The sequence below is a fragment of the Giraffa tippelskirchi genome, chromosome 8 (assembly GCF_054371585.1).
Source record: "Giraffa tippelskirchi isolate mGirTip1 chromosome 8, T2T-mGirTip1v1.2.pri, whole genome shotgun sequence".
NCBI classification, from domain to species: Eukaryota; Metazoa; Chordata; class Mammalia; order Artiodactyla; family Giraffidae; genus Giraffa; species Giraffa tippelskirchi.
In genome coordinates this window covers 133,914,256-134,036,151 of record NC_137282.1, presented here as the reverse complement: position 1 = coordinate 134,036,151, position 121,896 = coordinate 133,914,256, and the positions used below count along the sequence as shown (strand labels likewise).

The following is a 121,896-nucleotide window of genomic DNA, read 5'->3' as shown; positions in this document are numbered from 1 at the left end:
GCCTGAAGTGCTCAATCACTAGCTCAACAGAAACGTATGTGATGTCAAGGCTGACCTTTTCTGACCCCTGGTGACTTCAGTCAACTGAAACCTGTCCTCCGTTAACATTTGCCATAATTCCAGGCTGAATTCTCCTCCTCTCGAGCCCCTTCACGAATATGCATATACCCTCAGTTTAAAACTTCCAATAAAAAATTTAAAACACCACTTTAACTTAAAAACAAAGCAAACAAAAAACTTGCCCAATTTTGCTGTTCAGGGAGACACAGCTTTGGGAAAGATCTCCGGTGTTCTTATTTACTGCAAGTAATAAATCCTTCCTTCTGCTCTTTGAGTTGGTTGTGTCTTTTGGCTTAACACCCACTAAGAGAGGAACCCAGTTTTCAGGTGACAATGAGCGCTTTACCATCTGTGGGAAGCACAGTGCTTCACCCTCTTAATCTTAGTCATCCATACAGCACCCCTCTGAGACAGGCACTGTCACCCCCATTTTGGGGGGGTTATGCTGCATGGCTTGCAGGATCTCGATCTCCAGAGCAGGGATTGAACCCCAGCCATGGCAGTGAAAGCCTGGGATCCAAACCTCTAGGTCACCAGGGAACTCCCTGTCACCCCCAAATGACAGATGAGAAAAAGGAGACTGCTAGAGAACGAAAATAACTTGCCAAGGCCACCCAGCTATAAGTTGGCGGCATCTCCAGCTGGGGCAAGGGACAAGGAAGGGGTGGGGTCAGCATCTCTCTGGGCTCCCCAGAACCAACTGGGACTGCCCGGTCCTCTCAAAAACTCAAGTTTTCCAGCCTCTCCCAAAGGACCCCTGCTCCCATCTAGGGACCTTTGCTCCTTAGCTGCTCTGAAAAGAAAAGGTGGTGGGTGAAGACAGGGTGGAGGAATCAGTCTTTAAGACCCTTGTTAACAGACTGTGACCTCTCTCTCAGACAAGACTGCAGAGGGGAGAGGATGGGAGAGGAGGGTGGCAGGGCTGGAAATGATTCCTCAGAGGCGGTGGGGGAGGCAATGGAGCCATGGGTGGTTGTCACAAAGGAGACAAGGGGCAGGGCTGGTGCTGGGAATTGGTCCCCAGATCCAGGAAGACTGGAATGCCACCCCCACCCCCCACCCCCAAGCCTAAGAGGAATGGGTGGATTTAGTGCAAACAGAAGGAAGCCTCTGAACTCTTAGTGCAGGAGGAAACGTAACCAGCTATCCTGGAAGGCTGAAAGGACACAGAGCCAGGAAGGATTCCAATTCGTTGGGGGTTTAGATTCGTTAGACCTTACTCTAAAGGAATTTAGAGGCTGTCTCTATGCAAGAGGCTGCAGAGCTCCCAAGCACAGTTACCCAGCGCAGGGGTCGGGAGAGAGAGCCATGGGGAGCTGGAAGGTTGAGAGAAGTGCAGCCGGGGGCACTGCTGGTAGTCTCAGTCTTCCCACTGCAGCAGGAGGCTGGGGTCTAGGGGCTGGAAGCTGGAGGCGTCTGAGGCAGAGACTCCAAGGTCAAGGGCTGGTGGATTAAGGATCCTGCCATCCTTCCGGTGAGGACAATAGCCAGGAAGCAGTTTTTAAACAATAAGAATGATTTGAATTTGAATGCCTTTGAAGGCAGGAATGAACTAATCTGCGGCCACTGTCCCCTCACCCCTCCCCACCCACGCATCCAGGAGGCTCAGTGCATTTCTATGACTGGCTGACTCCTGTAGGATTTTTGAACTCTGAGACAGCAGCAGTGCCATCTTTGGAGATTCCAGTCTGAGGGAGGAGATGGGAGGGGAGGCTCAGTGTCTGGTGGCTCAGCTCTCCCCTAGGATGTTGTTCCAGGCACCACGCTGTGATGGGGTATCCTGGGCACGGCCCATAAATGCCAACAGCGCCCTCTAGCTTCTGTGACAATATCGCATTTCCAAACGCTCCCTGGACAGCGGGGTGGTACCACCCCAACAGGAGAGCTACTGAGTTCCTCCTTTTGGGCTGAGGAAACGACTTACACCCCCACCAGCCTCTTCCTGGCGTAGAAATACAGAGACACAGAAGCCAGTGGCATGTGTTGGTTCATTATAATAATGCCCCCCACACCCAGTGAGGGGGAGTAGGGAGAGGCCGTGAAACAGGGGAGTCTGAGCAGGGTGGGAAGCGTGGACCACCTCCCCAGCCAGGGACACTGCGGAAAGTGTCACCTAACCTGCAGTGAAGTATACTTGGAGAGGGAGGAAGCTGTGGAGTAAATCCAGCCACCGGAAGTCTGGTTGGGGTAAAAGAAAAACACTTTGAGCAGGGAAGGTGGGCCCGGATGCCCCCTGATGGAGTAGCCTGGCATCCGGGGTTCATTCCATCAGCAGAGACTGCGGAGCTGAGCGCCACAGGGAGTACACTGATCCCAGGCCAGAAGCCCTGGGGGGCTGGTGGTGGTGCTGGTGGTGGAAGGAAGTCCGGCTCCTGCAGTGACTCTAACCCCACATAGTTATTTGCAGCCACTGTGGGGTGAGAAGAACATCAGAAGGTAGGAGAGGTGGGGATGGGGCACGATGTCTGTGGAGAGGGAAGGGTCAGCGGAGCCATGGGTGGGGGTGCCTGAGATCCCTTCCATGTACCTGGTTCAGGTCCAGGGAAATCTGGCCAGTGTTCTTAGGGTCCATGGTTAGAAAGTACGCTGTTTCGGGGAGGAGGCAAAGGGAGGAGGGTTGGGAGGTGAGTCATTGGTCACCCATTCTCACCTAGGGGAGAGGTCAGAAAGGGTATCTCCCTCCCCAGCTACATCCCCAGTCCAGTAGGGAGTTAATGACAAGGACTCCTTCCTAAAGCCTTGCTCTGAACCATGGCCAGTTCTGAGCGCTCTCCGAATACTATCTTATTTAACCTCTACCTTTGTCCTATGCAGGCAGTAGTATTGTCTACACTTAAAGGCACAGAGAGATACAGTGACTTGCCCAAGGCAACAGAGCCCACAAGTGGTGGGGCTGGGATTTGAACCCAGATTGCCTGCGCCATGTGGAGGGGAGTGTTCTGGAGCCGTGCTTCTTGAGCGGGTATGTGGGTGAAGGCCAGTGGGCCAATGGCCCGGAATGGGGTGTGGGCAGGTGCCCGCCTGACTCACTGAACATGGCCTTCAGCCTCAGGAAACAGCTGATGAAGCTGTCAAAGTCCATGATCAAGTTGTCATTCGCATACCTGGCCACCAGCACCTGGGTCACCTTGTTGTTCAGTTTGATGCCTGGGAGAGAGAGGGGTGCGGAAGGAGAGAGTCCAGCCCTTTGGCTGCTGCCTCACCCATCCCAGCCCCCAAACCCTGTCCTGCCCTTAACCCACCTGCTTTCTCAATTGCCAGGCGCATCTCATAGGAGTTCAAGGTGCCTGACTTGTCCTGGTCACACTCTCGGAAGATGTCCTGAAGGGACAGACGGTTGTGGTAGGGCCATGTGCAGGGCCCAGTGCTTCACAAGGGATGAAATGCTTCACAACCACTACCCAAGCCCCCATGAACCCCCCAGCCCGGTCCCCCACTGGCCCACACCTGAGCTCCCATATTCCTATCACCTGTGTGCGCAGAGCTGGTTCCTGGCACCCTGCTCAGGGCTCTCTGCCTGTATTCTTTATGTTAGTTGATACCTAGACTATGCTGGTTATTGAACATTTTTTTTTTTTAAGCAGCCTTGCAAGGCATGTGGGATCTTAGTTTCCTGACCAGGGATCCAATCCACATCCCCCACATTGGAAGAAGTCCCAACCACTGAGACTGCCAGCAAAGTCCGGGAACATTTTGGCTAGTTCATATGGCAGCATGTCAACAACTCCATCCCAGGGTGTGTGTGCGCACACGCGTGTTTAGTCAGGGGCTCCTGTTACAGTTTCATCTTTGTGAGACCTCCTAGCCCTCATTCCTCACAAGGATCTCTCTCACCCCCATAAACTCCCCCTCAGTGCCCTTTTACCGTCCATTTCTTGATTTTTCGCCACAGGACCTGAAACTCCCGAAGCCCCAGTTTGCCAGAGCCATCTTTCTGAGAGGAGAAGCAGTCAAGGATATCAGAGGAGGGCGTGGGGAGGACATCCCGGGGATGAGGAAGCAGAGCGGCTCACTGAGGTGGGGACCAAGACCGAAGGGTCCTGTAGGCAACTGTGGTAACAGCTGGAAGAACTGGCATCTCACCCCAGAGCCTGATCCCCATGCAGAAGGAGGGCATGGCTGGCCAGAGAGGTGGCCACCTGGGGCCCGGCTCAGGGGTAGGGGGCTGGGGCAGGATGGCCCACTGGATGGGAAGATACATCCAAGAGGTTGATCATGCAGCGGCACACGTCCAGGCTGAAGCCCTTGGTTTTGAAGCTTTTGACTGTGAGAGAGGGAGGGGGCAGAAAGAAGGGGAGGGGTGAGCTGAGTGTTGCTGGGATGTGGGGAGGGGCAGGGGTGATTAAGGTTGATTAAGGGAAGGATTGTAGGGGGTGGAAGACTCACATCTGGAGACCACCTTGTTGAGCAGCTTCTGTAGCTCATACCTGCCTATCTCCTTGTCCTAGGAAGGGGGACCATAAACTCCCGCTCTGGCCCCTTCAGCCCCCAGTCACCTCCTTTCAGCACCCCCAGACCTCTGCCTCTCACCTCTCCACCTGCCACTATGTGAAACAAACGTATGAAGTCCTGGTCTATGTCATTCTCAGAGATGCTCTCCTGGAGGGAAAGGGGTGGGAGAGGGACACAGTCCAGAGTGTTCCTTCACATCCCAACCCACACATGCTGCCTCTAACCCCTCAACCCCACGGCCTCCCCTCACCTCTTGGAGAAGCTCAGCATAGTTGGCTTCATCCAGTTCCCTGGGCAGAAGTGGATGAAGGCGTGGAGTTAGCAGGGGTTCAGGGAAACAGGGACTCCAGTGGGAAGGGTGGGGAGGTCATGTGTGTCTGAAGCAATAGGGAATGGGTGCCATGGGATTGGGGTTCCAATTCTGACTCTGCTACTACCTTGGACTTCCTTGCCACATGCCTCAGTTTCCTTGACTGTAAATTAGGGACAGAATGTCGGGGAGGGGGGCTACCGGATGACTGATCCCTGAGCATGACATCCTACAGCTCAGGGTGGGGGGCAGGTGCCCTTGGAGCAGTGAGGTGGGGCCCCTCACCAGGACTCGCTGTGCTTCTCGGTGAAGACCCGCAGCAGGAAGTCGGCATCCTTGTGCGGCTCGAAGGTGGAGGGGATGATGATGTATTCCCCTGGGGGCAGCTGGAGCTGGCTGCTCACCTCCCGTGAGTTGGTGAAGATCTCCGAGAAACCCAGGTCCTGATACTTGACGAAGAAGTCCCTTTTCAAGTGGACATCCTGGAGGTTCTGAAACTGTATGTGCCCTGCAAGTGGGTCCAGGGTCCTCGGGGCGAGGGCAGGGAAAGAGGGACCCCCACAATGAGGCTCAGCTGGGCAAGGTTAGGGGGACCCTGTCCAGCTGGCAGGTAACACCAGTGTGGTCGTTTCCTTCCCTGACTCCCACCCAGGGCCCAAGGGGGCTGGAACCCTGACCCAGTGGCCCCCAGAGCCCTTCACCAAATTCTACCCCGGCCCATCTACACGCAGCCAGGAATGGGGTGGGTGTCTGCCAGGCATCAAACCCCTCGTCTTCGGTACCTCCTTTGGGATCTGGGAAGGGAAGAGAGAGGAGGGTCAGATCCCCAGGATGGATAAGGGGCTCCTGTCTGTGGAAGCCAAGCTGTGTGTGTTGGGGGGGCTGCTAATAAGGGCCCTGGGACCCCAGTGTGGGGAGGCACATGGGATCTAAGAGCTGTTAAGTCCTAGCTTTAATAACCTTTCCTTTTGCTTTGGACAGAAAAGCATTGTTTACACCAAGTTTTGCCAAGGGGATATTTTATCACCTCGGGTTAAGGATGGGAAAGGAAATCCCCCAGAGGTGGTGAACTAACTGGCCCAGTCTCACGCTGCTGAGCAGTTGGAGAGCTGGGAAAAAACACAGGGAGAGCATTTTCCATGGAGTGCTCATTTCTCCCAGGAAGTTCACAGAAACCCAGGAATGAGCACAGAGAAGTCTATGAAAAGGTGACTTAAACCAAGATAAATACATCGCTCTCCTGCAGAAATGACCAGAACCTTTAATATACTAATGGCCGAGGGGGAACTCTGGGTGGGTGTAGAGAAGGTAGCCTTTCCGGGAGGGGTCACATCTAACCTTAGAAATGGCTTCAGGTGTGTCTGTTAACCTGGGGGACACACAGCCTAGGAGGAGGGCAGGGCTCAAGTCAGTTTTGTTCATGATTGAGCATACAGTAGGCGCTCCATGGATACTGTTGACTATGTAAGTGAAAGGACAAATGGGCGTTTCTAGGATTTTGCAAGGCACAGCTTGGGAAACACTTGTCAAGTGTTTTTCCTGGCCAGACTCCATGTTCTTGGTGGAGTGGCTATGGGGAGGTTTGGGGGCTGTGGGGAAATCTCTGAGTGTGTTGAAACCGGTATGAGTTTGGACGTGACCTTGCCTCTGGCTCCCAGTCTCCTTCCTTTTTTTGCCTCTGGCTCCCAGTCTCCTTCCTTTTTATTAAAGGCGTAACTATTTGAAACGCCCTTGGAACAATGCCTGGCACAGAGGAAATTCTCCCTAAGTGGTTTGTTGTTTTTCTTATTTTTACATTTTGGTTATGCCACATAGCTTGTGGGATCATTGCTCCCAACCGGGAATAGAACCAGTGCCCCCTGCACAGGACCACTAGGGAAGTCCCTCCTTAAGAGTTTTCGATTTAAAAAAATTTGAAAAGAAAACTGTCAGCCTTGCCTTAAAAGCTCAACACACCACTCAAGAAAGAGCCAGGGCAGGGGGTTTGGGAGGAGGGATAAGCTGGGAGATTGGGACTGATATACACCCACTACTGTAAATACAGTAGGGAGCTAATAAGGACCTGGCTTCCCCAGTGCCTCAGCGGTAAAGAATCTGCCTGTAATGCAGGAAACAAGGCAGGAGCCACGGGTTGGCTACCTGGGTCAGGGAAGATTCCCTGGAGAAGGAAATGGCAACCCACGCCAGCACTCTTGCCTGGGAAATCCCATGGACAGTCCATAGGGTCGCAGAAGAGTCAGACACGACTTAGCAACTAAACACCACCACCAATAAGGATCTACTGTTCAGCACAGGGAACTCTACTGAATACTATGTAATGACCTATGTGGGAAAAGAATAGGTATGTGTCTATATACAACTGATTCACTTTTTTGTACACCTGAAACTAACACAACATAGTTAATCAATTATATTCCAATTTTTTTAAAGTGGAGGAGCTAAGAAGAAAGAGCTAGGGGTGTGAAGATGGTTGAAGGGAGGGTGTCCTAGTCTTGGGGCTGTGGGGTGGGCAGTGGTCCGGGGGGTGAGGCCACTGCGAGAGCAAGAGTGGCCAGAGGACCAACTGGGCGCCCACCGAGTAGATGACAAAGCCAATGGTCTCCAGCTGGGCTCCGAGGGGCCTCGCCCGCCTCCAGTTCTTCTGCATCAGGGCCACCAGGCAGGTGCAGACGGCTTCGTCGTCCTCTGTTTCGTCATCCTCCTCGGGGAGACAGATCTTAAACTGGGGGTTGGTCCAGAATGTGTCTGTGGAGGAAGCAGGTCAGGATGGCCCTGCCCTTCCCGGGGTGGATGGGCTTTCAGGCCACACGCCCACCTCCTCAACAGGGCCCAGTGGCATCTGATGAACCTTGCCCCTGAGCCCCTGGGCCTGGTTGTGCAGTGAGTCAGTGGCCCATCACCCACTCCCTGCCCCAAATTCTACCCCCCACCCCCTCACCCCCCACCCCCGCCCAGCCCACCCAGGTAGCTCCGGCAGCCCCCTGCGGTGCTGCCCCTCCGCCAGCTGCCCTCATAGAAGGTGATGTGCCAACAGCTCTTGTAGTCCCCAGAAAGCGTGTCGGGTATCACATTGCAGATTTCCAGGAGGGTGAAGTTGGCAAGGAAATCTTGGTAGGACATCCTGTGGTGGGGGGTGCGCAGAGCCATCAGTGGCACATCCACACCCACGGGCACCCCCCCTAGAACCTCCCCATCCAAGGCTCAGATGGCAGGAGGAGGAAGGGGGCAGCCGTGGGACTGACCAGAACTCCCCGTCCTCCTTCCTGAGCAGCAGCTGCCTCTGGACATCCGGGGCCACCTCCTCCCACTCCTTGGCGCTGGAGCAGAGACAGGTCGGGGGGGCAGAGCTCGTTCCTCCCCCAGGGCTCCCCTCACCCCTGAGCTACTTGAGAGTCCGGATTAGATGGAGAATCTCTCGGTGGCATGGCCTTGCTCTGTGGCGGTGGGGCCTGCGGCCTGCTCTGCCCCTCCCCCCAGAGTGCTGGCGGGCCACCTACTCATCACTCCAGGCTCCATTCCACTCAATCCGGCCCCAGGGATTCCGGACTCGGATCAGCGTTTCTGTCCTGCCTCTGTAGGAGACCTGCGTGGGTTGTGAGTAGAGGTCAAGGGTGTAGGGTCAGAGAAGTTCTCCTTCTCACGTCCCTCTGGGTGTGGTTGCAGGGGTCAGACTCACGTCCTGGAGGCCAGTCACTGAGTAAGCATGTCCTCTCACCAGCATACCCTGTGTCAAGGACTCCAGCTCGTGGGTGCTGGTGACCTGCAGAACAGAGAGGACTCGAGAAGAACTCAGGAGGTGGTCAGAGGGACGGGATGGGGGCACCTGAAGACAGTGACAACTCTCTGAGCTCCCTGTTTTAAAACTTATTTTTATTGGAGAAGAGTTGCTTTACAATGAATGTCGTGTTCGTTTCGGAGGTATGGCAAAGTGAATCAGCTAGACGTGTACATATTATCCCCTCTTTTTAAGACTTTCTTCTTATTTAGCTCTGGGTTCACTTTTTTTAAAAAAATTAAACTTTGCCTTTTCAACTGAGTGCAGACTCACAAACAGTTTTAAGAAATGATACAGAGAGATCCTGTGTGCCCCATATCCAACATCCTACAGCGGTAACATCTTCAAAAACTATGGCCCAGGGAACTTCCCTGGTGGTCCGGTGGTTAAAAACCCACCTTCCACTGCCCGGGACCAGAGTTCAATCCCTGGTTGTGGAACTGAGACCCCATATACTGTGGGGCAACTAAGCCCACACACCGCAATGAAGAACCAGTGCTATCCAAACAAAAATAAGTAATTAGTTTTTAAAAACTGCTAAAAAAAAAAAAAGCTATAGCATGATATCAAGGTTTTTTGTTCTGTTTTATTTTTTTAGCTATGCCATACAGCATACAGGATCTTAGTTCCCCAACCAGGGATCAAACCTGTACCCCCTGCAGTGGAAGCGTGGAAGTCCCTATAGCACAATATAAAAACCAGAATGAATATGTTGACACAATCCGTTGATCTAATACAGAAGTCTCCACTTTTACTAGTATTCATTTGTGTATGTCATAAGCATTGTTATCATATGTATAGTGTTCTGTATCTATCACCATTGTCACAATACAGAACATTTCCATCACCACTAACATCCCTCATGTTGCCCTGTTATAGCCAACAACCACCTCTTATAACTGTCTTCCCTAAATTCTGACAACTCCTAATCTGTTCCCCATTTTTTGAGAATTTTGTCATTTCAAGGCCTTCCCTAAGTGGCTCAGTGGTAAAAAATCCATCTGCCAATGTAGGAGACAAGGTTCCGTCCCTGATCTGGGAAGATCCCAAATGCCTTGGGGCATCTAAGCCCGCGCGACCACAACTATGAAGCCTGTGCTCTAGAGCTGCAGCTACTGAAGCCTGGGAGCCTTAGAGCTCGTGCTCTGCAGCAAAGAAAAGCCATAGTGAGAAGCTTGTGCACCATGATTAGAGAGTAGCCCCTGCTTGCTGCAACTAGAGAGTAACTTGCACAGCAACGAAGACTCAGCACAGCCAAAAAAAAAAAAATTTGTCATTTCAACACTGTCATATAAGCAATCATAGAGTATGGAACCTTTGGGGATAGGCTTTTTTCATTCAGCAGAATTTCTTTGAGACTCATCCAAGTTGTTGTGTGTGTCAATAGTTCATGTCTTTTTACTGCTGAGTAGCATCCCCTGAAATGTATTCACCGTAGTCTGTTCAACTGTTCACTCGGTGAAATTTATCGAAGTTGTTTCCAGGTTCTGGTTATTACAAATAGACCTGCTTTGAACATTTGGGCACAGGCTTTTGTGTGGACCTAAGTTTTCATTTCTCTGGGATAAATGCCGAAGAATGCAACTGCTGGGTCTTATGATGACACTCTTGTGCTCAGTCACTCAGTCATGTCTGACTCTTTGTGACACTTTGGACTGTAGCCTGCCAGGCAAGGATACTGGAATGGGTTGTCATTTCCTCCTCCAGGGGAATCCTCTCCACCCAGGGATTGAACCAAAGTCTCTTGCGTCTCCTGCTTTGCAGGCAGATTCTTTACTGCTGAGCCACCAGGGAAGCCTCACAGTGGCACTCTGGGTTTATTTATTTGAACAAATATGTGTTGGGAATCTATTGTATGCCAAGTACCACCTTAACTCCCAGGACCAGCAGTCAAAGAGACAAATAAGGTTGCTGCCTTCGTGGAAGGGATTCCCTAGTGGCTCAGATGGTAAAGAATGTGCCTGCAGGGCAGAAGACCTGGGTTTGATCCCCCACTCCAGTATCCACTCCAGTATTCATGCCTGGGAAATCCCATGGACAGAGGAGCCTGGCGGGCTACAGTCCATGGGGTCGCAAAGAGTTGGACACGCCTTCGTGGAATATGGAAACTGTCTGGAGAAGTTTAGTCAGGAATATACACATTAACAAGTATGACAGTTTCTGACTGTGATAAATGTTGGGGGAAAAAAAATCAAAACAAAGTAGAGAGCAGCTAACTGAGGTTGAGAGGCAGGGAAGACTAGCCTGCGGGAGGGGCACTGGAGCCGAAATGTGAATGAGAAGGGGCTAGTTATGCAAGGCTCTGGAGAAAGAGCTTTCTAGGTGAAAGCAACAACAGGAGCAAATGTCCTAAAGTGAGACCAAGCATGGTTTACCTCGATGGAGCAGCCCATGAGGGAGGATCGCTCTACAGCCTTCCTAAGCATCCTCTGCAGGTTCCTAGGGGGATTCTGGAGTTGGAAGCTCTGTGTCACGCCCCCTGTGAAGTCCTCAAAGCCCTCCACCGTGTTGCCCCCCGACAGCGCTTCATAGGATCCGTTCAGCCTGCGGGCACAGAGGAGGCCCTGTCTGGGCTCTGTCTGGGAGGTGGCTGGTTGTGAGCCTGGACCTCAGAGGGGGCAGGGAGGGAAGTGAGGGATGCCCTGCGGTCCCCCTGTCTCTTCCTCCAATTCCAGAGGCTTCCGTTGCTGCCAACGGTCAGGGCGGGCTTGGAGGCCAGGCCAGTCGCTTGGCTAGGCACTCACTTGGCGTATGCCTTCTCCAGCAGGGCACTCCAGAACTCGGTGCGCTCGGCTGAGTGCACAAACACCAGCTTGCCATTCTTTGTGGGCAGCCGGTCATCCACCACGACGTCCATCCATTCGCCAAACTGCCAGATCTGGGGGTAGCAAGGTGGGTGTCAGCGGGGTGTGGGCATCTGTCTGCCCCAGGCCCCCTTCCAAGCGCGTGCGCACGCGCGCGCACACACACACACACACACACACACACACACCAACACACACTCCCCTCCCCTTGCAAGAAAACTGTTACACAAGTGCCCTCTGGTGGCAAATTCCATGACACATCAGTGACAGAGAGCCCACCCACCTCAAGAAAAGCAATGAAAGATCTGAAAGGCCCTCCAGCCTCTAGTCAGGTTCTGCCATGGCCTCCAGAGGGATCCACCTGCCTTTGGACCTTGGCTGGTCTTTTATTTCTGAGGTCTTGTGATTCAGAAAAACTCTTGTGACTTTCAGAAATATTTTTATGACGTGAGGAATTTGTCCACATGTTGCTAAATTTGAAGAGCAGATTACAAAAATTATGCAAAACTCCCATATCATAGATGTTGATAGACCCACACACATATACATGCATATATTGATACATATATGTGTGTTTCTACTGAGAAAAGGAGAGATAGAGACACAGAGAGAAGCAGGAGAAAGAGAAGGAGGAGGAGAATCACAAACCAATACAGGTATTTTCTTTTGGGGCTTTAAAAGCTTAGCTTACACGATTTCTTTAGTGAGAGGACATTTCCCTAATAATTAGGCAAAAATCCACCCTAGTAAATATCATCTTTTTTTCAAAAGGAAAGGGAAAAGGTAAGCTTCAAAGCATGTACTAATTCTCTCTCACACAGCCTCCAGATACACATGCACATGCCTCAGACACAAATCAACTCTGGCTTTCAAATCGTCCTTCACCTGAAAATGGAAGATGCCAGCATAGTTCTTCTTGAAGCTCTGCCCCTTGGGCACCACGCGGGACAGCAGTTTGGGGTACGCGGTGAGGGAGCCAATGGCGGCCAGCAGCCAGCAGTCTCCTGAAAAGACAGCAGGACTGCCCATTGGCGCATTCCCCTGTGTGTGGCCCCAGAGTCCAAGCCGAGGATGGAAACTGGCTGTGGGAGCCCACGCAAGAGCAGCTCTCCTTCACCTAATACCTTAGACTGAGGAAGTCGAAGCACCTGCAGGGACTTTAAAATGTGTCCACAAGTCCTTCTACAACCCTCCCCCCAAGGGCAGAAGGCTAGTTCCCCTCCCCTTCCATGGGAATCGGATTGCACGCATGCATGCTTTTTTTTTTTCTTTTCTGGCATGTGGGGTCTTAGTTTCTGGACCAGGGATCGAACCCGTGCCCCTCTGCAGGAGAAACACAGAGTCTTAACCACTGGACGACCAGGGAAGTCCCTGCAGGTTTGTTTGCTTTTAACAGCAGAACCTGAGGGAGGTCACCGCCTGCTTCTCCTGAGACCAGCTGGTGAAGTCAGTCTAGCCTCCCCCTTGTTCTGTCTCAGGCTACTAACTCTGGGGGATGCCAGCTACAACATGGGGACACTCGAGCGTCCTACGGAGAAGCTACATGGCAAGGACCCAAGGCCTTCTGCCATGTGAGCATGCCGTCTTGGAAGGGGACCCTCCAGCTCCTGTGGAACCTCATGAGAGACCCTGAGCCAGACCCACCCAGCTCTGCTACCTGCTAAGTCACCTCAGTCGTGTCCGACTCTGTGCGACCCCATAGATGGCAGCCCAGCAGGCTCCGCCGTCCCTGGGATTCTCCAGGCAAGAACACCGGAGTGGGTTGCCATTTCCTTCTCCAACGCATGAAAGTGAAAGTGAAGTCGCTCAGTCGTGTCCGACTCTTAGCGACCCCATGGACTGCAGCCTACCAGGCTCCTCCATCCACGGGATTTTCCAGGCAAGAGTACTGGAGTGGGGTGCCATTGCCTTCTCCCCACCCAGCTCTATTGCTTCCTAATTCCTGCCCCGGAGAAACTGTGAGATGATAGATGTTTGTTGTTGCTTTAAGTCACTGAGTCTTGGAGTAATTAATAACTAATATGTTGCTTTAAGTCACTGAGTCTTGGAGCAATTAATAACTAATATGTTGCTGTTCAGTCACTAAGTTGTGTCGGACTCTTTGTGACCCCATGGTCTGTAGCCTACCAGGCTCCTCTGTCCATGGGATTTCCCAGGCAAGAAAACTGGAGTGGGTTGCCATTTCCTTCTCTAGAGGATTTTTTCCAACCTGGGACTGAACTCGTGTCTCTTGCAGGCAGGTTCATTACTGCTGAGCCACCTGGGAAGCCTAATAACTAATATAGCACCCCGCTTATTCCCAGACCCAGATGGCAGGTGGTGGGGGTGGAATATGGCTTAGGGGAGGAGCAGAGAAAGAGAAGAGCTGTCTGAGCCTTGGGCTCCCAGTTCCCCAGCCCCAGAAGACACCCCAGCATCCCCCCATCTTGGCCCTCTTCCCCAATTCACCCCTGCCACCAGCTTTCCCGCTCCCTGCTCACCAAGCACCCCCTGGCAGATGTCAGTTGGGCTGACCCCATTCACGATGAATTGAGGATTGCTTGTGATTTGCTGCAGAGAAGGAAGAAAGGTTTCAGAGAACCCAAGCCATCCCCTCTTGACCTCCCTCCCACCTCCTGGGGGAATGCTGCCTGCCTTTTGGTATTCTAGGGGAAACATGGATGGGTGGGATGGGGTGAGGGGGGAAGCTGGCATAGTTGTGAGCTGTGACAGCAGAAGTCAGTGAGTGACCTTCCCAGGGGTCATCTGAGAGATTTTACTTAAGCACTTCCAGAACTGTCCTTAACCCGAATGGAGGTGGAATCCAGGGCAGAGCCAAGAGAGGGCAGTGGGGGATTGGAAATTATGCAAGCAACTGGGGCATCACTACATGCCCCATCCCCCAGGAACCCACGCCTTCCCTCCCAGTGCCCACACTGGGCCGCTGCCAGCTGATGTTCTGCACGTGTTTGGAGTTGGGTGCCAGTTCTTTGAAGCCCAGTGATGTGGGTTCTGCAGGGAAAAAGGGGTCCTCAAACAGCTCTCCCCTCCGTAGGCAGAGTGCTCGTAGTTCCTCAAAGCTCTGGTTGTTGTAGTTCTGGGCGTTGTGGTGCTGGCCCATGCCCTTGGCCTTGAGTCGGTTATGGCTTATGCGAGCCGCAATCCCTTTGTCAAAAATGGTCTCTGCTTAATAATCAAAGGACAAATAACCCATTAAAAATGGACAAAGGAGTCCAGCGCTCCAGTCTGCTCCAGCCCAGTTGCCTGCCCCGGATCAGGCGCCACCATGCTCAGGTGCCCCGTGTGCAACAAGGAGGTGTACTTTGCTGAACGGGTGACATCCCTGGGGAAGGACTGGCATTGGCCTCGCCTAAAGTGTGAGAAATGTGGAAAGATGCCTACCTTGGGGCGGGGAATCAGGTGGAACATGAAGGCAGGACCTGCTATGCGGCTATGTTCGGACCCAAAGGTTTTGGGGATGGTGGAGCCGAGAGCCACACTTTCAAGTAAATCCAGGTTTTGGAGACCCCTCTCTCCAGCTGCCTGCCAGGCCGCTGCCCTCCAGACTGACAGCAGGCCTTCCCCACAGGTACTGGATTTCCCTGTAGACCCCCATGCCCTCAATAGACCTGGACCCTTGGGAGAAAAAAAATGGACAAAGGATCTGAATCGGGGTTCTCTGAAGAAGATATACAAATGACCGATAATCACATGAAAAATGCTCAGTATCATTCATCACCAGACGAATGCAAGTCAAGGTCACTTCACACCCACTGAAAGTGAAGTGAAAGTGTTAGTCGCTCAGTCATGTCCAACTGTTTGCGACCCCATGGACTATAACCTGCTAGGCTCCTCTGTCCATGGAATTCTGTAGGCAAAAATACTGGAGTGGGTTCCCATTCCCTTCTCCAGGGAATCTTTCCAACCCAGGGATCAAACCCAGGTCTCCCACATTGCAGGCAGATTCTCACCGTCTCAGCTGTCAGGGAAGCCCTCTAGGACAGCTCTAATCCAAAAGATTGGTAATGAGACGTGTTGGTGAGGATGTGGGGAAATTGGAGTTCTCAGACACTGCTGGTGGCGATGTGAAAGGGTGCAGCCACTTCGGAAAACAGTCTGGCAGCTCCTCAGTTAAACACAGAATTACCACACGATCCAGCAATTTCACCTCTAGGTATATATACCCAAGAGAAATGAAAGTATGTTAATACGTCCAGGACTTCCCTGGTGATCCAGTGGTTAAGAATCCACCTGCCAACGCAGAGGACACGAGTTCAATCCCTAGTTCTGGAAGATTCCACGTGAGTCAGGGCAACTAAGCCTGTGCGGCACTAGAGAGCCCGCGCTCCGCAACAGGAGAATCCGCTGCAGTGAGAAGCCTGTGCGCTAAAACTAGAGACTAGTCTCACTGGTCACAACTAGGGAAAGCCTGCGTGCAGCAACAAAGACCCAGCACAGCCAAAAATAAATAAATAAATAAAATTTAAAAATATCTGTCCATACAAAAACCTGTACACAAATGTTTATAGCAGCAGGATTAGTCACAACAGCCAAAATGTGGGGGGAAAAACCCAAATGTCCATCAGCTGATGAATGGACAAACAAAATGAGGAATATATGGACAATGAAAAGAAATGAAGCACTGAGATGAACCTTAAAAACCTTTTGCTAAGTGAAGACAGCGGTCACAAAGGACTACATATTGTATGATTCCAATTATGCAAAGTGCTCCAAATGGGCCAATTTATATAGAGACAGGAAATATAATCATGGTTGCCTAGGGCTTAGGGGGTTGCGGGGTTGGAAATTGATGGCTACAGGGTATGGGATTTCTTTGGGGGGAGAATGAGAAGGTTCTTAAATTGATTGTGGTGATGGTTGCACAACTCTGTGAATGTACTGAAAGCCGTTGACTCCTACACTTTAAATGGGTGAATTGTACAGTATGTGAATCACAGCTCAATAAAGCTGTGTGTTTTTTTTAAAGTGATCTCCGGACCATGCAAACAGATGCTCCCTTTTGGGGAGAGGGGAAATAAGGGCAGGAGGGCAGAGGGAAAGGGGCGACTCAGGGGCGAGAGTCAGTTAGGGAATGGTCCCCCGGCTGACTCTCTGAGAGGATAAGTCAGGCCGGCTGACAGACCCTGGGTCAGAGGCAGTGGGGGGACCCAGGATCCGTCCTCCTCCACAGGGACTGCAGACTTTTACCCACTTCCTGAGGATTCCCCTACCGTGGGACTGACTCCCCTCTGCCATCAACAGTGAACCCCAGGGCAGAGCAAGAACCCCAGTGGAGGAGGGGCAAGAGGAGATCACTGAGAGAGACCCACTCTGAATCTCCAGTCCTGCCCCCCAGGCACCCAGGGACGGTCTTACCATCTCCCCATATTCTCAGCTGTTTCTGAAATAAGGAAGCACTTAGTGGGGAGGCTGGAAGGATGTGGTCTAAGTTAAACAGAACCCAGTGGGGCCTGGGGTGAGGGAGGAACCCAGAGTGAGGAAAAGAAGGGGGCAGCTGCAGAGAGGGGCGGGGGTCCTGGGCTGTCCAGAGGGGAGACCAGATTCAGCTCCCGATGGGGCGCTGCATTCCTCAGAGGCAGGAGCCGGGGGCTCAGCTGTGCTTCCTCCCTCGAGCTGCTGGGCAAGGAGAGTTAGAGCAGCTGAGCGGCCGGGCCTGAGCGCCTGCTCTGTGCTGGGCACACCAGGCCTGAGAGAGGGCCATGCGCTACCCACAGTTACCAGAACAGGAAGCCGCAGCACAAAGGTCTGTGGTTGGCCCAGGGTCACAGAGTGAGGGTTGAGGTGGACTCAATCTGACCGCAGACCCCAAGCTAGGCTCGTGACCTTCGCGCCACGCTGCCCTGGAGGGAGGCATGTCTTCCCGGCCGGAGGGCCTGGGGACCCAGCACCACCTCCCCATCCTCGTCACCTAGGGAGGTCACAGGCCATTTGTGGCTGAACTTACCTGATGCGCCCTTACTCTTCCCACCACCCCAAGCAAGCAAACTCATTCTTCAGTCCCTCATCAGTGTCTCCTGGGGCTTCCCTGGGTCCAGGAATGACCCCTGTTCTCTCCGCTTATTAGCCTGACAAACCCACCCAGGCTGCCCCCCACCAGCCCAGCACCTTGGAGCACAGGCTGCCTCGGTGCCTCTGCTTGGAATCATTCCTGACCCCACGCTCACATCTGTCCACTGGGAAAAGGCCTTGGTCAATGCCATCTGCTCGGTGAGGCCAGCCCCAGACAGGCCACACAAAGCTGGGACTGCCCTGGTGTCTGACACTGAGGTTGGGGGGTTTCCATTTGTGGAAGACCAGAGTGGGGGGCAGGGAGAGGGTAGGTGGGTGGGGAGAGAATCTGAGACTTATTCCCTTTGCCCCCTTTCCCTCCAGCCCTTTCTCTTCCAACCTAAGCCCTCTGGGCTTCTCTTAGGAATGGTCGGGAAGCTTCCTCTCCCTCCCTCAGACTAGGGAAAGCGAAGAAAGGGATGTGTGTGTGTGTGCGTGCGCGTGTGTGCATCTGTGGAGTATTGTGTGTGTCTGTGGAGTATGTATGTTTGTGTTTATGTAGTGTGTATGTGTCTGTGTAGTGTGTCTGTGTATGTGGAGTATGTGTGTATCTGTGGAGTGCCTGTGTGTATGTGTGTGTCTGTCTCCATGGAGAATGTGTGTGTGTGTCTATGTAGAGTGTGTCTGTGTGTCTATGTAGTGTCTGTGTGTCTATGTAGTGTCTGTGTGTCTGTGTAGTGTGTGTGTGTCTCTGTGTGTAAAGAGTAATGTGTGTATCTGTGGAGTATGTGTGTGTGGGGAGGACGTGTTTTTTCTTTTGCCCAGAGATGAAGAGGGTCCTGAGAGGAAGGACGAACCCAGAATTCATGTTTGTTTCACCGCCAGGCTGGTCCTCACCCAGTGTTGCCATCGCTGGCAGGAGGGGCTGTTCCTGACTTGGGTGGGTGTGGCCCAGGGCCCCCCAGAGAAGGTGAGTCAGCTCCTCTCCCTGAGGGGCGGGGGGTGGTCACGCCCCAGGGAACAGCGCTGTCAAGAGATGCTTTGGCTGCCTTAACTGGGAGCAGGGTGCAGGGACTGCTGGCGTCCGGTGGGTAAAGGCCAGGGATGCTGCTAAACACACCACAGTGCCCAGGACAGTTCTTACGACAAAAAATTACCCTGTCCCCAAACGTCAAGAGAGTGGAGGGTGAGAAACCTGGGTTAAGTGAAAGACCTAAAGCCCCACACAGTGAGGGAACTCTCTGTGCCCTTCCTCCAATGGGGCTGTCCAGAGGCCTCTGCCTGGCTGCCCCCAAGAGTGGGTGTGCCGAGCTCTTGGGATGGGGGGATGTCTGGGAGGACTACAGAAGATGCTGGTGTCCCAGAAAACTGGAGAACATCAGAGAGGAAACCAAGGTGATGAGTCTCCTTAATCTCCCTGGAGCCCTCCCTCTGGCCCATCACCTAGCCGATAGGTCATCGCTCATTGTCCTGGCTCCAAACCTGCCTAAGGTCCTCGATCCTCAGTCCACCAGGTCTGTGCTCCTGACACAGCAGCTGGGCTGGCAGGGAGGATGCACACACACACACACTCCACCACAGTTATCCCCCAAATGTCTCAGGGCCAGGCATGGGCAAGCTCAGACAGACAGACAGACAGACAGACAGACAAGGCTGGCTGGGGGAAGGCCAGGCGGATGGCCAGAGCAATATGTGAAAGCAAGGTGTGAATACATATGATGACTTTTGTCCTGGGTGCATGTCTTGTTTCTCCCATCAGACTGGGGACTTGTAGATTTAGGGGCTAGGTCATGTCCAACTCTTTGCGGCCTCATGGACTGTAGCACGCCAGGCTCCTCCGACCTCCATTATCTCCCAGGGTTTGCTCAGATTCATGTCCATTGAGTCGGCAATGCTGTCTAACCATCATATCCTTTGCCGCCCCCTTTTCCCTTTGCCTTAAATTTCGGGAAGGGACCCGGATGCTGGGAAAGACTAAAGATTTAGGGACACCACCTTAATTCCCAGAGCAGAGAGTAAATGAAGATGTTGTCTAGACTGGACTTGGGTCTCCCCTCGGCCTACACTTCCAAGAAGAACGGAGACTGGGTCTAGGGTGCCTTTTATTTCTCTAATGGCCACGGCCAAGGGGGCTCCGCTCACACAAGCCCATTCCCCAGGCGGCTGTGACAGCAGAGTGGCTGGTCCCTCTCCTCTCCCCAACTCAGTGGAGATAAGGAAGTTGTCCTCCGGAGGGTCTGACCATCTGTGGCCTGTTCTTTCCCAGACTGGCTGAGGAAGAGGCTCAACTCCTGAGCCTCGGGAGCATCCAGTCTGTTGGAGGAGTCATCCCCAAGGACACACAGCCCCTTCCTGGCGGGGGAGGCCCTCGTCTGCCAGGTACACGAGTGGGACAAACCCCATCAGTGCCTACCTGGAGAGTACAGCATGCTGGTAGCTTGCATGGTGCTTGACAGTTAAAGGTTCTGGGGATGGGGGGTTTGGAGAGGACCCCTCCCCCTAGAACTTTCCCAGAATCCCCTGGGATTCCTAAGTCAGTGGCACGTTTTTAACAGCTGCTTCCTTCCCACTTGTCCCCCACAGGCTGGTGCTGGTACTAATGGCCCCTTTCTATCTGCCTGGTCCTCACCCACAAGTCCAAGGGCCATCTCTCTGCGGGGACAGGAGACCCAGCACTCCCACCCTGGGGACCACCATCAGGCTGGCTGTCCTCATTCCACCATCTCAGGATAAGTCTGAGTCCCTCTTTTTCCGTCCAAGACTGCCAAGTAGGGGCTGTCCCTGACACCCCAACGGGATCTCTTTTATCTTGAAAGCCTCCTCGATTCCAGAAGCCACTGACATGGTGTTCATCCTGTGCATCACTGACTTCACATGGCCTTCGCTGTGCCTCTCTCCTGTTCTTATAAAGATATCAGTTGTATTGAATTGGGGACCCATCCTTTTCCAGCACGATCCCATCTTATCTAATTATTTGTGCAATGACCCTATTTCCACATAAAGCCACATACTGAGGTATTGGGGATTAGGACTTCAATATATCTTTTCAGGGGATGACATTCAACCTATAACATTCTTCTTGGCATGGTTAGGCCATTAGCATGCCTCAGAGCAGGCAATGGGGGTGTTCTTGGCTTAACTCCATGACCCCTGGGGAAAGGGTCTGGTACCACACCAGTTATTTTGGGGTCCTTGAGTAATTACTCTCCTTTCCATGTCAGCTTTCTCAGCTGAACTGTAAAAAGGTTGAATAAGGCAAGATGTCCTGTCTTTAAGCTCCCATTGCATCCTAAGGTTTTTTTCATCCTGCCTTAGCTCCATTGTGTCCAGGTTGTGATAGCTGGGGCAAGGGACATCCTGGCCACGGACCTCACGCTTCTCATCTATCAGTTGGAATAGGGCTCCTCTGAGGACTCAATAACAGGCCCATCTCATTTCACTGAACTTTGAAGATATAGGATCTTTTACAAATTGAAGGTTTGTGGCAACCTTGCTCTGGTCAAGCAAGTCTACTGGGGCCGTTTTTCCAACAGCATTTGCTCCTTTTGTGACTCTGTGTCATATTTGGTATTTTGAACTTTCCACTAGCAAAAACATTACAACTTGTTGAAGGCTCACATGATGCCTAACATTTTTTAGCAATAAAGTATTTTAAAATTAAGGTATGTAGATTTATTTTTTTTAGAAATAGTGCTATTGCACACTTAATAGACTACAGTGTAAACATAGGTTTTCTGTGCACTCAGTTCAGTCACTCAGTCATGGCCGACTCTTTGCGACCCCATGGACTGCAACACGCCAGGCTTCCCTGTCCATCATCAATTCCCGGAGTTTGCTCAAACACATGTCCATTGAGTTGATGATGCCATCCAACCATCTCATCCTCTGTCGTCCCTTTCTCCTCTGCCCTCAATCTTTCCCAGCGTCAGGGTCTTTTCCAATGAATCAGTTCTTCGCATCAGGTGGCCAAAGTATTGGAGTTTCAGCTTCAGCATCAGTCTTTCCAATGAATATTCAAGCCTGATTTCCTTTAGGATTGACTGGTTTGTTCTCCTTGCAGTCCAAGGGACTCTCAAGAGTCTTCTCCAACACCACAGTTCAAAAGCATCAGCTTTCTTTATGGTCCAGCTCTCACACCTGTACATGACAACTGGAAAAACCATAGCTTTGACTAGATAGACCTTTGTTGGCAAAGTAATATCTCTGCTTTTTAATATGCTGTCTTGGCTGGTCACAGCTTTTCTTCCAAGGAGCAAGTGTCTTAATTTCATGGCTGCAGTGATTTTGGAGCCCAAGAAAAGAAAGTGTCACTGTTTCCATTGTTTCCCCATCTATTTGCCATGAAGTGATGGGACTGGATGCCATGATCTTAGTTTTTTGAATGTTGAGTTTTAAGCCAGATTTTTCACTCTCCTCTTTCACTTTCATCAAGAGGCTCTTCAGTTCCTCTTCACTTTCTGCCATAAAGGTGATGTCATCTGCATATCTGAGGTTATTGATATTTCTCCTGGCAATCTTGATTCCAGCTTGTGCTTCTTCCAGCCCAGCGTTTCTCATGATGTACTCTGCATATAAGTTAAATAAGCAGGGTGACAATATACAGCCTGTGCACTGGGAACCCAAATTCATGATTTGATTTACTGTGATATTTGCTTTATTGTGGTGGCCTGGAACGGAACCCAGTTATCTCTGAGGTCACTCATAGAAAGTACTAGACCTAGTGCTAGACCTAGTGAGCGCCCCATCTCTGTCTTGTCCTCTGGGTTGTGGATGCCCAGGAGGCAGCCTTGCCCCTCACTGTGTCACCGGTGCATAGTAGATCCTCAGGATGGTTTGACGGAAGGATCAAGGGTGAGATGCCCTTTGCAGCCTCAGGAGACCGCTGGAAACTGCGCCCCTGCTGGAAACTCAGCCAATTTCTGCTCATCCAGCAGCTGGCTGGTTGGTTTCCCCAAACCCTTGGCCCAGCAGCAGCTCCGGCCTCAGGACTTTGGGATACCCCTGGGGTTCACATTTCCCAAGTTTGCGGATCTGACATCCAGGACACACAGGCAGTCTTTATCAGGCTTTCCACTGTTTGCTGTCCTCACTGTTAGCCATTTCTTGGTGACAGTCTGCAGGCCCTTGAGGTACTCATTTCTTCCTCCTTCTCCGCCTCCTCTGAGGTCTCTTCTCCCCTCTGGGAGTTATTTGACTTGCATTCTTGCTTTCTGGGTCCTGCTGGTGGGCAGTGGGTGGCAGGTGTGTAAGAGGATACTTCAGGGCCTTAGGGGTCACCTGGTCATGCTCTCTGAGTTTACTGATGAGGACACAGATTCAGAGAGGAGAGACAGCTCCCCTGGGGATGCACAGCGAGTGAGGGACAGAACCAGGACTGGAGTCCAGGTCCTCTGGCTCCTGTTGTACACGCTGCACCCACTGAGGGCCTCTGGAGGGGGTGTGGAGCAGAATGCTCATGGGAAATTTGCTAGAGAAGGTGAATTTGAGTTGGATCTTAGAGGATGGATCAGCTTTGAACTGGAGGGTCTGGTGGCACTACTGGGGAAGGGACAGATGGGCTGGGGGCCAGTTCACTGAGACGCTCAGGAGAACATTTCCAAGCTCCCTCCCAGTCTGGTATCCTTGGGCAAACCCCACACCCTCTCTGAGCCGGAATCCTTTCCCATAAACGAGGAAAACCACACCTGCTTTGTAGGTCCTATTAACGAGCATAGTATTAATTACAGCTGACATTTATGGGGTGTTTACCTTGTGCTAGGCGCTGGGCCAAGTGGGCATCTGACATATATTATCTCATACAACTCTAACAGCAAACCCATACCTGACCTCACAGCAAACTCTGAATAAATCCTTTAAGAAGCATAGAAGTCACTTAGCGTAATTTCAGGCACATAACAACCACTTGGTAACTGGCATCAACAATGACAAGTAAGAATGACAGTATTTGGTCTCTTCCTGTGGCTCTATTTTCTTGCTTTTCCTCCTCCAGAACAGCCCGCTAAGAATCTTTTTGGAAGCAGCTGTCCTGGGATCTTCCCCCTCCAGGAAGACTTCCTGGACCAGCGTGGAATCTGTGGCTCTCCCTGGCCTTTCTCCCCTGAATCTGTGTCCTATTTGTGTGGGTCTTGGTGGTTCAGAGTGTGGGCCCAGGTCCCTGTTCCCCAGTCTGAAAGGTCCCACAATTTCCTCAGGGCAGGTGGCAGGGGGCAGGGAGGGGGGACTGGGTGCAAGGGAAGGGTGGTGGGGAGATTGGAATGGTGAACACAGCATGCCCCTGCCGCTACCCTCTCCTCTCCCTGATGGAGATGCTGCAACTCCACACAGGAAGTCTCTTGCCCAGGTCATGTAGGGATGCTGATCTTGCAGGTCCTCCAGACCAAGAGAAAGTGGTTGGACCCCAGCCACGAGTCCAGGGCAGCAACACAAAAATCAGACACCCGCTGCAGAGCTTTTCTTTTCATTTTTATTTTAAAGGAAAAAAAAAAAAAAAAAAAACCAGTGCAAAATCCCATTTTCCAGTGTCAGCCATGCCCACCCCCCACCCCCAGGTCAGTCCCCCTGGCTCAGGGCTGGACTCTTTTCTCCCACTCAGCACCCCCTCCCCTCTCATGCAACCCCGTAGGGGCTGGAGGCTCCACTTCCCTGGGGTGCTAGATCCCAGGGGGACTTGGGGGGAGGGGGGGTAAGAACTGGGGGGGGCAGCCCCTGGTCCGTCTGCCCCCACCAGGTCTCCAGCCATGGCACCAGGTACCCCTCTTGGCTCTCATTAACCCTCTCCTGATCATCCTACTAGCCCAGGGGGGTACTGATCTGGGGGAACCCTGTCCACACCCCTCTTTGCCCCGGGGCCGGCTCGGGGCTCTCCTCACTGAGGTTGGGGGGGAGTTCCCACCCACCCACCCTCCCTCCGTGGTGGCGGAGAGAGCGGTTAAGTCCCCAGGCTTAAATACCTTAATGAAAGCAGGGCATGGGGAAGGAAGTGGCTTTAGATCTAATAAATTATTAGCGTTTTTTTTTTTTAGTGTCCGTGGGGGGCCGGGCGGGCGGGGGCAGGGCGTGGCCGCCAGGGCCCTCCCTTCCCTTACTGGCGGATCTCGTTCTCTATGAGGCTGTCCTCACAAGACTGGAAGTCTGTGTCCGTGAGGCCGTCAGGCTGCATCAGCAGCTCCTCGTCTTGGGAGGAGGATGACGGGGGCTCGTCCCCCGAGCTCCCGGGACCCCCGTCCCCGTCAACTTCTGAGTCCTGCAGCACCTGAGCGATGTATTTCTGAAGGGGGAGAAGGGGGCGGGGTGTGAGCGTGGACAGCGGGCCCCTCGTGGGGAAGGGGGAGGAGGGTCTCCCGGACTTTGGGGGAGGGGTGGCAAGCTCCTTCCAGGGGGGGACATGGAGCAGAGCCCCCACCTGGTGGAACCAGATCCCCACCCCTGGGCTCTGGGACAAGCTCCCCAGTTCCTGGATGACTGACAGGACACCCAGCTTCGTGGGGAAGCCCTGCTTCTCCGTGCTTGGCCGTGGGGGCGGGGGGCACTCACCGCAGATTTGGGGACAGCGGCAGCATTGGGGGGCCGTCCATTGCTTCTGGGGTCCACGGAATCTGTCTCCGTGTGCTCAATCTTGAGGGGCCCAGAATGAGTCAGCGGGTAAGCGGGGAGGCTCTTGCCCTCAGCTTCCCACTCTCCCCCCCCCAGCCCGTGGATTCCGCCCTGGGCCGCCTCTCTGCCCCCACCCCGACCCACCTTGTAGTTGTGGGCACTGAGGTATTTGAAGTGTCCGAAGCAGACGTGGCAGAGACAGACGACAATGGTGATCACCAGGACGACGAATGTGAACATGGACGTGGGGGCTAGAAACCCTGGGGGGGGGGAAGGGCAGAGAAAGGGCTGCGACCTCTCCTCCAGGCGCCCCACCCAGGGGCTTCTGCTCCCTCCTGAACGCAGTCCCATGCTTCTACATGCTGTGGCTTCTCCTAGGCCCCCAGCCTGCGACCCCCCGGGGCCTCTGCCTGGACCCTGGTGGGAGTCTCCCCGGCCCCCGAGGGTGGGGGCGGCCCTCACCCGTGCGCATGGTGGAGAAGAACAGCAGCCAGAAGAGGCAGAGGATGGGTGCGGCCACCACCTGGTTGACGGCCCCAGAGTGGATCTTCTTGTCCAGCTTGGCCGGCAGGTAGGCGTAGTAGAGATTGTACCTGTCTACCAGGTGCTTCAGCAGCATGTACATGAGCCCTGGGGGAAGCCACACGGGCCCTGACCTCGGAACCAGTGCTGCTGGGCCTGCGTGTGTCTGTCACGGCTTGTCCCGGGCCTTTCAAGGTCACCGGAGGGCTGGCGCCCCGCTGCTTCTGCCCCAGGCCCAGTAGAGAATAGAGCCCCAAGCCCCTCACAGGACCACGGAACCCCAGCTTCCCCTGCTTCAAGCCCCTCAGTCTGCAGCCCCTCACCAGGAATTCCCTGTTAGAAATCTACTGGCTTTGGTCAGAAAGCACCCTCCTGCATGTTTTTTTTTCCTATCCCTGACCCTAAACAGAAGAGTGTAAGTTAGGTGGTAAAGTCTCTCTTCCTGGAGGCTGAGGGAATGGGGTGTTTCAAATGGGGACAAGGTGGTTAGTTTGGGAGTCTGGAGTCTTCAGTAACCAGGGAGGGATGTGAACAGATTAGGGTGTTAGTTGGGGGGAAAAGGACAGATGGGGGGAATGATGGGGGTGAAGAGAAACTTTGCTTAATTTTTTCAGAAAGAAGAGGGACTTGCCGAGGTCACATGGTGCAGCCACAGCAGGGTATTTCCATGAGCGGTAAGGACCCAAACCCTCCCTGAAACTCAAAGGTTTTTCCTGAGTGTACAGGGCTGTGTACAAGTGTGCCCGTGGATCCTGTGCATGACTGTGTGTGCACGTGGACTCCTCAGTGGGCATGTGATCTGTGTCTAAGTATACCCACTTGCGTGAAGGCACTGGGGTGAGGGAATATGGCCGTGTTGGGGAGATGTGGCCCAGGGACACAGCCAGCCTGAGCTGAGATGGCTTTACCCTCCTCCCCCCGAGGCCGAGCCCCAGATTGAGCCAGGGACCAGGCGGGAGGCCCGAGGGGCCGGTCTCCCAGCCGGGGCCCTGTCCACTCTGGTGGCCTGCCTTGCTAGAGTGGAGCGGGAGAGGTCCTGGGTCCCCCCGAGCAGGGCCCAGGTCCCGGCGCGGCGGTGCCTACCGAAGGGCACGATGATGGGGCAGGTGATACTGTAGGTCATGACCACCGTGAAGACGCACATCATCCAAGCGTAGGCTGCGCCAAACTGGAACTCGTAGGCCTGATGCTGGGGGGGAGATGGGCAGGAGGGTCGCTCAGGGAGGGGAGGGGAGGGGAGGGGAAGACTGGAGGGGCTCAGGCAGGTGGGAGGAGGGAAAGGGACAGGAACTCTGGGGCCAGGAAAGAAGCCAGGGGTGGGAAGGGAACCCAGCGTCCAGGGCAGGGCAGGGCAAAGCCGATGGAGAGAGAGGGGCTGTGGCTGAGACAGAGGTCAGGGTGGGTACGGTGATGGGGGCTGGGGAGGGGCCTTCGAGGGATGAGGGGCTGGCGGGTTGGTGGGCTTGGGAATTGGATGCCCAGAGCCTTCTGTGTGGGATTAAGGCAGAGGGACCCTGGGTCTAGATCCAGACCTCCCCCAGTTCCCATCACAGAACACTAGACTGCCAGAACTGGAGGGGCCTTTAGGGTTGGCTACGCTATGTCACTGTACGCACAGGAAAACTGAGGCCCCAGACGGGAAGGGGGAGACTGAGGGCCATGGAACGCGGCTCCCCAGGTCCCGGCCCCCTGGGGACCCCACACTCTAGCACGGCTGCTGCAGTTTCTGGTTTGGCCACCAGGGGGTGCTGTGCGGGCCGCGGCTGCCCCGGGCGGCCCTACCCGCTTCACGTTGCGCCTCTCGGCGGCCGAGCGCGCCAGGCAGAGCCGGATCATGTACATGAGCAGGCCCGGGATGCGCAGCAGGTCCATGGCGTTGCCGATAAAGGCGGAGGCAATGACGTAGTTCACGAAGAAGGCGCCGTTGTCGGGCAGGAACACGCACCTGCGGGCACCAGGTGCTCCAGCTCTGCACTCTTGGGGGACCCAGAGGCCCCCTGCCCACTGCCAGTGTGCCAGCACCCCCAAGGTGCCTTTTTCCACGTGGACCCTCCAGCTGAGCCCTCAAAGCACCCATGTCTCAGGGCCCCCTGCCGAAGATAACCTCAGTGTGTGTGAGCCCAGAGGCACCCCTAGAACTTGTGCCACATAAAGACCCCTGGACAGAGTGCTAGAGACCCCTAAGGAGACCAGTGTTCAGGGTATGATTCTGGAGATCTCCATGGCCAAACCCCTCCCTGTGAGCCCCAGGAACACCCCAAAGGTTCCCTGCCTTAGATCTTAATTTAACCCAGAGTAACCCCCAGAGTATGAGCCTCTGACACCTCCAGAACTCAAGCTCCGGAGACCCTCCCCCAGAAGTCTTCAGAGGGCAGGAGCCCAGGGACCTTTGTCGGTACCCACGATACCCTAAATGTGCGCCCAAGGTAACTACAGATGGCCTAGAGCAAGACCCCTAGAGCCTGCTCCCACATAAACAGCCATGGCACGTGTCCCCCAAGACCCCCTCACAGAGATTCCCAGGGAAGGGGTCCCATAGAGAACTGCACAGTCACACCTCTGGGTACCAGCCTGAGACTTCAGTGGTGTTCCCAGAGCTTGTGCCCCAGAAGCACCCCAAGGTGTGAGCCCCAGAGTCCTCCATGGTCATTTTGAGTGAGGTGTGAGCCCAAGAGCCTTCCAGAGACTCAAAGGGGTGGCACCTGAGACCTTTAGGGAGTCCCCTAGGAACCCTCACATCACTCCCAGAGCACAACCAAGACCCCATTATAGACCTTTCCAAACCCCCTGAGTGAAGCTCCAGCTCCCACAGTTAGTCCCGGGATACAAGCCCCAAAGCCCACCATAGAACCCCACCCGAGTGTAGGCCCGAAAGCCCCAAATACACCAAGGCTGACCTCAGAATCCAGAGAGGTTCCCAGCACAGACCCACGGACATCCCATGTATGCACCCAAGACAGCCTGTGGGGGCGACCTTTGGGATGACCCCGCCTGACCGTGATATAAGCCCCTCCTCCTCCCCACCGCAGGGGTGGGTGCTTTGCTCCACCCACCCATGGGGTAATACCCACCCCCCTAATCTTGTCTCCTTCCCTGGGGACCCTTGTCACTCACTCAAACCGGATGGCTGCCTCAGCCAAGAATTTCTTGTCAAAGAGCCAGCGGAAGAAGAGGTCCAGGCTGGGGAGTGGAGGGGAGGAGATGGAGGCGTCCAGAACACCAGAGGAGGGAGCGTCCCACCCAGGAGCTCCGAGGACGTGCCCCAGACCTGGGGCCCCTGGCTGCTCCCCCTCTCGCCGTCCCCCGCCCCGGCTCCCACCCCTTCCTCCGAAACCCACCTGCTCAGTCCCAGCGAGGGCAGGAGCAGAACCATGAAGATGAGGAAGGTATAGCACTTGTGCATGGTGGTCCTGTTCTCCCCGGAGCTGGGGGGGCGGGGGGGGGCAGAGGTCAGGCGAGCCGGTCCCGTGCCTGCTCCCCCAAGCTCCTGCGGTCCCGGGAGGATCCCCAGCCCTCCGCTGCCAGCGCTGGGACTGCTGGGGTGGGGAGTCTGAAGGTGGAGGGTGTCTGCCCAGGAGTGCGCGCTGTGTGTGTGTGTGTGGGGGGGGTCTCACCGTGTCCAGTGGGCTTCGAAGAAGGCAGAGTAGTAGACGATGGTGGGGAGCAGGGCCGAGAAGCACCACAGCAGCAGCGTGGGGAAGAACTGCGTGATGATGGGGTTCTGCAGAGGGCAGTGGGGCAGATGCGTCAGGCAGGGGCGGTCTAGTGGGCCCAGCTGACGAGGCTTACCTGCCCCCCTCCTCCACTGAGCCCTGGGCCCCCCCACCCCACCCCAGCCCCCAGGGCCTCATCGGAAGTCCAGAACATTGGGACTTCCCTAGGGGGAAGTCCCACCACGCCTTGCAGTGCAGGGGTAGCAAGTTCAATCCCTGACTGGCGAACGAATATCCCACACGCCTCAGAGGAACTAAAAGCCTGCATGCTCTGGAGAGCGAGTGCCACAACTAGAGAATCTGCGCACCGCAACGAAAGACCCCGCGTGACGCGATGAAGCTCCAGCGTGCCACAACAAAGACCCGACGCAGCCAAATGAATGAATAAGCCCAGAGCCTCTGGGGGCCAGGGCCATCTGTACAACCCCTGTGTGAACTGTATTAGTAGTTAGCATTTCTGAACACCTACTATGTGCCGAGCACTGATGATGGACTTTTTCTTTTTTTTTTTTAGGCAACAGAAAATATAAAAATATGGAACGCTTCACAAATTTGCATGTCATCCTTGCGCAGGGGCCATGCTAATCTTCTCTGTATCGTTCCAATTTTAGTATATGTGCTGCCAAAGCGAGCACTGGACTTTTTCTTGATCATGTGCTTTTCATGCATTAATTCTTACAATAATGATATTACCTCATTTTAAAAATGAGTAACCTGAGGCAAAATGAGATTCAATAAATGAAATAGTAAGAAGTCCGGTTGGGGGGGGTGGATTTGAAACCAGGCAGCCTGGGTCTTATCTGTTATGCTATTATCACCCAGTGATTTCCAAAGTGCCTTCTCGTGAACTTTGAGGTTCCCAGGAGGCTTGTAGGGGGCGTGAGAACAGAGCAGCAGAAGCTCCCCCTACCCACCACCACCACCACTGCCATCTGAGTGACCCTGCTTTTCCACACTGAGTTTCATGTAAGATTTCTTTGGATAAAGGGCATCAGAATCCAAGTTTGGAGGCCAAAGATCTGGTCTGGCCCTTCATGCTTTGGTTGGAGAGATTGAGTGGAGAAGGACCTGGTTTGAGGTCACATGATTAGTCAGGGATGGACCCCGGCTCTCTCTTCCTGGGGAGCCCCTCTAGGTGAGTGTGAGGGAGGCCTCTCCTGGTGAAAGGTGGCAGGGAGCCCGAGGGAGGAGCACAGAGGGGGCTGCAGCCCACGGTCGTGTAGGACCTTCTTAGCAGGGCTGCGCTGGAAAAGCAGGACAAGGGCTTGGCTGGGCAGGACGGAGGTTGGTTCCACGTCCCTCACTTGCCCTGGCCAGTGGGGGTCGGGGGCCTGGGGTCTGTGTCTTGGCGCACCGTGTAGAGGGTTGGGGTGTGGACCTTACATTGAGGTACTCCACAGGCTTGGTGACATTGAACTTGTCCATGGTGGTGATGATGATGGCCGGGGTGGTGAGGAAGAAGAGCAGGATGAAGAGGACGACATTGATGACCAGGCAGCGGAGCCACCAGATGAAGCCGCGGATGGAGAGGTGCTCCCTGGGAGGGTGGAGGCGTCACTCTGGGGCTGGACGCCTGACCCGACCCCAGAGGCACCTTGGACCTCCCCTCCTCCCGTGCCCCACTGTGGCCCCTTCTGGCCCCACGGAACCACCCCAGCGCCATCCCCCTCTGCTCACCAGTAGATGTTCTGGGGGTCGGGGGCGTAGGACACTGTCCAGTTGGAGATGTGTAGAGACTCGCTGCAGGACGAGGAGCGGGGCTCCCCGCGGCACGTGCAGCCCTGGCACTTACACACGTTGAAGTCCTTCAGGATGCTGGGGAGGGGGGCACGGTTACCGGGGACCCAGAGCCCCAGCCGGTCCCTCGGGGCTGGGGCGGGCGGGTGGGGCTCACATAGCCGTGATGGTCTCGTTGTGGAAGGTGACGAAGGCCATGCCGAGGGGCTTCTCGTTCACTTTCTCCTTCTCCCGCTTGTAGTCCTCCTTCAGCTTCTGCTCCAGCTTCGTGTAGTACTCGATGGCCTCCACCTGCCAGGACGGATGGGCGAGGTGGGGCCTTGGTCAAGCCACCCGTCCCCTCCCTTCACCCAGCAGGCCCCGCCCGGAGCCGACTGCAGCCTGGACACTGCCTTAAGCACTCCGTTCACTCGCTTCTCCTCACAAGCACCCTGAGAGGTGGGTACAAGTAGCCCTGTATTACAGATGAGGAAACTGAGGCACGGAGCGGTCCAGAAACTTGCTGAAAGCCAAGGAGCTAGTAAATTCAGCAAGCTGGCCTCTTGGCTGATCTCTTCTGATTTGGGTTTTGAAAACTTGGTTGCTATAGTTATAGGGAACAGACTCAACAGCGGGACTAGGGCTTCCAGGATGCAGGAACAGATGGGGACGTGCTGAGGGAGGGGCTGCCCTACCTGTGGTCCTCACTCCAGCTCTGCTTCCTCTGGGGACCTCTTGACCTTGGGGTATTTATGTGCAAGGCCTGCTTGTGTGTGGGTGGGTGTTCTGAGGTTGCAGGACAGGCCTAACTGGGGGGTGCATCCGTCTCCGCTGTGACCTACCTCCCCAGGACCTCCCATCCTCCCCTAGCCATCCGGAGCTGGGGGGCCCTGAGGCCTGAGCCGAGCCCAGGATGACCCATACCTGCTCGCAGCCGCGCACCACGCAGCAGCAGAGATGGCCACAGGGCTTGGGGTTGATCATGGTGGGGACGTTGTCCTTGCTCTGGAGGTTTGTGAAGTAGAGTTTCCCCCGCTCGGCCTTCTTTCTGTGGGACCCAGGCGCCTGGTCACCCACCGCCCAGCTGGGTCTGCTGGAGGATGGGTAGTGGCCCAGCTCGGGGGTCATGGAGTCCACTCCCCAACGACAAGAGCCACTGGGCTCTTGGGTTTGTTCAAGGTGCATGGTTCAGACATGTCCCCAGTCCAGGGTCTCCCCACCATGCCCTGAGGGCCAGAAGTTCTTCCCATAGCCTAAATTTCTCACACTGTAGCAGAGGAAGGGTACGTCTTCAAATGGGGGGGGGGGCAGTGGAACCCCTTCCTCTAACCTCCAGGACTTGCTCTTTCCAGAGCTGAACTGACAGGTGCTCCGGGGTGAATTAAAATCAAATGCCCTGGGAAACAACTGGAAGGGGAGCCAGACTCCTGAGTGGCAGCCAAGATGCCCCCCACGGTGGGCAGGGGGCCCTAGGATGTTGCCCTCCCACCCCCAGCCCCACTACCTCTCTGCATCGAGGAACATCAGACGAGCCACGTTGTAACACGGGCGGGCTTCCAGAACCGTGCAGTTGGGATAGGCCTCCCTGAAACATAGTCCACCGTCACCCTCGGCAGGGACCCTGCCCCGCCTTGTCCCCAACTTTCCTCCATGACCCCATCACCTTCAAGACACACAGCCCCAATTCAAGCTCCCTCTTTCTGAGTCTGCAAAGCCGACGGTTCCAGAGAATAAAACTTTGAAATTGCTCCTTCTGTTTATCCGAGTGGGGGGAGTGTGCACAGGTAAGCCTGGGCACGGACCCAGATGAGAGCGCATACTCACAGGGTGCCGGGGACACCACAGTTGTGGTCTGATGCTTGTCTGGGGCTGGGGACTTTATGTGGAGAGAAACTGCCTTTAGTCACGGTTGTGCACTTAACCCTGTTCCCAGGAGACCTGGTGACAGTTTAACACTTAGCCTTGACCATCGACTGATCCTAACCAACCCACAGCCCCAGGCTACAGAATGGTCTCTGGCGCAAAAATGACCAGAGGTTGATCCTGAAACCTGACCTGAGATGGACCTCTAAACACTGACCAGAGACTGATCCATTATCCCGACCCAACTGACCCATAACCCAGACCCAAGACTGACCCTCTAACCATGAGCCCAGGTTGACTCCACCTTGACTTGAGACTGACCAGACAGACTCTTCAGTAGCTGGTACCCAGCAGGGCTTCAGGGAGGCTTAGAGTCTGCATGGAAGAACACTTCCTTTTTCATCCTGATAACACACTGCTCCCTGATCCTAATCCCTAATCTAGACAGAGGTCCTGCCTTTTTTTGGCTTGTTTAATATTTAAAGAAGGAAATACCAAGTGTTAAAAATGTGGAGACATGATTCTAAAGTAACAAGATGGACCTCACAAACCCATGAGAATTTGGGAACTTAAATCTGGGATGGTGTCCTTGAAAGGCACTTCCCAGGAGGCTCCGGACTCTTCCCCTGACACTGGATATAGGATAAGAATAGTGGGTGTGTGCTCAGTTGTGTCCAACACATTGCGACCCCATGGACTACAGCATGTCAGGCTGCTCTGTCCGTGGGATTTCCCAGGCAAGAATACTGGAGTGGGTTGCCGTTCCCTTCTCCAGGGGATCTTCCCCACCCAGGGATCGAACGCAAGTCTCTTGCCTCTGCTGCACTGGCAGGCAGATTCTTTACCACTGTGTCACCTGAGAAGCCCCCTGACACTGCTGTTGCTCAAACCATTTTAGGTTCATCTTTGGAAGGGTTGTCAGCCCTGTGGCAGGCTAAGTCCTTATTTTCACCCAGCTAATCTCTAATCCCTCTTATCCCTACCACACAGGTTCCCTGATTTTGCACACAGGTTATCCCCTGATTCTTCTGGGTTAGTTCTCCAATCCAGATAGACCCCAGGCCTGGAACCCAGACCCTGGCGGATACTGACAATAGCAGGGGCTCCACAAGGACGAGGGCTGCCTCCTGCTCAGCACCATATACCCAGGTGCTGGGTCAACAGCCCTCACGCAGTCAACAGCCTTCACATAGTAGGTGCTCAATAAACACCCCACTGTGCTGTGCTGAATGGATGGGTCAATGAAATAATGCTCACCATGATGCTAAAAACTCCAATGAGGACTGCAGTCTCTCCAACCCCTGCTTATAGGCTGATCGCTAATTTTTTTACATTATTTTTATTTATTTTTTATTTTTACATTATTTTATTTATTTGGCTGCATCGAGTCTTTGTTGCAGTGTAGTGTGAGGGCTCTCTAATCACAGTGCATGGGCTTAGTTGCCCCATAGCATGTGGAATCTTAATTCCCCAGTGAGGGATTGAACCTCTGTCCCCTGAACTGGAAGGTGGATTTTTAACCTCTGGACCACCAGGGAAGTCCCCCTGACCATTAGTTTTTTTATTTTAAAAAATAAATTTATTTATTTTAATGCGAGGATAATTAACTTTACAATATTGTGATGGTTTTTGCCAACGACCACCAATTTTAGTTGGGCTGTTTCCTAAACAATATCACAGACTGACCCCTGAAACAAATATCTTGGACTGTGAGTTCCTCATGGACATGACTCAAGTCTGGCTCTTCTTTGTCCCCCTGGGACGAAGCACATAGTAGGTGTGTGACAAATGTGTGCTGGATCCATGGATGCTCGACTCACAGGGTTCATTCCCTCACTGTGCACAGGGCTCTGCTCTAAGGTCACTCTGTCAGAGCCCCTTCTGCCCACTCCATCGGAAACAGCAACCCTCCAAGACCCCTCCCTCTGCCCCTCTCCCTGCCCTGGTTTTCTTCTAAGCACCCACCCCTACCTGCCAAGTTCACTTCTTTGCCATCTGGTTCTCCCTATTAGAATACAAGCAAGTGAGGGCAGGTTTCCTGCCATACCCCCAGGTTCCTGCTCCAGTGTGACACAAGATGCTCAAAAGATACCCGATATTGGGACTTCCCTGGTGGTGCAGTGGCTAAGACTCTGCACTCCCAATGCATGGGGCCCGGGTTCAATCCCTGGTCAGGGAACTAGATTCCACATACCACAACTAAGACCCCGTGCAACCGAATAAATACATAAGTAAAAGTCAAGTCAGTCAAGTCGCTCAGTCGTGTCCGACTCTTTGCGACCCCATGGACTGTAGCCTACCAGGCTCCTCTGTCCATGGGATTTTCCAGGCAAGAGTACCAGAGTGGGTTGCCATTTCCTTCTCCAGAGGATCTTCCCGACCCAGAGATCGAACCCGGATCTCCCTCATTGTAGGCAGGTGCTTTTACCGTCTGAGCCACAAGGGAAGCCCACATAAGTAAAAGAAAGGGTCAATTAAAAAAAAAGAGCTATCTCCTTAAAAAAAAAAAAAAAGATACTTGTATAGACAAGTTACTAAAGGACTTGTCTATACAAGCTGACAGCTGACTCCATTTGGATGGTAACATTAAGATGTCACTTAATTCTCAGCACACACTGTCCTTAATCTTGACCCAGCCTGCCCCCTAATGCTGAGTACAGCTTGAACTCCAGATGGGACCCCAAATTGTTCTCTCATACTGACCAATGATTGATGAGCTAATTATAGCTGTCGTTCTGTAAACTGTGGGTGGGCAGGACCTGTTTCTAATTGATTTATGCCTGGCACACAGCAGGTGACCAATAAATGCACGTTGAATAAAAAAGAACATTCACTCGAAAACCCTGGTCACAGACCAGTCATTCTGTAACACAAGAGCCTGGGATCCGACCCCAATCCCATCCTGATCCAGGGCAGCAACTGACTGCTCATCCAGGCCAACTGACCTCACTAAATCCTGATCCTCACCAAGACTGAGCCCTGACCCAGACCACCAATGGCCTTAGTCAGGACCACCGGCCAACTCCTAATACTGTCCCCAGACCAATCTCTAAGCAGACCCTGGACTGGCCCCTAAAGCTGGCCTCTGCCCTGCGAAGCCCTGAGAACTCAATGGTCCTGCACTCATTTCTGTAGCCCCCAGGCTACCACATGGACCTCAACAGCGCCTGAGAACATCTGCTGAGTGGACAGATGGACAGATGCTGTATACAGACTGTTCTGGCCACTGGAGATGGATTTCCTTCCCTTTACTAAGACAGACTTCTGGCTGAAAAGCACCTCAGAGAACATGCAGCCCAGCTCTCTTGGGCTCCCTGAGGATGCGTGGAAAGCTGAGAACCTTCTCCCTGCCAGTCCGCGTGCACACAGTCTCCAGAACACTATGTACAATTCTGAGAAGGCCATATCCTCAAGGGCCCATGGACCCAGGGTCAACAAACCATGACCTGGTTCAAGCCAGGACGAGGAAAGGCCCAGGGACTCACTTGGCAAGTATTTCTCCAGCTCTTTGAGGGACCTGAAGTCCAGCCCAACTACTAGAATTCTTCCTTAGCATAACCCCCTACTCTGCACCACAACCCCTGAGCACCCCCAGAGAGAGAGGCCTCCGACAATGCTCTTGGAGCTGGAAGAAGGCAAAGAAGGGTCCACGGGTCCTGGGGTTGCGGAGGGGGGAGGAGCTACTCACTCAAAATGCTTCTTGATCTTCTCTGACTCTGCATATTTGGAGATTCCGTTGATGAAAAGAGTCCGCTTCACCTGGGGAGTGAAGGGGGCCAGTTTGCCTTCCTGAGGCTCGACCCTCGACACAGAGAGGGGGTGGGGAACGGGGGAGCAGAGAGGGGCAGGTGGGTGGGAGCAGACCTCAGGATAAGCCAGGGGGCAGTGTTTCTAATAGAAATCAGACAGTGAGCAGAGTGAAAGCCCCCTGGCCTCTTGCTCCCTGAGGGCTTATGGGGGCGCAGAGCAGGTGCTACTTGCAGATCCTCAGTGAGGCCCCAGCACGGTGGGTGGCATGGAGTAGGTGTTCAGTACTGGTTTGGGGAATAAATATAGGAGAAGAGGGGCAATCACTCCTACAGCCATTTCCTGCCCTGGGGCCTCCTATGCATGGCCTCACCTCATCCCCCACCTTGGGAGAGGGACCGTTCTCACCTCTTACAGAGGAGGGGGCTGAGCCTGGGGGAGGTGACTTAACCGGCAGGAGCTGCTGAGCCAGTATTCAAAGCCAGCTGGCCTCACCCAGGGGCTGACCACATCTTAGGACTTAGCAGGAGAGTCCCTGGAGGGTGGGCTGGGGGCGGGCCTGGCTCCGCTGCACACTCACCAGGTCGTCCTCCTTGTAGCGCATTTTCGAGGTGTGTCTGCGCATGCTGTAGACGGTCAGCAGCAGGTACAGGAAGGCAAAGGAAGTGTGCAGCCATAGCAGGTTGTTCCTGGCGGGACAGAGGGGTGAGTGGGGCCACCAGGGCTGGGAACACTCTCAAACACCCTAAACCTGCCAGTGTTCATGAAACCCTGGTGGACTCCCCTAGTGGTCCAGTGGTGAAGAATCCGCCTGCCAGTGCAGGGGACACAGTTCGATCCCTGCTCTGGGAAGATTTCACACGCTGTGGGCACTGCAGGGCAACTGAGCCCATGCGCCACACCTACTAAGCCCACATTCTAGAGCCTGTGCTCCCCAACGAGAGAAGCCACAGAAGCACAACTAGAGTAGCCCTTGCTCGCCACAACTAGAGAAAGCCCGCACACCGCGATGAAGACCCAGCACAGTCAAAAATAAATGAGTATTAAAAACAACAACCCTGGTACAGGGCCCCTTTAGAGCCATGGGTCTTCTGACACCCTCCCAAGGCAGGCCCCACATTCCACATTCTGACCCCAAGACTGTCCCATTCCAACCGCACTGTGCCCAAGAGGTCATCTCTTCACGCCCTCCCTGCTGGGTACACTGCCCTCCAGCCACCACCAGCCAGTCCTCCCTGGGGTCCTCTCCTTCTGGCTCCATCCCAAGCCCTCAAGGCCCCACCGTCATCTCTGCAGCCTCAGTACCTCTCCTCCGAACACCTCCCCCTTTTCCTCCGTTCCCCATTCCTGCCCAGACTCTGCCTGCAGACCCAGGCCTTGCTGACCAGCTTCCCACTCTTACCCTGATTTCAAGTTGGCAATGGTGGTTCTCCCGAAGCTGTAGGCATTGTTCTCTGGGGGGTGGGACGAGGGAGAGGATGACGGAGGGGTCAGGGCACGTCCCCTTCCGTCCCCTCCTCTTCCCACTGTGCCCGTCCTGGCCCTCACTGACCCAGCAGGTCCCCTGAGAAGTTGACGGGCAGCACGATGCCTACAGAGAGAACACCCACGGCCACCAGCAGCCCGATGATGTGCCGCTGGAAGGACAGGTAGTGCACCGCGTCGCCTCCACATTTATCCCGGATCTCGTCATCCCTGCGGGCACCGGGGACAGGGGGATGCGGTGAGGACCAGCGCGCCGCAGGGGCCAGGGCTCATCTGCCCTGGCCCACCCCAGCCCATGTCCACCCTGGCCCTGGCTGATCTGGCAGCAGGATGGGGTTGAAAGAGGGGAGGGGGGCTCTGGGTCCCCCATGTCCTGGGAGGGGAGGGAGGAGGAAGTGAGAGGGAAGGGGAGGGAGAAGGAAGGATGCAGGGAGAAGGGGAGGGAAAGAGAAAAGAGAGGAGGAGGAGAGGGATGGGGGAGAGAGACAGAGAGAAGAAAAAGAAGGCAGACTGCAGAGAGGAAGAGCAGCAAGTGGTGGGGAGAAACGAAAGGGAGAGGACAACCCGAGGAGGGTGGACAAAGACGGTGGCAGGAGACAGAGGCGGGAGGGCGGAGGGAGGTCTGGGAAGCAGTGGTGCCTTAGTGGTGCTCCCCCTTAGATTTGGGGAGCCCTGGGGGCCTATGGGCCAGGGCGGTGGTGGTGCTGACCTGTCCCGGCTTCCTGCCTCTCTCAAGGCTCACTGCCTGCCTGCCGCACTCTGGCTCCATCTCCTGACTTCTGCCTGCTGGATACTGGCTCCTGCCTGCAGCTGGCTGGCTGCCCCCAGCCTGCCTGTTGCCCCCACCCGCTGGCTGCACATGGCTGAGGCGGCAGCGCCAGCCCCTGCTTGCACAGGGCAGCAGGGGCAGGGAGAGCTGAGGGCAGAGCAGTCCCCCCCAGGCAGGGGCGGGGGGGCACAGGAGACTTTTGGGGGGTAAAGTGAGCCCGGCTCAGAGGAACAGCAGGGGCCTGGGCCCCCGGAGGAGGGAGGTGGGTGCTGGCTTGGCTAGGAGCGCTAAGGCCCTCAGAGATGCCGGCCTCTGGACTTGGTAGGGAGATGACAGGTCTGCTGTTTCTCTCTTTCTTTAGAGCTTGAAGACCGTTCACTTACTTTATCCTGAAGATGGCTGTCAGCCAGGAACAGAAACCCTGGAGGGTGCAGAGGGCTGTCAGCTGGTGTCCGCATCCCACCACCCCCCGCCGCCCCTGAGCCTCCCTTCCCCTCCCAGCCGCCCTCCTTACCCGATCCCGACCTCATGACCACCTCCAGGCTGTGGCTCACCTTGTCACAGCTCCCACAGCCCCCAGAGAAACCAGCTCATCCCAGAGAGGGGCGAGGAGAGGTGCCTGCCCTCAGGGAGGAAGAAGGACCAAGGCCACATGGGGTCACCTGTGGACTCTTGGGCTCAGAGTGCATCCTTGCAAACACCCGAGGGCAGCGGAACCAGAAAAAAAGTCCTGCAGTTGTGTGGGCCAGGGTGGGGATGGGTGGGGGTTGGGGTCTGGGGACGGGACCTCAGACCTGCAACTTCTGCAATGTGGAGAGTCTGCAACGTGGCTGCCAAGAGCAGACGAGTGGGCCATGCTGCCCAAGGTCCTGCCACCTACCTTCTATGTGCTCAGCCGCTCAGTTGTGTCTGCCTCTCTGTGACCCCATGGGCTGTAGCCCATTGGGCTCCTCTGTCCATGGAATTTTCCAAGCAAGGATACTGGAGCGGGTTGCCATTTCCTTCTCCAGAGGATCTTCCTGACCCAGGGATCGACCCTGCATCTTTTGTGAATCCCGCCTTGGCAGGCGGGTTCTTTACCACTAGCAGCACCTGGGAAGCCCCAAGAACACCCCAGAGGGACCAGCCCAGGGTCACTGTGAGCTGTGATCTGCTCTCAAGCCCCCAGGCTTGTCTTCAGACAGAGACCCCACTCAGGACAGGGTGGGGCTATGTGGGGAAGGGCTGGGCAGAGAGACCCTGACCCAACTTCTTACTGGGAGACTTCCAGGCATAACACAGGATGGGGGAGAGAAGTGCCCTCCAGCCAAGATACAGGACCGTGCTATCTGTTGCCAATATCACCTGAGTCTGGGGACCATCTGGACAGCTCTGGCTGGGAGGGGTGATACTTCTGCTTTGTCACTTACCAGTATGAGTCCAACTCAGGAAGCTGACAGGCTTCTTCTGCTATGGGGGCTACAGGAGCTGCTGCTCCTGGGGCCCCCAGCCTAAACTGGACTGACCAGGGCCACCCTATAGCCTGAGGATTAGAGTTCTGACCAGGGTTAGAGTTCTCACCCTGGCAGAATGACAGGTGGCCAGACAGGTAATGCCAGAGTGTTGGGTCTGATCTAAAGGGGCCTGGGGTCTGCTATGCCTCACCAAATACATGCCTTGTCTACAGGGGCCCCGCCCCTCAGCTCCAACCTACAAGTGGGTCAGCTGGCCCCAGACAGCCAGGGCCACCAGCCTGCAATCTCTGAGCAGCACAATGGATTGTGCATGTTTTGCTAAACAGGCCTGGAAGGCTCACGATTACTTCCAGGAAAATGTCTAAGGAAAAAGAGGTCCTTAGGATTGATCACTGGAGAGGGACACAGAACCCTACTGGGGAAAATGACATTTAGAAACCACAGATGTTCAACCTGTGCTGGTTTGGAGGCTGCCATGGAAGACAGAGCCCGGAGTTCTGGGTCTGGGGGCTACCTTGTGGCTCTTGGACGAGCATCACCCTTGCTGGGCAGAAGGCCCCACTGAATAGACCCCTGACTCCATATCACCGGAAGCCAAGGCTGCTGAGCCCATGTGCCCCAGAGGAGGGGGTGCTGAGAAGCTGGGGGGAGGACACTCACATTGTCCCTTTGGTCAAAGTCAACGGAGCTGGAGACAGACGTGAGACGCTCGTATCGGTCGTGACTGTCCCCGTGCATAGCCGAGGCCACACTGGGGATGGGGAGACGAGAGATCAGAGAGTGGGTGAGTCTGAGTCCCTGGGGAGCCAGGTGGAGTGGCTGGGCTCCCACTCCAGAGCTCCAGACAAGGCACAGAAAGCAAGAGGCAGAAGCACGCAAGAGTGACTGCCCTCTCCCTGCCTCCCTTGAACCCGCACCTTCGCCTCAGGGGACCTGGGGGGCACTGATGCAGGGATGGGGGAAGGGTGGGAGGGCGAGTCTTCACCAGCACCCCATGACTGCCAAAGGAAGGAAGTTAGCAGGGCCCTGCAGTTCTGGAGCTAACCAGTGGGGGCCGGGGGAGCAGAGCCCACACTGGGCACAGGGCAATGGTGGGGGGCGCGTGGTGATGGGGAAGGACAGGCTGGACCAAGAAAGCCCCAGAAGGGCCGGGGCTAGGAGGGCTGGGATGTATCCCTCACCCTCCCCCTTCCCCGACCCCAGCAGCTGCCGCAACTCCAATGCCAGGCCTATAGACAGAGATGGTGACACAGAGGGCCACGCTCAGAGCTTCTCTGGCTGCCCCCCTCCCAGGCCTCCAGAGCGGGTGAGCGGGGAACCCTGGAATAGGAAGAACTAGCTGTTAGGGGGGTGAGAAGCCACTGGAGACGCCCAGTCTTGTCTCTGCAACCAACAGGGTGACTGTCCTGTGGGTTCCCAAGAAGATGGCTCCTCCGCCCCAGCCAACCGGGGCGGCGGACGCCCGCTCACGGGGCGCACAGGGAACCGCTTCTCCCTGGCCGGGAGCCGGAGGGAGAGATGGGGGAGTGTGGCAGAGACAAGCTGGGGAGCCCCCTGCTCTGCGAAGCACACCACCTGCGTTAATCCGAACATGAGCCTGCAGAGGAGAAAACGGAAAAGAGACACCAGCAATGTGGTAGGAAGAGAAGCATGAAAGAGAAGAAAAAGGAAAGCTGGTTTAGTGGGGGCGAGGGGGCTGCTGCCCCACATACTATTCCTGTTCCACTCGGTCTCTCTCCTGCCGCCGGTGCCTGGGGACAGAGAACAGACAGGGTTAGCGGGGGCTGGGAGGGGTCTCCAAGGACTGGCAAGGGACCAAGGCCCAGCTGTGGGCCCCTGTGCCCCCATGCCTGCTCTGGGACTGGTCCCTCTTCATCCTCCACCACCTCCCCCAAACCAAAGAGGATGAGAGTGGGCTGATTCTCCTCCTGTCCCTGAGGAGCACGGACAAGGTGTATGTGTGTGTGTGTGTGTGTGTGGGCGTGCAAGTGCGCACACCAGCCTGCGTGTAGGGGTAGGGGAGGGTCCCAGAGCCTTACCTGTCTGCATCTGTCACCAAGGCCAGCCGCCCGTAGTCCCAGGCCACCTTCCGGAGGATGGAGAACAAGAACAGCAGTGCCTGAGGAAGGAGAGGGTAGTTGGCAGGATGGGAGGCCATTCACCCCCTGGACTAGCTAGGAGGGCAGGGCAGAGGGGCAGGATTTTTGTCTTGAGAAAAGGATGACTCTGGGTGGGATGAAGGTCCGAGGCTAAACTTGGGCTAGGTGACGGGGATTCCCACCTGCAGTCACACATGGGGGAGTCAGGGGCAGGTGGGGAAGTGGTTAGAGTGGCGGGTGTTAGCCAGCTGTGATACACGGTGTGGTGCCAAGGGTGGGGGGGGCATGTGGGCACTCACAAGGAAGCACATGAAGTCCAGAGCCAGCACGGTGGGGACGCCCCCGAATGGCAGGCCCTGCAGGACGGTGCTGCGGATGCGGGCGCTGTAGCAGTAGTCCTTGGGGTTGCTGTTGTTGAGGGCCATGGTGCCCAGTGTGGCCAGCAGGAAGGGCAGCATAGCTGCTACTGCCGCATGGTCCTCCTGGGCAGAGGGCAGAGCGGTCAGCTGGGCTCAGCCCCTGTCCCCTTCACGGTTCTGCCTGGGGCTTCAGCAGGGTGGGCGTGGGGCGGGGACAGTGAGGACAGATCACCGGGCTGCCTGGGTGGGTGGAAGCTCTGGCCTCTGGAGATAAGGGACCAAGAAGGGAGGGTTGAGTCACACGGACTCACTTTCCTTGGCTCTTGGGCTGCAACCCCATGCTGGGTCTGGGGAACTCAGCCTGGGTCTGGACTGGGGTGACTGGTGTTTCTAAGCTGGAAGATGTCTCTGAGTCTCTAGCAATTTACCTCCCACCACCTCCATACACACACATACACAACACACACCCATTCTCTCCAAACACAAACTGCCTCTCTCTATCTCTGTATCTCTGTCTGTCTGAGGCAGGGGGCAGAGGTGAATCTGAGGGAAGATGGGGAGGGGTCTTAGGTCTGAAGATCCAAGACTAAGTGGAAGGGTCTCCATGCCAGGAGAGGATGGGTCAGGAGCCAGTTACCTGACCATGATTGTCTCTTCCTACCCCTGTTAGAACAATGGCATGGTTTCATCTGCTCAGTTTTCAACTCAGTTAACCACCTTCCCAGTGTAACTGGCTTCAGAGTGAGGTGTTCAACTTTAAAGTTGGCCCTCTGTCCTCAGAGTAGGGGTCTGAGGATGGGGTCAGTGGGAAGTCCATTAAAAAGCAGGACTTCTGCATTTGTGCCACCTGTCTCGCTCAGCCCAGCCATACCTGCTTACCCTCACTCTTTTTCCTGGGCCACAGCAGCAGCTACATCTTTCTCTCCTCTGGTTTCCTCATCTCTTTCCAATTTTCTTTGCACTTGAGTTGTAAGGACTACAATTCCCAGCGTGCCCTGCTCCTGTCCCCAGAGCAGGGCAGGCTGGGAATGCCGTGCCCTGCAGCGAGCTTTTCCATTGATTGGCAAAGGAAGGAAGAATGAGCCAGGGGCCTCTTAACCAGCCCAAGCTCCCTGCAGCCAGGGAAGTGCCCTCTGGCCTGCTTCCCTGACACTGCCAGGCTTTCAAGCCTTCAACGGTCCCAGTGGACGGGTGGGGAGGAGGAGGGAAGGGGCAGCTAGCCCTGATGCCTGGGTTCTGGAAGTGCCTAGGGAGCAGCTGGGCAGGGCTCTGGGGAGGCTCCTGGGGTGGAGGAGATGTGTGGGCGTGGCTTCGTGACACCCCCCCCCCCCCGTCCTACAGGAGGGCCCCTGGGGGCCCCTTCTGCTGACAGCACTGAAGCTCTGCTTTGTGTGTGGGGGGGTCCCCAGGGAAGAAAGGAAACCAGACAAAGAAAGAGAACAACAAACCTAGGATGGGTGACTGCAACTCCGGGAGCAAGCATCCCTCAACCCCCTGGGTGGCTCAGAAAGTTTCCCCTGCCCACCACCAATCCTGGATTTTCCACAGCCTCTTCCTAACATTTCAACTGCAGGGTAAGAGGCACCAGAGGAGAAGCTGGGGTTGTCTGTGTGTCTCACTTGGTTCCAGGGAGTCTCTGAAAAGCCTGGGTTAAGAAGGCTAAGGGAATAACTGCCCTGTGTTCTATGCCCTCCCTCTTCCTTTCCAGCCCATGTTGCCTTAAAAAAAAAAAAATTAATTCAGTAACTGTAGCAGGTGCCATGTATAGAGTGCCCACTGTTTCAAGAAGACATACATTTTTCATTTAATCATTAACACTTTGGAGTTGGATGTCATTCCCATTTTAAGATGAGGGCACAGGCCTCATAGAAGTTAAGTAAGTTTCCCAAAGTCACACTGCTCATAAAATAATGGACCTGGGCATCAAACCTAGGTCAACTTCTTTTTTAAAGCCTGAACACTTTTCAGGGCACCTTAATGCTTTTCCAACATGCCTAGAACAGGATGCTGCAGAAGCATTGTGAATGCTCCTTATGTGTTCTCTGGTTAGGGAACACCAGAGCACTGAGAGAATGCGTGTGTTTAGGTGTGTAAACTTGTGTTGATATGTGTATCTGTGTGTTTGTGTGGAGGTGGGGAGCTGGGTGACTACACGGCGGTCCATGGAAATGAAGAGAGTTGTTAGTGTCTAAGTGGAGGTGTGTATGTGGGTGTGTCTGGGAGCCTGGGTATGTAAATATAAAGAGCCCCAGGAAAGGTTAAAGGTAGGTATAGGTATCGTGGGGCTGTAATAATTGGGGGACCTCTATACTAGTCCTCCCACCTCTAACTCCCAACTCAAACACAGTTCAGAAATTGATTCAGCCCACACATACTCCTTGCCTGTTTGTCTCTGAAATTCCAAGGCTCCACCAGGTTAGAGTGTAATGGGTACAAACCCCTGGAGTTACAAGCCCCTGCCCCCCGAACCCCCAAATTCTAACCTCTCCACTCGGAGGAAGGTGGAACATTCTGGGAGCTCCTACATAAGGGGACCTAGGAGAGCAGTGAGGATCAAGGTCTGTGCTTTAGTAACTGAAGTCGTGTCCACGTCCATCTTCCACCTCCCTCTTTACAGTCACAAAGCACTCCCTCCACAGTTGCACTGCTCTTCCCACCGGCACCCTGAAGTAAGCAGGGCACACTCCCCATCGGCAGGGGAGGAGGCAGGGACCAGGGAGGAGAAGCCACTCACAGGGAGGTCACAGGGCAGGAAAGGGTGGAGCCAGGGCTGGTGGCTCAGCTTGCCAGCTTGCCGACTGGGTTACTCCAAGCTCTTAATTGTGGAGGCGGGGTTGCTGGGCTGAATTTTACCCTGGGCAGCTACTCTCAAAGCCTTCACAGAGAGCAGCTGAGAGAAGGGAAGAGACTGAGGCAGAACATTTCGGGGAGAGAGGGATATTTCATCCACTCTACAGGGTTGTCTGAGTCAGTGGTATCTCAGAATTTCTCTGGTCTGACACTGAGGCTTTAGCTGGAAAGGTGTAGGGAGAGTGATGGAAGATTTTATCTCTAGCTCACTGAAGGTTATTTTATCATCAAGAAGTGTGTGCATGTTGGGAGGGGGGGCAGGAAGCTATAAATTAAAAGTTTTTTTCTTAAAGAGTTACTAGGGAAGATTTAATTTAGGACTTGGGATCATAGGAAGGCAGTGTGGTCTGTTGTGAGGAGATAAAGATGGAGACTAGCTCTGTTACTATGTAACCTGGGCCTCAGTCTTTCACTCTGTAACTAATAGATATTAATATCCTCACTCCATCCATACCAACTTCTGAGAGATGGGCAAAAATGTATCCACAAATGAGGATAAAAGTAGTAGGAAAAGAATGCATTTATCAAATACCTATTTAATTCCTATTTTATGCCAGCACTGTTACAAGTGCTTTACAAATATCATCTCATTTACTCCTCATCACAACCTTAGGGGGATGATGAGGTTCAGAGAGGGTATATCACTTTCCCAATGACACACAGCTAATCTGTGATAGATGTGGATATGGACTTAGGCAACCTGGCTCAAGTCTATGCTTTTAACTACAGCACTTTGCGGCCTCAGCTAACAGAGGAGTCACTTCCATCAGGAGGCTGGGGGCTGGGGATTGCCAGTTACAGCTCTGGAGAAATGCCACACCCTATTTCTACCTGTTTGCCTTCCCTCTTGCTTCTAGCTCCCTGGGTTTGTGATTTAGGGTTCTGAGGCAGGTGGAGGGGACAGGCAACAGAGCCTGGTGGCTAAGAGCATGGGCTCTAGGATGAGACAGATAATGGCTTCTGACCTGAGCACATGACCTCACCACCTTGGGCCTTGGTTCCTTCATCTATAAATGGGGATAATAATTCAGTCACGTGGTTGTTTTGCTAATTACGCAAGATGATTTTGGTGAAACTCTTAGTACAGTTAAAAGCATAAATGGATTCTAAAAAAAAAAATTAGCTATTGTTATCAATAAAGTGTGGAATGAAAGAGATTGGTTTAGTGGAGAACTGGTACAAATCAAAATAAAACAGAACTTAGTATGCTAGACCTCCTCAGTCTAGATGGGCTTCTTTGTCGAGACTTAAAGGCTTAGACTGCTTTCAGGACTCAGACAGTAAGTGACATGGGAATGTTTCTAAACTCTTCAAACAAACTGATCCATCCCCAGCAGGCTGGCTGGGTTTGGGGTTGGGGTTGTGGGTGGGGGGAGCATGGGAGGGTGGTGATACACCAGGATGGGTCAGAAGTTCAGAGAGGAGAGCTCGTTATTGATCAACTACCAGGCAGGGTGCCAGGCTCTTTACCTGTACTATCTAGATTGATCCCCATAATTAATCTTGTAAGGAGGTGGTAGTGAGCATACTTTTAAAATTGACACTAAGGTTCAGGAAGTTAAGTAACTTGTCAAGGTCACATAGCTAAAGAATGGCAGAGCTGGAATTTGAACTCAGGTCTCCAAGACTGTTATAATTGGAGGGAACTTTAAAGATGTCTAAAAGGGGTTTCTTGGCTACTCACCACCTGCCTTCTGCCTTGCCGCATCCCTCCCCACCCAACCAGAGGCCAAGACCCAACCGGGTGAGCCAACAGCAGGTCCCAGCATGTGCCACATGGGGCATGCCAGGGCCTGGACCCTCTGGTACCCTGGAGGATAGTCATGCTGCCAGTACATCCCCTCTGGTAGCCCCTCGCTGGCAGGGCCACTTCCCTCCTCACACGTGCCTGGGAGGCAGGACTGGGGGCTCCTCCTCAGGAGGGGCTGGGGATGCAGACCCAGGGAGAGGCTGGAGAGTGGTCTTGGGTAGGCAAGTTCTGGTCCTCCCCATTGTGCGCCCCTCAACCCCCTCCAGGAAAGTGGAGTGCTGAGCGGCCAGTTCTCCACCCAAGGGACCCAGGCAGGTGGCAGCACAGAGCCCCAAGGGCAGCCGGCCCCTCTGACCTCTCCTCTCCACTTCCCAAGGGTCCTTATCTTTTGGGGGAAGAAGGCGCCAAAGCTTTGGGACTGTCCTCTCTAGGAGGTTAAGGAGGGTTAGGGACAAAGCACGCTCCCTCCCCCCAACAGGGCCTTTGCCCCACTCCGGTTCCGCGAACCAATCCTTTCCCCACCGCACCCTCCAACGCAGGCCCGGGAGGCTCATGAATGAACTGCACTGTGTGGGGCGCAAGGAGAGGACACGCTCCCGGGGCCAGTCGCCTCCCCAGCCCTCCGACCAGTCCCCAGACCGGTTGAGGGCAGCGGCCGGCCTCGCGCCAGCTCTAGCGAACCCTGCCCTTGCCCGAGCCCGAACCCCCTGCCCCGGGCCGGCTTCGGGGGTATTCGGCCCCTGGAGCCGGGGAAAAGATAAAAAGACGCCGAGGGCATTGGACTTGGCGACCCCGGAATCCAGAACTCGGGGGCGGGGGCGGCAGATTCCCTACCGCGGCGGCGGGCTGATCGGGCGCAGCTGGAACCCCGGAGGGGCGCGGAGGGGACGCGCACCTGGACGGGGCAGGTGGGGAGGAGAGTGGTGCTAGGAGGCCGGGGGCGGAGGTCCCACCCCTCGGATCTCTTGAGGGGTGGGGACTGAGGGCGGTGTACCTCTGGACCCCAGGCAGGGGTCGGAGGACTCACATGATAGGCTCAGGATGGTGCCGGGGTTGGGGGCAGCGCGCGGCACCCCTAGGTCCCACGGGCCCCGGGCACCTCTGGGTCCCGCAGAAGGTTGAAAGGGAGGGGACGCGCAGCTGAGATCGGGGTTTTTCTTTACGGTGGTCGTGGGATCCTCAAAGAAAAGAGACGGGGCTGGGGAAGGGTCGCGTACTCACCCCCAGGCGCAGACTCGGCTCCGGCTCCGAGCCCCGGGTTGGGGCGGGGCGGGGCTGGGGGAGGGGGAGGGGGAGTCGCTGGGCGGCTGGAGCTCCGGGCTCCTGCGGCGGCCGCGGCAGTGTCTGGGGGAGGGGGAGCGGGAGGAGGGAGGGGGAGCAGGAGGAGGGGCGGGGCCGCGCAGGCCACACCCCCACGCCAGGACACGCAAGGCGCGCGCGCACCCTCAGGTCGCCGCCCTCCCGGCTGGGTCTGCCGCGCAGGCGCAGAGCGAGAGGCCGCGTGGGGGGGAAAGGCGGCGCTGGGCCAGTGGGGCCCGCGGCGGGATATTCCTGGGCGGCGAAGGCGGTATGGAGTGTGTCTGGGGGGAAGGGACGTCACGCTCGTGACTTTCTGCTTCCCGTCTTCCTTTCTTCCCGGCTGGAGCGCTCTCCCCCGGGGTGGGTGAGGAAGGGCCGGAGTGCGGGGATCGTGGGCCTTCTAGGGGCAGAGGGTCCCGACGGGGAGGGAGGCCTCTGACCCAGACCCTGCGCCCTCCCACTCTCCGAGGGCGGCCCCGCTCTCTGGGGCCTCTGAGACCCCGCGCCCCCGGCCCGCGCTCACCTGCTTTTTCCGGGGCTGGGGCGGGCTGCCGCCAGGCTTCACGAGGTGGCTTAGGCCGATCAGTCTGGCGCGGCTCCTCCGGTTTGTCTTATTTCTCTCGTTCTCCCTTTCCTTTCTCGACTTGGGTCTTGAGATGACCTTGTGACTCTTTTGCCAGGCGCTTCTCTAGTGTGGAGAGTGAGTCCAGCGCTTTCACGGTCATGCCGATGAGTGGCTCCCCCGGCTCCAGGGGGTTCCCTGGTTTCTCATTTCACCCGAGGCTGCATCTGCCAAGGATTAGGACTGGAAAGATGAGAGGCGGGTGTGTGTGTGTGTGTGTCTGCGCGTGTGCATAACTCCTGTATGTTACCCACAAAATAGATGACAATGGCATACGGAATACCAGCTTGTTCATTTAATTGTGGGCTCATGGAAGGCTTTCCTCCCTTCAAGCTTGAGAACAAGCTTGCAGACAGAAGGTAAATACTGCTTTACGTGGTGGGCAGTAAATGAACTTTGCCACCCTAAGAGTTTGATGGGCTGAATTTATAAAGAGTTTAATAAAATAGCATATGATGGAGTCACTTTGGGTTACTGGGGAAAAGCTGGAAGGTTGGGAGATGCTTGTGGGGTTGCTGGACAGAAGATGGGCGCTGCCTATTTGGTTGTGGTTGGTTAGTGTGTCTGCTCTCTGCTGGGTTTTTCAAGGGCTCATTAGTAGCTTGTGGAAGGCACTGGTAAGATTTACATGCAGTTCAAACTGAATTCCCATTCCAACTGTGCCATTGGTTAGTTGGAAATCAATTTAGTGGATCATGGCCATCATTTAAGAAAAAGTGAAGTAGAATAGAAAATACCAGTGCATTGTACTTAGGAAGGGTAAGTAGTGTTTCTGGACACCTGCTTCAAGTATACACACATGAAAGTGTGTGTGAGTATATTAGGAGGTGTTATACAATGTGTTTCTGTGTGTCACAAAAGTTTGAAGTGCGTTGATTTCCTGTGTTCTCCTGTTTGTGGTCTTGCCTTCATCAACCTGAGTTTTCAGTCATTTAAAATTGTCTGTGAGGATGCAGCTAGGACAGCGGGGATATGTAGTAAGGAGCAGGGTAGGTTGGTTTTTTCAGCGAGGCTGTGCTAGAGGAAAATTCACTCTTTACTCATGGAATTATGTACAATGTAAGAGAGAGGATTTTGTTGGAGTAGGAAATGTTACTTGGGAAGGACAGAAAGGGAGATGGGGGTTAAGCAAAGTTTGGCAGACTACCTGATGGGAGGAGTCTTTGTAGGCTTGGATTCTGGGAGCTGTTTTGGGTAGGAGGAAGCAGTTTGGATGACAAGGAATCTTCTCTTTATGTTGTTGTTTTTCCCTTGTGTGGAATTGTCCATTTTACCCTTACAGCTTCTTGGATGTGTATTTCCTATGGAACTTTTTACATACTGTGTTGATTTTATGGTTATAGAGCTGGTGTGATCCCTTGCCGAGTAGCACTCGTAATGGGTATCTGGAAGGTGGAAGTGGAGCCCATGTTACCTGATTTGGGGACCCCTGAGGATCACTAGAAGGTATTTCTCATGTATTATTATCTTTTTAATAATGCAGTTAGGTGTGTTAACATGTGGTGGATTCTGGATCGATTTCTGCCAGTGCCTAGTTAAGGGTCACCACATATTAACAGAGGAAACATTTCAGAAAGCCCAAAGTGAGAATTGAATTGAGTACACTGTGGAATACATGAAGGGACAACGGCCAAAATGTTTTATTATTGCCCCTGAATATGAATGGTACAAACCTTCCCTGGAATTCATATTTCGGAAAGGAGCCTGTTGGGCACTGAACATAATTATTTAGGCTCTCCTCAGCATTTAGCATCTTACATGATGCAAGAGTCCTTTGAAGCCTGTCTCACTCCACTCTTGTCTTGGTGTTATGACACCTGGACCCACATAAGATGGACTTTCCTGTTGTTTTTGTTACTGGAATCGTTTTTGTGGCCATGAAGGGGATTGGGAGGGTCTCAAAGATCAGGTTACAGTTGAGCTTCCTTTTTAGAAGCTGACGGTTTGTTCTGGGTTGTGGCTCACCCTGGTGCAATTTTACACGTGTGTTAACAATGACAACCAGCTTGTGTGAGAGGGCTATGATTCAGATCCCAGAAACGTTGGTCTGGGTCAAGTAATATGCTCTCTTCTTAAGAAAGGTACCAGGGGACTTCCCTGGTGGTCCAGTGGTTGAGAATCTGCCTTGCAATGCATGAGACACTGGTTCCACCCCTGGTCTGGGAACTGGGATCATGCATGATGTGGAACAGCTAAGCCCGTGTATGGTAACTATGTAGCCAGGTAAATTAATTAATTAATTAAAACAAAAAAAGATGCCAGGTAGCCTATTATTCCCCAGTGAAACACAACTCAGAATAGGAAAGTTTCCTTGTCAAAAGCTTAAAAAAAATCATCTATGTCATTAGAAAAGGGAGCACTTTTCCATATCTACCTCTTTAAAAAAAATTATTAATTTATTTGGCTGTGCTGGGTCTTGGTTGCTGTATGGGCTTTCTCTAGTTGTCGTAAGTGACAGCTTCTCATGGTGGTGGCTTCTCTCGTTATGGAGCACAGGTTCTAGGGCACAAAAGCTTCAGTAGTTGGGGCATGTGGGCTTAGTAATTGTGGCTTCCAGGCTCTAGAGCAGAGGCTCAGTAGTTGTGGCACGGTACATGGGCTTAGTTGCTCCAAGGCATGTGGGATCTTCCCAGACCGGGGATGGAACCTGTATCTCCTGCCTTGACAGGTGGATTCTTATCCGCTGTGCCACCAGGGAAGCCCTTCTGTGTCTACCTTAAGCTGAAATACACTTTCAGGACTGAGTGATCTTTGACACCCATAGTGCTGCCCTGAAAATCGGGGAGTGAGGCTTTTCTCACTGGTCAGAATCCAGAGAGGGATTCCCCTACTTGAAAACAGTCCCTTCTGTGATTGAAGCTAAAACACTTTAATTTCCATGTCTCCTTGCTCTTCCCAGTGACCCCTGCTTGACAGAGTCACCGAGGCCTGGAGAAGTGGGTTCCAAGGTCATAGACTTGGCAGGAGAAGAGGGGAGGTTGGGAGTGGAGGAGATAGCTTTTCTTGGGGCTTTCCATCCCACCCCAACCACACACACACGCACCCCCCACCCCCGCCTGCCCATCTGACATCTCCATAAACCTAGCTCCTTGCCACTGGCTTGGTAGAGGTGATTAAGTAGAATTTAACTTTGCCTTGTACAGTTTTTTCTCAGTTTGACCATACCAAGAATGTTACAAACTTCTGAAACTATAGGTGTTTGCACACCTGTGAGGTGGGGATGGTAGGGGATCAAAGCTAGACTAGATTAAAATCTACATATTGAAAAACCAACTTGAATAATCAAGAGCTGTCAGATATTTTTAAGAACCATGATTTTAAATAACTCCTGTAACAAAGTGAAACAAACAAATATACAAGTTAATAAACACATAAAGGTAAATAAACAGACACAAGAACCCTGGAAATGTTTTTTTCTTTGTGAGTCAGCTTGAGAACTGGAGGGAATTCCCTGGTGGTTCAGGGGTTAGGATGCCAAGCCCTCACTGCTGAGGGCCTGGGTTCGGTCCCTGGCTGGGGAGCTAAGATCCCACAGGCTGTGCAGCCTCATGTAAATGAACACACCCCACACAGTCCAGGTACTCTTTCTCCTCTCTCACAGCTGCCACGTAATCTTTAAATTCAAAACAATTGTCTTTATTTTCAATAGATATCTCGTCTACACACAGCACAGCCTAGGACCAACTCTGAAGCTGATTCTGATACACCTACAAAGGTGTGAGTTTTCACAATTGTTACTATCAAGAAGCAAACATCCAGGACTTCCCCAAAAGAAAACAAAATGGAGAGTTGGGGTCCTCATTGGTAGCCATGGTAGAAACAGCACATCGAACTATCGAGGGATATTTGCTTCTTTTTTAAAAAAAATTTGGCTACGCTGCATGGCATGTAGGATCTCAGTTCCCCAGCCGGGGATTGAACCTGTGCCCCCTGCAGTGCAAGTGTGGGGTCTAACCATTGGACCACCAGGGAAATCCCAGCTGTTTGCTTCTTGATAGTAGCAACTGTGAAAACTCACACCTTTGCTGGCGTATCAGAATCAGCTTGAGAGTTGGTCCTAGGCTGTACTGTGTGTAGAGCAGATATCTATTGAAAAGATGGCTTTTTGAGTTTTAAAAGATGATGTGGCAGCTTTGAGAGAGGAGAAAGAGTACTTGGACTATGTGGGGTATGTTCATTTCTGTAAAGTTTATTAGTGGTTAAAGCAGCACTTTAGCTGCTCAGGTATTGTGCGGGGTGTAGTAGAAACAGCTTTCTACCCTTCTTCCATTCCTAGGACAAGTCGCTTAGCAGTTCTGACTTTTAATTTTTCCATCTGCAAAATGGCACTCTGTTGAACCTTCAGAACTGTTTAGAAATCCTTGGTGGAATCAACCCTCCCCAAATGGTTGCTCTTTGTCATCTGTCTTTGTGTTTCCGTAGGGTGCTCAGGAATGAAGTCAACCAAGAAAGTGATCTGTGTGAAAATACTTTGAGAATTGTGAGATGGTACTGAAAGAGACTCCTTCCCCAGCAAAACAGTAATGAGTATTTAAACAACAGATAAGAGTACTTTTTGGTCCTGAATGATTGGGGCGAAACCTGCAGGAGATGGGAGGAGCTGTCTGCATGACAGGGTGAAGGGTCCAAGGAGGTCTCTCTCTCTCTCTTTTTTTGATTTGTTGAAGCTGCCAGGCCTTGGTGTTTTCCTGCTTTAATAAAGAAGGACATTTGTATCTTTATGCTAGGCAGAGTTTGTCTGTTTTGTGGCTGGACCTTGCCTTTTATTTCTCTTAGTGTTTCTTTTCACTTCTGCCACTTACTAACAGAATCTCCTTTAAACTGTCTTTTGTGATTGTGCTGAACTCTGTTTTCTCTCTCTTCTTTAGAACCTGGACCTAAAGAGGGAAATTGTTAGGGTAGAAACAATGTATAAATGTACATGGATCTGTGATACTAAGTACAATATTTTGCTGATCCTAAAGCTCAAGTAGGCTTCCCAGGAGGCGCTAGTGGTAAAGAACCCACTTGCCATTAAAGGAGATCTAAGCGACACTGGTTCAATCCCTGGGTCAGGAAGATCTGGAGGAGGGCATGGCACCCCACTCCAGTATTCTTGCCTGGAGAATCCCATGGACAGAGGAGCTTGGTGGGCTACAGTCCATGGGGTTGCAAAGAGTCAGACACGACTTAAGTGACTTAACACGCATGCATGCAAAGCTCAAGTAATGGTACTTTCTAGCTTTCTACAAAGCATCCTTCTGCTTTTTTAGTTCAGTCTGTCTGTATTAAAATTAGCTAAAAATGAGCTCTCAGTTTCTAGGAAGCTCCAGCCAGTGGAAGGTTGAATGAAGGGCACAAGAAAGACCACCAGCCCTCCGATACTGAGTCTCTCTAGACCTGGAGGGTGAATTGCAATTGCAGGTAAACAGTATTCATTTAACAGATACTCACTGAGCTCCATTTGCGTACCCGGCACTGTTGTAGGTCCTGAGCAGGCAGCTCTGGACAGGGCAGGCACCGTTCCTGCCCTCACGGAGTCCAGTGGGACCCACCCTAACCCGAAGTGATGCCAAGTAAAAAACTCACCTGTGTGTCCCTGAAATCTGCAGTCCTCCCTGACCTCCACAACTGGAGGGAGAGCTTAAACCAGGATGGAAAATAAGCACGACTCTTGGGTTGTACTAAGTAGTTTCTCTCTGTCTCTCTCATCTTCCTCCTCTTGCCCTCCCCGCTCCCCCACCCCCAGAGGTTGTGATTCATATGCTAAACCTGGAGGACAGTACTCCACGCTGACCAGGAAGCGGCCTGAAAAGCCATCTCTGGCACCAGAGTCTTCCGAATACTTAGCCTCCTCTGAGTGAGAGTGCAGAGGAGGAAATACCATTGGAGTTAGCTTCCTGTGCAAACACAGGACTCATAATAACGTTGCTTGTGAAACAGAGCAGTATATATAGTCTGATCCGAAGTGGATCAGGGCCTGTGTCTACAGGATGGATTTATCCTAAGCAATAACATCAAGATCAGTCAAAGTTGCTGTGAAGTAAATTACTGCCTCCATCACTCCTCCCTGATCTGAACCAGTTGTTCAGTGGTGGGATGAGGTGTTTTTCCACAGTGGGCAGTGATGGCGCCAGGCCCAGGAGATGATTCCAGGGGCCTGTAGACGTAGCATGGGCTCATCCTCCCACGTCTAGCACCATGGGTCTCCTGAAGCCTGTCTGCATGTGATGTGTGGGTTCCTGATAAACAGATAATATTTCCCTGTGTGGAGCCATGGGTGGGGGATCTGTCTATTGGCCACTTCGTTTATTTTATTCATTAAATATTTATTGCACTCCCACTCTGTGAGGACCTGCTGGGATCTTTTGCTGGGGTGGCTGTGAAGGGGACCACCGCTTTTTTTTTAATATACAAATATATTTGGTTCTTTTATGCGTTCAAGTTCATAGGATTGCTTACTGCTGTCCATTGGATGTCTTTGGAAGTCCTTTGGGTCTGGAGGTCACTATCAGATCCGCCAAAGACCTAGTGAAAAGTCTCTGAATTGGGCCTTTTCTTGTGAAAATGGAGGTGCTCCCTGGAGATGGGAATGTGTTACTCTTGTGTTTGAGGGCAGTACAAATGATCCTGTGTGTGTGTGTGTGTGTGTGTGTGAGTGAGTCCTGAATTCCTGTAGAGAGTTCAGATAGCACGTTGTCAAGATCTCTGTGGTCTCTGAGTTTTGGAAAGTGAGTAGCAAGAACTGGAATGTTAAGGGATATCAGCCTTATCTCAAAAAAAAAAAAAATCCAACAAATTTATTCCACCTCTGAGTTTGGTGATGAAAGTTGGAGCCATGGAGTTCCTTGGCACAGATGCCCAGTTGTCCTCGGTGTGCAGGAGGGGCGGCAGCGGATGTCGCAGCCTCACACAGAGCTGCTTGGAGGAGGTGTGTTTGGAGCCAGGGCTGCTGAGTTGGGCAGAGATGAGCCCAGAGGGTGGGGGTGGCTTTGAGCAAGGCACAGAGAGGCGGCCGGGGTGTGATTTATGTAGACTGCCCTGCAGACTTCCGGGAGGTGCCTTGAATGGGAGAGTTTGTTATACCCAAGGCAGGAAATATTCTGGGAAGCCCTTAGGCTCCTCTGCACTTGTTGGACTCCCATGAGTACCATGGAGGAAATGGCGCCGAGTGGAGAGGCTGGGTGTTGCAATCCTCAGGAGGGGGAATGTGGGTGCCACCGGGCTTGCTTGGGGGTTCTGAGGAGCCTCTTTTCTTCCAGGGGAGCTAGCAGGGGCCCCAGAGTGAGATGGGGAGGCTTGGCCGAGACTGGACGTAGCGGCAGCCTGGACCAGAAGGACTGCTTTTCAGAGCTCTTAAAAAAAAAAAAACACGCCAATTTTCCATTATTGTTCAATGTGTGGGGCTCTTCTTGCCACCTATACTACAAACTGTCTTCAAAGCTAAATTGGATAAGTGAATAAGTTTCACCTGCTGTTTGTCTACGTTTCGGTTGACTCAGCAAGCACTGAGTTGGTTGGGGCTGAGTAAAACATGCCTGTGATAACAGTATTCCCGATGGAACAAAGATGATCTAACAATTGGAAAAATATTAACATTTAAATTGAAGTTACCATGTTAACTTCAAGTTACCATGTCCACTGAATAAGAGAGTGTGGGTTCAGGAAGCCAACTGCTGCCGTTCAGATTTCAGCTTTTGTCTCTCCTGGCTGTGCAACTTGGGCAGATTATCTAACCTCTCTGGACCTCATTTTCTCAAGTATAAAGTGGAGTGAATAATAGCGCCCATTTAATAGTTTGGGGAACTCAGATGATAATGGAAAGCACTGAGACACAGTATAACTACTCTACCGAATACATTTTCATAAAGAAAGCAAGCAGAAAAAGACCAGGTGACCCCCAAAGCTGTTCCTCACCCCGAGCCCCCGTGTGAAGTGGGCCTTGTATGGCAGAATGAGGCCACACAGTGTGGCGGGAAGACCCTTGGGCCAAAGCTGGGTCCACTTCTGACTCTGCTTGTGCCCTTGGCTAGTTATGGGGCTTAATGCAAGTCCCCGCCTCTCTCTGTTATCTGTTTGCTCATCTTAAAACGGATGTGATCCGATGACGATGATGATGGAGAGGGCTGATAGGTGTTGAGTGCGGACTCCGGGCTCCGTGCTTTGTGTGGTTTACCTCTCGACCGCCCTGCAAGTAGGTGTTACAGGTGGGGAAGCCGATGCTCATAGTTCCTTGTCCAGGGCCACGGAGCCGTGAAGGTAAAGCTGGCATCATCCGATAGTCTTTGATTCTGTGTGTCAGTTGTTAATAGTTCTACAAGTTGACCATCTTCTTTTGCATGTAATTTTCTGATCATTTGGGCCACTCCTCCTTGGGTTGTCTTAAGGAAACACTAGAGAATAAGCTTGAGGTTTGAGGTTAAATCATAGTTAATAAGCATTTCTGGAGTGTTTAGGTGTTTCTGTGAAAGTAAATAGTGAGTTTTCCCCACCTTTATTAAATAAAATCTTATCTAAGGTGCTTTGAACTTAGGCAAGGCAGAGCTATGTGTAAATACTGCAGTGGTAGAGGCTTTCTCAGCAGAGCTCTTGAGTGAGGTCCTCTGTGGCCAAACATTTGGGTGGAAAACAGGCATGTTTTGCAGCTGGAATTACCAGTTGGTTGTAGGTTTTTCTTAAATATTCCCCTCACTGACACCCAGGTATTGCGGAAACCTGGGGATGGGCCATAGTTTTTGGTGCTAGGGAGCCACGGGGTTGAGGTTCTGCAAGCTGGAGTCACCAGTGTTGGACTGGTGTTTACTCTTTTATCTCCACCTTGTTCTCCCAAACCCCACTTTCAGCTGCAGTGTGGGGTGGGTAGTTTCCCTGTGTCATGCTGTCATTTGGGAGACTGATCCAAATAGAGACCGAGGTCACTGACTTGGCAAGGGCAAGGGCATCCTTTGCACTACTTTGCTAACCCTGAGCTGTCCAGGTGTCTGGCTTTTACATTTGAGGGAAAGGTGATGTGGTGGCGGACAACCTGGGTGGTTCCTCCAGGTAATCTGCTCTCCTCCAAGGAGTGGAAGTTCTGATTTCAAGAGGCACTTGAGTGCCAACAAGGGACCAGTGTCCTCTGTGGAGGATGTGGGAGGTGGTCCCTGCCTGGCTGTGTCCCACGGGATTCCTTTTGTCCTCCTGCCTGTGGAAGTGATGTAATGGTGAAGGCACTCACTGTGCTCTTGTTAACCACAGCGAGAACTGCTGCGTGCCATTCCAGCCCTCTGACCCCAGTTAGAATATGAATCAGCAAAACTGTCGCTGGAGCTCATCTAATCACCTGCCTATCTTTTAACCACCAAGATTTATATTTAGTGACTAATGATCTTGTGCTCAGAGTGCCATGTCCCACACAAGTCCCCAATAGTCTTTAAAAAACAAAAACCAAATACACCAAACTTCTGGCTCTGACTTAGAAATAAACCCTTTCCCCTCTCTTTCCCTGCAGGAGTTGCCATCTTGGGATCCCATGGCTTTCTCTAGCGGGCTCCGGGGCCCCTGCGTTCACATGAGCAGAGCATTCAGTCAGCGCTGTTTCAGGTAACTTTTCCTAATGAGTTCTTCAAGCTGTGTCTTTGAGGAAGCCTCCCATCCGGACTGGGTATTGTGGTGACTAGAGTGGCAGTGGATAGTCAGGGAGGTGAGCTTGGGGTCCAAGGAGACTAAAGGAATAGATGGAGCTGGGGTTTGGGCAGCCCAGGTGTTGGGGGGTAGGTAAAGGGGCGATGGTGCTTTGGGGACGGGACTGGGAATGGACCTGGAGGAAGATGAAACCTCCATGCCTGCCAGACTCTTGCAGTGAATCTGCTGTCTCTCGACCCTGTTGTTCTCTAAGTACATTAAAACTTTCTCTTTTAAGAATAAATATCTATATATTTATGTGTATAACTGAATAACTTTGCTGTTCATGTAAAATTAACACATTGTAAATCAACTCTAGTACTTCAGTTTAAAACATATATATAAGTGAACAAAAGTAGAGGGCAAAACCCTTCTCGTTTAAAAATGAAATATATGTATTTTTACATTACAGACTTATTACCACTCAAGCATGATGAAAGTGTGGCAGCCTCCCCCTCCCCGTTTAGATGCTAAGCCAGGGCAGAGAGTGCAGGTTGCGTTCTTGTTGGCAAACATGCCTTTTGGCCCTGTTCGTGCACTCATTCCACAAGCGTTTACTGAGCCCTGTGCCTGGGTTTGGTCATAGAGAGATGAATAAGACTTGCTTCCTGCCCTGGCAGAGTTCTCACAGTTGGCCATGGGAGCAAAGTTGGAAACAAATAACTCTAAGAAAAATGCGACCAGTATAATAATAGAGGCTTGTACAGTTCTTTGGAAGGCTCAAGACAGGGGCTGCTAATAGAGGAGGAAGGAGGGGGAAGGGGAGGAGGCAGACAGAGGCTGCCTTCCTGGAAGGGAAGTGGGGGCAGACCCTGTCCCAGCCCTGGCCATGAGGCTGGGCAGGCTTGGAGAACTCCAGGGGCTCCTGGCCCCAGGGTTCAAAGCAGATGTGTGAGTGGCAGAAGGTGCAGGACCTGAGAAGACAGGTATGTTAGGACCAGGTTGTTGACAGTGTAGACAAGGGGAACCACTGAACAGTCCTGAGCAAGGGAGTGGCCTCCATTTTATATTCTAAAAAGAGCTCTTGGTTGGCAGAGTGAGGTGCGCAGGGAGCTGGTTAGGACATGAACGTAATGGTTTGGTGTAAGAGTCTGAGCTGCTGGATGAAGGAAGTGTTGATGGGGTGGAGGGAAGGGTCAGAGGTGTTCAGGAGGTGGCGCCGGTAGAGGTTGGATGGAGAGGTTTATGGCTCGCGAGCTAGAGTTTCTGGAGAAGCCACTGTCTAGGCAAAAAGCCCACCAGCCAGAGGAGGCTTGCAGGGGAGGCGATGAGGTCACTGTGGGGCCGACTGAATTTGCAGCCTCTGTAGGACACATGAGGAGCTTGGAGTGGAACTACAGGATGGGAAGATAGGTGAGGCATGGGGCTGGAGATGGAGTTTACTAGTCGGAAACAACAGGAGTAGATGACATTGCCCAGGGCAGGCATGTAGAACGAGAGGAGAGGACCCCGGGTTGCCCCAGAGAACCAGCACTAGAGTCCTAGTGGCAGAGGAAACTAGAATTCCCACTGTCATCAGGTGGCTTAATGGTAGCTCATTTGCCTTTATTTATATATTTATTTAAAGTATTTATTTATTTATTTGGCTGCATTGGGTCTTAGTTGCGGCAGGCGGACTCTCTAGCTGTGGAGCATGGGGTTAGTTGCTCCTCAGCATGTGGGACATTAGTTCCCCAACCAGTGATTGAACCCATGTCCCATGCATAGCAAGGCAGATTCTTAACGACTAGACCACCAGGGAAGTCCCTCATTTGCGTTTACTAGTACTCTTTCTAGTGGGGGGAAATTAAAAGATTGTTAGCTTATTTTCAATTTCTGCTGTGCTGTGTCAAGGGACTCCCTAGGCAGACATACCCACTTGGATCTAATGGTTCCCAGCACCATGCAGATGGCACATCTGGGAGTCAGTGTTTTCTGGGGGAGCAGGTTTTGCAGGCTCGGCAGGGGCAAGGCTTGGCCTGTAAGGTATTCCCTTAATCCTCCGAGGCCTGTTGGAAACCAGAGGCTTTAAATTAGGGCTACCATGCCGTTTGCTGTAACAGAATATTGGGTCCCCTTTAGGACCCATCCAGATTAAGGTCCTGACCCAGCAGCAGAAGCTGTAAGGAACTTCTTACAGTGAGGACGCTGCCGGTGTCAGGGCCCTGCTGACGTGTGCACTGCCAAGCTGGGCCTGGCAGAGGCCGCTGTGCCCTGACCAGCAGAGCTGCAGGCCTCAGACTTTCTTCCTCTTCCACCAGCACCACCGGCAGCCTTGGCGCAATTCAGAAGATGACGCGGGTGCGCGTGGTAGACAACAGCGCCCTGGGGAACACCCCTTACCATCGGCCTCCTCGCTGCATCCACGTCTATAACAAGAACGGGGTGGGCAAGGTGGGCGACCGGATCCTGCTGGCCATCAAGGGGCAGAAGAAAAAGGCGCTCATCGTGGGGCATCGCATGCCTGGCCCCGCAATGACCCCCAGGTTTGACTCCAACAACGTGGTCCTCATTGAGGACAACGGGAACCCAGTGGGGACCCGAATCAAGACACCCATCCCCACCAGCCTCCGCCAGAGGGAAGGCGAGTTTTCCAAGGTGCTGGCCATCGCTCAGAACTTCGTGTGAGCGGAGCCCAGGCGCCGGCTGCGGGGGCTCGTGGGTGGAGCCGTTCTGAGAACTGCGCCTCTGCTGAGAGGGAGCCGGGAAACGGTGTCCTGTGGGAAAATAAACGCTTCCATGTACGTCTCTTCCTGAGCTTTCTGGCTGTGGCCATGGGGTAAATGGCACTGGTACTGCTAAAAGGTGCCACTTGAGATGGGTGGTCTTTGCCCTCAGTAGCCTGTGAGCTCACCCAGGATTATCAGGTGCTGAAAAATTGAAGTACAAGCTGAATGCCAATTTGTAGATAAACAGTAGAACCTCACTTTCTAGCCAGGCAGACTAGTTACTTGCCTTCCAGAATGTGTTCTCCCTGCATCAGATGGCTGGAAGTACTCAGTAAAGGTGACTGGATTACTGGGTGAGCGTGAGTGAAGCGGGACTGATTCCTCCAGTGGACCGTGGGCTCCCAGCTCCAAGAGAACCCACCCAGCCTTCCTTCCTCCACCATGGGTTGCCCTCTGCTAGGCCCCAGCTGCTGCTCTGGGCCCAGAGAGGACAGCTGCTTGCCCTGACTGCAGGAAGTGCACTAGCCCTGGTGTTTGCAAAGCACCTAGTGGTGGGGCTGTGCAGGGGATTCAGTGATAGTTTATCTCCCATTTGTTTGCTGGTCCTCTTGAGGAGGTTCGGGCAGGGCTCCTTCCATCCCTTTAAATGTAATCTCTTTCACTTATTTCTACAGTCACTCTGCACTCCCATTGCAGGGGAGCTAAGATGCTGCATCCCCACGATGTGGCTAAAAAATAAAAAATAAAGTCACTCCTTTATTCGTTCAAAATGTCCTGGGCACTTCTTGTTATTAAACATTCCAGTGGCCTCTAGAGGCAGAATAGCCTGATTAATAAGAACACACTCTATTCCTGACTCCACCAGTTGCACTTAACGCCTTTGGGCAGGTTGTTTCACTTCTCAGTTCCTCAGTTTCCTTGCCTGTCTAGTGGGGATATGATAATGGTATATGCTCGATTGGGTTGATGTCACACTTCAGGGAGTTAGCACCTCTGAGTGCCTGGCGATCATAAGCACGTGATAGGCGTCAGCTGTTTCCCATCATCGCTGCTCTGCAGCTGCCAGTGCTGGGAAACCAGGTGAGGGCAAGCAGAGGTCCCTGCTCTCCAGGGCAGATTGACCCCCGTCACCTAACGACTCCGACATGCACAGGTCCCCATGTGGAACAAGTTCCTGTGATGGCGGGGTGAGACTTTTTCAGTGGGACCAGAGGCAGCTTCCCCAAGGAATGGTTGCATTGGCTGCCTTCTGAACGAAGGGGCGTTGTGATAGGAGTCAGAACAGTAGTCACCTGGGGGGTGGGGGAGGAGTAGACTGCCAAGGTCACAAGGGAACCTTACAGTGTTGGGAACGTTCTAAACCTAGATCTGGGTGGGAGTCACATGAATGTTCACATCTGTAAATAATTAGTGAGCTATTGTATTTCAGTGCACTGTATGTACTTTATACCTTAGGAAAAATAAGTTGACAAGCATTAGCTTAGTGAGAGGAGAGGAAAGTGGTCCAGACAGAAGAGGATGTGCAAATACCCTGTGGCAGAAGGGACTGGGTAAGTCCCAGGGACTTGAAGGAAAAGCCATTGTGGCTTCAGCAGGCAAGCCGGAGGGAATGAGGGGAAGGATGGGGCTGGAAGAGGCAGGGCTGGCTGGGCCTGGGAAGTCTGCTGTATCCAGAGGGCGCTGGGATACTGGTGTAGGGTATTTAGCAAGCAGCGTTGGGGTGATGGGAAGGAAGATACAGTGAGACGGACTGTGGAGGGGCACTGGGGGAGGCCACAGTGCACCATGGTGCGCTGTTGGCCTAGGGTGGAGGAGGAGAGCAGAAGCCTTTAGCGGGTGCAGTTGACCGGGCTTGGTGATGCGCTTGGATGCTGGGAAGGGCCAAGAATGGGTCCCTGGTGCACAGCTCCCTTTGCTGGATGGTTGGTCCTGCAGAACGCTGAACTGGGTGCTCGGGGAGAGGCCCAAGGGTGGGGGGGAGGAGCTTCCGGGGACCTGCATGGAGGCGCCTCTGAGAGACATCCCGCAGGCGGCTGGATGTGAACAGTCTCTTCAGTTGGAAGAGCACTTAGGGTGTGTCCTGAAAGCATTTATGTGGATGTGCATTTTTGGAGTTCCTCACGGTCCTTAGGTTTGGCAGCCCCTGATCCTGTGTTTTCCACAAGGACTTGCCTTTGAGAGGTAATGTGATTCCTCAGGGTGATTCTTGCAACTAGTAGCTGGTCTCAAAGGCAGATCCTATCAGTGACTTCAGCTCAGGGGGTCATCCCATGACGTCTTGAGGTCTTTCATGGTTGGGGAGTCCTTGCCGCCTTGAGCAGAGTCTCACTGGCTGTGAGTCTAGGCGATGACTGTCTGGTTTTCCCAGATTCAGTGGCTTCACTTGGAGCCTCACGAGCTCCGCCTTGACTGCTTAGAAGCGGAGGCTCTTTGTTTCCATCTTTCTGGTTGAGGTGTGCACCGGTTGCAAGGGCTTCTCTGACCAAGCCTGATTCAGGGCCTCTGGGTATTTTAGGAGTCACCGCCCTCTTCCCCAGGCCCTCTGGAAGGGCCGGGAGACTGGCTGAGTTCTCTGCCCTACACCGGGGCCTGCTTGCCCAGTGGGGAGTGTCTCTCTGCTGCAGCAGCTGCTGCTCAGCAAGACCTTAAGGTCTCTGCTTTCTGTGCTGCTTCCCAAGGGCTACAGGGGAGAGAGAGACCCCTGTCCTGAGGGAAAGGAAGGGTGGGCTTGTCCTTCTCAGCCGGGCACCACCTGCTCCGGGCATTGCCTTTGCTCTGATCAGGGCAGCTTGACCAGAGCCGCCCTCTAGCTTGGAAGGGCGCTTGCTTTCTGGGGTCGGGCTCACTTCTCCCCCTGCCCTTAGTCAGCAGAACGCGTGTCCATCCTTTCACGGGTCTGCAGGGCACTGGCCCGCCTCCCTGCTATTGAGGTTTGCCCAAGTCATTCAAATGACCGTCCTGCTACCGCCCCCCTCATGACTGCCTCCAAAGGTGTTCTGTGCTGACCGTGGGAAGGCTGTGGTTTCCAGGGGCCGGGGGCCAGAGCCCGCTCCCTGACCGTGACCATGACGCAGGGCCTCCAGCGCACAGCCCAGAATAGCCTAGGCTGCGCTCTATCCCAGCTGCCCTATCACTTTGCAAACTGGAATCTAATTTGCTGTCCACCCTCCCCAACCCAGCCTCTTAGTCAGTACCACTTTCTTTGCTCATGAAATATTTATAATCACAGATTATGTTTCTCTATGAGTATAAACTTGCTTTTGTTTTTTTCCCTTCTCCGCCCTTAAGAAGCTGCCTCTGACAAGTCAAAGAGCCTCATCTCTCTGGGTTCATAGACCTCATCCACAAATCTGCTGCAGCCTCCAGCTCCACCCTCGGGTTGACTCCTGCTGCTGACCCACTGCCAGACAGACCTTGAACATCGGGGCTTGTGGTTGGGAGACTGGCTTCCAGTCGGGCCTGTGCAGCAGATGGCTGCCAAGTGACTCTGGGAGAGTCACCACCTCGGGGAGCTGGCTCCTCCACTGGTGGATGTGCCTCCGGGGTCACCAGGCATGGCCCTTGCCCCAGCCACCTGGAAGGGTGTGCCCTTGGCGGCGGATGGGGACCTGGCCAAAGAATGTGCAGGGATCAGCCTGTGGCCATGAACACTCCTGGAAAAATAACCCAAAGCCAACCACCTCCAGCAGGGGTGGTGAGGCCACCTCGCTGGATGGCAGGCAGTCCCTCCTGAAACCCTCAAGCCCAGCCTTGCTTTAGTGAAGTGGGAGGGGGGCACTGGTAGGCAGGACCTGCCAGAGGCCAGCCTCCTCTCCCCTGCAGGGGTGGGGCCAGGGCGTGGCTGGGCCTCAGCTGATCACAGCCTCTTGGCTTCTCTGCTCCATCCTCCTATTGCCTTTCTTGGCCTCTTATGTTCTCTCTCAGCTGCTGAGAATTCTTGTTTTTGATGAAAATTGCATGATACTGGAATCAGATGCTTAACTGAAATTCAAATCTGTCCCAACAGCTGCTTTTCTTTCCTTCCCCTAATTTTGTACTTCAGTCTTTAAACAAAAACAAAAAATTCAGGATTTCATTTTATTCTTTCCCACCTGGAGGCTGGATCACAGTTCAGTTCCCCTCAGTATTTTGGACATTTGCTGAATTGTTTTTGCCAAATGCTCATAATTTCCTGAATTAGTTGGACTTCCTAGGCTCAAAGTGAAAATGAGTTTGCTTCTCCATTTTTACCATCAAGCCAGTTTCTTTATGATTTTTTAAAGCCAGTGTTTTCCAGCCAGATTCAGTGATAACCAGTTGTCACTTGCTTGATATTATGACAGGCTATCTCGTAAGACATACCACTAGCTTTTTTTTTTTTTTTAATAAATTTATTTATTTTAGTTGGGGGCTAATTACTTTACAATATTGTAATAGTTTTTGCCATACATTGACATGAATCAGCCATGGGTTTACATGTGTTCACCTTCCTGGACCCCCCACCCACCTCCCTCCCCATCATACCACTAGCTTTTCAAAATTTATTTTTATTTTGTAGGCCGCATTGTGCAGCATGTGGCATCTTAGCTCCCTGACCAGGGATCGAACCTGTGCCCCCTGTCTTGGAAATGTGGAGTCTCAACCCCTGGACAGCCAGGGAAGTCTCTCTCTTTTTTTTTTAAAGGAAGTGAATTTAAACTTATTTTGAGAATTTCATCAGAGCCCTTGGATGATTGGGATACCCCTGGGTATTATGAACTGTGATTGGCAGTTGATTTTAGGCCAAATATTTACATGACAAATAGAGGTAACTCTCGGTCAGTTGAGGCTGATGATCTGGAGGGCAGGTGATCAGAGCCACCCTCCCAGCTCCCTGCTCTGGGCTCCTTGTTGATTTGTCTCTCTCCTGAGGAAGAGGAAAGAGAGAGACCTTCTCCCCCAGTGCTGGCCTTTCCCGGGGGTGCTGTGCCGGGCCTCCCACGATTTCCCGGGCTGGGAGTGGGCGGTGCTGCCCCAGCCCCACAGGCTCACCCAGCGCCTTACCCAGCTGGTGCAGAGCGGAGCTTTCATGTGTTCATGTACCTTACTGGCACTGTCCTTACCCAGTTACATTGACTCATCGGTTTGCTGCCAGTTCTGGTTAAAGGTTTGCTCATGAAGAAGAATGAAACCCTTGCCTGAAATGAGATTTTAGAGTTGTCTGCAGATTTTGTTTCTCCAGGCAGGGTCCCCACAATAGACAAATGATTAAGAATTCCTTGCATGGGTGCTCGCTTCGCAGCACATATACTAAAATTGGAACAAGACACAGATGTAGAGGGTAAAGTTGTGGTACGTATACACAAATGGATACCAAGGGGAGAAGGGGGAAATGGGATGAAAGGGGAGATTAAGCCTGACATGTACACACTACTATGTATAAAATAGTTAACTCATGAGAACCTACTTTATAGCACAGGGAACTCTACTCAGTGCTCTATGGTGACCTAAATGGGAAGGAAATCTAAGAGAGGAGGTGTGTATATATATATATATATATATATATATATATATATATATATATATATATATACACATACTTCCCTGGTAGCTCAGCTGGTAAAGAATCCGCCTGCAAAGCAGGAGACCTCGGTTTGATTCCTGGGTCAGGAAGATCCCCTGGAGAAGGGACAGGCTACTCACTCTAGTATTCTTAGGCTTCTCTGGTGGCTCAGATGGTAAAGAATCCACCTGTAATGTGGGAGACCTGGGTTTGATCCCTGGGTCAGGAAGATCCCCTGGAGGAGGGCATGGCAACTCACTGCAGTATTCTTGCCTGGAGAATCTCCATGGACTGAGGAGCCTCGGGGGCTAGAGTCCACGGGGTCACAGAGAGTTGGACACAACTGAGTGACTAAGCACAGCACAGTATATATATATATACACCCACATATATATATACACCCACATATATATATACACACACATATATATATATATACACCCACATATATATATATACACACACACATATATATATACACACACATATATATAAACTGATTCGCTTTTCTGTACAGCATAACATTGAAAAGCAACTATACTCCAATAAAAATTAAAAAAAATTACTTACATAGTTATCCATTTATTTGAACAGTGTTTGCTGCAGATCTGCTGTCCCATAGGCTTCCCTTTGTAATGAATTAAATTGCTTTTTAGTAGGTAACTGCTTGAAGAGTGATAGCCCACTTATGTGTATTTTTTCTTTTGTTACACATAAAAATGATTTTAGTCTTACCCATTCCCTTTATTTATAAGATGTATTTATGGTTTTAAAAAGTCTGATACTGAAGCAATGTCAGTGCTTCAAGATATCTGAATCATGATATCTGATATCAGTGTCATGATATATGAAAGAAATTACCGATTGACATATCTAAATGAGTATATGTCGATTGTACTATTTTTTCAACTTTTCAAAAGTGCTAGGGATAAAACAGATTAAAAGGAATGACTGTTCAAAAAAAACTGAAGTCTAGGGACTTCCCTGGTGGTCCAGGGGTTAAGAATCGGCCTTCCAATGCAGTGGGACACAGGTTTGATCCCTGGTTGGGGAACCAAGATCCCACAGACCTTGGGTAACTAAGCCCTCTCGCTACAGCTACTGAGCCCATGTGCTCTGGAGCCCTGGCACCACAACTAGAGAGAAGCCTGTGTGCTGTGACAGAGAGCCCACATGCCGCAACCACGACACAACACAGCCAAAAATAAATAAATACTTTGAAAAAATTCTGGGAGGAGGAAGCAAGATGGCAGAACAGAAGGACGTGGAGATCACCCTCTCCCACACACAAAACATTCTGATGAACACCAAACCTGTGTTCCAAACGTGTTCGCATTGGCCGGGACCCTGGCTGGCCCTGAGCTGTGGCTCTCTGCTGGCCGATGAGGATGGGATGGTCCTGGCAGCAGGAGCTGTGGCCACCAAGTCCACTCATGGCTGCCCACGCACCAGCTGCTCGCCTGGCCGGTCTCACCTCCCTCCCTGCCCTTGGGCGAAGGCTCAGGTCGTATTCTATACGAATATGGCTATAGTATTTCTTTTGTTCTTCCTCTTTTTTTATTTTATATTAATTTATGTATTTTAATTGGAGGCTAATTACTTTACAATATTGTGGTGGTTTTGCCCATACAGTGACATGAATCAGCCACAGGTGTACATGTGTCCGTCATCCCGAACCCCCCTCCCACCTCCCTTCCCATCCCATCCCTTTGGGTTGTCCCAGTGCATCGGGTTTGAGTGCCCTGTTTCATGCATCGAACTTGGGCTGGTCATCTATTTCACATATGGTAATATACATGTTTCAATGCTATTCCCTCAAATCATCCCACCCCCACCTTCTCCCACAGAGTCCAAAAGTCTGTTCTTTACATCTGTGTTTCTTTTGCTGTCTCGAGTATAGAGTTGTCGTTACCATCTTTCTAAATTCCATTTATATGCGTTAATATACTGTATTGGTGTTTTTCTTTCTGGCTTACTTCACTCTGTATAATAGGCTTCGGTTTCATCCACCTCATTAGAACTGATTCAAATGCGTTCTTTTTAATAGCTGAGTAATATTCCATCATGTATATGTACCACAACTTTATCCATTCGTCTGCCGATGGACATCTAGGTTGCTTCCATATTCTAGCTACTGTAAACAGTGCTGTGATGAATATTGGGGGTACACGTGTCTCTTTCAATTCTGGTTTTGTTCCTCCTCTTTTTAAAAAAATATTTATTTGGCTGCATTGGGTGTTAGCTGTATCATAGATAAGATCTTGCCTTGGCGTGTGGGATCTTAGTTCCCTGACCAGGAATTGAGCCCGCATCCCCTGCATTGCAAGGTGGATTCTTAACTACTGGACCACCAGGAAAGTCCTGCTATAGTATTTCTCTTAACTCTGTATTTCCAACACCTGGCACATAGTAGATGTGCAATAAATGTCAGACTAATAGATTCCCTGTGTTCAAGTTGGTGGTGAGTATTTAAAGGAGAGGAGAGCTTTGTGTTTCCTAAGCGTCACTGCTGGTTGATGTGTAGTTTGTTTCAGGGAAGGCGTAGGGTACCTCTCTCACCAAGGACATGTCACAGCTAAACCAGCTGTGGCCTGAGTTCATTTCCAAACAGAAGTGGAGGAACTCCCACCCTTGTGGTTTGAGCATTTCACTATGACTGTGTCAATCTGGGGGCCGAGGAGCCCCCTGCATTTCACAGAGGAAAGCAGCAGATTCAATCAGAGCTTGGGTTTTCTGGAGCCCAGTATTACTGAATGCTTTCTTTCACCACGGAGTTTAGAGACATGATGAACTTTCTGAAAAATACATTTGCCTGGGGCCTTACGGTACCCAGCCCGCAGGAGTAGGAAGCCTCATTGCTTCTGAGAAGCCTGGAGGATTGGGGCTCCCCAGAGACTGTGATGTTTCCCAATGATGTGCAGTGGTGATGGGATCAGGAGGAAGCAGGTTTGTGATGCTGTGGTCTGAAACCTCCCTTCCGATCCTTCAGACACTCACTGAGTCCCAGGGCTTCAGAGGCCCCCTCACGGCCCTCTCCTCCTCCCCCTGAATAGCCAGGAGCTTCCTCACTGGGGTCAGTATGATCTCTGAACTTCACTGAGGGCAAACCTCTACTTCTGTAGTCCTTTTGCTGTATAGATATCTCTACCTTTGTGATCTCACCTCATGGCTACTGCGAAGGCTTCCTGCAGCCTCAATGATGATGCTGGGTGGTAGGCAGAGCTGAGATTCCTATTTTATACATAGAGTAAGTGCACAGTGGAGTTGAGTCCAGTATCCCTTCTTATTACTCTATGGGGCCTCTGCTATGCCTGGTACCACTCCCCCCCACCCCAGCACAGTGCTTGTCACACCTCTTTGTAACTGATAACCCCCCTGGGCTCAGAACCAGCATCTGTCTTATTCGTGGCTGTCTCTCTGGTGCTCAGTAAATGCACAAAAAAAATATTGAGAGCTCAAAGGTTAAAATTTGGATTCTCAATTTAGGAGTCAGTACAGGTGTTTGGAGAAGGCAATGGCAACCCACTCCAGTACTCTTGCCTGGAAAATCCCATGGACGGAGGAGCCTGGTAGGCTGCAGTCCATAGGGTCGCTAAGAGTCAGACATGACTGAGCGGCTTCACTTTCACTTTTCACTTTCCTGCATTGGAGAAGGAAATGGCAACCCACTCCAGTGTTCTTGCCTGGAGAATCCCAGGGACGGCGGAGCCTGGTGGGCTGCCGTCTATGGGGTCGCACAGAGTCGGACATGACTGAAGCAACTTAGCAGCACAGGTGTCTAGTCAAGGCTATGGTTTTTCCAATAGTCGTGAATGGATATGAGAGTTGGATTATAAAGAAAGCTGAGCGCCGAAGAAATGATGTTTTTGAACTGTGGTGTTGGAGAAGACTCTTGAGAGTCCCTTGTACTGCAAGGAGTTCCAACCAGTCCATCCTAAAGGAGATCAGCCCTGGGTGTTCATTGGAAGGACTGATGTTGAAGCTGAAGCTCCAATACTTTGGCCACCTGATGTGAAGAGCCAACTCATTGGAAAAGACCCTGATGCTGGGAAAGATTGAGGGCAGGAGGAGAAGGGGACAACAGAGGATGAGATGGTTGGATGGCATCACCGACTCAATGGACATGGGTTTGTGTAAACTCCGGGAGCTGGTGATGGACAGGGAGGCCTGGCGTGCAGGGGTGGGGTCGCAAAGAGTCAGACACGACTGAGCGACTGAACTGACTGACTGACAGGTGTCTAGCATAGTAGTTGGCAGACATTGATATTTATATTTCCAGGGACTGGTGCTGGACAGGGTTCCATGCATGCATGCTAAGTCACTTCAGTTGTGTCTGACACTTTGTAACCCTATGGACTGTAGCCCACCAGACTCCTCTGGTGGCAGTCTTCCCCAGGCAAGAATACTGGAGTGGGTTGCCATGCCCTCCTCCAGGGGATCTTCCTGACCTGGGGATCAAACAGGTTCTTTACCACTAGCGCCACCTGGGAAGCCCACAGGGTTGCATATCTGCATGGAGATCCTTCTCCAGTGTACTTCGCCCACACTGGCTGGATGCCCAGCGATTCCTGCTCATAGGCTATCTTCCCATGCCAAGTATGGACTGATAACCCTGTTAAGCTGGAGTTCATGTTTGCATCCAAAGAATCTGTGTGTGCTTTTCTGGAGAAAACCCATGATGAAACGTGACTTTTGGCCATAACTTGGATATGTCTTACCAGGATTAGCCAGGCATGAACAAGGAACCCTTAACTGGAATTTGTTTTCTTTCTTTTCTGAATATAAAATATTCCTAAATTTGCTTTCTTTTTTTTTTTAATAAATTTATTTATTTTAGTTGGGGGCTAATTACTTTACAATATTGTAGTGGCTCTTGCCACACATCGACATGAATCAGCCATGGGTCCACACGTGCTCCCCATCCTGAACCCCCTCCCCAAATTTGCTTTCAATCACACACAAAAAATTTTTAAATATCTTCAAACATTTAGAAAACAGTAAAGATAGTTACGAAGCAGTTTATGAGGCTGTGGTTTCTACAGGGTTCAGAGGGCAGCCATCACTTCAGGCAGGTGAATGGGAATTATTGTGAACCGTTGGTTCCTAAATAGCAGTGTAGATGGGTAGGAATGAAACCCACATTGAACTCGTGCAACTCTGCACTTGATTTCTGTTTATCGGCCCATTGCCCTGACTCGAGCCCTAGTGGTGGAGCAGGTGATGGAGAATCAAGAAGGCTGCAGCTTGTTAAACGGTTGAGATGGAGCAGCAGTCAAGGCCACCAGAGCACTGGGTCCTTCGGCTCACAGAGTGCAGATGGAGGGTCTCGGTCCACAAGAGACGCTCTGGGCTGGGGGTCAAGGTCAGCTGCTTGTGGGGTTGCCCGCAGGTTGGGTCACTTTTGTTTAGTCACTAAGTCATGTCTGACTCTTTGTGACCCCATGGACTACATGTAGGCTGCGCCAGGCTCCTGTGTCCATGGGATGCTCCAGGCAAGAATAATGGAGTGGGTTGCCATTTCCTTCTCCATGGGTTACCTTGGTGAGTCACTTTTCCCAGAGCTTTGAAACCCTGCTCATTCTCCATGGCTGTCCTAGCAGTAACCTTCCTACCTTACAAACTCACAACTTTGGGGTCACTTTTGGTTTGTCTCGCTGTTCCCTGTCCGGTTTTATTGATAGTTTTCACAAAGTGCTGCCTATTCTCTTACAGCACAGTGGTCTTTTACCCCCATCCCATCGCAGGGCCCCATCCCAATTCCCCAACCCAGGCTAGGCACGCTGCTACCCAGTTACTATCAATATCCAGCCACTCCCCCTGCCCCCCGAAGAAGCTCTTGGTGTACAAACTCCATCTCTTCATCCATCACCCCATCTAGAGGCCTGGGGTCTCTAGCACATGGTAGCAGGAGCAGAGACCCCAATGTATTAGGAAAGCAGTGTATTGGGGGCTTACTTGGTGCCAGTTTGTGCCAGGCACTTGACACGTTCTGTCCCAAGCAGTCCTCACGGTGGCACTGCGGTCACTGTGCTTGGGATGTGGCTGAGAAAGCCTAGCTGAGATGGGTTGGGGGACAGGCGGTCAGGCGCGGGCTGGGGTTTGAAGGTGCATCTGACCTCACAGCTTCTGCTCTTTCTGCCGCACTGACTCTGGTGGAAACATTTTCTGGTTATGTGCCCTCACTCAGCTATTAAAATCGTCTTCCGGAAGCGCCAGCTGCATGAGCGCTGCAGACACTGGCAGTCACTTCCAGTCACCTCCTAGGCCAGCTCCCTCCAGCCAGCCAAGGGCAGCTCTTCCCGCTGGAGGCCAACTATCTGCAGTTTCCTGTCCGCTGCGGGCCGCTGGGGGCTATACTGGCCGAGGAAAGGAGGAAACCGGCCTCTGCCTTTCACTGTGTTTGCCCAGCTGCCTGCGGGCTCCTTGGTGGGGCCCGGTCTCACGGTGCAGTCCTTGGCACCCAGTCCTGAGGGGGTTCCCAGACAGTGTGGGTCCTTCCCCACCCCCACCTGAGGAAAGGCTGTCTCTGCGTCTCCAAACCCATCCCTCAGTTGGAACACCCAGGCAAAGCCAGTGGGGTGGGAGGTGAGGAACGAGGCAAGGGGACTTCTTCAAGAGGTGAGGTGGGCTATAGCTAGAGGGCGCCCCCAAGGAGCTTCTTGTTTATTCATTTGTTTTTAATTGGAGGATAAGTTCTTGACACTATTGTATTAGCTTCTGCTGTACAACATGAATCAGCCTTAAGTATGTTATATGCCCTCTCTCTCTGGAGCCTCTCTCCCACACCCACCCCTGCCCCCATCCCACCTGTCTAGGTCATCACAGAGCACCAAGCTGAGTTCCCTGTGTTACACAGCTGCTTCCCAAGGAGTTCTTTAGGTTGGAGAGACCCAAGCACCTCTTTGCAGACATATGGGTTCTCCCCTTGCTGTGCAGGGTCTTTGGTAAGATGTTAGCAAGGTGAGTACCAGGAGGTCACCTTAGCAGCAGGAGAAGACCCACGTGTGTGGGCCTCCAGTGACGCCCAGGAAGTTGACTCCCACCCGTCATAGGAGAGCAGAACAAAACTGCCTGGGGGAAGGTGGGGCTCTGGGGGAAGACCCCAAGAGGGAAGGATTTAGGGGTTCATCTGACTTAGACTGAGAGAGGACTCGAGGAGCGCAAGCCATCATTTGGTGCCATCCTCTGGTCTCTGCTTCCCTGATCACCCAGTAATCATTCAGAGGTGGCCTCGTGCCCTTCAGATGCTGGGAGTGTGCCCAGGGGCCAGAGCGACAGTGAGCATTTTGAGGACCACTCTCTGCCCAGCAGCCCGCTTCCAATCAGTTCATGCACTGGCAATTTGACTTCCCAAGACCCTAGGAGTCAGGGTCCAATAGTCTTACTGGGTTTCACCCTGCACTACCAATGCAGGAACTGAAGCTCAAATTGGAGGTGTAACTGGTACCTGTCTAAGGTGCCAGGGCCAGGAACTGGGGTGTTCAGTCTCCATGATGCTGCTAGAAGGGAGGGTGGGGGAAATGATGGCTGAGGCCCTGGGGCAGGCAGGAGGGGTGGGGCGGGATGCCTGGCACAGGTGATTTTATTCTGTCTTCACAACAGCCCCACCAAGCAGGTATTAGTCATCTGACTTTGTAAAGTGGAAACTGAGGCTCAGATATTACTTAGTTGCCCACAATAAGGATTAGAGCCAGACTTTTGACCTAGATCTGACTTGAAAGGTCATCTCAGCACTAGATGGAATCCTTGTTGGCACAACCTCTGGGAAGGAATATACTTTATGCCGCCCGCCCTGTCCTTGTGAGCTCATCACATGGTATTACGCAAAGGCACAGAAGGTGGCATGGGACAGCACTTTATAGGTTTTGTAAGGCCCTTTGGAAACCTGAAAACCGGTGAGGTTTTCTGGAGACCCTCTCCCCAGAATAGTCCACACACATAGATAACTCTAGGTGAGATTTCAGGGGTCCGAGGCTCCCCAAAGCCTTCAGTGGCTCCCAGTTGAGAACTCCTATGACATGTGTTGTTAGAAGCAGTGACTGTCCACACCCTTCACAGGACACATCATAGCACACAGGGACGTCTGTATGTAGATGGGCATTTCAGCCTCATTTTAATTTTTTTATTTTTATTTTATTTATTTGGCTGCCCTGAGTCTTAGTTGTGGCATGTGGGATCTTTGGTCTTCCTGGTGACATGTGGAATCTTGAATGGCAGGTGAACTCTTAGTTGCAGCATGTGAGATCTAGTTCCCTGACCAGAGATCGAGCCCAGACCCCTGCCTTGGGAGTTCAGAGTCTTCACCACTGGACCACCAGGGAAGCCCCTCAGTCTTCTGTTTAATCATGAGAACTGTTAACAACATGTAGAGGGCAGTTCTGGAAGCAAAGTCCATCTTTGCCACGGAATAGCACACGGCAGTTCCAAGGAAGGATGGCAAGGCTCTAAGCAGGCGCAGCTCCCCAAGACATATAGTTGAGTGGGGAAAAGCACGTTGAAGAGTGATACACAATGCACACACATTACTTATGGAAAATCAAACAAAAACACTCAGCAATATTATTTATGCCCTACACATGCAGAAGAATGCCTGAAAATGCATGGAAAATGGGCTTGAATGATATACAGGATGCTGCTAGTAGTGGGATTCTTTGGGCAGAGTGGAAGATCCTGGTTCCAGGTGACACAGCTCTGTCTGAACTGCTTTAACATTTTTATAAGGAGACTCTATCCCTAAATTATGTGTATACTGGAAACTAATTTTCAAATGCAGCACACCCATGGGGTATATAAGGGAAGGATGATGGGGGGAAGGGATTCTGAAGGAGATGGGGTAGGGTAGGGGGAAAACATTTGTGTCAGACAATCCTGTATTCCAGCCCTGACCTTGACAATTACCTGCCTGTGACCTTGGGCAAGTCACTTTAAGTCTCCAATTTCTTCTGTGAAATGTGGGCGATAAAATCTGCCTTCCAGGGCTCTGGTGAAGATGAAGTAGGATAAAGAACTCTTAGCACATAGTAGGTGCACAATGAATCACAGCCATTATTGTTATTTTAAATTTTAGCTCCCCAAATATTTGAGTTCTTACTAGGTGACAGTTGGGTTAAGGGCTTCAGGAGCATATCTGGTTCAATCAGAGGTGACTTCCTGCAGGAGAAGGAGTTACAGCTACTTGAATGTGTGAGAAGCAGGGCATCATGAGTCCGAGAGAGCTGTGTGCAGCAGCCAGGAGGGATCATATCTACGTGCTCATTATCAGTGATGATATTACTATCTCCATATTACAGACAAGGATACCTGGAGAATCTAAGTAAGTTGCCCATGGACACACAGCACAGAACTGATCACATGGGAGGGATGGACTGATGCAGAGACCTTGGGAAAAATGCAGAAAACTGGGGTAGTTCAGTGGCAGAGGGGAGTAGGGAAGAATGGGCCTTGGCACCACAGAGACTCCTGAAAACAGGGACAGGGACATGTTATGAATCAGCCTGGCCTTGGTGAGGCTCAGTAGAGACAAGCAGAGCAGGCCATGGGAGAGACAGCAGGACCTAAGGTCTTATAATCACAGGGTGCTCTTTTGTTTGCTTGTTTTGTTCTGGTTTTTGGCCGTACCATACAGTTTGTGGGGGTTTGGTTCCCTGACCAGGGATTGAACCCGGCCCTTGGCAGTAAAAGCAGAGTCCTAATCATTGGACCGACAGGAAATTCTGCAAGGTGCTCCTGACAAAGGCCACCCTCCAGCGGCCCTCCAACTGCCCTAAGGCCCAAGAGGAAAGAATTTGGGCCAGCTCACAGGGAGGATGCCAGGCCACATGGTCCCATGAGGCTGGAGACTCTTCCCAGGAACCTTCCAAGAACTGGGTGAGTTGAGAGCTGGCTGGAGGTGTGCATTTAATTGTCAACGCATGCCCTGTGACCCGGCAATTCCGCTCCCTAGGTACTCTGGCAGGGCCACAGGGGACACGGGCAAGGGAGCTCCTACTGGATTGTTGAGGGGTGTTGAAGGGGACGTGGGTGCCTATCACCATCAGAGTGGGTAAATACATGTGGAGGGCACCCACCGTTGCAACATGAGTGGGTTTTAAAAAATATGGTACTGAGTAACAGTGAGAATATATGGTGTATTAAATATGAAACTAGAAAATACAGGCTGAGGTTTTCCCAAGAACACATGCAAATGGTTGGCTATGAGGGGCAGGAGGTGGTGAAGAATGGGGATAAAAGTGAGAAAAACACAGGAGTGCTGTGAAAATTCAGCCCCTCTGCGGGTGAGGGGGCAGCCCCGCGATCAAACCGCATTTCTGTGTGCATCACGCCACCTAGTGGGCACAGGGCCTCAGGACCTGGGCCTGGGCGTTGCCTGGCTGGGCCCTGGAGCAGAGGGGTGGAGGAGGGCTGGCTGGGGTTGGCTGTGGGCCTGGCTTCCAGGTCTGGGGGGTGGGGGGAGGGTTCAGACAGGTTCGCCCTACTCCCAGAGGGCCTTCCCACATCACGTGACTCCTCCACACAGCTTAAACTGTTCCAGAAGCTTCCTTGGGTTCTCATTGCCTGTGAGTCAGTTTGCGCATCCTTGGTGACACTCGTGGTCCCTTATAATCCGGACCCCACCCTGCCTTCTCACGCTGTGACGTCTTTGCTCCACAACCCTACTGCCCTCAAACAGGGTGCGGACTTCTTGCTTTGAATGCTCTTCCTCCCACTTCTCCACCTGGTAAAGTCCTTCTCACACTTAAAAAAAATTTTTTTTTATTTTGGCTGCACCGCATGGCTTGTGGGCTCCCGGTCCCACACTGGGGGTTGAACCCGGGCTGCAGCAGTGAAAGCACTGAATCCTAACCACTAGACCACCAGGGAAGTCCCCAGAGTCCTCCCCACTCTTAAAGGCCTTGTTCAGTGGTCAGTTTCTCCACAAAGACACCCCTGGCAAACTAGCCACCCCAAAGCCCCTGTCATTAAACCCATGGTCATTAATCAGGTACCGGTTATCCACGGAACAGCCAGCCCAGTGCTGTTAATGGGTAGAGAAAAGAGAACAGGGGGGCTTTGATGTCAGATTAGGTGCTGGAATCTCAGCTTGGCCACTTGCCAGCTGTGTGACCTTGAGCAAGGTAGTTAAGTATTTGCTAAATGGAAATAAAGCCCTTATCTTGTTGTTGTTCAGTCGCTAAGTCGTGTCCAACTCTTTGTGACCCCATGGACTGCGGCCTGTGAGGCCTCGCCTGACCTGTCTCCTGCCTCTCTCCTTGTGGCTGCCCACACTCCAGCCACACCGCCCCACTCTGCTCCTCCCTGAACTCACCAAGTCCTTTCCTGCGCCCTGGCCTTTACACCTGCTGCTCTCTGCCTAGAACATTCTCCCTTCTCATCCTCCTCCACTTCATTTCCAGTGTCACCTCCTCAGGGAAGCCCTCAGCAACCACCCTCGAAAGCCCCGCCCCCACTCGGCTTTGTCTCACCTTCTGTGTATTTTTTTCTAGGGTTTACCTCGACCTGTAATTTCCTGACTTTTTTTTTTTTTAATTTATTTTTGGCTGCACTGGGTCTTCGTTGCTGCAGGGGCTTTCTCTGGTTGCTGCAAGTGGGGGCTACTCTCTAGCTGCGGTGTGTAGGCTTCTGTCATGGAGCAACAAGGACTCCTCTGTAGGAGCAACAAGGCCTCCACGTGGGCTCAGTAGTTGCCCCGTGGCATGTGGGCTCTTCCTGGATCAGGGATCAAACCTGTGTCCCCTGCATTGGCAGACAGATTCTTTACCCCTGGACCCTCAGGGAAGTCCCATTTTCTGACTTTTCGACTTGGTCGTCAGCTCTGGGTGGATGGGGGTCGTGAGTCTGGGATTCTGGGAAATAAACACACTTGCGAGGTGTCATTCCTGACCTTGGCTCTTTCCGGGACCCACCTGCTCACGGGGAGCCCCTCAGGGTGGGGGTGTGTCTCACTGTCTCAGGTTTTCCTTGTGAGCACCCAGTCCTGTGCCCTACCCGGTGCGGGCGCTTAGTCGTGCTTTGCTGCCTGTCTGTCCTTGTTCTCGCCCACTCTTTCCCCTTTGCAGCTGCTCGTGGTCCCTGACGGTTTCTAATGTGTGTCAGGTTTGAGCCTGGCATCTCCCAGACTGGGAGGATCCTGGGCAGGCCCCAGGTCTCTATCCCTTACTTTGTTTCCAAGTCAAACATAGGATTTTAAGTGGGGAGTTTGGGTTCCATTCCTGACTGGAGCTTTAGAGGTCTTGGGTTTACAGGGACCTAGAATGGTCTGCTCTAACCCGAGGGACTTAGAGAGGCCAGCAGGTCCCAGTGATGCCCACCGGCCCCTCTCAGGTCAAGGAGCTTGGGCTGTGAGTTGCCCAGGCTGAGTGGGGTCCACACAGTCTAATGAAGCATTACTTGGCCCAGAGGCAAATTGGTCCCTGAACATGGCTTGCCCTTCCTGAAGCTGAACCAGAGGTGGTAAAAGTGGCAGTGCCTTGGCTCTGTGTCACCCATGCAGCGGCTGGAGGACAGCCCTTGGCACCAGGAAGCAGGACGCAGTTTGTTGGTATCCAGAGGCTGGTCTGGAGTCAGTCTGCTGCTTTGGGGGAGGGGGGGAGGGGGAGGGGCTGGAGAGAGACCCCCAGGGTCCTGCCATCTACCAACCCACCGAGCAAGTGAGGCAGGATTCATACCCATCCCCTCACAGATGAGGGGTACTTGTGGGGGCGGGGTATGGGAGGGTAGAGAAAGTCATACTCCTTGAATTTGAAGATTTACAATAAAATTTCAAAAAGTCATTTTGGGAACTGATGTGAGGACCACTGGCACCTTATTTTGTTAAGTGATGACATAAGGATAATTTATGAAACATACATTACCATATGTAAAATAGATAACCAGTTCGAGTTTGATGTATGACTCGGGGCACCCGAAGCTGGTGCTCTGTGACAGCCTGGAGGGGTGGGGGGGTGGGGGGTGGGAGGGGGATCAGGATGGAGGGGACATGTGTATACTATGGCCGGTTCACATCGATGTATGGCAGAATTCATCACAAATTTGTAAAGTTCAGTTCAGTTCAGTCGCTCAGTCGTGTCTGACTCTTTGCGACCCCATGAATCTCAGCACGCCAGACCTCCCTGTCTATCACCAACTCCCGGAGTCCACCCAAACCCATGTCCATTGAGTCGGTGATGCCATCCAACCATCTCATCCTCTGTCGTCCCCTTCTCCTCCTGCCCTCAATCTTTCCCAGCATCAGGGTCTTTTCCAATGAGTTGGCTCTTCACATCAGGTGGCCAAAGTATTGGAGTTTCAGCTTCAACATCAGTCCTTCCAATGAACACCCAGAACTGATCTCCTTTAGGATGGGCTGGTTGGATCTCCTTGCAGTCCAAGGGACTCTCAAGAGTCTTCTCCAACACAACAGTTCAAAAGCATCAATTCTTCAGCGCTCAGCTTTCTTCACAATCCAACTCTCACATCCATACATGACCCTTGGAAAAACCATAGCCTTGACCAGACGGACTTTTGTTGACAAAGTAATGTCTCTGCTTTTTAATATGCTGTCTAGGTTGGTCAAAATTTTCCTTCCAAGGAGTAAGAGTCTTTTAATTTCATGGCTGCAGTCACCATCTGCAGTGATTTTGGAGCCCAGAAAAATAAAGTCAGCCACTGTTTCCACTGTTTCCACTGTTTCCCCATCTATCTGCCATGAAGTGATGGGACCGGATGCCATGATCTTAGTTTTCTGAATGTTGAGCTTTAAGCCAACTTTTTCACTCTCCACTTTGACTTTCATCAAGAGGCTCTTTAGTTCTTCTTCATTTTCTGCCATAAGGGTGGTGTCATCTGCATATCTGAGGTTATTGATATTTCTCCCAGCAATCTTGATTCCAGCTTGTGTTTCTTCCAGCCCAGCGTTTCTCATGATGTACTCTGCATATAAGTTAAATAAGCAAGGTGGCAATATACAGCCTTGACGTACTCCTTTTCCTATTTGGAACCAGTCTGTTGTTCCATGTCCAGTTCTAACTGCTGCTTCCTGACCTGCATACAGGTTTCTCAAGAGGCAGGTCAGGTGGTCTGGTATTCCCATCTCTTTCAGAATTTTCCACAGTTCATTGTGATCCACACAGTCAAAGGCTTTGGCATAGCCAATAAAGCAGAAATAGATGTTTTTCTGGAACTCTCTTGCTTTTTCGATGATCCAGCGGATGTTGGCAATTTGATCTCTGGTTCCTCTGCCTTTTCTAAAACCAGCTTGAACATCTGAAAGTTCACGGTTCACATATTGCTGAAGCCTGGCTTGGAGAATTTTGAGCATTACTTTACTCCCTTGTGAGATGAGTGCAATTGTGTGGTAGTTTGAGCATTCTTTGGCATTGCCTTTCTTTGGGATTGGAATGAAAACTGACCTTTTCTAGTCCTGTGGCCACTGCTGAGTTTTCCAAATTTGCTGGCATATAGAGTGCAGCACTTTTACAGCATCATCATTTAGGATTTGAAATAGCTCAACTGTAATTCCATCACCTCCACTAGCTTTGTTCCTTGTGATGCTTCCTAAGGCCCACTTGACTTCACATTCCAGGATATCTGGCTCTAGGTGAGTGATCACACCCTCGTGATTATCTGGGTCATGAACATCTTTTTTGTACAGTTCTTCTGTGTATTCTTGCCACCTCTTCTTAATATCTTCTGTTTCTGTTAGGTCCCTACCATTTCTGTCCTTTATTGAGCCCATCTTTGCATGAAATGTTCCCTTGGCATCTCTAATTTTCTTGAAGAGATCTCTAGTCTTTCCCATTCTATTGTTTTCCTCTATTTCTTTGCACTGATGACTGAGGAAGGCTTTCTTATCTCTCCTTGCTATTCTTTGGAACTCTGCATTCAAATGGGTATATCTTTCCTTTTCTCCTTTGCTTTTTGCTTCTCTTCGTTTCACAGCTATTTGTAAAGTAATCATCTTCTAATTAAAATAAATAATAAGAAAGAATAATTTAAAATTAATTTTCTATTATCATATCCTAAAAACTGAACATTGTCATACCAAAAAAAGAGAAATAAGAAATAGTTCCCCAGAGGGACTTCCTTGGTGGCCCAGAGGTTAAGACTCTCGGTTCCAATAAAGGGGGTGCAGGTTCGAGCCCTGGTTAAGGGGCTAAGATCCCATATGCCTCCTGGCCAAAAAGCCAGAACATAAACAACAGAAGCAATATTGTAACAAATTCAGTAAAGACTTTAAAAATGGTCCACCTCAAAAAAAAAAAAGAAATAGTCTTTCCCCAGCAAGATTGGTAGGCATTCTTACGCTGACATTTTGACCTGTGGGCAGGTGAGATCATGGTCGGGGATCAGCTCTCGAGAATGTTGGCTTAGCGGTTTAAAGGTGTGTGTGTGTGTGTGTGTGTGTGTGTAGGAAAGAGTTGTGGAAGCTGGTAGCTGCCTAAGTGGTGTGATTAGGGGGAAAAGGGAGCGCTCCCCACAACCCAAATAGTTCTTGGATGAACCCACAATGTTTCCCTTTGTCTGTATCACTTAGACTTCCTGTGGATTAACTGGTTTTCTTTTTGAAAGTGCAAATATCCCATGGGCAGGGTCCATCGGGCAAGCTAGACAAGGGTTGGGTGTGTAGACAGCCTCTGGGACTGTGTTTGTCCAAGGGCTGTCTGGTTGGGATAAACATCAAGGGCGCACGTGGGGACAGCAGGGGAGAACAGAGTGGCCTCGCTGAGCCATCAGCCAGTGCACATCGGGCACGGTCCCTCAGGCTGGCCCACGTGGCTCAGCTCTGAATTCTCTTGGCAACATAGACAGTGTCTTCTTCTTCTGTCCATTTTCTAGATGAGAAAATTGAGGCCCAGAAAGGACGCAGTGTGTGTCCAAGGTTACACAGTCTGTGCTGGAACCAGTGTTTATGTCCACATCTGTCTGAACTCAAGCCAAAAGCTTTTATTTCTCTAGCAGGCCAAGTCTCAGAAATGTTTAAAACCACTTGAGGGCAATTCCCTGGTGGTACATGGTTAAGACTTAGAGCTTCCACTGCAGGGGGTACCGGTTTGATCCCTGGTCAGGGAACTAAGATCCTGCATGCCGAGCGATGAGGCTAAAAAACAAAAAGGTAAAAAACACCCCACTTGCATCCCATGTCTGTGTTAGCACGGTGTCCAGTAGACTTGCTTTTATTTGTTCTGTCCATCCCCAAACACCATGGCTGACCTTGTTGCCTACTTCAGGCCAGTGGAGGGAAGAGTCACAAACTGTCCTGGTCTGGTCCAGACTCTGTCCTTCAGTCACTATTATTAAACTTAAAAAAAATGGTGAGGGCTTTCCTGGTGGCTCAGCGATAAAGAATCCACCTGCTGATGCAGGATTCATGGGTTCGATCCCTGATCTGGGAAGATCCCACATGCATCGGAGCAACTAAGCCCATGGGCCACAACTACTGAACCTATGTGCTGTGACTAATGAAGCCCGTGCGTCCTAGAGCCCGTGCTCTGCAACAAGAGAAGCCACCGCAATGAGAAGCTCTCACACAGCAACTAGAGAGTAGCTCCTGCTTGCCACCACTAGAGGAAAGCCCACACAGCAATGAAGACCCAACACAGCCAAAAGTAAATAAGCAAGATAACATTTTTTAAAAAATTTAAAATGGTGGTGAAATGCATGTAACATAAAACTTACCATTTTAACCATTTAAAAGTGTGCAATTTGGTTCGCTGAAGTGTACTGAATTCAGCAACACTTGGTGCGTTCGAGGGCTGTGCAACCCTCCCTGGGCTCTAGTTCTGCACGCATCAGGTGGTCACCCCTGTTTCTCCTCCCCCAACCCCTGGCAACCACAGATCTGCTTTCTGTCCCTATGAATCTGCCCATTCTGGACATTTCATAGAAACGGGATCACACGGTATGTGGCCTTTTGTGACTGGCTTAGCACGTGGCTTAGCATGAGGTTTTCAAGGTTCATCCACATTGTAGCAGGAACCAGCATGTCTTTCCTTTTTGGGACTGAATCATATTCCATTGCATGGATAGACCACATTTTGTTTATCTTTTTGTCAGCGGATGGACACTTAGGTTGTTCCTACCGTTTAGCTACTGTGAATAGTGCTGCTGTAAACATTTTCGTGGAAGTTTTTGTCTGGACACCTGTTCTCGATTTTTTTATTTTTTTGGTCCCTATTAGGAGTGGCATTGTTGGGTCATACGGTAATTCTATGTTTAACTTCTTGAGGAGCAGCCAAACTGTTTTCCACAGCAGCTGTAGCATTATACATTGTTACCAGCAGTGTATGAGGGCTCCAGTTTCCCTACCTCCTTGCCAACACTAGTCATTTTCCTTTTTATAGCCGTCCTAGTGAGTGTGAAATGGTATCTCATTGTGGGTTTTGTTTGCATTTTCCTAATGACTAATGACATTAATCATCTTTACTCCTTGGGAGGCCTGAAGCAGGCCCCTCACCCTCTCCATGCCTCAGTTTCCTCACGTCCAAATTAGGATACATCTAAGGGAGATATGAGGATGAAATGAGGGAACTGGGGTTAAGAACTTAGCATTTGTGTCAGGCACAGAGTGGGGGCTCCTAGACTGTCTCGGGCAGCCCCAGGCCTGCCCTTGCTCAGCTAGTGGGGCGGCTGGCTACTCAGAGGACCCTCCTGGCTCTGGCCAGCTGGGACTCTGGGTAAGTTAAAGATGCTCCTTTCTGTCTCCACTACCCTGGACTCCACAGGGAACCACAACCCTTAAGGCTGGGCCGGGGCTAATTTCTGTTCAACCCAGAAGACAGTTACGGAGTGTTAGCAGATCCCCTGGGACCTCTTTTCCATGTCCAAGGACCAGCTGCCCTTCGAGTGTTTTCCCTTCAGTGCAAGCTCTCTGCAGACTGCCCTCCGCTACTGGAGCAGCAGAAGTGCCCGAAAGTTCATCCCCCCTGAGCCAATGACTGTGACGTGGAAGAGGCAAGACCCAGCTCCCTGGCCTGGTATGGGAACAGCTTTCACTCCCGAGTCCCCCATACAGCACGGACTGCAGGCATCCTCCGTCCCCTTCCTGGCCTCTTCCTCTCCCCTCTTGCTTCCCCAGTCCCTCTCACGTCCCCTGGGAGCACTCCCTTAGGAACCTGCCTAGCCGGAATCTTCTCTCTGGATCTGCTTCTGGAAAACTCAGCTTAAGACATGGAATGCTGGGACTTCCCTGGTGGTCCAGTGGTTGGGAATTCTCCTGCCAGTGCAGGGGATATGAGTTCGATCCCTGGTCTGGGAAGATTCCACATGCCCTGGGGCCACTGAGTGGCCACTAAGCCCGCATGCAACAACTACTGAACCTGAGCTCTAGAGCCTGTGCTCCACAACTAGAGAAGCCACCACAATGAGAAGCCCATCACAGCAACAGAGAGTAGCCCTCACTCGCCACAACTAGAGAAAGCCTTCTCGCAGTAACAAAGATCCAGTGCAGCCAGTAAATAAATAAATAAAATGACACAGAGCATCTGTGTGCCAAGCCCTTTGGAAAATGCTTAAGTAGACAAAGATCAACAAAATTTTCTTCCCCAGTGGAACCCACAGCTTGGTTGGGGCTGGTGCTAATAGCAGTAGTCATGCCAGTAGCCAGTGTTGTGTACCTACTATGTGCCAGGCACCGGGCTGAATGTTTTACATCTGTTATATACGGACCTACTTCATTTAAACCTGTAACAATTGCTACAGGACGCTATTATCATCCCCACTTTACAGATGAAAAAACTGAGGCCCAGAGAGGTTAATGAATATGTAGCCATTTACTGCAGAGGGATAAGCTCTGCAGGGGAGGGGGAAGGCGATGCTCAGCTGCTGCTGTTCAACAAAGGCTAGAGATTCTCCAGGGTCACACTATGACTAGTTGTGAGGGTGTTTCAGAATTTTAATTTGTTACTGACTTTGGTCAACTTTGTGGGAATGATTCAAATTAAGAAGGAAAAAAAGAAAGGGAATTCAAGTCCATCCCTCTGATACTGTCTCGCTCAGCTCACTTTCTCCTACTCTGCTTTCCTGAGCAAGAGGTGGGTGGAGGTCCTGCCTGCAGGATAGCGCTAGATGCCCTAGCTGAAGACCCTGCCCCATGCATGTGGGTGCAACTGGGGTACCAGCTGCTGCCTTGCTTGGTCTCCCCACCATCTGAGCTCCCAGGAGGCCTGGTGGGGAGCAGGTACCCTAGGTGCCCATGGGGGAAAGAGGCATGGGCTGTGACCCTTTGTTATTGAGCCCCCAATATCGACAACCGCCAGACCCCTGGGAAATGAGAAGCACCATGTGGGGAGGGCTATTGCTCTCTGAGCGTGTATTGGGGTAATTAAAGACACAGATCCAAGGCAGAAAGCCTGCAATCAAATCCTAGCTCTGCTGTTTACAAGTTGAGTGACTTTGAGAAAACTATTTACCCACTCAGAGCCTTAGTTTCCTCATCTATAAAACGGGAATAATAATAACACTGGCCTCTTAGGATTGTTGTGAGAATTGAATGAGATAATATACACAAGGTAGACAGAATGCTGCCTTGGATGTAGTAGGAGCTATACACATGTTGGCTGATTATTAATTACTTTTATTAACTATTGTTGTGAAAAGAAAGTCTGGGCCCAGCTAAGACTCTTGGCTTAGGTCTTACCCAGCAGTCCCTGATAGAGGCCCTGAGTCTGGACGCATTGTCCCACACAGATATCCTGTGACCTCTGTGTGCTCCTGTGGGAAGGATAAGGGCTTCTGCCTCCCTCTTGCCCAGCCCTGCCCCACTGGCTTGCATCTTGCTCCCACAGGGTTTCTGGGGCTCCCCTGAGTTGGAGGAGCCAGGAGTGGGACTGGGGGCTGGAGCGGGGATGGTCCCACGGACACCACCCTGGACTCTGAATGAAGACAATCTGTCTACCAGCCTGCAAACCTTCTGGGGAGAGTGGGGGATGGCAGCTGGCTCTGTGTCCTGCACCTGTGAATAAGCCAGCTCTGCCACCACCTGGCTGCTTGACCCCGGCCAGCTCCCTTCCCTGGTCCTGGTGACGAATGAGCATTTATGAAGCACTGCCTCATTTAATCTTCATCCCCATCCCCCTGCCAATGATTCTGGTCCTCATTATCCAGATGTAGAAGCAGAGGTAACCAGAGGTGAATAACCACAATAAGACCAGACAGACTGGATCAGGGAGGGGCTGGGCCAGTGGAGATGGCATAAGGTCGGGGCTGAGATTCCTGGGATGTAATCACGAGTGGAGTTACTGGGTTCGATTAAGCACAGCCCACCCCTGTCCGCGTTGCACAGAGCTCAGGGTCGGTGAGTCCCCACCTCCCTGCAGGGCTGGCCTTCTTCCTCGTTTTTGTCCATCCTCCAGATGTGATGTCTGTGATTGTCAGTGACTCTTCTGTTTTAAAAGTTACTTTTTATTTATTTGGTTGCACTGGGTCTTTGTTGCAGCATGAGGGATCTTCAAGCTTTAATTGAGGCATGTAGGATCTAGTTCCCTGACCAGGGATTGAACCCGGGGCCCCCTGCATTGGGAGCGCAGAGTCTTAGCCACTAGAGCACCAGGGAAGCCCCTGTCAGTGTCTTTTCTCTTGCTTGTTAGCTTCAGGGGCCTACGTCTCTTCTACCTGCCTGTTTGTGGCCTTTGTTCCTGTTGGGGTTGGGCTGCCATCCTCTTGTCGTCTGCAGGCGTTCCTCGTATCCTCTAGTCTAGATATTAATCCTCGTCTGTTTGGACATGGTGAGGATCTGCCATCATTCTGTCATTTTCGGGCACTTTGAAACCTAACTCCTCTCCCTCCAGCCTGCTGCCCAGCTCCTCTCTGAGCGGAAGGCGCAGGTGAGGCCCTTCTCACTGTCTCTGCCCTTTTGGTAAGTGCCAGGCATCCAGGACAGGGTAGAGTCTGCGCCAGGAACTTGCTCTTAGCCCAGGGATGGGGCACAGGAGCAGGGAGGGACGGGCCAGGGCCGGACGGCAGCTGCCCCAGGGCCCGACCCCGGAGCCCCTGGTCAGGGCCTCTGGGCCAACTGGTTGGGGTTCCTTCCTTCCACACACACCAGCACTCGGCTGATCACTGTGTTGGGCCTGGGGCCTCCAGCTTGATCAAGACCCTGCCCTTGGCCTAAAAAACGTCCGCTCAGTGCAGTAAACAGCCTGGCTGCTGCCCAGGATGGCAGCTGGGTCGAAGCCCCAGAGAGAGGACACTGCAGGACGCAGACTTGGACCACTGCCAGCGTGGGCAGGGAGGGCTTCCCAGAGGAGGTGCCTTTGGTCTGGGCTTTGCAGGAAGCCCGCACATTCTCCAGGCCTCGGCAAGGTCTTCGTTTAAGCCCAGGCGGGAACAGGAGCCCAGCCTTTCATCTTCCTTTCCAGGGAACATGCCTTCTAGGTCTTTCCCTTTCATGGCGTTGAGGGGGTCTTTGCTCCTGGCTTCTCCTTCTAAATAGGGGTCAGGATGGCTCACAGGGAAGGGAGGCGGCTTGGGGGTTAGCAGACCTGCCTCCCATCCTGCTCTCTGAGTGACCTTGGCCAAGCCCCACTTCCTCTCCGCAGTCCCCTGGTGTGAATGGTGAGAGTGTGGGGTGGAGACATGTGCTCCCAGAATCCTCTGGGATCCAACATGGCAGCCATGCATCATCCTGTCTTCTCCACAGCCCTCAAGGGATGGGGACCTGGAGGTCACCCAGAGTCCACGGCCCCAGGCCCTCTGCTGCATCTCTGCCCTGTACACCACCTTGCTAACTGCCCCGGGTTTGCTCTCAGACCCCTTCCTGCACGTTCCTCACAACAGCTCCTGTGAACAAAGCAGGTCCCGTGGGCCAGGCACTGTGCTGGTGTTTACACCCATGGCCTCGTTTACTTCCCACAAATCTGCGAGGTGGGTATGACGCCTGTCCCCTTTTTGCACGTGATATGGTGGGACTTGGAGAGACTGAGCCACACGCCTAAGGTCACCCAGCTTTTAAGTGGCAGGACAAAGGTCCCAGCCCAGCTCCACCTGCTCCAGAGTCCTTTTCCCAATTGCCTCCTCCCACATTCCCATGGTGATGCCCTCCTAAGTTCCACCTACCCGGTTAGCGTGCCCGGGCCAAGCCCTCCCTGTCTCCTTGATTCTCAACCTCGATCTCACGCAGGCATTTCCGCCTCTCCCAGGCTCACTTCTACTTTCCCCTTGGTCAGCTGCTTTCCTGGTGGACCCCCATCTGCCCCCCTTCTCCCAGCCTCTCCTCACTTCTCTGTACCCCCTAGAGTGTGCCCAGGGGCCAGGTGCCCACAAAGGGTGCCTGAGGCCCCTCATGAAGCCCCCAGGCCTGCAGCACAGGCTGAGGAGGGCTTGGGTGGGGGCTCCAGGTCTCACATTCCAGGGTGTCGCTCCCCCCACCCAGTTCCTGATGTTGAGCAGGTCAGCCATGGAGGAGGTGGCCCTCTAGGGCTCAGAGGGGCTGGGGACCTAGGCCTTGGCAGCTGGCCTGGCACGTGCCGGACGTGGCCAGCATGAAGGGGACGTGCCTGTCTCTCTGGAAGCTGCTGGCTTATCAGAGGGGAGTGAAGGGGCTGGGACAGCCCGTCTCCTGGGACGTGACAAGACTCACACCACCCGGGGGTGTGCATGTGTGCGTGCGTGCTTATGCCCGCCCAGGGCAGCCCGGCTGGGCCCCGGAGGAGGGGTGGTGGGAGCTCTCGATTCACCACTGGCTTCCTCTGCGCTTAACAAACAGTGCAGTGTCTGGGACCCAGCAGGCCTCTGGCCTGCTCTCGCTGTTATTATTTTATAGTTAGGAGCTTAAATCACATTTTCTTTCCCCCCGAGGCAAACCCATTTTTCACATGAAACCCCAGCTGATCATTGTGTGTGTGTGTGTGTGTGTGTGCTGGACCAGGAGTACGGCTGCCCAGGCTGCATCCTGGCTCCACTTCTCTTCCAGCTGCAAAGTCATCCTTCCGCTCAGACTCAGCTTCACTCATCAAGGAGGCCCGCAGCACCTGGAATGGTTGTTGAGTTTGAAATGAAACCTGGGATGTGCTGAGTGTAAACCTTGCTGTGCAACAGAGATGTGTGTGGGTGGGGGTTGCTGGTCAGCACCTTCTATTTCTACTTAGCGCTGTGCCAGAGCCGGCAAGAATGGCTGATGGATTCCTGGCTCCTCTTGTTAAGGATTTAGCTCATGCCCTTGAAAATGAATTGGGTTGCCTCAGCCCCTGAGATGTAGAAGCTGGTCAGGTGAATCCATTGGGTGAATGAATGAACGAAAGAATGAGTGAAGATACCTGATTCTGCAGGTGTTGAGGCAGAAGGTCACCGCCCAAATGGGAGGTTATGTGGGTGGGTGGGGGGGAATGAACCAGATGGTTTTTGAGGTCATTGTTAGTTCTTTACAGGTTCTGTGACCTGAGCTGACTTGTCCCATCTTTCCAAGAGCCTCTCACTCCAGACCCTCTGAGCAGCTAGTGCGGTGCTGGGCACAGTTCTGTCTACACGGTTCTTCCCTCAGGGTTTCCTGGGTCAAGAAGAATTCCCAGTGAGCAGAGCCAAGGCTGGTGCAGTACCAATGTGCTGGGCCAGGGGTGAGGCTGGGGAGCGGAACACCCTTTGAGAGGTCATGGCTGGGTGTGGGGAGGGGGACTTTCGGTCCTCTGTGGATCAGCCTGGAAGGCTTCCTGGAGGAATCTATGTTGAATCTCGGTGAGAGTGCGCCTGGTCCTAGCCATCACAGGTTTATGGTAACTAGCATGCCCCTGCCCTCTGCTTGCCATGCCCCGCCTATGACCCTGGAGGGCAGAGGGAGGGGTGCTGGCTTTGGCCAGCGTGGGAACTCTGGAGCCGGCAGGTGTCGGTCCTTGCCGGCCGATCTGGGCAATCTCTAGGGAAGCTGGGGCTCTTAGGTGTGGTTCTGATGCTGCGTGGTCTTTGTTGTTGTTCAGTTGCTAAGTCCTGCCCTTAGCTGGTTCTAACCTCTTAGAACCTGTTATCTCCCCTACAAATGAGCTGTCAGCAAAGGGACCACCAGTGTGAGAGCTCTGGGTGGGGGTCTGCTAGGAGCTGCAGCCCAGCCCCAGACCGCGTTAGACCGCGTTGCCTGGGCTGAGTTGGGGGTGGGGTGATCCCTCCTGTCTGCACTGTCACCTCCTGGAGGGCCTTCTGGGGGCTGGAAATGACCCCCGGCAGAGTCGACTCCCTGGCTCTTGCGCCCCCCCCCCAGGTCCCTCTGCCCCGTTTTGTCCCCTCGGTGTTACATTCCGCAGAGGAAAGTGATCCCTCACTCAAGGCCTGAGGATTACAGGCTGGAGAGAAGTCCGTGTTGCCCTGGGAACGCTCACATATCCCTTTTCCGTTTTCCCATCAGTGCCCTCCTCCTTCTGCCAAAGGCTGGGGTGGTGGGGGGGATGATTCTGCCTGTGGCTGGGGGGCTGGTCAGCCCTTCCCTTCCTCCCTGGGAGTCAGCAGCCCTGGAATGGGGGTAAACTGTGTTGAGCTTCTAGTAGGCCTTCTCAGGAGGGGGTTAGGGGTCAGGGGCCCTGGGGTCTCCATGTGTCTGGGCTCCCCTGCCCCCTCACTTCTGCCCTGACACCTCTCCTAGGCTGAAGCCCCTCCACCCCTACTAAGCTGGGGATTTCCGCAGACTGAGCCAACCGCCTGACCCTCATTATGGCGCCTTCATCCTGTTGAGGTTAAGCTCCTGGTGGCCTTCCCTGCCCCCCACCCCAGAGGCCAGGCTGGGGGTCAGAGATTCAGGAGGCTCAAGCCTGCCGGGCCCCCTCTGGGAAGGGCTGGTGGCCCGTCTTCTCCCTGGGGCCCCAGGGGTGGAGAGGCAGCTTGCCCTGGGGGTCTGGGTGGACAAGGGAAGATGTGCAGGGAATGCTTGGGGAGGGGGGGCTGGTTCTTCAGGGAAGAGGGAGCTGATGACCTTTAGAGAGCAGTGAAGTCGAGAGATGAGAAATCACAGGGGCTGCATTCACAAATGTAGAAAGATTTTTAAAAATACTCAGCCCCACGCCTGTTGATTTTTATTTCATCAGCCAGGACTGGAGCAAGCATTGGTATTTAAAAAATCCTCCTTGGGTGACTCTCATATTCAGCCAGTTTGAAAATCACTGCTCTACCTGACACCCCATGGTACTGTCAAGGAGACTGATGAGCCATCAGAAGGCCCTTGAGGGAGGTAACTTCACCAGTTGGGCAAGACTGGGTTGGAACTCAGGGCGGGCCACTTCCTCTTGGCCTCCTCCATCCACTGGAGGCTTGCCAGGTGTCCCATTCACTTAATTATTTGGGTCCTCAGGAGCTGTGTGACTGAGAACAAGTGGCTTAACCTTGCTATGCCTGGTGATACTAGGCCCCAGTGATAAGAATAGAAGGAGATGATGCCTATAAGGCCCCAGCAGCACTTGGGGGAAGGGTAGCCATTGTCCTTCTGCCTGGAGCCAGGGTCTGGGCAAAGGCCTCCATCATCTTATCCATCAAGCAGGCGTGACCCTCAGAACTCCAGCTACTCTCAGATGGAGTAGGGTAGTGAACATCCTTGAGGTTCCCAGGGCCCTGAGAGGGAGCTGGGAGGTGCAGGGGAAGTGCGGGAAAGAATGGCTCCCTCACCCTTGAACCTCACACCTTTCTTGTTGGGGGGGCGGTCACTGTGTCCTGCAGATATAGGAATGGCCACCAGGTGTCACCCTCAGCTCAGGCTTGAAGTGAAGGCAGTGCAGAAAGAGGGAAAGGGGCTGGGTGGAGACGAAGGCACCTCTCCGGGAGTGGGTGAACTTGGAGAGTACCTGATGCTTTTAGGGCGGGGTGGGGGGGGCCGCGCTGTTAATTTCTGCAGAAAGGTGCTCTGCAAAGGTTCACTTGTCTACCTTCAGAATTCTTCCCATGCTGATGGCAAATCACAATTTAACAGGTTCTTTATAGGGCACCTGTTGCACACGGGGGTGAGGGGGTGGGGGGGTGGAAGGGTTGGGGGACAGGGGTGGAGGGGGAGGCGGGGGGGGCTTAAGAATCTTACTGAACACCTACTCTGTGCCAGATCCTATACACACAGGAGGCCACTCAATATTCACAGCAACCTGGTATAGTAAGTACCATGATTAGTCCCATGTTACAGGGCAACTGAGGCTTATACTGATTATGTGTTGGGCCCAAGGTCACCCAGCTGGACAAAGTTTGAGGCCTGTCTGGAGCCTAAATTCTTTCTCCCTTTACCCAGTTAGTCAGGGGACAGGAAACCTGCAATGGTCTTCCCACCAGGCTGGGAGAGGATGTGGTGGGTGGCGACCCAACCCTGCCTGGCTCTGCTAATCAAGAACTAGCGAGGAGTTCATGGAGGCCTGCTGCCAGCATGCCGGGTGCAGGTTGGTGGTGGTGGGGGGAACCTGTGCTCACTGCGGTGGGTGGAAGTGGGGTTTGGGTGCAGGCTGGGTGTCAGGCAAGGTCAGGCTGCAGACACAGCAGCAATGAGAGGCGCTCACCACCTGCACACATACTTCTTGGAGCAAACTTCCCACCTCAGAGTTATTTCAGTTTCCTCACTTGTCAATTCTAGGGGCCAACTTTGTCCCTGCCCCCTGCTGGACTCTGAGGTGACTGCTCCTCAGGTCAGGTACTAAGATGGACATGATCTCAGCCATCCCTCACCTGCAACCCTCCGCTTTAAGCCTCGATCAGTTTTAAAGTTTCTTTGATCATGCCGCCTACCAATGAAACAATTGCTGAGCATGCATCAGTAGTAGAAGCATATTTTCACATTGTTTACTTTGTAAAACACACTCACACTAAAGGGAAAAAGATGAGATGAAAAAATAAATGTCCTAATTTTGTCCTTCTGCACCTCAGTTACCCACACTCCCCACCCTGCAAGGGCACTTTAGATCCAACTGCTACAGGAAATGGAGGGTAGTCAGTTCAACCCAGCTCAGGATGGAAGTGTGGTCAGTGTTCCGGAACATCCTTGCCCACCCCTTCATGCCCCAGCACCAGAAGAGAGACACTTCAGTGACAGCAGGTGGGAGTGTGGGCAGACGGGAAGCATGCGCAGGTCCGTGTCAGGGAGGGGCTTCGATGACCTGGACAAGAAGCAGGTTTTTATTTTATACCCTGATGCTGACAAAGTTTTGTGATTACTTTTTATGCTGTCCCAGAACATATAGAACCAGGACATTGTGTCCTAGGTAGTTATCTGATACATGTCCTTCAGGTAGTTCTATTCTGTTTCCAACAGTTTAAAAGTCCACCCCCTCCCCCCCTTCTGGAGTTGCGAGCACTCCTTCCAACACACACACACACACACACACACACACACACACACACACACGGGACAGGAAGGACAGACACAGCTTAGGTGCCCCTTTGTCAGCGGCTTCATCCTCCTCTGCCCACCCTGGGTTGGAGGCCCCTGTGTCGTCCTTGCCTGGACAGGTCCTCCTGCAGGGTCAGCACTTGGGGACCTGCGTGAATAGGAGATGGAGGATAGGAGGGGCAAGAGGCTGTATCTGGGGTACAGAAGTGAACCCCCCCTGACTGAGAGAAGTCTTGAGAGAAGCCCCCTGTCCCCCAACCCAGGGTTGGGGGCTGGAAAGGACCAAATGGCTTACAAAGGCATCTGGCTGCCCCCTCAGGGTGGCAGCCATGGTGGCTGGCCCAGTGTGGGTGCCTTTGTGTTCTCTGACTGTGTGTCTGTTTCTGCAGTCACTGGGTGCTTGTTCTGTGGGGTAAGGGGTGTGGGGGTGGGGGCATGGCCTGTGGCTGGGCAAGTACGTGAGGCTGGGCACGAACAGCCTCACCTACCAGCCCTACTCCTGCCAGGTACAACCAGCTGCTGCGGCTGCCCGCCATCCGCCTCCTCCCTTCCCTGGGCCTGGCCAGGCCGGGGGGCAAATGACTTGGCGGGCACCTCCCCTCACTTGGACCCACTGGGGCAGGGCCGGCTCACCTGGGCACAGGCATGGCTCCCAGATAGGTAGGTGCTCCGCTCACCCCTCCCCCACTCCTCACCAGGGGGATGGGGGCGGGGTGTGTGTGCTGCGGCCAGGGAGGGGGTGCGGGGCAGAGCTAGGTCCCCTTTCCTCTTCCAGACAGTGGATGCCTAGAGCAGGGAAGACGGGGGCCGAAGGAATGGGGAGTTTCTCTGTTTCAGGCCAGGAAATGATTTCCATGCAAATAAGATGCAAACTCCTTAATGAATTTGCAATTAGGAACGGAGCCTGCCAGGTCCGGGCAGCGCCTGCGGGTTTTATGAATGGGCCCGCGTGGGGCGGGGGTGGGGGGCGGCGCGCCGGCCCGCCCCCACGTTTCCCTGCCGCTGCGCCCGCGACATGCCGCGCCGCACGTTGCTGCCTCCCGGCCCCGCCGCGACCTGGCCCGCCGCCAGCGGGTCAGCTGCTTCGGACGGAGCGCGGGAGGCTGCCGGCCAGAGTCCTCGCCGCGCCACCGGCGGCGAAGCGTCGGGCCCCGGAACGCCCCTTGGGGCCTGGCAGGGGTCTTCCCTTTGGCGTCCCATTCCTTGGTGATTGGAACGGTTTTCTGAAGCTGGAGGGAGTGAAGTGAGCTTTCAGGCCCCTGAGGATGGGCAGGCCTGAGAGGTCACTGACCATAGGAGGAGGGTAGGCCCCTAACCTGGCCCCGATTGGGGCAATGACCTTGGGAGGGATGGATGTACAAGGAGAGGAGAAGAAAGGGGTCAATTCCCATCCCAGAACCCGCTGCACCTCCCCAGTCCTCAGTTCCCATCTTCCTAACCTCAGCAAGCCTTGCCCACCACCCCAGGGCACCTGCTTTATTATTTTTTTTCTTCTGCAGGGCCATCCCAGTCTGCTCTGGGCCTTGCTCTGACCTAGCCAAAGAGCGGGTGTCCTGGGTGGGTGGGTTTGCTTGGGTCAGCTCTGGTCCGGAAAGAGACTCACCAGTTTGAGTCTGAGCCCTATTAGGCCACAGACTCCATCCCCTCCCCTCCCCCAAGCTTTCAGAGTAAATTAACCAATTACCTCTAATTAAAGCGCCATGCTTTCTGTTCCCTCCTGGGCCTCAGTCCCCACCCTGGGAGTCCTCTTACCCTGGCTCCTCTGGAAGGGAGCCGGGCCAATAAAGTGGAAGCCAGTGAATCAGTGAGGAGAGCTGGGCGGGGTGTGGAGGGGAGGAAGTCACAGTGCCATTGACTTCTGGGGAGTGGTCTGGGAATTGGGCCTTTGTGGGGCTTGGAAGGCTGGGAGCCCCCGGCTGCCTCCGGAGTCAAACCTGTGTAAAGCCCTGTGAGGATGCTGAGGCCTTGGGGGTGACCCTCCTTGGAGGACTGGCGGGGCAGTTCTAGAAGCTGCCGGTCCTGGGTGGCACCTGTTGCTCGCTCGCCCACCACACCGGGAGAGACTCTGGATGCCTGGGGGGCGGCGGGGGGGTCCATCCTCTCTCTAACCCAGCTCCTCCTGGGCAGTGAGAACCCCTTCGTTCCTCTCCTCCTGCCCTCCATGGCCCTGAGGTGCAGGCCCTAGCGCTTGCATGGCCTGCACCGCCCTACCACCTCCCTGGCCCCACGTGTGAGACGTGTTGGGGAGGATGCCCAGTGGCCAGAGGCAGGGTGATGGGCTGTTGACCCAGGTCTCACCTCTTGGCAAGCTGGCCTTTCCTGAGACACGCAGTACCCCGCCAGGCTGTGACTCAGGCCCATACCCTACCTTGAGCCCTGCCATGCCAAGGACCTGTGTATGTGGGGTGGATCTGTCAGCTGTAGACTCTTCTCTCGGGTCACTTTGTCTGCCAGCCTTGAGGAGCCAGGCGGCGACTAGAAGGTTCGGGCCTTCGAGCTCTGGCTGTTTCTCCCAGCTCACCACCCCAGCAGAGGCTGACAGTGAGGGTAGACCCCCTTGCAGGACACAGCAGTCATCAGACTCTGCGGGGATGTGAGCCACCCAGGGCAGGGGCAGGACACCGCACACAGGCAGGGGTGCCCCTGAGGTGTCCCGAGCCCCCATATGCCAGCTTGGTTGCTCTTCCCTGCTCAACGAAAGCTGGCTCAAAACTCCCCACCTCCAGCAAGGTTTCAGGATGCCTCCCTTATTTGTGGCCAGCCCAGCCACTACTGTTCACCGACTTCTGGTTTTCATTTGTTTCTCTGACTTTTGTCCCCTTCTCCAGACCCTCCATGAGTGCCTCTGCACGACTCCTGTTCTTTCCTGCATTTCCCAGTGGCCAGCAGAGGGCGCTTCCTAAAAGACTGCGGGACCAGGGAAGGAGCGGATCCGCTTTCCCGGATCCAGGCACTGTGTAAAGCCTAGGCTCATGGGTCCGTTTGTGTAAACTGAAACTGACCCAGAACACCTTCCTTCCTGGCGATCTAGACTTAACCTGCCGGCAGAGGGCTAGAGATTAGACCACAGGTTGAGATTAGACCCAGGTGGCTGTCTCCGAGGTGAAACCAGGTGCCCCCACCCCCACCCCCAGCCGGAAGGACGGAGAGGATAAGGGAGCTGCCCCCACAGCCAGCAGCCCGAATGGGGAAGGGGCACCGGAGGTCGCCGGCTTTCCTCCCTTTTCCCCGCGAGAAGAGTTGGGAGGGGCTGCAGAGAATAGCTGGTGTCCCAGCCCGTGGGAGGGGTTGCTGTGCACGTCTGGGCCACATCTGGGTTCTTGGCAGCAAAGGGAGCTGGTCTGTTTGGGATCCTCCAGGGAAATACGATCCACCTCTTGGTGGCTTCTCACCATTACATTCCTTTGGGAGCCCTTTACACACAGGTGTATGGGACACAGATCCGTAATGCGGGTGAATTCATGCCAGTCTAGGGGGGACCCTCCAGACACTCGCAGCTTTTGACATGGACTTGGTTAGGCTGCTGGGCAGCGGCCTGTTCTTCTGGGCCACCAGACCTTTCCGCCATCCTATGTTCGCGTGTAAGATTCTGGGCTTCCTCTTCTGGAAATACTGGGAACTAGACTCTAGCGTCCATCCTGTCCGTTCTCCTTCCTCCAGGTGGAGGGTAAGAGAGGAGAGTGAGGTTACAGCACCTCTTAGAGGAACTCCATCATCATGCAAGGCGGAGTGGGAAAGGGTCTGCTGTTGGGTCATTTCACACAAAAGTCTGGGAATGTGATCGGAACGGGAAGAGGGGAGAGGGGACAGCAAAACTGGTTCTTTCTTGGGTTTGGGTCCTGGGTTTTGGGGAGGGGACAACACGGAGAAAACCCCTCTTGGTCGGCTGGGTTCCTGGACGTCCAAGCAGGAAACAGAGGGCTGGCCGGAATGGCCTTGAAGTAGGGAGCGACGGCGAAGGGGGAGGGGGAAGGGGGAAGGGAGGGAAGGTTGCGCCCACCCAGGGTCCCCCCGCCAGCCCCTCTCCCCCAGCTTCCCCCCGCCCGGCCCGTCGCGGCCCCTCCTCCAGACCTGGGCACCGCCTCCCCCTCCCCTCCTCTTCCCCCTCCCACTCGGCGCTGCAGCTGCTGCCGACGGACCATTCTGCACGTAGCGAATGGAGGAGACGCACAAGGGAGGCCTCAAGTGCGCGCGCGCGGGAGCCGGCGCCGCGCGGGCGGGGGAGCGGCTGCGGGTACGCGTGCGCGTGCGGCGCCTACCCCGAGCGCGCGCGCAGGGCTCCGGAGCAAGCGGCTCCTCTGCGCGCCCAGGTTAGGGATTGTCTGCGGTGGGGTCCCCGCCGCTCCGGGTCCTCCCATGCACTCTGTTTGCCTTCCGGCGAATCCCACCTCTACCCAGCCCCTTTTTCATCATGCACCCCAATAGCACCGTCCTTCACGCGTAGTAGCGCTTCATGGTGACTGGGTGCTGAAATGAATTGATGCTCTGGCCCTCCTCATCTGGGTCACTGCTCTACAGTCCGCTGGGCCCTGGGGTGAGAGGCAAGAGAGGGCTGAAAACTCTGGTCCTTTGGGCACTCGATTCACAACCCTATAGACCCACAGGGCTTCCCTGGTGGCTCAGACGGTAAAGAATCTGCCTGCAATGTGGGAGACCTGGGTTCCATCCCTGGGTGGGGAAGATCCCCTGGAGGAGGGCATGGCAAGCCACTCCAGTATTCTTGCCTGGAGAATCCTCATGGACAGAGAAGCCTGGTGGGCTACAGTCCATGGGGTCTCAACGAGTCAGACACGACTAAACCACTAAGCACATATAGTCCCACCTGTGCCCAGGGAGAGCTCTCAGCCTCCAGGAGACTCTCACCCCGAGACCTCTCTGTACCTGAATCCAGGGCAGGCCCCATAAGGCCGGTAACGACCCTAGACAAATGGCTGTCAAGGAAAAACAAATGAGTTCTTTGACCTTTATCTCTGCTGGTACGGGGAACTCCCAAGGGAGTGCCTTTCCCTGTCACCTCCTCCCTGTGTGTCACCTGCACAACTCCCCCTCCCTGGGGCATCCAGGACAGGATTGGGCTCTGTTCACACCGCCGGCGAAGGCGTGGTACGGTGAACACAGACGTCCTGGGATGGCCGGCGAAGGCGTGGTACGGTGAACACAGACGTCCTGGGATGGCCAGGGAGTGCAGAGAGGCCATGTCAGCCTAGGGTAGGCAGTACTCATCTTGGAGGTGTCTTTTGAGTCTGCAGGGCACCTTCCCCTCTTTCTGAGCCCCTGATCCTGGTGGGTCTGGAGGCTGCACCTTCCTTCCCTAGATGGCCCAGTTTGGCACCTCGTTCTATCCTCCCCACCACTCAGAGGCATGGGATAGGGCCTCTTCTGGCTGTGCGGGCCTTGGGCCTGGCGGGTGCAGGGCCTTGCAAAGAGGAGCTTGAATGCGTTGGTCACCTGCTGGACCTCCTGTTGTGTGTGGGGGGGTGAGTTGAAGGGCCGAAGGTGACTGAGAGTTCTTTGTCACATGATAACTTGACCTTGCCCAAATTTGATCTCTCTAAGCCTAAATTTCCTGTCTAATGGGAGCACAGCCTTATCTAGTGGGGCTGTTGAGGACTGAAATGTAGTCTGCATATAACATGCCTCACGTGTTGGAGGCAGGTGCTCAGTAGAGCTAAATCTTTTTTTTTTTAATTACTGTGTGTGGACTGGCTGAAAGGCTGGGGACATTTTCTTCAGCTGTGTTTCCAACGGGTAGAGTGAATTCAAATCCCAGAACTTGTTGGAATTTGGAGGCTGGGTTTTGTGAAAACTATAGAGAAACCAGCAATATGTCATACTTTTGTCATCATCCAAGAATGAACCATTTCACATTAGTTTTCCAGACGTTAATATCCGAGACCTTAAAAAGAGATATTTTGGATGGAAATCACTAGTGGATATTACACACTTTCCTGCCTTCTTAATCAGAGGTTGGAGAACATGTGAGTCCTTATGACTCAGAGTTGTGGTTATAAGTGTCCATCATGGTCCTGGTTGTAACACAGTGAAAATCCAAGGTCTTGTTTGACTCCACAATAAAGGTCCATGTCGTCTTTATTTTCATAGTTCTTGTGTCTTTTCATAGTTCTTTATCACTTCACCAGCTCCCTATTCGCTGTCACTTCCACCACCATCACTGCCTCAGGTCGACCACCATCCCACCTCTTTCTCCTCAACTTGTTTCTATTCTGCTGTGGGCTGAGAAATCAGAAAATCACATCTGTTAGAAGATGTGAAAAACAACAAATCTTCTGAACTTGACAAATGATATTAAAATTTGTCTGGAAAAATAAACATGCAAAAGGAGCTTGGAAAATTCTGGAGGAGAGGCATTCTAAGGGGCAAATAGAGCTACTGAAATGTTGTATAAATCTTCAGTAATAAAACAGTTGGGTACTGGCACACAGAGCATCACATCAAAGGAAAAGAACAGAGCCCAGGCACACACTGTGAACAAATGGAAATTGAATATATGGTAAAGTGACTTTTTAGATCAGAGGAGAAAAGATTCAATCAACTTGAACAACTGGCTAGCTGTTTAGAGAGAGAGAAAAAAAAAGCCTGTTCTCCACTTCATTTCTTATTATGAAATAAGCCTCAGATGAATCAATTATTTAAATGTAAAAAGAAGACCATAAAATTACTAGAAGAAAAAATCAACAAAAATTTTTAAGTGTATTGATATATTCTTAGACTGGGGAAAGGAGGACAAAATAGAAGAGTCATAAAAGGAAAGATTTTTAAAATAATTTTATTTATTTTACTCATTGATTTGGCTGTGCTGGGTCTCCCTTGCTGAGGGGCTTTTCTCTGGATGCAGTGAGTGGGGCTACGCTTCACCGTGGTACACTGGCTTCCCATTGCAGTGGCCTCTCTTGTTGCGGAGCACAGGCTCCAGAGCATTCAGGCTTTAGTATTTGTGGCACATAGCCTCAGTAGTTATGGCTTCTGGACTCTAGAGAACAGGTTCAGTAGTTGTAGTGTGCAGGCTTAGTTGCTCCACGGCATGTGGGATCTTCCCAGCAAGGGATCGAACCCAAGTCTCCTGGATTGGCAGGCGAATTCTTAACCACTGAGCCACCAGGGAGGCCCATAAAAGGAAACATTTTTAAAAACTGGTTACATAAACAAGTAACATCTTAAAGTGTATGGGCAAATAACAAACCAGAAAAAATATTTTCAATATATGTGACAGATAAGTTCATTCTAATCAATAAGGAAAAGAGAAGCAAATAGAAAAATGGGCAAAGTTCATGAACAGGAAAGGGAATACTAAAGGCTAACAGATGGAAATTCCTACCCTCAGTCAAAATACAAGAAATCAAAAGTGAGAGATGATTAGAGTCTCTTTTCCCCCTTACGTTGGACAACAACGGAAACAGGAGACTCCTCACTTTGTGGACACAGGCATCCTCAGACCTGGCGGGAGGGCAACTGCACCCAGGAAGGAGGTTGGCAATTACATGGAAAGAATTAATTGACAAACCACTTGCTCAGGGGCTCCACATCTACAGATTTATTAGCTATGCTGTCACAAATGTTGTGAGTGTTTAAAGTCTCCATACAACGGTATTCATGACAGTTTTATTTCCGAATCTTAAAAACTGGAAGCAACGTCAAGTCCATCAGTAAGGCACTGATTGGCTATGTTCTGGAGCATCCAAAATGCCAGAGGTGTGTGCTGGGATTAAAAAGAATGAGGTACTCAGCTCATAAAGAATCTACCTGCAATGCAGGAGACCCCAGTTCAATTCCTGGGTTGGGAAGATCCCCTGGAGAAGGGATAGGCTACCCACTCCAGGATTCTTGAGCCTCTCTGGTGGCTCAGCTGGTAAAGAATCCACCTACAGTGTGGGAGACTTGGGTTCGATTCCTGGGTTGGGAAGATCCTCTGGAGAAGAGAAAGGCTACCCACTCCAGTATTCTGGCCTGGAGAATTCCATGGACTGTGTAGTCCATGGGGTCACAAAGAGTCGGACACCACTGAGCGACTTCCATGTTCACTTTGACAGTGTTATAGGCTGATATTCCCTAATGAGAAAGCAAGTGGCAGAACAGCTTTGGTGGTGCTAGTCCACAAAGGGTAGACCTTCGGGCAGTGTTGAATCTTGAGAAGCCTGCTGGAGACCCAGAATCTCAGGGTGGGGGATGGGGAAGGTGGATGGAGCGCAGAACAAGTGGGCTGGGAACCTGGGGCTGACGTCGAGCAGTCTGTTTTAACATGCTCTCTGGAGAATTCTGACTTCATGTTTGAGAAATACGGTGAGGATTATGTCACTTTTTGTATAAAGATAAGATAGATACAAATTTATCTGCCCTCTGTTTTGGAAATTTCAGGATTTATTCTAAGCAGAACATGGTAGGGCTGAGGTGAACTTTCACTTTTCATTTTATCTGCTTCGGAACTCCTTAGATGTTTACCTTGAGAATATGTTACTTTGATTTTCTAGAAGAGTTCATCAACAAGCTACCCAAACGGAGAAACAAAATGTGGTCTATACACACCACGGAATATTATTCAGTCTTAAAACAGAAGGAAATTCTGACACATGCTACAAGGCAGACAAACCTCGAGGACATTATGCTAAGTGAAATTAGCCAGTCACAAAGGGATAAATACTGCATGACTCCGCGCTTTAACGAGGTTCCACACTCATAGAAACAGAAAGTGGAATGGGGATTGCCAGGGGCTGGGGGGAGGGGAGAATGAGGAGTTATTGTTTTTGGTACAGAGTTTGAGGGAAGATGAAAAGACTTCTGGAGGAGGATGGTGGTGGTTACACAATAATGTGAATTACTTCATGCCACTGAACTGTGCACTTAAAAAGTGGCTAAGACAGTTAACTTTACCTTCAGTGTATTTTGCCATGATTAAAAAAATGTTTGAAACAAAGAAAGCTACCTGACCAAAAAGGTGTGTAAGGTAGGGCTAGGGTTTGAAGCTGGCAGGTTCTGGGAGAGCCTTTCTCTAGATTACAGAGTATGAACTTGAGGGTTGGGCTTGATGACAGCTCTTTCTGCTGTAGGGTCTGGTTGCAGCAAGTCTTGGCATCCGATAGAGAGACCACATCCTCGCCCACACAATGGGAAACAGACCTAACGAACTCGCTCCCTTGAGAGACGGCAATGAGGACAGAGAGTGGTTTGGGTGGAATACAGAGACCTGCAAGGTTATGAGGAAGCTGGGTCGTGGCCCCCTTCCCTGTTACCTCTGCTGAGACCCTTCCCTGGGCTGGGGAGGGGCTGACTCTCCACGTGGGTAAGAGCTCTGCAGAGAGGGTGGTGAGTCCACTGGCTGCAGGAGATGGCTTGTGTGGGGAGAGGCAGGAGAGAGGGCAGGATAAGCAGAAACTGCTAGGATACGGCACGAATTTCTTGGTGACAAGTCTGTGCTCAGGCATCTGGCTGGTGCAAGGACTGTATTTGAAAGAAGGATGATGGGGGGGGTGGGATAGGAGAGGTGGGGGCACTGGCCAAGCTGGACCAGGCTCCAGTCACCTGGGTGGAGCCCAGAGGCAAAGGACATCACATAGGCTGCTGTCTGCCCTTCTGCCAGCTTGGGGGACAGGCCTCCTGGCCCAGGCTCTGGGGGCTTCTGCAGGTGTCCCAATCTGGCCTAGATGCAGGCCTGCCTGTTCACCCTAGATCCTCCCTCCCCCAGGCACCAAGAGTCTGGGGCCGCCAGGAACCAAGCACAGGGACCTGTGGCCCAGGAGGGGACCAGAGTTGGGGAGGCCCTGTAGCCGGCCTGATCAGACTGAGGGGGTAGTGCAAAGCAAAGTGGAGGGGAGAGGATCTGGAGACTCTTCTGAGCTTCCATGTGTTCTCTAGGACTAGGACAGGAGACACGATGAGGGGAACTCTGACTGGAGACTTTCTTCAAGAATCCCCCACCTCGCAGGGCCAGCCTAGGGTCTGCATTCATCCTGCCCTCATTTAGCATGCTCCTTTCAGGAAGCCAGGGGCTTCCCTGGTGGCTCAGCCAGTAAAGAATCCATCTGCAATGCAGGAGACACAGGAGATGTGGGTTTGATCCCTGGGTCAGGCAGATCCCCTGGAGGAGGAAATGGCAACGTACTCCTGTATTCTTGTCTGAAAAATCCCATGGACAGAGCAACCTGGCAGGCTATAGTCCAAAGGGTCACAGAGTTGGCATGACTGAGCGATACTCACTCACTCACTTTCAGGAAGCTGCAAAAAGTCTCTGACTTCACAGAGCTCACAGTCCCACTGAGGGGTGGGGCTTGGGGGGGCCCTGACACCGGCAGACTCAGGTATGGCCTGCTTACTCTAGGGCTGGATCTTCTCTGACCTGCAAAGTCACAGGCCTCAGTCTCCCCTTCTGAACAGTGGGTTGCTAGCTCAGGGTGCCGTCAGCCATGGCGATGCTCAATTTTCAATGCTAGACGGGGAGTAGAGACTTGCCACTATCACCTGGAAGTCTTTGCTTCCGCTGTGGCCTCGACAGTCCTAGTGATGCATGGTTTCATGGTTCATTTCCCTGAAAGAGGTGTGGGAGGTGAAGAGGTGACAAGGGGAAATGGGGGAAGAAGGCTGGGGAGAGCCCTGCTCTTGGTGTGGAATGGTGATTAAGAGAGTGGAGTGAGATTCCCAGGGTCCGTCCAGCCTGTTTCCTGCTTCCTTCACTCCCAAAAGTCTCCGCTGCAGGGCAGGGCTGCAGTGACCCATGGGGGTAGCAAGCCTCCCCTCTAATCTATGGGAGATGTGTGCAGAATAAGGACGAGCTCGTTGGAGTTGAGACCCACCTCCTCTGCTGATTTGGACTCATGGAGCAAAAGCCTACCTGGTCCAGCCTCCCCAGATGCTTCACACAGATGCCTATAGGCTCATCTGCCCTGCCCCAGGCTCAACTGCAGATCTAGGTGGAACTGGACCTGCAGACTCTCCTCCAGCTGAGGATGGCTGGATGTGATGCCAAAGAATGCATGCTCTCTCCCTCTCCACGTCCCGCATGTGTCCTGTGGGTCCACCCTGCCCAACAGGTGATTTAGCATGAGAGACTGGGACTAGACAGTGGGAGGGACCACCCAGAGAGGTGAGTAGGTGTTTGGAGAGCAGGCTGCTCTCTGTGGGAGCCCCTGCCAGTAAATATAACTGGCCTCCCTCAAGAGCCAGCTTTGTTGGGAAGTTGCTCCCTCCCACCTCCAATCCTTCAACTAAGTCTGAAAATCCCAATGATGTAGATGGTGCATGAGTCACCTGTTACAGAGCTAAATGAGATCCAGTTCAGATCCAGTTTGATGGGAAAGACACCATCCTGCCTCAGGGACCCAAGTCTGAGGGGGAGACACAGCCCTGCCCTTTGGGAAGCTCAGTCTGGGGGGAGATCAGCTCTGTCATCAATGTCCCACTTGACGGGGAAATGCCGTGTGCTCTCTACTTCCTCCCTCTCTGGGTGTTCCTTTTCCTCCCCAGCCCGATCCTCTGCTTTCCTGGAGCTTTTCTTCTCCAGAAAGAATGGGTCAGGGCCTGGGGGTGGGGGGCATCGGGAACTCTGGGTGCTCTTGTCCACTGACTCCAAGCCAGCTCACCATGCGTGCGTGAAACTGGTGAAGCTGACTGTGAGGGTTCCAGGCGGGGAGATTGAGTCATGGTGACTCAAGGGTGGACTAGACCCCCTTGGCCCCGACAGCAGTGGCTGTGTGAGAGGGAGCCAGAGAACCAGAGGCAGGAAAGGAAGGGGAGTTCCCTGCCCCAGCCGCGGTCCTTTCTGTGCGCACTGGGGCTACGCATGCGCGTGGGAGAGCTTGTATAGCTCCAAGCCCACGTCCTCTCATCTCCTCAGACACGAGGGGCGGGAGTGAATCACTGAGCAAGAGGTGGATGTGACCCAGCTGTTCAGGGCAGCGAGCCCAGCCACCCCAAGACCAGATGTGGCAGTACTTCTGTTTCTCTCCACTCTCTATGGTCCAGGCGCTCAGGAGGACTTCTGGGGAAGGTCCCCTGCCCTGGGCTGATGGAAAATTCTCTCTCTACTGTGAGGAGTTATATCCCCGCATCAGGCGGGTGGTCTCCCAGGGGGTTCCATGCAGGGTATTCACCTATGCGTGCACACCTTTGCTTAAGACTGAATGCTTAGGGCAGAAAGTGTCCTGAGGGCAGAGTCCATGTTTGTTGCTCAGATTAGAGGATCTGAAGGAGGATGGGGAGGGTTCTCCCTATAGATGCCCAGAGCTGCAGGTCCCCGAGAGAAGAGGCCGAGTCTCCTGTCACACTGTAACTCCTGGAGGCAGACGTCCATAGCACTTCCCCATCAGATCGGGAGTTCCCTGAAGGCAGACTTCCTCTCTCTCCCCATCAGACTTCAGCTCCCCCAAGGGCAGGCCTGTCTGTCCTCATCACCCCGGGGTCCCTGTGAGATCAGGGCTGCCGCGTCTCCCGCTCAGGCTGCTTCCTCCCGTTTCCCTGGGGGGCTCGGGTCAGCCGCTGTTCCCTTCCTGTCCTGTCCGGCCACCACCTCATTCCTTGAGGCTTCCGGGTGTCTCCTGTGGTCCCTCCTGTGGTCATTTCACTCTCAGTGGCTGGGAAGGCAGCAGATTCCCAGCATCTCTGGCATGGCCGGTGACTCAGCCCTTCTTCCCCTGCCTGAGCAGCCTCAGGCCGCATATCACTTGGGGAAATCCCTCTGCCTCCCTGCTATGACGTCTATGCCTGTCCTCCAGGTCCTCCCAGTCAGGACAGCCCCGTCCGTGCCTCACACGCACACTGTCATCCTAATCCACCAGCAGAGATTATGAGATCAGATCCAGTTTGATGGGAAAGACACCATCTTGCCTCAGGGACCCAAGTCTGAGGGGGAGACACAGCCCTGCCCTTTGGGAAGCTCAGTCTGGGGGGAGATCAGCTCTGTCATCAATGTCCCACTTGACGGGGAAATGCCGTGTGCTCTCTACTTCCTCCCTCTCTGGGTGTTCCTTTTCCTCCCCAGCCCGATCCTCTGCTTTCCTGGAGCTTTTCTTCTCCAGAAAGAATGGGTCAGGGCCTGGATCTGTCACACACACACACACACACACACGCACACACACACACACACACACGGCTTCATCTCATCTTCACTAGCCTGGGATGCAGTGTGTGCATGGGTGCTCAGTCACTTCAGATGTGTCCGACTCTTTGCCACCCTACGGACTTTAGCCCACCAGGCTCCTCTGGCCATGGAATTCTCCAGGCAAGAATACTGGAGTGGGTTGCCATGCCCTCCTTCAGGGGATCTTCCCGACTCAGGGATCGAACCCATGTCTCCTGCTTTGCAGGCAGGTTCCTTACTGCTGAGCCACCAGGGAAGCCCCACCTGGGATGCAGATAGGAAATGTCATCTCCACTTGACCATGGGCCCAGAGAAGCTGCTCAGGGTCACACATCTCTTGGGTGGTAGACTGGAAGTGGAACAGGGCCCGAATATGCACGTTCCCCAGCTCGGTAGTGGGATGGCATGGTTTGCTCAGCCTCTGCTCTCAGCGAGCCCCAATCTGGGGTGTCTGTGATGAGGAAGCACCTTTCCTTCAGACACTCTGATCTGATGGGGGAGGCATGGCCTCCCGGCAGGTGCTCATAGTCTTCCTGGGGAGAAGGAAGACAGGGAGAACCCAATGGCCATGGTGGTTTAAGTGATGATGCTGGGGCTGAGCCAGCCATGCCGCTGGGGCTGCCTGGCTGGACATGCTGGTGGCTTGCAGCAGAGTCCAAGTGCCAGGGAACATGGGTTTTGCCCGAGGGAGGCTGGGACGGCAGACTTCAGCCAGCCAGATGTTCTAGAGGACATTCTAACCACTTGGTGGAAGGATACTCTGAGCTCTGCTAGGTGAGGGCAAACACCTTCTCTGTGTGAGGCTGCTGTACTTCATCCCTGTGCCCGTTTTATGGGTGAGGAAACATTGGCCTAGAGGGGATCTTCACTTGGCTTAGAGCATGCCGTTCCTGGCCTTGAGCCCATATCTGTCAGATCCCCAAACTCTCATTCCCCTGGGGTAGGAAGCTGAGCGTTGCCCAGTCTCGTCCCTGTTCCTATTGTATTCTGCTGGATGTGGTTCACCTCTTGCCTCAGGCTGCATGGTTTGAATCCTGATTCTGTACCTACTAGCTGTGTGGCTGTGGATAAGTTGCTCGACCTCTCTGTGCTTCTGTTTCCCCATGTACTAAATGGGTATGGTGTAAAAGTACTTATTATATTGAGGTATAACTGGTTTTTGTGAGCTGACCCAGAGTAGTCATAGGAAGAGGTTGGCCTCTTCCCTCTCCCCCACCCCAATGCCCTCAGTCCAAGAGAAGAGTGGTTGAGAGCTGGGACATGGCAAGATGGGACTAAGGTCTCTCTGGGGGGTGGGACATTCCCCAAGGGGAACTCCAGACATGCTCAGGGCCCTCCTTGGGAGTTTCCAGAGGCAGGAGGAAGCTGAAAGCCTTACTCCCTACCGATTCCATCCGTCCTGGGCTCCCAGTCCTCTCCCCACCGCAGAGTGTGGGCATGTGGGCTCCTGGCACGTACCCGGTGATAAGGGCCACCCAGCAGGCAGGACGTGGGCTACGTGAGGGGCCAGCGGAGGCGGCTGCTTCAGCCGGCAGCTGCCTGCCCAGCTCAAGGGGCCAAGGCCGGGAGGCTGGGCTGTGGGGTCCATTGTCTGGCGAGCACAGACTCAGCAGCAGCCGGCAGCGGGCTCTTGGCAGAAGCTCTGGTCCTGCTCCCCCCACGCAGGCACGCCCTGGCCCGCACGTCCTCGCCTGGGCCTCCAGCCACCATGGTGCTGCCCGCTGCGCTGGCCACTGCTGTGGCTGTCCTCCAGGGGGCACTGCTTGGGCACCTGGGAAGTCCTTGCAGGATAAGTCAGGGCCTGGGTCCACCAAGGTGGAACAGACCAGGCAGGGGGGCAGGACGAGGCGATCCCCGGATGCAGCTGTGGAGAGTTACTGAGATGTCCACGTCAGATTTCAGGTGGACCGGGGGGCGGGGAGCTGGTGCTAGCCAATGGTGTGACCTTGGGCCTCCTCTGTCAGGTAACAGTTACCTGCAGGATAGGGACAGGAGAGGCCCGTCTCCAGGTCACATTCTGTGATTTGCAGTGTACCTTTGCTCTTCCTGGCTCAGCTCGGCCCCAGTTGAAATCAGTGCACAAGATGGGGCACGTCCTGAACTGTGTCTGCCTTTCCCTGTCTCCGTCCAAGTGGGCTGAGGGCTGGGGTTTCCACTGCCCAGTGCCCTTGAGGGTCATTGAGAGAAGGCCTGACAATTCACTTCCCCCTGAGAACCGGCAGCTCCGGGCCTCCTAGGGCCAGAGCTGTGGCCTCTGATCAACAGGTTAAAAATAACACCCACGGGCTCTTCTGCCTCCATAGGAATGGTGTTTGTGTTGGCATCTGTGGCCCCTCTGGGCCTGCCAACTTCCACAGCATGTGACATTGTCAGGGGACTATAGGTGTGAGGAAGTCAGCCAGAGAGGCTCGTGCTGCCCAGACTCCAGGTGAGGGCATGGTGCGGGGCCACCTGGGGCCACGGGGCTGGGGGGCATGTGATGGGCAGGGTGAAGCCCACTTCTGGAAGTAAAATGATGTGAGTTGCAGGCTGGACTCTTAGGTGCTGCACAGAGCAGAGCCGTGCAGATGTGTCATTCTTGGTCTTCAGATCCTAGAGTCAGAATCAGGAACCACAGGGTGGTGGAAATCAAGGAATTTTAGACTGGAAAAGAACTCCAAGGGACCCTTGCAGTCTGATCTCTGCCCAGACAGGAGAATAGCAGCGACCCACAAGAGAATAGTTATGGAGCTTGTCCTGGGTGCCTGGTTTCAGCAGCCACTCACTGAATTAATCTTCCCAATGGCCCTCTGAAACCAGCTCTGGGTTTGTTGTTTTTTTTTTAAACTGAAGAAGAAACAAAGGCACAGAGCAATTAAGTAATTTTGTCCAAAGTGTTAATCGCTCAATCATGTCCAACTCTTTGCGACCTCATGGACTGTAGCCCACTAGGCTCCTCTGTCCGTGGGATTCTCCAGGCAAGAATACTGGAGTGGGTTGCCATGCCCTTCTCCAGGGGATCTTCCCGACCCAGGGATTGAACCTGTGTCTCCTGCATTGCAAGCAGATTCTTTACTGTCTGAGCCACCAGAGCTTTAAACTCATCTCCATGATTCCTAAACCCTGCTAAGCTGCTGCTAAGTCGCTTCAGTCATGTCCGACTCTGTGCGACCCCATAGACGGAAGCCCACCAGGCTCCCCTGTCCCTGGGATTCTCCAGGCAAGGACACTAGAGTGGGTTGCCATTTCCTTCTCCAATGCATGAAAGTGAAAATTGAAAGGGAAGTCGCTCAGTCATGTCCGACTTTTTGCGACCCCATGGACTGCAGCCTACCAGGCTTCTCTGTCCATGGGATTTTCCAGGCAAGAGTACTGGAGTGGGATTCCCAAATCATTACCTTGTGTGATTTTGCAGAGGTGGGAGCAGAGACCTGGGGACTCAGATGCTGGCTGGAGGTTCTGCTTAAGGTGCAGGACCCTTTCATTCCTGACTGTCCACAGCTCCCTCCGCATCAGGGCTTGTCTCATGGACAGTCAGAGTTCTCCCTTAGGCCACCTGAAATCCCGGTGACTATTTTGTAAGATTGTTCTTTCTTGTTTGCTGCTCCAAGGAGATACGATAGCCCCCAGTTCCCCTGGTAAATAAAGTCCCTTCTTACCCTGAACAGCAGTCTCGCTCAGATTTTAAGCCCTGGAGTTTTCCTGGGGAGTTTAAGGAAAGGCATTCCTGTGAAATCAGCTCGTGGACCCACTGAGGCTGGCATCAAGGTGGACCCCTAATCTACCCCTCCCCAGGCAGGACAGGCCAATGCCTTTCGCCTCCTTCAGGCCTGTGTTCACCCTCCTTGCGGCTTCTGTAGCCATGCCTTGTGTCTCATCAGCTTCTTGTGACCACACATGGACCTGCTGAGGGTCTGGTCTCACTGCAATGGGACCACGGGCTATGCCCTGGCCGTCCCCACCCTGCTGAGTCTCCCTGCTACCTCCATCCCCACCTGTGTCTGGGGGGTCCTGATGTGGTGGGAGGGTGGCTCTCCCAGGGCATTAACGTTCCTTGATTTTTAGGTCCCTGAGGGCTGGAGCTGTTGCTGTGGGATGAGGAGGCCGGTCAGGTCTCTCTCTAGACTCACACCACAGGTCACCCAGTGGCAGCTCTGTCCCTCACATCCCAGGGTAGGATTTCACGAGTGGCTATAATGAGCTCCTAGGATTTCCTTCGAGCTGAACTGCGCCAGGTGCTGGGGAGACACATCGTGGAGTTGGCTCCTTGAATCCCCACGACACTCAGATGCGGTGGGCTCCAGTGTGATCCCCACTTTCCAGGTGGGGAATCCCAGGACATCGACGGGCTCCGGGATGTGTTGGCACAGCGCCACACTGACACCATCATCTTAAAAAAAAAAAAAATCACTGCTCATTGCCCTTGAGTAGTGAGGAAATAAGAGCCATTCCCGAAGCACAGATGGAAAAACAGAGAGTCAGACATGAACAGTGGGTCAGGCTGGCCATCCTGCCTCCCTCCACCCAAGCCTGGCTGGCCGAAATCTGAAGCATCTTCCCAGAGTATTTCCCTCTTTCTGGATATCTCTCTTCAGTGCACCCACTTATCTGATCTTTCCTTCCTTCTGTTTTTATCCATCCATCCATCCATCCATACATCCTCAGCTCCTCTTGGAGATAAATCCTCCCACCAAGGCTCCTCCTGGCCTTGCAGCTCACACAGAAGGAAATGCTCCTTGAGGGGATGTCACATTCTCGGGTGACTCCTCTCTCTCCAGGCACCATCTGTCCCCCCTCCCTCCGGCACACATGAGTCTGAAGTGATTCCACCGAGGCAGGGCCTATCAGAGTTAAGTTTGAGAAGAGAGATGTGCATTTTTTTTTTTTTTTGCTCCTGTACTCGAGGGTGGTCTTGCCAACTATGTGCTATCATGGATCCAGGCTGCTTCTAGCTTATTGATCTGCTGGGTGTCGTTTCCATTTCCAAGGTCACTCCAGCCACTGGAGCTCCAGCCAGCGGGAAGGAGGAAGAAAAGAGTGAAGAAGGGCCTGCCCCTTCCCTTTAAGGGAAACTTCCTGGAAATCACACACACGGCTTCTATCCCACTGGCCACAGGTCAGTCCTCCAGCCCGCCTGTGGCCCAAGGGAAGCTGGACGATACAGTCATTCTCATGGGGGTCTTGCTGAAAACTGGGAAAGGAGGGATGAATGGAGGTTGGGAGACAGTCTGCCACCAGGCCCTTGGTACCTTTAGTCTGCAGAGGGTGGGTGAGGCCTTCCTAACTCCCTTTCTCAAACAGCTCTGCTTCTCTCCCTTCCCTGAAGCCTCAGTTCTTCCTAAGACTTGGCATTTCCTGCCCAGAGTAGGTAAGGGCAGCAAGATCTCTGTCCATCCATTGCCAGGCCAGGGCACTCACTCTCAATGCCACCCAGGAGGCAGCTCGTCTTAGTCCCATTTTACAGTTGGAGAAATTGAGGCCCAGAGAGGTTGGGTAACTGTCCTAAGGGCACCCATCTGGGTTGTGAGCTCATTTCCTCTGTGTTCCTTTCCCACAGAGCCTTCCCCAGAGGAGTGCCTGCTCTGGGCCCTCTTGGGGTCTGCCAGGAGGAACTGGAATGGTTTGGGCTCCAGGATGGCTTGTCTGGGAGGAGAGGGCAGGCGGGCCGTGACATCAGTCCGCAGGTGTCTCCTCAGCACTTACTCAGTGCCATGGTCAGCAGACGTGTCTGAACAGGGTCTGCTGACGGGCTTGGGGATTTCTGCTGGCGCCAGGAGCTGGCCACTGCAGCCACATCCTCAGACGCCACTTTCTCTGGCATGTGTGTCCTAGACCCGGGGGGTGAGGAAGGGCAAGCATAGGGCACCCTCTGCCACTTCCCCTCTCTGCTCCTGCCCACCTTGGCAGAGCCCCGGCCCCAACAGACTGCTTTGGGGAGGGCGGAGAGGGAGGGTGAGTAACCAACTCTGAGGAGAAGGGGCAAGACTCTGGACTTCTCAAGCAGACCAGGGTCATCCAGGCCATCCCCCTGCCTCTGGGAAGGATTGTCCTCGCTTGCTGTTGACCCAGGAGGGTGAGGTCACTGCTCTGCCCTCGGGGTCGGGGGAGGTACTCTGAGCGTAAGCGCTGCAGTCACAGCCACGACATGAGGTTAGTATCGTAACTGTAATCTCTGCTCCCCAATCTCTGGCCAAGAGGAAAGTCTCCTGAGTCATGAGTCACAGCTGGCAGCCGACTGCGGGGTAGGCCACGCGCGGCTCCAGTGGGGTGTGCTGGGGATGGCCCTGAGACCCAGACATGACCTCTGGCCTCTGGGACTTCCCACCGGAAATTGGTGATGAACAGGAAGAGCAGATGTGAGCCTAGAACCCCGCCGCGGCTCCCCTCCGACTTCCCTCTCACCTCCACTGGGAAGTCTTCCTTGGTTAACAGCCCTGGGATCGCTCTGAGGTGGACTATGGGCTCCCAGCTCTGGCAAGGTTGGCTCCATCCTGCCAAGTCTGGGCACCTACAGGTGCTGTGCTAGGAGCAAGGGTGTGGGCAGGAAGGTGGAGCTTTCATTCAAGTCATTCATTCATTCATTCTTTTGACAAGTGTGCCAGGTACTCTGTAGGTGAAACCTACAGACTCAGTCCTGCTCTCCCAGAGCCTGGAGGAGAGACTGAAAGCACGCAGTCACACAAATAAAAAAGAATTACAAACTGGACCCAGGGAGGGCAGGGTCTGGGGGTGAGAGGGTGGGGATTAGGGGGCTTCTGGGGGCCTGGGCCATTCCCGGCAGGCGCAGATCCCCCCTGGGAGCCCTCCCCCACCAAAGAGGGTTCTGCAGGGAGATGGCTGGCCGACAAGGTGGCACAGTGCCCGCCAATGGGGGCCGTGCCAAGTGTGATGTGATGTGTGCTGATCTGTCTCCACTCCTTACTGAAGACCAGTGTCTGCTGCCCCCACAGCACAGGGAGCCTGGAGCGGCGCTCCCATCAGGTCTGGGGGTGTTTGGGGGAGATGTCGGAGTTGGGAGACAGAGAGGCTGGTCTCAGGGAATCTGGTCCTTCACCAGAGCTGATGGGGTCCCTGGCGCTGCCCAGGGTGTCAGTCCCTCTGCGTTCCACTTGCCCCCTGCAGTGGACAGAGGGGGTGGCCCTGTGGACCCTGCTGCTCCTCTTGCCCCATGCTTTGGATCTCCCCCTCCGAGACATTGTTGGAGATGTTTTCTTGCCCTCTGTTGCCTGACTCTGCCTGTTTGGGCCCTGGTTTCAGGAGAGAAAGAGTGAAGGATCCAATGTATAAAAGGGGGCTCAGAGACAGAGATGCTCCCATGCCTCTGGAAATAACCAGTGCACATCGGCAGGGCTCTGTCTTGATTTCCCTCCTGCACGTGTCCCCATTGTCTGAGATGGGGGCTGCGCTGGGTGGGAGGAAGTCCAAAGTCAAGGGAAGCTATTGTATTTAAAAATACAGACTGGACTCCCTGTTGGTGCAGTGGATAAGAATCCACCTGCCAGTGCAGGAGATGCAAGAGACGTGGGTTTGATCCCTGGGTTGGGAAGATCCCCTGAAGTTGGAAATGGCAACCCATTCCATTATTCTTGCATGGAGAATCCCATGGATAGAAGAGCCTGGCGGGCTACCGTCCATGGGGTTGCAAAGAGTTGGACACGACTGAGTGACTAAGCATCCACAACAAGAGAAGCCTCTGCAGTGAGAAGCCTGAAGACTTCAACTAGAGAGCAGCCCTCGCTCAGTGCAACAAGAGAAAGTCCACACACAGTGATGAAGACCCAGAGAAGCCAAAAATAAATAAATAATAAATTTAAAAAATTATCCTCTAAATAAATGAATAAATATAAACTCTTGGGTCCCACTCGAAGAGTTATTAAAAACAATAACCTAGGTCAAGCACATGGCACTGCGTGTCAGCTCTGTTCTGAGTCCATTAACTAGTGGAGTTCCGAGAAAAAGTTATCTATCCCATCTTACAGATGGGGAAGTTGAGGCACAGAGGGATTTTAAGGAAGCTGCCCAGAGTCACATAGGCTAACGACTAGCAGGGCTGACCAGGCAGCCTGGCTTTTAAGCGCTGCCTCTCTGGCACAGGGCTTTCTAGGGAGAGGGATGGACTTGTTTTTTCATTCATGTTCCTCTTGGGGAGTTCTGGAGCTGGACTGTCTGCCTGGGATTCTGGTGCTCTGTTTGGGTGAGGGAGGCCTCAGCTGCACCTCTGAGAGTCTCTTAGACTCCAGCAGGCCCTGCCCACTCTCCTCTGGGCCTCTCTGCTCCTCTGCCTGCATCCTACTTGTCCTTCCCCTGCTCCTAGGTCGTGTTCACTTTCTCTAGCTGTGAGCATCTGAACCCCACCAGGAGGTGTCCTGAGCTCTGCCTACCCCAGGATGCCTCGGATCAGAACCCAGTGATCAGGGAGAGGCGAGTATCCCATCAGGCTCCAGCCTGTGGCCTCTGTCCATGGCTCCCTCAGTCCCCAGGGGCTGTGGGTATGACGTCACTGGCCCCCTGTGAACTGCCGTTTGTGACCCAGTAAATCACTCAATGACCCCCACCTGGACCTTAAAGAGGGCCAGAGCCCACTATGACACCCCAATTAGCCACATCGTCTGTTTCCCTTTAGTGGTGAGCAAGAGCCCAGAGTGGGAATGCTGTGGGGTGGGCTCTGGGCTGGTTTTCTTCCCTGGAAAATGACTTACCACCCACCCGGACCTCTGCCGTGCCCAGGGTGTCTCCCCTCCCACACAGGGGAACCTGGGAGCCCTCTGAAGGGCACAATTTTCTGTCCCATAGTAGCTGGCTTCTGCAGCAGCCTGGATGTGGGTCCAGCAGTGACTCAGACGGGATGCGGGGCACCCCGTTGTGTAGGAACTTCCTGGAGATTGGGGAGGCCATAGGTCAACGTCAGCAAAACTTTCTGAGTGCAGAAATGAATAGGAGGAGGATGGGAAGAGGGAAGCCAGTGGTTGGTGAGGTCATTCTGGGCAATCCTCATATTCTTTCATTGATCCATGGGTTTATGGAACACTTCCTGAGGGCCTGGCACTGACTGGACACAGAGATGAGTGAGGGAGGGCTTTTGGGGAGCTTAGAGGTCAAGGATCTTCCTGGAGGGTGTGGACTTTACTGTAGTTCAAGGAGCAAGCCCATTTCAGCTCCAGCTCTTTCCTGAGGTCAGAACCCTGGTGAGCGTGAGCGTCCATGTGAACACTGGAGGGCGGAATTGGGGATGTAAGTTGGAGAGGGATTAAGTTGAGATAGGAATCAGAAGCATTAGGAATAAATGGTAAAATGGGTCTGTGATCAAAGTCTGAGTTGGAGTAATCGGTGGGTAGTGTCAGGAACCTGTGAAGTGGTCTTGGGGCCAGAGAGCCTCCTGGGGAGTTAGTTCACGACTGGACGGATCCCACTCTGGCTTAAGCGGCAGGCACCGTCATTCACTTCTCTCCCAAATATGTGGGAATTATACAGCACGCACATTGTCAGTGTCTATTTCTGTACTACAGCAGGCATCACTAGTTGATCACAGTGCTCTTTCCTTCTAAGTCCAGAAGCAGCCTCATGCACTGGTCCAGGTAATCACTACTAAATGAGCAGAGTTGATGGATGAAATGAAAATAGATTTACCATCCTGGACTGAGATGTGGACATGTACAAGGGTCTAAGGAAACTCCAAGAAGAAAAACTCATAGAAGGGAAGAAACAGTTGGGAGACAATCTTGGCCAAGTGACAATGCTTCACAGTTGAAGGGAAAGTAAGGGCAGTTCTAAGCCGAGTGGGTGATCGTCACTGGATATGCTCTGGTCCAGCTCTCTGGTAGACGCATATCTGGGTCTGAGAGACAGAGCAGGAGTGAGAGCTGACAGCAGAATACAAAGCACTATCCATTAGGATTCCATTGCAGAGAACAGAATCCATTCTGGTGAACTCAAAATGGAAGGGGTTAACAAAACAGCTATAGAACTATTGGGAGGGCAAAGACATAGATTCAGAGTTGAGCTTTCAGGAGCAATTCTCAAAGCCACATTGCAGAACTGGGCCACCAAGGGAGCTGTTGCCTCTTTGGTAATCATGAGAGCACCAACTCCAGAACCACAGACAGTACCATGATCCGGAAACTGCTGCTGCTGCCAGCTCCACACTGCACCTGCTGTGATCCACATAGGAGATGGATGCCCTAGAGCTACTAGAGTTCTTGACCCCCTCTGCCAGCATAGAAGCAAAACAACAACAACAACACAAATTGCATCCCCCCTGAATCCCAGAATGCATCAGTAGCTGCAGAAACACAGACTTGCAAATATCACGCAAGTGCGACTGATTGTCTGAGTGAGGATTACATCCTGAATCCTAACAATGGGGAACACTAAGAAATGTAGTTTTTTTCACTGTTGTTATTGCGGTTGTTTTTAACTCTTCCTGTCTCAGAAGGCACCTAGCAGAAGGTGGAGTGGACATTGAGAGCCTGTTCACCATTTCCACTGCACACTGAATCTTAAACTTCTGTGAGATACTAGGCACAAGCAGGGCTGTTTGGAGATTCTCTTCTAGGGGAACGGGAGTGGGAGATACCTTCTCTTCTCTTCACCACAGACCACTGTTTAGCTTTGGCACCTAAAGCGCTTAGGCACATCAATGTACCGTTTATGGGTGATACAGCGCAGGGCCGGTTTTGCACCAGGTCATAGCACCTGGTGAGAACTCCCATAGGTCAGTCTGGGGATGGTTAGTGGGACTTTGGAAGCAGCAGGGACCAGCAGATACTGGTTGTTATGGTTTAGGTGATTTTATTTAACTCCTGGCTGGATCCATCTTTGGAAACACTTCTGTGAGCACCTACTATGTGCCAGGCATTCTGCTGGGTGCTGGGAATATAGACAGGAATGGAATCCTTCGTGGTACCTTGTCTAGACAAAGAAGAGACGTGGACAGCAGATAAAAGGATGTGTGGGGTGCCTCAAGGGTGTACCAAGAACAGACCCAGGAGAGCGAGGGGTCTTCCTAGGAGAGGTGACATTTGCGATGAGCCCCCAAAGGCTCGAAGATGCTGAGAGGAGGTCTGGGCGAGAGACAAAGGCATGAGTGAGAAGTGCAGAAAGGAACATGGGTGGGGCAGGAGATGGAAACTGGGTTTTTTCAAGGTCCAAGACTCAGCCTCATCTAGACCAGGCTGCCATTCCTATGCTGGACACCTGCATCTGGCCAATCCCGCAGCGTGTTTCCCGCTGTCCTCTGGCTGTGGCGAAGGGTTGACTGCCTCTGCTCACACAGGCTCCCGGGAATGACTCACAGATGAGGTGGGGCTGGGGGAGTCCCGGGCTGCTGCCCCGGCTGTAGGCACTGTGGCGGCCTCTCCTCGTGGGGAGGTAGCAACAGCAGAACTAGCCTATGTGGGCAGGGCGATCCCCATCACCCCGCTCTGAGTCTCCGGGCAACAGAGGGAGTCATGGAACCCCCGCCCCCAACCCCCTCCTGCAGCCCTCTTGCACTCTGCTTTCTCCTCAAGGCGGGGGGCCCCTCCCTCCCGGCATGCTGCTCCATCTTGATGCCAGTCCTCCCGGCCTGGGTGGCTAAGGGTACCCGTGGTGGGGTCATTACAGGACATGGCAGCCCGAGGGGCAGGATGGAGGAGGCCCAGCCGTCAGCTGGAACCCATCAGAGGCCAAGGCAAGCCCTGGCAGCCGGCCGGAGGGGGAGGGCGGCCCATGAAAAAGGTGGCCCTGAGAACTTTCTTAACCCTTCCCCACCCTATCACCAGGCTGTGTCCTGAGACTGTTGTACCCTGACAGGTGGCTCCAGGTCCCTGGTTCTTCAACCCAGGCTGGTGGGAGTCAGGGAGAGACCCTGCCCTTGCCTCAGGAGCCCTTCGTCTGAAGAGAAAGAAACAACAGAGTCCCTGTTTTCAGGGAGACCTTAGTCATACGCGGGAGATGTAGCTCAGCTCCAGCTCACAGTCCTGCCTCAGGGAGCCCCAGTCTGAGGGGAGACACAGCCCTGCCTCAGGGAGCCCCAGTCTGAGGGGAGACACAGCCCTGCCTCAGGGAGCCCCAGTCTGAGGGGAGACACAGCCCTGCCTCAGGGAGCCCCAGTCTGAGGGGAGACACAGCCCTGCCTCAGGGAGCCCCAGTCTGAGGGGAGACACAGCCCTGCCTCAGGGAGCCCCAGTCTGAGGAGAGAAACAGCCCTGCCCTCAGGGAGCCCCAGTCTGAGGAGAGACACAGCCCTGCCCTCAGGGAGCCCAGTCTGAGGAGAGACACAGCCCTGCCCTCAGGGAGCCCCAGTCTGAGGTGGGACACAGTCCCACCCTCAGGGAGCCCCAGTCTGAGGGGGAACACAGCCCTGCCTCAGGGAGCCCCAGCCTGAGGGGAGACACAGCCCTGCCCTCAGGGAGCCCCAGTCTGAGGTGGGACAGAGTCCCACCCTCAGGGAGCCCCAGTCTGAGGGGAGACACAGCCCTGCTTCAGGGAGCCCAGTCTGAGGGGAGACACAGTCCTGCCTCAGGGAGCCCAGTCTGAGATGGGACATAGTCCTGCCTCAGGGAGCCCCAGTCTGAGGGGAGACACAGCCCTGCCTCAGGGAGTCCCAGTCTGAAGGGAGACACAGCCCTGCCCTCAGGGAGCCCCAGTCTGAGGTGGGACATAGTCCTGCCTCAGGGAGCCCCAGTCTGAGGAGAGACACAGCCCTGCCTCAGGGAGCCCCAGTCTGAGGAGAGACACAGCCCTGCCTCAGGGAGCCCCAGTCTGAGGGGAGACACAGTCCAACCCTCAGGGAGCCCCAGTCTGAGGAGAGACACAGCCCTGCCTCAGGGAGCCCCAGTCTGAGGGGACACAGCCCTACCCTCCTTTAGCTCAGGGTCAGAAATGGGAGAGGGAAGTTTTGTCTTGGTATAAACCGAGAAACCAATGTAATAGCACCACTTTTGACTTTCTGTGTGATTTGGTAAAGAACTAGCAACTTGAACACACATCCACGTGCTATAAACATCCAGGAGTGATGTGCCTGCAGGTCCAGAGGGCTGTCACCAGTGGACAGTTTTGTGTTGGTCACACCCTTAAGGTCAGCTGTCCCACACGGGCCGCCTGCTCTTCTGAGACAGACCCCCTCCTCATCTTGAAAACCACTCAGCCCATGGGTTCTTTTCAAGAGCTTGTTCAACTCCTTCTTTGGTATCCACGGAACTTATGTAACTCACAGCTTCCAATTAACAATTAGAGCTGGTGAGCAAGAGCACAGAAGGAGACAAGGCTACGTGCAGCTGGCCCCTCTTCAGCTGTGGGGTTTAGATTTCCCTGATTTATTTTCCACAATTAGCAGCTGGCCTTCTCCCAGTGACTCTCCCAGGGCTCTTGTTGGGGCGGCCGCTGGCTGGACACAGGGACCAGCAGAGTGGACTGTGGGCACCACTGCCCCTGGGATCACTAGAAAGGTCAGGCCTCTTGGTGATTGGACTGCCGGGCATTAATCATCACACCCTTCACGGGGAGGGAGGGGGGCCAGGCCACACACAGGCTGAGGAGGAAAGGCCCAGGAAGGCTGATGCCTTTGCCAGCCTTTGCCATGCTCCTTGGTTTCCGGCCTCATTCTGACTCCTGGGCCTTGATGTCCTCATCTGTTAAATGGGTGTGAACAGTGGGGCTTGGTGGTCCCTAGAGTCCCTTACATTTGGACTCGCTGTTTTTGCCTGCTTCCCTCCCTACCCTGCTCTGGGACCTCCCCACCCCCTGTCAGTACCACAGTGTGGGGATTCATCATGACCTCCACCAGAGGCCAAGTGTGATCAGCAAACATGCCACTGGGCAGTCTCATGATACTGGGTGAAGGGCTATGGCCCATCTCTTTTAATCCTGGTCCAGCTCTGTGACCCCCAAGGACAGAGTGGACCTATAGACCAGTGGGACTGTTGGGCCACATTCCCTGGAACTCCTCTGAGTCGGCCTCTGGGCCTCGCTCTAGAGGGGCCCCTAGCATGGGGAGGTGAGCATGTCCAGGAGGCTTGAGCGTGGCAACCGTCACACTTTTACTAAGCACCTGCTCTGAGCTAGGTCCTGGGCTGGAGAGGGGGGTGACAGAGATGAGCAGGCAGATGTGGCTCTGCCCCTCGTGGTGCTTAGAGGCATGTCCTGGGCCCTGACGTCGATCTGCCAGGTTTAAACCCTGGTGTGATGCTCACTTGGGCAAGGCACTTAGCATCTTACGCCTTGATTTCTCCCTCTGTAAAATGGGGGTGCTAACAGTACCACAACCATGGGATGTGGTGAGAAGTAAATACGCCTATGAATGTAAAATGTTTAACACTCAGGGTGTAGTCATTACAGCTTTCATGTCATGAGCACCAGCTCTGCGCCAGGAAATGTCTGTGGCATTTGGTGTAAACCAGAGCCCTTCTAGGGAGGGAGAGAGATCACTTCCGGCTTCGCTGAGGAAAGAGTCTTCATGGGAGAGTTGGTGTCACAGTTGGGCCTAGAAAGATGGAGCTAGGGACTTCCCTGGTGGTCCGATGGCTAAGACTCCAAGCTCCCAATGAAGGGGGACTGGATTTGATCC

The 121,896-nt window shown here is 53.1% G+C and overlaps 3 protein-coding genes, 1 long non-coding RNA gene, 1 other non-coding gene and 1 pseudogene across 36 annotated transcripts; 3 read left to right on the top strand and 3 right to left on the bottom strand.

Moving 5' to 3' along the window:
• Nucleotides 1-2,029: 2,029 nt before the first annotated feature.
• On the bottom strand, nt 2,030-19,856 carry CAPN11 (calpain 11). Of its 3 annotated transcripts, XM_081518942.1 has the most exons (22): nt 19,803-19,856; nt 14,316-14,566; nt 13,882-13,951; nt 12,287-12,405; nt 11,342-11,475; nt 10,973-11,141; nt 8,499-8,582; nt 8,320-8,405; nt 8,065-8,139; nt 7,783-7,943; nt 7,398-7,567; nt 5,605-5,616; nt 5,108-5,319; nt 4,763-4,802; nt 4,591-4,659; nt 4,447-4,504; nt 4,260-4,324; nt 3,926-3,994; nt 3,303-3,381; nt 3,091-3,207; nt 2,588-2,646; nt 2,030-2,470 (listed from the first exon to the last, which is right to left on the bottom strand). In XM_081518942.1, the coding sequence occupies exons 1-22, from the start codon at nt 19,831-19,833 to the stop codon at nt 2,444-2,446; spliced, it is 2,157 nt and encodes a 718-aa protein (XP_081375068.1). In that variant the 5' UTR covers nt 19,834-19,856; the 3' UTR covers nt 2,030-2,443. The 3 variants fall into 3 exon arrangements, with proteins under 3 accessions (XP_081375068.1, XP_081375067.1, XP_081375069.1); XM_081518941.1 differs by lacking the exon at nt 5,605-5,616 and having other exon boundaries at nt 7,383-7,567; XM_081518943.1 differs by lacking the exon at nt 5,605-5,616 and having other exon boundaries at nt 3,165-3,207; nt 7,383-7,567.
• LOC145516929 (cysteine-rich protein 1 pseudogene) lies at nt 14,667-14,890 on the top strand (annotated as a pseudogene).
• Nucleotides 19,857-23,838: 3,982 nt separating the features above from the next.
• On the bottom strand, nt 23,839-49,423 carry TMEM63B (transmembrane protein 63B). Of its 4 annotated transcripts, none has more exons than XM_081518910.1 (24): nt 49,132-49,423; nt 42,650-42,832; nt 42,291-42,370; nt 41,964-42,002; nt 40,912-41,002; nt 39,181-39,218; nt 38,096-38,238; nt 37,946-37,997; nt 37,124-37,232; nt 36,485-36,555; nt 32,438-32,518; nt 31,858-31,981; nt 31,112-31,245; nt 30,895-31,032; nt 30,601-30,754; nt 29,119-29,225; nt 28,843-28,929; nt 28,619-28,684; nt 27,287-27,449; nt 26,588-26,693; nt 25,445-25,612; nt 25,127-25,242; nt 24,923-25,003; nt 23,839-24,656 (listed from the first exon to the last, which is right to left on the bottom strand). In XM_081518910.1, the coding sequence occupies exons 2-24, from the start codon at nt 42,806-42,808 to the stop codon at nt 24,471-24,473; spliced, it is 2,493 nt and encodes an 830-aa protein (XP_081375036.1). In that variant the 5' UTR covers nt 42,809-42,832; nt 49,132-49,423; the 3' UTR covers nt 23,839-24,470. The 4 variants fall into 4 exon arrangements, with proteins under 4 accessions (XP_081375036.1, XP_081375034.1, XP_081375035.1 ...); XM_081518908.1 differs by having other exon boundaries at nt 31,852-31,981; nt 49,132-49,409; XM_081518909.1 differs by lacking the exon at nt 49,132-49,423 and adding an exon at nt 48,531-48,723 and having other exon boundaries at nt 31,852-31,981.
• Nucleotides 29,746-29,852, bottom strand: LOC145519220 (U6 spliceosomal RNA). Its single transcript, XR_014063638.1, has one exon. It is a non-coding gene; the product is annotated as a U6 spliceosomal RNA (small nuclear RNA).
• On the top strand, nt 30,618-32,681 carry LOC145516927 (uncharacterized). Its single transcript, XR_014061864.1, has 2 exons — nt 30,618-31,392; nt 32,286-32,681. It is a non-coding gene; the product is annotated as an uncharacterized LOC145516927 (long non-coding RNA).
• Nucleotides 48,796-62,290, top strand: MRPL14 (mitochondrial ribosomal protein L14). 27 transcript variants are annotated; one of them, XM_081518931.1, is made up of 7 exons: nt 48,796-48,876; nt 49,492-49,589; nt 50,574-50,676; nt 53,653-53,718; nt 54,526-54,633; nt 58,700-58,791; nt 61,113-62,290. In XM_081518931.1, the coding sequence occupies exons 6-7, from the start codon at nt 58,721-58,723 to the stop codon at nt 61,477-61,479; spliced, it is 438 nt and encodes a 145-aa protein (XP_081375057.1). In that variant the 5' UTR covers nt 48,796-48,876; nt 49,492-49,589; nt 50,574-50,676; nt 53,653-53,718; nt 54,526-54,633; nt 58,700-58,720; the 3' UTR covers nt 61,480-62,290. The 27 variants fall into 27 exon arrangements, with proteins under 27 accessions (XP_081375057.1, XP_081375063.1, XP_081375066.1 ...); XM_081518937.1 differs by having other exon boundaries at nt 53,653-53,750; XM_081518940.1 differs by lacking the exon at nt 49,492-49,589 and adding an exon at nt 49,289-49,432 and having other exon boundaries at nt 54,533-54,633.
• The last annotated feature ends 59,606 nt before the right edge of the window (nt 62,291-121,896 follow it).

Bases quoted from the DNA above. Each gene is read 5' to 3' on its own strand.
- CAPN11 (XM_081518941.1), bottom strand. From the start codon at position 19,833: ATGCAAGCTACCAGCATGCTGTACTCTCCAG. The intron at 4,505-4,590 runs GTGAGAGGCAGA...CCCCCTTCCTAG, and splicing joins ACATAGTGGCAGGTGGAGAG to GACAAGGAGATAGGCAGGTA. The intron at 2,471-2,587 runs GTACATGGAAGG...CTCACCCCACAG, and splicing joins TTTCCCTGGACCTGAACCAG to TGGCTGCAAATAACTATGTG.
- MRPL14 (XM_081518912.1), top strand. From the start codon at position 58,721: ATGGCTTTCTCTAGCGGGCTCCGGGGCCCCTGCGTTCACATGAGCAGA. The intron at 58,792-61,112 runs GTAACTTTTCCT...CTCTTCCACCAG, and splicing joins TTCAGTCAGCGCTGTTTCAG to CACCACCGGCAGCCTTGGCG.
- TMEM63B (XM_081518908.1), bottom strand. From the start codon at position 42,808: ATGCTGCCCTTCCTGCTGGCCACACTGGGCACCATGGCCCTCAACAAC. The intron at 42,371-42,649 runs GTGAGTGCCCAC...CTCCTTCCTCAG, and splicing joins TGGACTTCATGTGCTTCCTT to GCACTGCTGTTCTTGTTCTC. The intron at 36,556-37,123 runs GTGAGTGTGCAG...TTCACTCCCCAG, and splicing joins GCTACAAGGAGGACGACCTG to GTGAAGCGGACTCTTTTCAT.